This window comes from Bombus pascuorum, chromosome 13, assembly GCF_905332965.1.
Source record: "Bombus pascuorum chromosome 13, iyBomPasc1.1, whole genome shotgun sequence".
Classification (NCBI taxonomy): Eukaryota; Metazoa; Arthropoda; class Insecta; order Hymenoptera; family Apidae; genus Bombus; species Bombus pascuorum.
Genome location: NC_083500.1, coordinates 106211 through 250389, shown reverse-complemented (window position 1 = coordinate 250389; position 144179 = coordinate 106211). Strand labels below are relative to the sequence as shown.

General features: G+C 35.4%; 1 protein-coding gene across 2 annotated transcripts; it reads left to right on the top strand.

Annotated features, from left to right (window-relative positions):
* Nucleotides 1–23080: 23080 nt before the first annotated feature.
* Nucleotides 23081–121775, top strand: LOC132913102 (lachesin-like). Of its 2 annotated transcripts, XM_060971076.1 has the most exons (11): nt 23081–23539; nt 23726–23934; nt 64107–64198; nt 83372–83478; nt 90341–90526; nt 100715–100798; nt 105009–105132; nt 109028–109165; nt 109280–109399; nt 112844–113011; nt 121248–121775. In XM_060971076.1, the coding sequence occupies exons 2-11, from the start codon at nt 23909–23911 to the stop codon at nt 121532–121534; spliced, it is 1332 nt and encodes a 443-aa protein (XP_060827059.1). In that variant the 5' UTR covers nt 23081–23539; nt 23726–23908; the 3' UTR covers nt 121535–121775. The 2 variants fall into 2 exon arrangements, with proteins under 2 accessions (XP_060827059.1, XP_060827058.1); XM_060971075.1 differs by having other exon boundaries at nt 23081–23934.
* Nucleotides 121776–144179: the final 22404 nt, after the last annotated feature.

Below are 144179 nucleotides of genomic sequence, written 5' to 3'. Positions count from 1 at the left end.
TTTATTGAAATTCTAATCCAGGGCCATGTAATTTTTAATTGAGCCCCAGTTCCATCAGACTCAACTGGCATATATACATACATACTCATATACCTCCAAATCCGATAATTAAGAATCTACCATCCTCAAAACGAAAACGTAATCCGGATTATGTCTTTCTTTCGTCGCGTGTCGCCTCGTCTCAAGTCGTCCTTGTTATCTATAACCATCTTCCTTCATATTACCTTTCCATTCTATTACCCAGCATTCGTTATGTTTGATTAAATAATTCGTCATGACTTTAGTTAAATCAAATTGCTCACTAGTGATAGTAACAATAAGGATAAATAATAGCGCAGAGTAATATAACATAGACTTGTGCATACTGACCGTAAACAGAGTTTCATAGATTTTAATGGAATAATACTTTATTCCATTAAATAATAATACTAACTAAATAGTAATACTCTCTTTTTTCCGCAAGTTCTGTGCATTCGATTAATTGTCGAAGTGATTCCTTAGTAATATACGGTTTGTGAATTTAAAATACTAGTGATTAGTGATCAGTGAGTGGCTGAAAGTAATACATTCACTAAATAAATTGCACCTCGGTACAGTAAAATTGTGAAATGGTCTCTGATTACGGAAATCATTTAGCTATAGGCACCGTTTCCATTCAATCTCCTACAGTCAATCGTCGGTTACAAGAACGTCGTTCAAGGTGGCTGCTTAGCAAAAAAAGATAAAACTATAGCTATCGAAGCCAAAGACGGAATTCAAATAAAAAACTATGCATTTGCAATCAGGAAAATTACAAATCCAAGAAATGTACGTTTTATTTCAAGAATCTCCAATAAAACATTTGCGTTTTTCTTGCTGTTAAAGAAATAGCCATAGAAATTACCAACAACTACGCTATCATCGAAATAAATGGATCGAGTCTTTAAGTTCGACAGTTATTAAACAAATACAAGATAATCATAGTGTTCAACGTCTATCCAACGATATCCACATATACTACTAGAAAACATTATTGCAATTTGAATATGCACAAAAGCTCCTTTATAATATTCCTAAGAGGAAACATGATTGAGAAAAGTTCTTCACACATTCTCAGTTTTCATAGACATATTTATATTTACCCGGAGCAACGTTCACAAACTACCTGAGATAATCAAAATGGAGCACGAAAATGCCGTTCATTGGATTTACTGATCCTTCAAAGCACTCAAATGTTTTTTATGCAAATAAAAGGGACATTTAGCAAGAAACTGTACGAATACGGAGAGCGATAACATTAACTTATTAAGTATTGCATCAGAAGAAGCTGTAAATACTTACAACCACTTTAAATCTACAAAATCAATAACATATAGGCCGCAATATTCGATCAAATCAAGCTACAGAAAATACAGATACACTCCTCAAAACTGATACAGTAGTATATTTCTAGTAAGAAATAAACCGAAGTCCATCAAACGGACAAGATTTAACAGTATTGAAAACTCCAATAACCTCTCTAGCATCGATAAAATCGATGATACAATTGCAAATCAAGATATGCTTATTATGTAAAACCGACACAATCAAACAACTTAAGAAGAAAAGAATTAAAAAAAATTGAGAAAAAAGTATTGAAAATATGCTCCAACGGATTAAAAAATACACTGACCCGCTTTTAAATTATGATCAATTTAAAATCATTTTCAACATTCCTATAATAATTTCGATAATAAAATACATATTGATATTATGTATATATAATTATATACAGATCAATATCCTTAACTTGTCTACGTAAATTTTTCTTGTGGAAAAAATTTTAAACGGAAGACTACAATGTTTTTTATAAATAGACAATATACTATCTCCATAACAAAATCGATCTAATGTACATAATTCTCGAGAAAATAAAGACGATTATGTTGTGTGTTTACATATCTCGAAAAAGCATACAATATGGAAAGATATGATTATCAGACATTTTTTTAACTAAAAAATTACAGGTAATATATTCAACTGTATCAACAACGTTTTACATCAAAGATTTATTAGAGCCCGTCTTAAATAATATAATATCTTTAAATAATATACTATGAGGGTGGGTTTTGAGCACAACATTATTTCTTACCGTTATTAATGAAGTAACAACTACAATACCAAAACCGCTAAAAATGACAGTGTTTATTGACGATATTACGTTATTATTAATTGCAAGACCCATCAGAAACGTCTCAATCATCGATGCAGAAAGCTCTTGATAATCTCCAAAAATTTTCTGAAGCATTAGATTATTTTTTTCCAAGACAAAATCTATCTTCCTAATTTTTAGCCACTTGCGAACTGTCCATAATCAAGGCAAAATTAAGCTCTTCTTAGACAATGAAGAACTAAAACAAAGCCAAGAATTTAGAATCTTAGGTTTGATCTTTGAGTCAGAAGTAACTTGTTTCTTTCATATTAAAAAGTTTAAATCAACTGTACTAGCTAAAAGATTAGCTATATTAATTAAAAATATTTACAGGAAACAATTGAAGATTACACTGTCCTCTCCATTGCTTTGAAAACTCTAATACGCTCGAAATTGTACTATGATTTACTGATTTACGATTATATAAAGAAATGGATATTAAGTATACTATGGCCTATAAATAATATTGGAGCACGGATAATCACTGGTGCTTTTTGCATTAATCGCTAATCTATAATCTTTTAAGCAAAGAAAATTTGCACTCTCGAGTTCCGTAAAATGACACTGGCTCACAATTTTGTAACAATAACTATAAAACAACACGATAGCACATACCGAATTTCTATCGATCCTAATACTGAAAATAAGTCAATTCTCATAACTCAACCAAGTACCTCGACCATTAAACTAATTAATTTTGATGCTACACTAAATTATATGTGCCAGATTCGAGAATTCAATAGGTTGCAAGTTAATTACATCTATTCGATACAGTCAGTTCAATCTATCAAAACAATATTCAAAACGGTCTTGTATATTTTATGTTATTAAAGAAGTAACAAACTATGATATTCAAATCAAATATGATATTCAAAATGATTTTTAATTGTAATTTATACTAACTCGGAGCTCATTGATAATAATATAAATGATCCACTAATACAAGATATTATACAGGAAACTTATGACCTACAGTTAGAATCTAAAGATGTCATAATTGCAACTTCGTCAACTTATTTAAATACTTCCAACAGTCGCTGTCCTAATGTTTCAATAATAAAAGTTCAGAAAAATATACAACAGTTGTCACCCTTCCAGAGATTTCTAAACTTCCTTTAAATCTAGGATAAAAGAACATTAAAAACGATTATAGGAAGAATGCACTTCCATCCAATATACATAGAATACGTAAAGAAATACTTGATAAAAGTCCAGCACTTCTTTGTAATAGGAAAGAACAAGTTATTCTCACCAGACTTAAGATTGGACATACTAAACTGATACACTCTTATCTTATAACTAAAAATGAGCCAAATATGTGCAGTGACTTAACTGTATTCTGCCTGTAGATCATCCCTTTAGTTGTAGTAACGTTCTCCAATACAAAATTAAATTTGGTCTTCCAACCGACTTTAAATAAAATAAACAAACAATAAAACGATCGGTAATCAGTACTTACCGATAGTTGAAAGTTACATCGACTTGACGTCCCTATCCTTACTGTTTTAATTTTACGACATTCGAATTTAGAAACAAAATACATATAAATTTATATATAGTATTGTACATGTTCTTTTCGTTACAACCCCATTCTTCGTATCGACTCCAATAAAAACGGAAATTCGTCGTTAAAAGAAAAAATTCCCGTCCATTTTTTATGAATACTTTTGTTTGGTCATTAAGCACTACTAACGGAGATCATTACTTAATAGTCGCGCCAATACGACATGTATGTGATAGTGTTTTACGTATTATGCCACCGGTTAGCTTTGAATGGGTTAACTGCGTAGCGCAATCAAGAGTAATTAACATTGTCATTCTTTATGGAACATAATAACAAAGAATAAATAGTTGTTATCGTAATTAATAAGGAAGTATTGTTACAGGATCTGTGTGATTCCTGGCGTGCGGTTTATATTACGCCAGCGAAAACTATTCGAGGGTGAACAATACAAAAGCTTGCCAGGAAAAGATACGAGCGTTTTTCTGTGCGGAGGTGCGCGTAGAATGTCGTGTACAATCTAACGCGCAAAATAATTGCGCGGAACGAAAACAGTTTTAATTTTAATTCCTTTAGATTTATGTAGCGAGAAGTTGTCCAGAATTCGCAATGTGCACACGATCCTTCTTTAACGGTGAAACCGTTATTGTGATATATCGCGGAAATCAACACCTTGAATAACTTTTTTCAGTACATATAACTATCGGTTTGAATTCTACCTGTAATTGTCAAGATCTGTCACAGTTTTATGATACGTACGACACGAAGTCCGTGTTAGCGGTCCCACTGAAAATTGTCTTTTGCAACGTGGCAATAAATAAAATGAGATTTTTTCCAGGTTTGGATCAAATTTTTCTTAAAATTGGTTGTTGGCCAATCTTTCGTTTCATATAAATAAATATAAAGAATTTATATAAATATATGCTCTGTCTTCGTTTATGAGATATGACGAATTTATTGTGTACGAAAAACCTATTGAAAATGTTGAAATACCAAGGTTCAGAATAAACAAGCTTTTCAACGAATTCAGTAAATATCAGGAATCATCTAGAGTGTAGATAAAGGCTTACCTCGAAATGTAAGTTGATCATTTTGAGCATCTTCTGTAAATGTGATCAGATAACACGAAATCACAATAGAAAATTCCTTATATTTATATGAATTGTTTTCATTGTTTTTAGGTATACAATCAGTTCCCGAAATGGGATCCACGTGTCTTGTGTCACCATATATAAACAGAATTCACTGTAATGGTATCGATAATTCTTTGCGATTATTTCGGGAACTATGGCCAAACAATAGTGACATGTGATGGAAAAAGGTTGTTCAAAATGTTGAGCTTTATGACATATTACAAAATTATCGAAATCGGCGGGGAAGTAGCTTCTCTACCTTTTCGTTTCACTGCGTTTCACCTTCTCAGCAAATAGATTACATTTTTGTATTTTTAATTGATCGAATACCATATAAAAGTAACATGGAGCATATGGCCTCAAATTAAGTAACAAAAACTCGAAGAAAACTGCGATGCAAACAATTAGTTGTCAAAATTTGCTTTCGCATTATAACTCTTTGTACGGTTAGCGGTCGCTGTCAACATCTGCGAACGAACGGAGCTCGGTCTTCTATTAAGTGATTTGTGCGTGAATGGTGATTGGCATTCGAACACCGATGAATTATAGACGGAGTATCAGCGGCCTCATAACGTACAGTACAGTACTAGTCATCTCCGTCACTGGCATACAGATACGCGGCGCCGCGCTTCTCTGAAGCGGACCAAAATGGTACTTATGTGTTTTTGTCGTGTTATTATACCGACTTGACGCGTATCGCGTGTTTCGTTCTTGGTTCATATTTACACGTCGAACTTGAATCAAATATCATTTGACCGTAGTATTCACGTTTAAAATTTTTAATTTTGACAACAGTGTGCATTTCCAAACCGTACAAGCCTCGAATTTTTCGAATGACGTAAGATTTTGTAAGTAAATTGCGTATACTTTGTTGCTTTGGCGGTCGACGTCGCGGTCGCGCGTTGGTTCGACAAAAATGTTTGTAGATTGACACCACACTGCGATGTAGATTTTGATCGAAGCGCGTGTATGTATGTTTACGGTTTGCGCCATGCGACGGGAAGGAGAAACGATCGTGATAACTTAATCACTAATCAGTTTGTTCACTTCGCACGTTCACGTTCGTCGTAAAAAGACGTTTCGTTAAAGAGTTTGATTCTTCATTATACTCTACTTTTCCCTGAAGTTTAAGAGATATATATGTAGATATATGGTAGTGTAGTTACCAAATTACAGGGGATTACAGAAAGGTTATAGTATCCAGTTACAGTATACATTCGTATAATGAAAACATCGTTCTAGTTGGTATATTACGAAATATAATGGTTGATACGAACTTTCAGCCTGTCGCGAGGGAAATTTACCGATTATTATCGAATGTTCCGTAAAGTTGGTTAAACCGAGACACAACGTTTAATGCGTTAAGTCAGCTGTTTCAAGTTGAATGCACGGGAATCTATTAATACGATCAGGCAGCTTAAACTCCTTTTAAGTTGAACGTGACAGCGTTTGGCAAGTATTGCTAATGATAAATTTAATTGGCGATAGACTGGCACAACTTTATGAAACGGAAAGTCATATAAGCATTAGAAGCAGAGATATTTAATAGGAATAAAAATGTATTTTCGTTCGATCGTAGCCATATTACATTACAACATTACAAACCTTGAATTTTTTATTATTTGTGTCAACAACCTACGATAAATAAACTTACGAAAGTAAGTAATCTGTTTTCTTTTTTCTTGTACTTTTTTGAGAATTAAATAGTAATTGCGTACAAGGTTAATGAAATTGAGAAGTTTACAAAAAGTAGAGTTAATCGATTAGAATCGTAACGTATGGATATATGTATATATATATGTATGTATATACCGATTGAACAGAAATAATTCGATTGATTTGATAGAGAATAAAAGCATTGGAGTGGGATGATGAGATTTACGCATCGATAAATCTATTATTCGGATAGCTTCCAAAAAAATTCTTTTGTCGCATTGATCGTAGGTATTTGCACGGTTATTGTTTTCCAATATTCGACGATATTATTTTCGCTAGAAATAATTCAACAAACTTGTCACGCACCTAAGAAATAGATAGGTAAATATTGTAGTCGTTTACCGATCATTTTCTTAATTTTGTGTTAGAACCATATTTGAGTTACGCGATGCTTGTATTCGTTATCTAAGAATGCAATATTACATCAGTAAGAAGCGTACACGTTTAGCAAATTATATTAGCGTTTAATAAATCGATATATTTACTGTAACTTACTGAATGATAATCTTTTGTCGCAATATGATTTTCTATCTTTCGTTCACTTGTGTTTTTATCGAGAGAGGTATCTATTGCGATTGCAGTTGCTTCTTTTGCCCTGTCACTTTCGGCCTTTAACGAGATTATTATTATTATAATTAATCATTGAAGCGCACTTAAAATAGTTATTCCATCGAAATTATCCATAAATTGGCCATCGTGCAAAACACCTGACTTTACCCATTTTATTCTCTCGTAACGTTATACGGACAGATTCGGTCGATATACGATGCACGTGACAATTATTAAAACAGGGTCAACGTCACTTAACGTCCTCGTCATTTATCGCCGTTTAACAGAATTAATGATCACACCTGTACGCGGCCGGCGTGATGCGTTCATTAATACGGCTGGATTTCACCGTGAATGCCGGTGTTTTTCGCGATACCAAAAAGACCGTCGAAATATTTCTCCCTTTCGGCGTTGTTTTTTACCCTTTTTTCTCTTTTTCTCTTCCTCTCTCCTTTTTCTGTTTTTTTACCCGCCGCGAATCAACCGCACCACGAGCATGGAAATATTTTTCAAAATATATACTGCGTTATGCTATCTTCTTGTCATTTTCAAAATATTATATAATCTCGTTGAATATTGTAAAAGTTGAAAAAGTTTCAAAAAATTATTTTTATTGATCTATGAACGAATACAGTTGCTGCTCGGATATACAATTTTTACAAATGTTACAAATTTCCAATGATAACACGATAAATAAAAAATAATATATACCTTTCAATACGCGACAAATATCGTACGTTATATAAAAAAAACATTTACTTAAATATCGCCTATAGCTGTAAAGTTTTTACGTGATAAACAAATTAATGAACACAGAAAATGTCATAACTTTGTAATCAAGTTCTGTTGACCGATACAAATAGCAACGATACATATGGCTGCAACTACACTGGAAAAGCTGGAAAAATAATATTTTTGCTGCTAATTTTCATTTTACTTAGAAATAGGTCTAGTTCCACTGATGTTTTCCTTACATTTTTACGTAGTAAACTTATTAATGCTGAAAACGATCGTTTTCACTTTTTCTTTTTCTTATTAGGGGCATTTTCAAATCCTACTTAATGTTCTATTAAACAATTTGTAATTTTTTTTAAACGAATAAAATTTTTCGTCAATTATTCTCCAGTTAACGTGAAAATCTGAGATCTTCTTGGAATTCTAATTAGCGGTTGGTGTGGCCGCGATGCAACGGTTGGTTGTAAGATTGTTTGCTTTTTACCGCATGACAGCCTAATTTCGTATTCACCAAACGCAGTGTACCGTGTTGCTCTTGATACATTCACATCCACATTCGGCCACTTCCACTGTTTTTACGCGCCGTCGTATTATATTGTACATCAGTGCGTACTTGCTACTAATATACGGAGGTTTTTAGCAGTGTCGTTAACGTCACCTCATATATCAATCCACAAAAACGCGAAAGCTCGTTCCGCAAGCCACCACGCTGATCAAGAAGTTGCGCAAAACGTTTGAAAGCAACAACCGTCATTTCTTCGTGACGCGACATAACACGTTCTTTGATTCGCCATGAATACGCGATTGCCGGCGAGAAAATTTCTCTTTCCTTTTCTTCTTCATGATGCGAACAGTCAGATAGAAATTTGGTTCCATTAGTTTATTATTTTATGCGAGAAAGCTTGCTGTCGAAAATGTTTGTCAAATTTTTTGTTTCTGGAGGTAACTTACGCGATATATTTTGCAGATACAGTAGGAGGATAGAAGTACGCAGGTCCACCAACGAAATGCTTTGAACAAGTATTAATTGCAAGCACTGGTTGAAACATTGTAGTACATATGCGGGAATTATGAGAATTATAGTAGAGGAGAGTCAAATATAGTACAGAAGAAGTGCCGACCACTTTGTGTTCTTTTGTTATATCTCGGACTAGAGTCGGTAAAAATTAAAATTAAAAGAAATGAGTTTATAATATAAATGGAACATAATAAAAGTAAATAAATTAATCTTGCGAGATTCAATAATAAAAATTGATAATTTGTAAGAGTAAAAATGTTATAACTTATAGAAAATAAAAAATTGTTATCCAGTACCGATCAATTATTTAGTTAGTAGATTTTTCGGTTTGAGTGATTAGCAATGTTAAAGAAGAAATTTAGAGTTTAGAATACACATTTTCATTCAAATTTTACTTATACATATATCACAAGTACAAAGTAATTAATGTTTTCTAGATCTGTGCATTCAACACGTTCCCACCCATTACATTCGTCGTTTTTGGAACATTGAAAGTCACAGCATCCTGTTTCTGGGTCATCTTATTTTCAAGGAACTCCAAAGTCGCATTCATGGTCTCCTCTGTCCATTTGAGGTTTTTCTGCTGTGGAATTTCAGCTAATTTAATTTCGATTGCCAATAGATTAAACTTACAGATAAAGAAGATTTGGTCTGTACTGATTGTCGGTACTGCATGATAAACATGTGGAAACGTTTTTGATTATAATGTATATAATATATCAAGAAAATGACAAAAATGGGGGGAGGGGTGGAAATTATATTTAATAAACTAGATATACTATACATAATAGAAAAAAATCACCTACTTATCTGAAAAAGCAAAATATTAGCTATAGAAGATAACTTTTAACAACAGTGTTAGAACAACAAAAATAGTGGAATTAACATAATGGCTCTGAAATACGAGGTGTGTCACAAAAGTAATGGGGCTGGTCCTGTAAAAATATTTATATGTCGTTTAATGAAAAATGTACACTGTCCCCTTCAAAATAGTTCTCTTAAGCAGTTATACACCGCTGGAAGTGATGCTTCCACTCCTGGATGCAGTGTTGGAATTCTTCTATTAAAACTGCTTTCAGTTGGTCGGTTACAACCAGAATGATGTCCCATAAGATGGCTTTTAATTTTTGGGAAAGGCAAAAGATCATATGGAACCTTAATTGTGGAATCACAAGAATACATTTGTTGGCCAAAGATTCATTTACAAAGAATGCAGCGTAAGACGCTGCTCGATATGTAGCTGTTCTATTTCCGTAATGCATCATTAAATTTTTATTTAATTAAATAATTATTATATAATGATAAATTGATAAATAATGATAAGAATAAATGATTCCATTAAATATAAATTTCAATTCGAGTTGAAATTCATATTGAAGGTAGAATAGAGATATTACGTCTAAAATAGCATCGCAGCATTGATACAGTGTTGCGCATTGCGTACAAAGAGTTGTCATAGTTATTTCTTAATACAAATAAAAATGCTAATATTTGGTGAAAAAGCCAGAATTAATTTTGAGTCGGTTCTGTATGCTGATCAGTATATGATTTTCTCCTAGGCACATTTGTATTGTATTATATATACTTATTATCTATTATGTGTATTATATGTATCTAAGTATCTATGTGGAATGGAAAGAATTGATTTATTTGATGACACAGTTACACAGTAACGGCACAACAGTTAACAGAGATAACAGTTTCAAAAGCACTCGATTTTTATGAACTTTCCTTAAGAAAACTATCGAAAATATCAAACAAAAATTTCTTGAGAGATTATAAGATTGAATTACCTAAATTATTTGATTAGAAGAATGAACCTTTTTTCATTTCAATTCTTTCTATACAGTTTTATGCAGGATGTAATCGTTATCAATATGTATTCTATCATCTGTCATAGTTATTTAAAAACAAAAAATGAAAAAATTTTTTCTTTAAATATCTTTTTGACGGATATTCTTTGGATAAGTGTCTTTAAATTGGCTTCGAACAGTGTTGAATATATCTAAGGAAACTTGTCCATTGTTTCAGTCGTTTCTTGCCATTTCGAACTCTGACGCATTTCGCTAAATGGAGTGCTGCAACTTTGTTGTTTTCATGAATTCATCCCCAAACTATTTGGAGCATATATTTGAAATACTTTTGATTCATAGAAAAGAAGTTGATTTTTCTTAAACTTATTAGGTATATTTGTTAATTTCTCAAACATATACACAAGTTTTGGAAAACTTCGGAAAAATATTAATAAAGTATAATTATAAAATAATTGAACTATGTTAAATTAAGAAAAAATCTTCGAAATGAAATATTTGGAATAAAGGGTTTATTCTGAATCATGATGCAAAAACGGCAAGAAATTGTTTCGATGAAGAGATTTCGAGTTTAATTGACTAAAGAACCTTAGAACCTTAAATATTTTTCGACGTTAACAGACGTAAGAAAATTAAATTATACGTACACTGAGCAAAGTTTCTCATTTACATTGAAAATGATCTACAACTTTGTAACTATAAGAAAAAAAAAGGAAGAAAGAAAAATAGTAAGCGACAAAAAATATTGATTAATAAGATAACATAAGAATTAGTAATAATTCGTAGAAATATCAATCGATTTCCCGAGAGAGTTAGGAATCGTCGACCACGTCGCGTCGCGTCGGGACGATGAAAAGTCCACGCAGCGTTGTCAACTGTCACAGATAAACTTTTTTCCTCCAGGATGAAAAATAGTAAAAGTAAGCCAGTGGGAAGGAAGATTTTCCTCTTGGGTGGGTTATAATGAGAAAAGTAATTCCAATTTAAATAATATCCCGAAGTGCCGGGAAAAATAATATCCTACGATCGCCATTGGAACTCGCGAAAAGAGGAAACTAATTCCAAAAGATAGCTCGGTCGAATGATCTTCTCGTGAAATGTCGAAGGCAATCGATAGAAAATATTCGCGATGGTTCTTTATTAGTTGAACTTACGATTAGTTTTCAAAAGGGACAAGCATTGGAAAATTATCAACTGGATCAAGTTTTTGCCCTTCGCGTATCTTGTACGACAAAATTTGGAAATGAATCTTCGAGAATTCCTTCGACTTGGAATACGCCCTCTTCATTATATCTACCACATTGAGTTATTAAATAAAACTTGCATTTCTGTTTGATATCGTTGATGTAGGCTGAAAGTATTATGGAATAATTATACTAACTTGCTCGTCCTTAACATTTATCATTTTCACCATATCATTTACTTTAGAACTGAACGATCTTTCGAATAAAAAGTTTTTGTGTTACAATTGTCGTCGATTAACCTATCGATGTTTCGTTAAACGATGTTTCATATTCAATTCTTCGATACAGATCGAAATTTTCGAAACTATTATAGAATACGAATAAGTATATGTTAGAGTCTCGCGTATTAAAGAAACCAAATCGATCTTTTAATCTCATTAAACTTTAGGGAATGAAGATATTGTTTTTACTGCGATTCTCACAAAACTGTGTGATATTTGTAAGAACAGCAAAAATAGAACGCTGTGTATTTAGAAACGAAGAAAGATATCGACTATAAAAACGTAGAAACTATTAAAATCTGCTTCTAAATATAATTGAACAAATAAAATTCGCGTTATTAAATTGTAATGTTTGCGTTACTCTTATAGAAATACACTCTCTGTTAAAAGTTAGTTCGCATAGGTAGTACAAAAGTCAGTGTGGCTTCCGGCAAATTTCTAAAGTCCTAACCCAGTAACGAGGACATAACAGGTCTGACCGCGTGTTTCCTTTCATACGAAAATTCAGATGCGCTGTCGGAGTTTGTCGCACATGGAACAGAATATAACGCGGACAAAAAGCATGGTAAGCGTGTCTTTTCTTTCCATTCTTTCCCGTGCATCAGGAATTTTTGTTGGTGAACCGACAGAAAAACGAAGAAAACTTGAGCAGACATACGAAAGTTGCGAAAACGGAGAATTCGGTTATAACTAACTAATAACATATTAAATAGGCTCGTATCCTGCATCGACTTGCTCGAACCGTTTCATGATGTTTTTATAAAATCTATCATCCGAATTCTATGCTTTCTAATTAACGTTTACCATCGAACGATAGTAAACGAAACGATGCGACACTTGTTCAAATCTTTGCTTGTCTTATAAGGGAAGAACTGCAAAGTTACAAAATAATAAGAGTCTTGCACGATTTTAAAATATACAAATATTTCGAGCTGTTATCGATTTAATTTCGAATTATGTAATTCCCTGTGAGAAAATCAATAGGCATGTACTTGAAAATGACGGAGGACGGTTTCTTATTATGTATATTCCATCGCTTCGTTCTAGTATGTTTGAAACAGCCTTCCGAATACATCGATAAATGAAAAATTTAGCCAGATAATACATGGATCGAATGCAAATTTCGTGTAATGTATTATAGTTTGTATAAATCTTCTTTGAGATTTGTAGTGCATCAAACAACACGGTACTAGACAACATTAGCAATATTAATTTTGCATAAATAACCGTAGTTGCATCTTTCAACGTAAGACGTATAATTAGATTATAACGAAAATGAATCAGGCGATATCATATATCATATTACAGAAAGAGAATGGTTAATTACATAGATATAACTATTGTATTTCATTAAAACAAGAAAAAGCAAAGACAGCAAAAAGATAATCAGACTAAAGTAATATGGTATAATAAAGAGCAACCGTTCAAACTTGTTCATCGGTTTCCGTGTAATTTGGTAAGATATTCAAAGACCACATGTCGCTTTCAGTCTTGTTGAACATGTAGCGAGTAGAGAGAAAAAATAAAGAGCTAAACGAAACGATAGAGGGAATGTTCATCCTCCTTCCATTGAAGAAAACGAGAGTAAGGGTTGCGGTTGGTGAGCTGGGGAAAGGCGTAAGAAGGCTTGGAAAAGGAAATTAAATCGATAACATTTGCCATTGTAAGGAGGCGGATCTAACCGTGTACGACAATTTCATCCGCTTTTAACGGGCTACGATATATTTGAAGTTTTACTCGTTGACACCACCTAGAGACCGAAAACTCGTCTGCAGGAGGACGATGTATGTAGATTTTAGGTGCTATCTTGGCCCTCCTTTCGTCTGTTTCTACATAGACGCACACGTTATGTCTCTTTACAGAGGAAGCTAATACGGTAGTCTGGGAAACATTGCATATCTTAACACCATATATAAAGACGACGGGACAATTTTCCAGGAATTTTCAAAGTTAATTAGAAAAATTGTTAACGATCGGGCAGGGAGTGGCCGCTGGAAACCGCGTCCAATTGGTACAACCGCTTAAACATCCTCTTGGTTTCTGGACCTCATATCGGGTCACTTCGTAAACCGGCGAAAGCTTATTTAAATTTAATATCTTTATGATTAGCAATCCGGGAACCGGTGAACGCGATTTCCAGTTTTAATTGTCGCTCGTTTTTTGGACTCAGAGAACCAGAGAACGCTCTTTAATCCCGTGAAACAGGATCGCCAATCGTTTCGCAACGATTTCTTCAAATATTCCGTCTTTGTTACTTCCGCCCGTTGCTACTGTATTCTCGTAGAATTTTCATGAAAACACCTTGTTCGTAAACACGCGCATAAATGCCCTCTAATCAACGAATATGGACACGTGCAGCATTAAAGAAACTTTACGTCAAGCTTTCCAGGGGCTAAAACCATTGGTATGTTAATGCTAAGTGACGGATAGAACAGTTATAATCGAGTTAAAATATTTAATTTTAATGTAGGGAAACTTTCGAAATAGTCGAGAGTCTTTGGAAATAGGAAAGGGCCTACTTTGAAAACTAATCGATGAAAAATCAGTCGATAACTTGACGAAATTGTGCAGTCTAGATGCGATAAGTAACTAATATATAATTATACAATATTTAATATTCTATGAGTTTCTTATTATACGACCGGTGATTGTCATTAGCAAACCGCACAACCGTTTCTAATTATTATTAAAGTTCCGTCGCAGTTTGTGCGTGCGACATCAAAGAAAACTCCGAGACCCGCTTAATTCGTTGCGACTGTCTGCCCGTGTATTTCATCATACGTGATAATTGCTGTAGTTACTAAATTTCAAGGGATCCTTAAACGCTGTAAAAAAGCTTGGCGCAATTTTTCGTGACACGTCGCGTAATATTCTCGTTACTCTTTTAACCATCAGTACTATTATTTATACTATTAAATTAACGTTTTATAGTAAAATAAGAGGTTTTAAAGGTTACTGGACGAACAGTACGCATACTGTTTAATAAAACAATAATTCTGCACAAATACGCCATACGTACAATTTTCCTAAAATTTCTATACCAACTTTCCGATAATACTAGATAAAATGTCTCGATAAAATTTCGTTATTACAAGTAACGCGCTCTCTAAGCAGAAAAACACATTGAAAATACCTTTTTACATTTTTATCCCGATTCCACGTTAACGTCGACTTCACCGGTATTCCAAAGGATTCTTCCCCATCCCTGTTATCTCGACTATTTCTCGCCCCAACAAAGCGAGATTCTCTGTCATCAATTCCGAGAGTCCTTAAACTTCCAACATCCGTTCACCGACAAAAATCGACGCGAAACTACTTCTCCTGGAATAGGACTCACAGCCGGATAACGTCCTGGTCCCAAGTTCCACGAGCATTACGAAATTTCGAACAGCCGCGTTCTTGCGAGCAGCCCCTAAATGCGCGTACACGGGCTAATCCGCGGGCGCAACATCAAAGAAACTTTACTGGGATTGGTGTCGTTTAACACGTTGCGACGATCCGTACATTCTCGCAGCGGCGGTAATTGCTATAGTCCGGCGTATTCATTCGGGCCTGTGTGTATCATCCACGCAACCCCGGAAAATGAAGAGCAAATGGAGTTTCGTTTCCGTGCCCGTCGTCAATTGTACGAACCGCGCGCACCCGCTTCTAGTTATCTGCTTTTTCCCTTTGTCTATGCTCGACTCCTCTTTTTCTTCCTTTTTCTTTTATTCACTCTTTCTTTCTATCTTCCTATCTTTTTCACCAAACTTATGTATATTGTGGTGATTTTATTCCAGTTTTTCTTAACCGATTAATCGTCGTTAATTGTAGTGCCTTGTCCCTATGTTGTAACTGAAATTTCAATCGCACGGAAAATTACAAAATTGCAAGATTTTTTGTAAAAAAATTTCTTTGAAAAATTTCATTCTTATTTTATCTTATTTGTAGGTGTGTATAAATATATATCTACGCATACGCGGGAAAGTCCTTTGGAACTTACTACTTTGGAAGTAGTTCAGGGTGTTGATAAATGAGTTCCTAAGGTATTGAAGTAAGGAAATAACATCCTTAAAAATTTCTTCAAATTTCAACTACGTGTTAAAAATGATACAATGCACATGTAGTTAAAATTTAAGGAAATCTAGCGGTACAGAAATCGAGATATTGATTCTCAAAGTTTACATGTTTAATACGTAATTCTTATATCAAGCTGCCGCCAAGGCGACATTCTCATTTATTTGGAACGAAAATTTTCTTAGCAACTTTTCAAAAAACTAATATATAACGTGAAATTGTGTTAAAAGAAGTACGAGGTATGCAAATCGATGTAGTTTTGGGTGAATATAAAATACACGTATGTACAGATATAACACTTCCATGCGTGTCTACATTAGAAGCAGGGTGAAGCATTCAGCTTTTCCAAAAAGTCTTTTTCTTCCCACGTGTGCTGATATGCACTTTCTCATGCATCGCGAGCTATGTTCTTGCACGCAATTGTACTCAGAGAAATACCTTAAAACATCGAATTGTCGAAAAATATGATTTACAATACTTATTGCACAGTTTACAAAGGCGATTGATATGTATGAAAAAAGATGAATGACGGTTCTACTCGGAGCATAAAATTTTATAAGATACAGCAGCTTTGGGCAATCAGTATGATTCTATGGATAAATTCAGAGATCAATAAAATGTGAGACATAATTCGTCTCTTTTCTAACATCATAAGCTCCATTCTTAGAATAGAACAGACTTATAGTTGTGATATCTAGTCTGCATGAGAGAGTTCATATGAGTAGCTGCTAATCAAAGGAAATGATGCTGTACTCAGTCGAGCATATTACTATAGCATAGCCCAAATTACTGAGCCAAATTTCAAATCAAGTATTAGTGTTGTAGATTAATTTTGATATCCTAAATATTTCTGAGATCAAGAGCTTTAAGATTCCTAACTGTAATAACTCGAATGCAGTAATCGAAAGAGATTAAGTTGTCATTAAAATAAGTATCTAAGTTACAAATTGTTTGAATACATGTTAAGTTGATACCACAGAGAGTATAGCTAAATGTTACGAGAGATCTTTAACGATAGAAACAAATAACTTTACATTTAGAGATATTGAACAATACGCGATTACGTATGCTCCACTGTTCCAGTCTATTAAAATCTTTCTGCAATGATAATTGGTTAGTACGAATGTTAATTCTAAAAAATATTTTTAAATCATCAGCATATAAGAGAAAGAATCAGGATTGAAGTATTAAATCGATACCATTAACGAAAATATTAAATGGAAGAAGTCCAAGGTGAGATCCTTCAGGTATACTTCAGAACTAACCTTAATTATTATAGGAAAAAAGTGATTATATCTAACAATTTGAACGTCTGCATTTAACAAAACTACATAACCAAGATGGTAAACAACCTCGAATGTCAACTGATTCTAATTTTTTAGGTAAAATGGAATAGCAAATAGAGATAGGGGCTTTTATGGAATTGACATAAATAGAGCCAACCTGATAGCCATTTTCAATTGAGGAGATGATGGTAGTACTACAAGTTCGCTATTACAGATCTACCAACGAAACCTTTTTGTTCTGGGACGATTAGATCTTTGATTGTTGGTTATTCATAATTTAGTATCTGATGTTTCATAATTTTCTATTACACGTGAAATACATCAACAATCGAAGGAAGCGGTACGGAAGAATTCATGTTCCAGGATTAGAATTTGCTAACTTTGATCAGTTTAATTATATTGAGTTGTTTAAGAAAAATTCACTTCTCATCAATTGATCAATTTTTGTTTCTGTAATATCGAAATTGAATTAATATAAATTGGCTCGTACAAAGAATAAGAACAATTTCTCGCGTATTTCGGGCGCGCTTCACTGACCAAAGCTAAGACCTTCCGCGCATGACGTTTCTCTTGTTATTTCAGAATAAGTTCAACTCTATTTTCGGGGATTGAACGTGTTGAACTTGACGGATTTATCCAACAGTTTCTTCTAGAGGAATACATGAACCGGTAGATATTTTTATATAGCCGAATTTTCTATATTTATTTTAGGAATCGGATCGATCGTGATAATTGGTGAAACCGACAAATTTGAAAACTTGTTCCGCTTTACAACTGTAACTAACTAGTTAGGATGATACTCCGAATTATTACAAGATTTTTCGAAATTTTTTCGAAAATTATGAAAATTTTGTACGTAAATGTGAAACAAAATGTAGGAAAATATTAAAGTATTTGTACGAAAAGATTATTTGTATCATAATAGAATTTTCATTTGTTCGAATGGAAAGTATCTTCATTGCCAAATTATTTTAACATTACCTGGGTGAAGAAATCCATGATACGAAACTCGTGAATGCTAATCGTGAAAGAAATATTGTTTGAGTAATTCACTGAAAATTCTAACTGCTCAACTTTTAATTATGTTATCCGATTCACGAGCAAATGTCGCAGATTGAAATTACTACGCTCTTTGTAACAATTGCGAAACACAAACCTGCCGGCAGTATCGAAACGAGTTAATTAGGTTTCAGCACTGCCTAACTTGCTTAATGACATGCAAGTTGTTCCTTGGCTGTTATTCATCAGACGGTAGTTTTCATGTCACTTGGATATCTTTTCCGAGGAAAATGCTCTAATGTATCGATATAAAATAACCTCGATCAACATAATCATTTGTTATATCATTCGTTGAATATTTAACTACTTTGATATAATTATCCTGTCGCAATATATATATATATATATATATATATATATATATATACTTACACTTATACTTACTTACTTACACTTATATATATATATATATATATATTTCATACCCATGTAATAAGCAAAATAGTAACTCGAGTATCGTAGACAATCTACGACCCAACAATACTAGTCTAAGGTTAAACGACGAACAAAGAATATCTAAAATTTTCTCGTCTAACGAATGTATTAAATTATCTATTTCGTTAAAACGGAGAATGATATAGAAAGATGTATAAAATGAGTGTTTAAAATATACATTTATTTTAATCTTATTGTATAGCCAATATAAAATCAATGATTCCAAGTTACCCATAAACCGAGCACGTTTTATCAATAGTATGCGACGTTCTGAAAGGCATTCGGCTTCTTCATGAAATCTATCATCAAGAGCGCCTAGAGAGCTCTGCGTATACTTGACGGAGCCTGGCGTCTATTAATTTTCAGCCAACATTGAGACAGCCCTTGACGGCCTAACGTGATTACAACTTTCTGGATAGCTAATCAGACTCGCGTGAGGCAAATACACCGAGAGGATAGCCTGAAACTTCTCGTCTACTTGGACAAGATTTGTCCAAGGTGTCGTCTAACAGTTTTATGAAATCGCCGTCTATCAGGTTCGTTGGTTATAGTGGTTCCATAAAAGAGGAGAAACGCCCTCTATTTCTGCTGCTTTAACTCGCTGTTATTTTTCTACATATAATATAATGAATTACAATGTTATTTTAAACTTACAATAGTATTCTTTCTTATTTCAAGTTTCTTTCTTCCATCTCCATTAACTTTTTCGAAAGATTCAAACGATTTTATCTTTATTAAAACTCGTTTCGACTATTCATACGTGTGAAATGATTTTTTACTTTTTTCTTACACTTATATCTATCTATAATTCTATGAATATCTCCAATAATGGAATTGAATTAATTATTCCCAAACATAAAATATAAGATCTATTTTGACCAAGAAAAGTAATGTAACAGAAGAACAGAAAATTTTCAAGCAATACAAGTTCGCCGTAGTTAGAGTAATATGTATTCAATGAGAAATTCGCATGCGAGCAATTATTGACCAAAAAGGAACGTAGTGAATGTGAAGGTCCAAAGGCGAAACGCAGAGTGTCAATGCGCAACTGCTGTCTTCTCGAAAGATTCCTTTGATAGCGTACTGACTTTTAACGATTGTAATCGTTAAAGCGTACTAAATCTCATTACTAGTTGATAATACGAGTTGCTTTGAGATATAAGCGTCGATTTGACTATCATTTCTTTTTGAAATCAAACAAATCTCGTACATTAGTTAAACTCTTGATCGATAATGTTCGATAGCTAATAAATATGAAAACGACATTTTATTTGAATAAAGTTAAATAAATAATACAAAAATAATAATCAAAGCCTCTTTAACGTAGCTTGGCGTATTTATAAGATACAACATATTGTATCTATAAATTATGTATATATAAATATACAATTCAATTAAATTAATGTAAAAGATATAACAAATAATCCTTATGAAGTCGTAAAATACGGGTCATTGTTCATAGTAACTGATAATGTAGTAACATATTTGAATTTTCGATAGAACGAGAAATTAAATCTACGAATACTTTAATTTTCAAGTTTGCAGCCAAATTTTATCATTTTCGTGTTTATTTTCGAATATGAAATTTCACAAATGTGTCGCATTCGAAAATATTTCCCATTTCAAAATTACGAAAATTTCGTATATCATATGCGATACTCAACGCCGCGCGTTGATACAATATCACAATCCAAATTAGTCGTCGCACACAGTTGGTGAACTCGAGTACAATTTTCAACGATGGTATTCCACACTGATTGACGACGAACCACCAATTCCGAGCTCCCTCCAATCAAGCTTTAACCAACATCTTCGCGTATTAAGATTTCATAAACCTAATAACGATAATGCACTTTCCCCTGTGGAGCGAAATTCTCTTCTCTTCTCTGTTTGTAATCGACGTCGACCAACCTTCGCGATACCAATTGTCTTTCACGTTTCCCCTTGTCCGCGTTTCGGTGCAAATTACCGAAGCTTTTTATCCTTTGAAGGACTGCAGTCTTTGCGATTAGATCAAGACTGGTTTCTCTTTTTCAACTTTTCCATTCTCTCTCCTGTCCCTTCTCTTTTCCCGCTGCTTTCCATTTTTTTTTTCTTGTCTTTTGCTTTGATTTCGCGCATTTCTTCTTCTTCTTATTTCCTCCTTTTTCTTTCCGATGGTTACCCTGTTATCCTTCCAAGAACTTCCTCATTCTATTCCTCTTTAACTTTTGAATTTTGTTCTTGCTCTCGTTTCCACCTTCCTCCGTTTAGTTTTGTTTAGACGCTCTTTGTATCGTTGTTTGCGTTGTTTTTATGCAATGATTTTCTTCAGAGAGCAATGAATTGTGTAATGAAACGTTAACTACGATAGGAAATGTACAAAAGAAGAAAACCATATTTCGATCCTTCTTCGTTCATAGTGGCTGGTAATTAATTTATGTCACAATGCCATATTTAAAAAGGATAGCGTAAAGCTGGATTTACATTAGTCCAGTCGCTGGATTGAGCGATTGCATTCCAGTGGTTTGACTAGAAATTGCTCGATATCCATTATTGCGGACTTTCGATTCAATCGTTTAACTGAATTACTTGCTGGAATGATGCATTGTACTGGAATAAAAACACTATTTACATTAGTATGATTACAATCCAATGCTGGATTTGATCACTGGATGTAATGTTACTGGACTAATGCGAACCCAGTTTAATTCCAATTTTCTTTAATTTACGTATAGTGAAAAGTCACGTTTCTTTTATTTCTTTTTCATTTAAGAACAAGCGAATTAAGTTCTTTGAGAATTGAACGATAACAAAGTACCACTTATTTCTCTAGGCTCTTGTTCCACTTGTCTTTGTCTTCTCTTTTTTTCTACCATTTTCGACCAATTTTCCCATCTTCTTCACGCATCCCCTCTTTCCATTTTCTTTTGTTTTTGTCTCTGCTGAGCCTTCTCCATCTGTTTCCTCGACTTTCCATTAACTTCCAGCGTGCGCTGTCCTTCCATCTCTTTTTATCTCCATTTTTCACCAATCATTTTCTCCGATCATCTTCAACAATCGTTCCTCTAGTCTGTCACTTGGTCGTTTCCTCTCTTCACATCTTTTCCTCTCACGCACCATTTTTCTGCATTCTTTACTTTGTTATTCTAAACTTTTCATTTCTTTTTCTTTTTCGTCTCAGCTTATTACTAAGTTTCACTTTTCAGGACGTCTCGACGTCTCCGTTATTTCGTTTACGCTTTCCCCTTAAATATTCTTCGCTTCTACAAATCTTACTGTACCTACCACTTTATTGGTAGTGCACTCTATTATGTCATAGCGTTTTCATCTATTATATACATATCTATTCTATGTCCTTTTAACTTCGTCGAATAACTTTCCCTTCTCCTCTTTTGATTATTTCTCTTTAATTTTCTTTCCTTCCCGTATCTACAATTTTACCAGATCTTTTTAGACGATAGTATCCTCACTCGTCATTCGCTTATTTCGTTTTCTTTTTTTTGTATTTATATCTCCCTTCCTCAAAATCGTTCGTTTTATGATCCTTAGCCCTACTGGTATCTCTATCTCTATCGTTATTTATCACATTCTTCCATTTTCGTCGTATCATACTATCACCCTCACCTTTCGCCTCCAAGACTCGACTTCTTTCACTTCTTCTTTCTCCACTTTGGCCCTCCTCCTAGTCCTCTTCTTACTCTTCTTTCTTTGTTGATCATTTCGATCATTACTTGCCCATTCTCTCCATCCTCTTATTTTTCTCTCGCTACGATTTACACACTTCCTACCTTACCTACAGACTTTGGCAAATCAATCAATTAGAAAGATATCAGTTTGACATAATTAGTCGTTTCGATTATTTTATTATTCCTACTCTAAAAATAACATAAGAGGAAATTAACTTTACTTCATGCTGCGAGATAACAGAATCAGAATGTGATTTGAGAGATTATTTCGAGGAATATGTATTTGAGTACGAAATATCAAATAAGATAACTTAACAATGAAATAATTCTAAAAATAACAGTTTGCTTATTAAAATAGTGTAACGCGTAATAACAGTAAATAATAACTTCCAAACAATTTTACTAATATAATGATCCATGATTTTGCTATATCAGGCTTTCGCGAGCGTATTTCAAACGTGGTCCAACGCCTTCTCGAAGTGGTCTCCCTTTCCTACCTTTTACACCCTCCGTTAGTTTCATTCTCGCCAACGTGACGGTCCTCTCTCTCTCGTGGCCGCGTGTTACTCTTCGTCACTCCTGCGCTCCAGCGCTCCAGCGAGCTTGCGCGCCTCATCCTGTACGGAAGAGGCCTCCTCGACGAAGGAGGACCACCGTCAGGATTCCGATCAGTTTGCCGGCAACCCTCAGTCCGTACGTACGTGTCTGGTACCAGCGATCCGCGTGCCGTTCATCACGTGCATCCACGCAAGACGCCGAATCACGCCGACTCTCACCGAGGTGACTGTGCAAGCAAATAGGAAAAGAGAGAGAGAGAGAGTCCTTGGTTAGTTTTCACACAGGATTCAGGATGTTAGAGAAGTTTGCACATCCGAGGAATACTGACTTGCGACCCTCTGGGAGACCTTGAGAAACTTTTTCGAGGATAACGGTGCAGGTTTGAGATAAATTCATTTAGTCGGATCAGTCTGGTCTCCTTTATTTCACGCGTGAAATCTAGAAAGGGGCCGTCAATTTCGCATATTGAAAGAAGATTTCCGCGTGTTCGTCGTATGTACATACGTGCAAACACAGTTCACTTTGTGACGAGTTGTTGACAACGAGGACGGGACGAATTTTCTAGGTTCGTTCAGGGAAAAACGTTCGTTTTTATATTCGAGGTAACTCTAAGATTCTGTGAATCGATGCATTACGATGGAGATCGATGGAGCTGAAGATTTACGTAAGTTTCATCGAACCTCGCACGGAACTTCGTCTCCATGCTGATAACTCGATTGCGGTGGTGTTAATGGAAGGCTGATCGGGAATGAGGAAACCATCCAACATTTCACCGTAAGTAAATTAACGCGTACAGAAAAAGAAAGAGATAGATAGATACATAGAAATAGAGAGAGCTGAGATAGACAGAGAGAGAGAGAGAGACAGACAGACAGACAGACAGACAGACAGAGAAATGCCCTTTCCGATCCGGTTTAAACATGAAGAAAAGAATTTCTTATTTCTTTATTGCGAAATAAAAATTAGTTTGTGGTAGTTATTAGTTATTTATGTACTAGTAGGAAACGAGCGATCTTCGTTTCCATATTCACGGTTATTCCTCGATCATTCCGTTTAACCTTTAACGTAGTCAGCTTCTCGTGTCATTCGTTCCATCATGCAGTTGAAACGATTTAAGTCGGATATAATAAACACGAGTCATATGTTAGTGAATCGTAAATGATAATTCAAAGTATCTTGGAACAACTGATGTTTATCAAATCCTGTATTCTTCAAAGCATTTCTAGTATTCTTGCACTGTTGTGTATGGAAGACATCCTTGTTCCAAAACAACTCGGATACGGATAAATTTTAAACAGACTTTTGTCAAAAATTGTCAAGTAATATTAGACGGTGGATTCCGGTGGACGGTGTGTTTTGAATAGATATAGAATATAGCATATACTCAGTGTGTTTTGAATATAGAATTTTATCTTGGAGTAGATATATAAACCTGAGGAAAAATGTAAATAGGTTTTACTACCATTATTTAGAAGCTATTTATTTTAATTTTTGCAATATCTCACAAAAATAATTGTAAGTACATATGTATATGTATAAGAAGATAGTAAATGCCGGTTGTAGCCACTAATTTGCCATTTTTATTAGTATTTGCAAATCGATTAGAGTACTCAGACACGAAAGAGTAATAGAATACATAAAATCAATTAGACTCGTCCAAGTTACTTTGCTTTTTACGAAGCAAGAAAAAAGAAAAAGAAAAGAAAAAGAGTTTCACTAGACGATGCTAATGACTACACGGATGATGTCTATGATTTAAACGGATCTGACAGCATTGATATATCTAATTGCTTTTTACGAAAATTTATAATTGGAAGAACATAGGAACAAGTCAATGAATTACAGTGCAACGAAACTCGAATTTCCATCAAGAGGCCTCTCTTCGTGATTTCTCTCTACAGACTAGTTGTTTCTATCCCCACCCTACCTGGAAACTTTTAAACAAACCCATTCTTTTCGGCCAGCAAAATGCGCCTGCTCGCAAGACCCTCGAAATCCGTGGAATCGTTTCGTTAATCTATAAAAGAGCGATCGCGTTAACATTAATGAAAGCTGGGCCGCGCGTCCGTGTGAAATTCATTTAATTAAAATCGCCGATTCGACGCGATACTCGACGGCTGGTGTAACGAAGTAGAGTCGTGTTTCGGCTAAGAGAAGTTCTCTGGATTCTCTGAATTTTCCGAGCGGACTCGACAGATTTTCTCATTCTGTTGGATACCGAGCACGCATCTGTCGTCCCTGTTAGTTTCAACTGAAACGAAAAAAAGAAACGAGAAGCCAAAATCGCTTCCTCCTCCAAAAAAGAGAATCGTAAAAAGCAAAGAAAGAAAGAGGAAGAAAAAAGGTTGAGGAAAAATTATTGACATTCTTGTCTCTTTCTTTCAGAAGTATGTATCGAAATGCGAGGAAACACTGGTCGTTAAGTCCTTAGTCCTTAGACACAGAAATAAATGGCGAAAATGCCGCGAGGAATAATTGGATTGGTACTTCTGCTCGGTATCTTCGTTATCTTTTTTAATTGAGACACATTGTACACGGAGGCACGCGCTCGCCAGGTGGGTCTGTATTTGCATGCTTGCCCAGGAAATATACGTACTAGACTGTAGACTACACAACGAAGCAAGGGGGATGGTTGATATCGTTGTATCGGGGCCGGTTGTCGGTTCTTTGCGAAAATTAAAATTCTACGGGCAATGTAGCTGCCGCGTCTTTCGAGGCCTCTCGATCGTCTCTGTAATTTACGATAATTGAGCAATTAGTAGGAGCCCTCTAATCACGGGGGATCGCGTGAAACAATACGGGAATTGATTTACACTGCACATGCCTCCATCAGATTTTCATGCGCTCATTTTCCTTCAAATTTTCTTGCCCTCGAGTCCGTATGTGCGTTTATTCGTGTAATCTATGTGTGCGAGAGAGAAAATACGCCAGACACAAAGACATAGAGTAAAATTTTGCAGTTCCTCGTTCCTCGCATTTCGTATTTATGCTTCGACGATTCTGAAATGTAATTCACGACACGGTGCTGTGGGTTTGTGGCTCTATGTTAACGATGGGTTCTGAATGCATTACTTTCGCAAGTTTATTCGCTTTTCGGATGCGTTTCTTCGTGTTCTCGACAGTTTTGTTGTTGAGAACGTACTTGACAGCACAGACAAATTTGTAAATATCAACGATCCAATCGTTTGTTTTTCATGGACCTAATTAACCATGCGTCGATGAAGTTATAATGTGTAGTAAATATATAGTGAAATGTAGTGAATACAATGGAACAATGCGTTTATAATGTTACGTTGCTGTATATATAACTTACAAGGTACCCCGTCTATAATGCATATGTATAATTGGTGATACGTAATATCTGTTATTCCTACTTAGATGAAGTAGAATAGGATTATGTTTGTTCCTGAATTCAGTTCCTTTCCTTCTTCGAAACATAATTCCTTATATTCGAAACAGAAGGAAAAGGAATGTTTTTTAATATCGAAATCAAGTTTGTTGTTATATAACAATTTGTGGTTTTGTTAAAAAGGGTGATTAAAAGTTCGAATATATCCATTTGGAATTGAATAACTCTATTCTCCCATCGCCAAATTATTTTTCAACATGTACAGAATCGAGGTATTTATTATAAGTGTTGTATAGTATTTATAATTAGTAAATTGAAGCTAATTAGAAAATCGATATATGTATTTGTTATGTGTTCAACAGATGGCGTATTTACGTTATTGTCATTTTAATATGAACGTAAACGATTGAATAATCTAGCACTCGCTAGAATTACTGACCGTTGTACATAACACTTTCTACCTGCTTCTTACAATTAGTATTCATACTTGATTATTTATTGCTCGATACTTTACTTGGCTCAATTAATTCTTTCCTTTCATATCGTCTTCCTTACTGTTTGCGTTCCTGCCATTATCTCGTAAAAATTTATCTATAACAAAATTGAATAAATGTAATGGTTGTCCTTAACCGTATCTGCGTTTGTAATCGTTCGAATAATTTTTAATTACATTAACGAAATCGGAAGATTGAGAACAATACATCCAGTTCGTTTCGATGAAACGATGACAGGTAATTCGTACAATCTATTGTACAATTATCTATACTATACCAAATACGGATCAAATTAAACGATCAAATTACACAAGCTATGTTTCAATACTCTCAACGGAAAATTTTATTTCTTTATATTCGTTCGATGCGAACTGTAATAAAAACAATTCTTGTTCCCAGAAAAATGCATCGCAAATGCTCGATCATTTCCCCTTGAACCGTTAATTCCGTTATTTGTTAAGAACGTCGCGTTGCACCGTTTCTTTTTTCCATCCATTCGTTCATCCATTCGTTCATCCATTCGTTCATCCATCCGACTGCTCTGCAAGGAACAACAACCATCGCAAAAGGCCGGGGGGGGGGGCCATATTCGCGAGGAAAGGAATTATCTAGCTTCTGCTGTTTCTACGTTCTTTGTGAATCACTAGATCCGTTGTTCACCGATGTACAAATTCGCCTTATAAATTTTACGGCTGTTTTGTACTCTCGGATCCCGTCCAAGCGTATTCACGAATTTCAAATACGGTTCGCAAGTTTTTCCGACGCATCCAGCATAAATCAAACACGATTCACTTCTTTCCAAGTGTTTTTTTCGTGACTGAGAATAATTGCCGAGGCTGTACGTTCAAACGTTTAGCAGAATTTGGAAATCTTTCGTTTATGGCCGATATTGTAGGGAGGAATTTATTTATAACATATAACAACAGGACGCGTAGAACATTGTGGGCCGGGGTCTTTGAAAAGTTTCGTTAAAGTTTCTCGAATACGAAAGCTTTGTATAACCGGGATAAAATTATAATAGAAGGAGAGGAAGAAACAGCGATGTTTGGTCGAAATTACTCGTCTTTGTAAGCTCGTTTAATTTTAATAGAACGAAGCTTAAAGATTCTAATATGAAATTGTCATTTCAAAGGATTACGACCGATAAATTGGGAAACTTTAATGTAGGAGAAGCAGCAAGAAACAAAGACAAATCATTATTACACCAGAAGCATAGAAAGCCGAAAAGTAACTCAACTTGAAAACTTCCTTATCCCGAGACTAGTGGAACACATGAATCCCTCTAACCAACGCATTGCAACGTCCAGAGGAACACCATCGAAACAAGGGGATCAAAAGAAAAGCAGCAGCTAGCTACGATTTCACGTTCCTGCACACGTTCACCAAGTTTTCTCGACAAATTTCTGAAGCGAAACCGGTCGATTATTCGCAAGGACAACGTGCTTACTAGAACCCACTATACTAAGCAACGAAGAAAGAAAGAAAGACCAGCAAGAGAGGATAGCAAATAAAAAAGTTTTTCCGCAGCAAAATTTCACGACTCGTTGAACTCTCCGGAAATTCACGCCCGGTTGCAATACAAACTATGAAAAAAAAGACTTTCCTTCTACATCTATTCGGTTCACTGATAATGAGCAGTTAATTCCTTTTTCTCTAGGCTACGTGCATGACCCACTGTTTCGAACTAACAAGTTAAATTGCGTTGTGGTTTATGGTTTTTCCGCTCGTGGAACGAGTATCGATAATACCAGTCAAAGACCAATATCTATTCTTCCTTTAGATTTAAATAGCCTATCTTAATTTGTATGTGTGTAATACCAATTATAGCAATGAAAATTGTATTAGGATATTAATTTTAGGTTTTTCCGTGTAGGGAACTAACTACTTTCCACTTAATTTAATCCGTTACATTTAGCGTTGCACCAACTGCAAATAATAATTTTGTAAGAATAATATATTCCATTTTGTTGTTTTGTAACGCGTTCGTACTTTCACTGGTCTACTGGTATACGCGTTGCTGTTCTTTCTGTTTATTTCTGATCATGGATCGGAAAAATCGTGACGATGCTTTGCCTTTGATGTTCTCGTTCGATTCGATAGTTATTTGCATAAATATCTCGAGTCCGGATGAAGCAGCGCAGCATGGCGGATGCTTGAATATCATTGTCAAGTTTTAATGATATGGAAATAATATTTTATTATTGTATAAAGAAGAACGTGAAAAGAAGTTTCCCTCGCTTCTCATCTTAATCGATTTAATGATAAGTTGTGAATCAGCGATTAAGTCGCGAAACCGACTAGTTTGTTAAATTTGAACGAACAGCAGGTGTTGCTGGATATTTAATTTTATGTTACAGCAATTGTCAAGAGTGTCGGGGATACCGAGATCGTTAGCTCGACAAGTGTTTTCCATTTTTTAAACTACACGAAATTTCTTATTGCCGTTACAATTAATCTTTGATCGGTATGGGTGGTTCGTATATCAGTTTTCATGATAATTTGGCTTGGACCGAGTTATTTAATTCCAGAACATTTATTATTACTTTCAATTTTTATTCCCTACTTTATGTGACAAAGAGTACCATCGTTCAAAGAAATCACCTACGTTTATTCATACAGGTATGTGTACTTTTAATACAAAAATCTAATTCGATTTATACTTTCTATTGATATTATACCTTTTATTTGATAATTTTATTGATCGAAATACTTATAAGCTATTGGCGTCTTTATTTTCCCACACACGAATCATTCACAACTTGTATTACAATAATGTAAAAAATCTCGATTTTCCAAACTTTCCTCTCAATTCAGCGTATATTTTGCACAACAAAATCTGATGCAGTATCTCGCTGCATCCGATTTGCTGGCAAAAGCCAATACTTAATTGTACTGTTCTAAAAATTAGCTGTCCTTGGTCACTACTACACACTTGTGGGGCGTACAAGGAGAACGGGAAAAAGGGAGAAGAAAAAAGCTATAGTTCTATCATATTTCAAATAAATAGCTGAAACAGGTTATCGAGTCGACATACTTCCAAAGAGGACCAGGATGAAACCACATGTTCACGTCCAGGGAACTCGATTCCTTTAAGCTCGTTATTCGTGCCCGTTGCTATTCTCATTGCAAGCCCACGATTTATCTCAGCGCCCGTTTACCCACTATTTTGCGGACACATGAGAAACAACGTTCAGAAAGAATAACAGAAACAAGAAGGAGCATTTACCTTTCTTTTTGTAATTCTCCAAAATGCCCTCCCGTGTAATAATTATTTAGCAATCTTGTTTTTCTAGGCCATGGATAAAAAACATCATTTCGTTACTGTTAAGCTGTTGGGCAAATATATGGGTCGAATCATCACGATGTAATACCTTAAACGATTTCTTTATTACTAAAATTGTCTGGAGAGATTTGCCGGAAATACGATATGTATATATCTGTAAAACACGGAGTTCTTCCAATTCTTCAAACTTTTTACTTTATTTTGTAATATTTTTGAAATAATTATATATATGAATTATATATGTATTATATATATAATAATTTATATTAATAACAAGATAATAGACATAAACAGAATATTAAGATAAATATATATATGTCGGAGATGAAAGGACACCAGACTTTTCCCTTGGAATTCTTTGGAAAATATCCCAACACTGTCTTTATAAATCAAACCGATCTTTATAAATCTTTGTGAATTAAACCGATTATAATTGTGCGAGGTTTGCGATAATGAGCTTGGGCTCAAGGCGATAACTAGTCGCCGAACGTAGTTGCGGTCACGGGATGAACGTTTTACCTAACAGAGGTATAGAATTGCATAGCTCTCCTTAAAAAGAAATAGTTGTACCGACACCCAACAGTAAACATACCAACGGTCTCTGCCCCGTGGCTCGCCACACACTGACCTTATTCTTCGGGCAAGATGATTACCACATGTCGATGCATCATTCACAGTATATGTTCAGCTAGCCTGAGGATTCGCTATAAATTTTAGGATTTAGTTAATTAAGGTCCTTCAAATTGACAAACAGTCTTTATCCTAACAGTCCATAAATCTGTCACCTACTACGGGAAGATACGGGAAATCTGCTTTTCTCACGAACGACGCTTTCCGCTAGCAACTTTCTTTCAAGGGCGGCTAGTATCTTTCTCTAACCACCAACACAGAAATTAACCAATTAACAGCAACGTCCATTTCCCTCATTTTCTGAACGAGAGATGTCCTCGACGAAACCGATGATCTCGTGTCCTGAGACACACCCCATCATAGTTTTCCTCTGCAGCATCACTGTGACGGAGAGGAACATTCTCGTGCGATCTGGTCAGCGAGTAAAACAACGTCTTTACGATCAGTGGATACTTCACGTTTTTTTAACTACGAGTCCGACTTAGACTTTGAAAGAGAGTATATTCGTTATCCCGTTGACAGCGGATTCGTTATCGAACCTAAAACCATTGTCATTAGTATCTCGAATATCTAATTATCACGGTTACTTGTCAAACTCTGTGATAATCATATTTGTATTAATAGATATCTTCTCTATTGCGTAATAACAATGTCTAATCATAATGTTAACCCGACATATATATATATATATATATATATATATATTTATTTATTTATTTATTTATTATATATATGTATATTTATATATATTTATTATATATATATAATAAAAAAAAAGATTAAGATGTAATTGATATACTTAGTTAAAATTAAATGTTCAAACATACAAAAGAATCTCCTTATTTCTTTTTTCCAAAGCCCCACATAACGTAAACCTTTTAGCTAAACTACACTGAAATATTGCGTATAGGGACATTGGCTGTTAGGAAACGAAAAAATTTCGGGATTCATTCATTACACTTCGGTTGTTACCATCAAACTTGTGCTACATATATTTCTGTGAGATATGAGACGTGAAGACCAGTCGTAACCGTTTCGGACAGTGAAAATATTTTTCTAGCGTATTAAAGGCCAGGAATGCAGTGAACACTAAGGAATTCCAACTTCGTTTCCCACCTTACTGTTTATCGACGAAAGAACAAAAAATAAAATAGAGGAAGTTAGGGGAAAGAAGGGAGGGGAACAGAAGGGGACGAAGGTAGCCAGAGAAAGTTCCACGAGCGCAATTGTGATTCATGTTTATTATATACATAAAAACGTTAATAACGTTGGAACCGCGAGAATGGAGCTCGTTTCGCAGGGAAATGAATAACGATAGCGAATCGGTATGTTTCGATATTCATTTATCAGGAAAGAACGCTTTCGGTAGTTGTAGCATTTTCAGTTTTTGCAAAAGCTTCTTGTCTCTTTCCCGTCTTTCTTTTTCTTTTTCCCACTTTTCCGCCGACCGAAAAAAAGAAAGATGTAATGTTTGATAAACGGGATTTAATCGTGCGCACACTAATTTCTTCGGCGAATTATGCCCGCGGCATGCGAGAAACTCGATTACCTTATCGTGAGTCATAATTATACTGCTTAGACAGTTCATTGAAACATAATTAAGGTTTTGATTGTAAGATAGGAAACTATGTAAATAAAAGAGAACTGTTGAGGTTATTATATGTGTGAATAGAGGAACGCGTAAAGCAGAAAATATATTTTAATGCAGAAGTGTAAACACAAGTAGGAATATAATTTGAGCTGGTCCAGATCCGCACACTAACAGTGTTACCCTATGACTGAAAGCCCCGAAGCCATCGTCACCTGTCTACTGTTTATGGTCTGCCTTCGTCCCAGTCTTATACTTCGTCCCAGTTCGTATACGCCGTCGATGGCTTCAGTGCTTGAGAAAACTAAAAAGACCAGATGTAGAGTTTTCTTAGAAGTGGTGACCACTTCAACAAGTACAATACAAGATCGGGGTGAATCGTAATTCAAAACAAGTTCACAAATTATTTGTTATAGATAAATAAATAAATTCAGAAATAAATTTTTAGTTATAATAAAGTAACATTTGTTTCCATTTTTGCTTCCCTTCCCTTCCCATCTCTTGTTATTCTTCTTTTTTCGTCACGATTTTTTATGCATTTTTCTTCTTTTTAGGAAATTAAACTAAACTTGAAAAATTATTTTTTTATTGAATGCATACTTCTGATAGACAAATTTATCTTTCAATCCAAGGTGTTCTATTACCTTCAAAAAATTAGTTCCCAGAACTCGGAGAAGAATTTTTGTAATTATGCAGAACGCAAGTTCTCTCCTTACGAAGTTCAGAATAATTTTTCAGCTTGCCAACGCTCAAGGAAACCAAGTGATTTTCAATGTGAAGTTTATTCAATTACAAAATGTTCTTTAAAATTTAAAGGATTTGGTACATTGCATCACTTTTTTATTATAAAAAAATCTTCCTAAATTTTGGTAAACCATTAAAAATTGTATTTTCTTCCCTATTATTCCTATATTAAAAATGCGAAATAAATCTTCCGTTTGTTTAACAGAGTAATTAATATCATTTAATAAAATACCTAAATTCATATTTTAGAATCATATTTACAGAGACTTCGACATAAACGTAATCCTTCAAATCGGACTATATATTTCAATAATATTATTACCCATTTATTATGTATTTATTTTGAGATGCGTTCAACGATACGATATACATGTGTATGAAGTGTACGTTTGAATAATAATTCATTAAATGTCATGTGTCAAATTTGGTTGATATAAAAATTCGCACATCATGTAAAAGTTAAATCGAAATTGAAGCAATGTTAATCACACTGAAAAATCACAGAAAGCATTTCTAACTGATATCATCGAGACAAATTCAGGTGGAAACAAAATTAAGTTGATTTTCAAAACGAAATTAGATTGATGTCAGAGACCGACCAGTATTCATACTATAAATATTACGTTGAACAGTGGCCAGGATTTATGGCTATTGCAATGACCCTTAATACTTATGAGTAGTTTGGTTGCATAGCCCTCATAACTCTTACCAGGAGCAAACGTTGCTAATTTTCTTGCTCGTCTACCGCTGCTTAGATTGTCTTGTGCCACCAACCTACTCTCATTTCCGTAAAAACGTAAATTATACCGACGAAAGGTGAGATCATCGTTTTCATTCTTATCTGCCGTGCCACTCGCCCTCGACTTTAGAGGTTGATTCACGCGTGTTAGTGGCAATAGCGCTTAAGAGATCCTTCGTCTATTCGCTTTAACGTGGTTCTTAACCGTTTCGGTAACTCAACCACCAAATACAAATTTAAATTGTCACTAGTCTCTATGACAGTTACATTTGTTCACTTTCGAAACCGATCTTCAACCAAACTTCTTTAAACCAACAGACAACTGTAAAAATTTAAATGAAGCATTGCGCAGAGAGAACAACTGTTGAAATCTATTCGATTTCCGTCAATGGCAGTTTAACCTTTCTAAATTTATTCGAATTAGTAGATTCATTACCGAATAGATTAAAATATATTGATACTGACAATTTAAAAACTTTCTTTCCACAACTTTGCATTTTTAACATTTCACAAAACAAATCGTTCAATGACTTTTGAAATATGTGCGAAATTTAAACGATGGAGATTGTCAACGGAAAAGAAAGTTTAAATTACAAATGTATCTTCTGAATAAAAATTAAAGCTATTATATCATCTACAAGAACTTTTCAAAAAAGATAATTGTCTAATTAATTTCGCGTAATGAGTCGTTAATAAGACGTGTCTTTTAGGTTAATAGTGAATATAAGCACTTAGCAAGGAATATGCGTTGTTTGCAGAAGGTTTATTAGAATTTCGTGATGTCAAGTTTGGAGTATTAAATTCTCGACCGTGTGCGTTACACTTGGAAATAATTGTTACGGGCAACCAAATTGTTTAGAACCAAGTTAAAATATATATATAAATATATATAATATAAATATATATATTTATATATATAAAATTCAGTGAGAAAGAAGGGCGGACGGTGGAGATTTTGATGAAAGCGAGAAGAGAAGAAAATTGCAAATGCTCAGTCACTCGTACACCAGAAAAACTGAATTTTTTATGTTGTATTAAAAGAAATAAATAAATAATGATTTGGTTATCGATTATTAAAAATTTACTAGTAATTTGATATTTGGGGAAAATGTGATATTATTTGTATGTAACATTTCTACGATAAAAGTTGCAGATATAGACGAAAATAAAATGTCGACCAACAATAAGATTTTCATTAAATTTTCATTAGAAATTTTCAGCGCAACCAACATCCAAAAAAAATGCAATAGCAAAGGCGCTATTTGAGTTTTTAGTTTCCATATCAGTAGCCACAAAATCGACATTCGTTTACCACGATTTCTGCCGTTATATATTGTAATTTCGAACACATTTTACTCTCGTTAATTGTACCGATAATGTCGTAATCAGAGGATCGCAATTAATAACGACTATAAAACGAAACTTATCAAACGCGATCAATTTTTCTCCCTTTCCTAACAGCGAAATAATATAGATTCGATACACGAGCAAATACCCGATATTAGTTGTTAATTTTCCAATGACACTGCTACAAAAGATGGTACGTAACAGCATTTGATATCGATATATTGCTATGATCGATGTCATTCGTGATATAATTTGTGGTATTTCCGTTATTCGCTTGAACGCATGTATCATCGAGTAAATTATATATAATGCACGAATTCGTGAAATTATTTCCATGGCTTTCCTATTCGTTAGACATATTTTCCTCTCTTTTTCCCATTTTTCCAAATAACATTCTTGGCAGTACGTTGCGTTTTAGTTTCTAAACATTTTCATACGTATATTTAGACCACCCGTTTGAATAACAAAATCTCTGTGGTAAGTTTTCAACTTTTTAATAGGTCCAAGGCAGTACACTGTGTGCGATTTGTAATCACGATGTAAATTGAGCGTCGTGTCAACTATAACTAACATCAAAAAATGGGGAAACAAGTTTATAACTGAAATTTTTTGTGTTTTATAAATCGTTAGAAAATTTAGTGAAATTTAGTGAAAATTTAGGTGGTCTCGAGCGATTAGATATGTACTCTTGTTGAAACTTCGACACAATTGTACACAACGTAATATTTCGTCGCGTTGATAAATTCGCCAGATGGAAATAACAAAGACAGTATGAAGGTTGAACAACTTATGTTCACATTTATGGCCGTTCTGTGAGACACATTGACAAGCTACAGTTCATTTTTCTCACCGCGTTTTTCTTAGGCGATGCTTTCGTTTCTTTTACCGAATTTTCCATCAACCTTTATTCTTTCTTTTATTTTCAATTTTTTGCTATCGATTTTTACGAATATAATAAGTAACTTCAACTTCTCTTGTATTCCACGTTCAATTTTTGATAATAATAAAACTCAAATGCAGAAAATACTTTTATCAATTTGTTAACTATATCATTATAAGTATGGAATACTATGGAGGAGATACAAATTAATTTTTCATATGCAACTTCAATTGAGGCGATCGAAGCCGTTTTCTATTCGCATAAGTGATTATTGTAACATTATTCTTAATTAAAGTCACGAGAAATAGATAAATAATAGGAATCATTTATAAAAATAAAATATTCTTAATCGAATGCCGATTGAAGAATAGATTTGCATGAATTTGCTTAATCCAGAATCGGATCCATTTTGGCCTAAGTCTCTTTCATTAAATCGCGATTGATGGAAGATACAATATAAATAAATAATTTTGCTTACATTAGTCAAATATTTGGAAGACTTTTATGACTTTTAATGCAAGATATTGATATAATCTGATTTCCAGATTGAATTGATTAAAGCGTTGCATACGTAATGCGATTTGTGCAATAGAGAGCAAAGTAGTAAATTTAAGATAGTTGATTGCCATATTTCTGCTAAGTTCATAATATGTAGGTCCGTCGCTATAAATCCAATTCTGGTCGTCAAAGTAAACACATAACTTGCGGGATGATTTAACAGATCATTCTAAAGAACCATATTTCCCTTCATTATCTTGTTTCTAGTTTACATTAACAAATTTTAAAAGAGTCTCCACTGTTCCACCAAAAGAAATTCCATTAATGGGTATAAGTTACGTGTTTGCATACAGTGTGCAGCGTGGCGAAACGATAAAGAATTCTTCCAAGATTTATGGGAGACGGTACATACACATATGTATAAAAGCTGCGATTTATATCTCTGAACTTAGACGCAAAGAGAACGCGTAGAAAACCGCGTGCTTGCGAAAGAATAGTCGACAATGACCTGTCGTCATGGTAAATAAGACCCTTAACGTTGAAAGCCATTTTGTCAATATGCATTTATCCAATTTAAATGTTACACGGATACATTCGTTCTGCATGAATTATTCTTCTTTTATTTTTTATTTTTATTTTATAATATTTCTTTATTATTCTATTTAGTTTTTAAAATATGCAAACGAAGTCATTAAAAAGTAGTATATCCTGTTGTGGAAATCGAAAACAGATGCAACATATGATAAAGGATTAGTAAGTTATATTGTTTAGTAAGTTATGTAAAAGGTTTTTATTTTCCTCTGTTTATTGTGATATTGTTCAATGCTTTTTGTAAACGATCGATGCAAAATTCAACAACAAGCTCGTACTTCTACACAAGTTTTAGTTACTTAAATACATTTCCACCTTTCCCTCCGGAAAACTTGATTCCTTACAATTTGCCCCTACATTTGGGCGAATTCGAAATAGTGTCCACTGCTAGGGCGGAAGAAGTGTAAAAGTAAGTAAGAGGAAGAGGAAGAAGGATAAAAAAAGATCTTACGGCATCGGAACGCTTTTTTCTATTTTTACGATTGCCGGAAACGGAGCGCGCGAAAGGACGTGACTGTCAGTACAAAGTTTCAAGACGTGCGTGTTACAAAGAGCTCCAACCGAGAACCCGAACAAAACCTCAGTGGATAAGGATCTGGAGAACTGTCAAATTTTCTTCGCCAAACTTCCTGTGGAGATGCTCTTGAAATAATATAAGCCAGAATTTTCCTATCTGTATGGCGAATGATTTAACTTTCGCCCTGTTTCGTACGAGCTTTGTCAAAGGAACTAACATAAACCGCACCGCCGAAACTCATCAACGCACTATTGATATACGAAAAAAGAATTCAAAAATTATTTTTGCTACAAAACCATTGAGTAAAATTCTTTATGCATGTCGTGCACATCTAAATTTCCTCGATAACAAATATAGAGTGGAACTGTAATCGTAGTATAACGCGACAAAGGGTGATCCTACGTGAAAAAATAAGAAAATAATTTGGTATAACATTTTTTCATTTGACACGTCATTTTTGAAAAAATCGACTTTGAATGTTTAACAACTACACTAAATATTGCTAATTCTGGATTAAATAAGGGTAAATAATCGACAGAAGCTTAAACTATATTTAAAATAAGGCAAAAATGTAGAATGCAGTTTGTTCATAAAGTGCGTCATTTTCGAAGAAAATAAATTTAAAAATTTATCATGTGTAGACGTGTACACGCGAGACCAGCGTGTGTAATAATTTCGTGCCGGTTGTTTACTCATATCTAGTCGGTACTTAGCCAAGTTAAAGTATACTTGACAAATTTTCAAGCTTGATTTTCTCGGAAACGAAACGTCATATAAAAAAATTTTATCCCATATTTTTGACTTATTTTTTCTCATAGAATCACGCCTTGCCGGTTGTACTACGATTACCGCCTCATCCTGTCTGTGCAATAAACGCAATAAGAAGAATACGTTAAATTATTATTAGCGCAATTTAAGTAATTGGTGGAACTGTCAACGACGAATGAAAGTTTTCGATGCGAAGACTTTCTTTACTCCAATTTAGCTGTTCGAGTGACTTCCTTAAGCAGACAATCTTCTTCCGCGGAAAAGTTCTATTTAGCAAAAGATTAGTCGGAACTTGGAAGAGTTTTCTCTAACTCTTTTCCTCATTCCACGATTGAATCTCTTAACTCTTTCTCTATTTAGTATTCCTCTTCTATGAACCATATACTTAGATAGTACGCTACTTCAAACACAAAAATTAACGTATCAGTAATAATCAGTTTGAGGTCTATCCAGAATTACTTTCCACGCATTAGAAGCAAAGTTATAACGCTATCTCAAAGCGAAGAGATGACTCGACTAAATCCACGTAGTGAAATATTAAGTGGGTTGCTTTTAAAACAGACACAAGTTGATTGTAGCAAGCTCGGCTGTCATAAAAGATAAAACCAAGTCACATGGCCTCATACTTCTGGCCAATAGCGTAGTGTACAAGGAGGAGAATAACTACGATGTCGGAGAGGAATTCTTCTTCAAATATTTACAGCGAAATGTGGACGTATCCTAACTTGGATCGACTTCGACATTAAGAGAATATACAGGCTGACGTGAAAAAGAGGAATCGCGAGAGTTTAATAAGGATCAAGCCCATAATTTACCGCGTCAGACATTCTGACTCTGATAAAATTTCAAATGGAAAAAACTGACCTTATTATGAAGGATTAAATATCGAATCGCACTGCGAATGCGATTCAACGTTCGAAAAGATTCGAGTATTTTCGAACATGATCCTCCGTCACTAGTTTTTAGTCCTTATTTCTCTTTATTTCTATATATCGAAATATATGCACAAAGGATCTACTTTCTTCTCTATTTTTGGAATAATTCAAGAATGAGAATATCATGAACAGAATCCTACACAGGATCATATACTAAATGTTTAAATTAAATGGAAAAATTCTACGAATAATAAACATAATGTTCTTACTGTGCGTCAATTTTTTTTATGGGTGCTAGTAAGTTTCATAGAATATTTAATTGTAATTATTTTAGTGCAAATGCGCGAGCTTGAACAACGTTTTTACAAAGTTTTTACGTTTTAGAAATGTTTTTGCTAAATGTGATCCTAGCAACAGTGCAAACTTAACGTTGCGAACATTTATCATAAAATACGACCTCATTGCTCAGTTGGAATTCAAAGATAAGTATGCATATAGAAAGCCACGTATATAGCCTCATGTGAGGATCTACGAAAAAAGGCATTGCAATGTTCTTACTTTAGGTACGTTTTCATCATTTAGCAAATTTCATCATTTTAGAGAAGGGTGGTTTCATTTTAGGGTGGAACAGAACAATAAAGAGAATGCCTTCCTGCAGAATTTAAACATTAATCGACTCAGCTTCAATTGATATATATCCATTAATTTTCTTTACTATATAGAAGTAGGTAATTTTTTATTCTTTCTCTATACTTCCTCTTCCGTACATGTACTGGTCGAAGTAATGCATCGAAAACAATATAGCTGTTCTTTTTCTGACTTTCTAAAAGAGGAATCCATTATTCGTCTTGTCGTTCAAAAAATTCCTAAGAATTACAAAGTGGAAGGATAATCTAGATGAAGGAATAAATTCTCCTCCTATGAATCTCGATAAATGGATCTCGCGTAGCGCCCTCGTTTTTAAATTACTTGATTCTTACGAAGTACGTACGAACACTTGATAATTCGATTTTATTCGCATCAACATTGGGATTGATTGCATTCCAGTGTCGCATATTCTGACGAATGCGATAATCGCTCTGAAGCGATGCACACTTGAATCCAATACTAACCGAGCTTTTTGTGTCACAGAAATTCAACGTGCAACAACGGCAGTTTGCGTTGTCCATCCTATGTTTTCTACGAATCGATTAAAAGAAGAAACAAAAAATGTAACATATTCCTAGACGAATTACAATTGAAAAAGATTGTTGTTGTATTAAAAACGCGGACACGCTGGATCGGTTGCGCACATCGTTGTTGCAGGTAAGAAATTACTAAGAAGATTTATGAACAGGAAACAAGAGTCTGGTATTCTGATTTCGATGTGAGGTCTGTACAAAAGTTCTGTGAAGTTGATACAAAAAACAAACAATGTTTGTTTATCCACAATTTTTTTAGCCAAAATTTCCGTTTGTCCACTTTTTAGAAAAAGATCGTGACCAAAAAATTTTGCTTCAACAAATGTGGACAAATTATGAACAATTATATCCTACTTACAAATTAACGAAAAGGTTCATGTGGCGCTGAGGTCAAATTTTTTAATTTAGAGATAATTTTTTATTTGTTTTGAAGGATGGACAAACGAATATTTTGATTGCACAAATGCGAACAAATCGCGGACGAACGAATATTGTCTGTTTTTTATGCACTTGAGAAAGTCAACTTCACAAATCTAGAGAACTTAAGGAGGGGCATATCTACATCTGACATGTCAGAATATATTATACATAGATATATCGTCCGGTACATCTCTCGATCTGTACTGTGATTTATTTTACGGCGACGATCTGGCGATAACCCCTTCCCTTGTCTCATCTATAATTTCGAAAAGTCAGCAGAGTTAACATAGCGCGGCAACGCATTACACTGCCTGTATACGGGATTTACGGAATTTCGGGAATGGACACACCTCTTGTTCCGGCGACTTCCCTGTTATTATGACAGACGGGCGCACGCCTACATGCCAGCTATCACCTCGCGCTAACCCCTTTAACGAAATGTTATCCTTATAAGAGACTCCAGACGTTTGTTGTGCTTGCGATATCTCGCGAAAACATGTTCTCTTCTCTTTGATTGTAAATGTGGGGAATACCGTACATCAAAAATTATTCACATGAAAAATAACATACATGTAAAAATAAAATTTGACAGATACCGCAACCAACCATAGAGATAATATCAGGACGTACTCCTCTTAGGATTAAACTCGCTTTCCGCACGCAGAATCGACCTTTTCCCTCCTCACGATGATTATTTTAGATTTCAATAAGGTTTGGATGGAACGATAAACTTGGGGTTCGACACGTTCGCGTTCGCAAGAGTAGAAATAGATGGAAGTTTGGAGATGTGAAACTCGATCTGAAACCGAAACTGGTCTCGCAGGACGGTGTATAAGGTTCTGTACGTCTGTCTGATTTAATCTTACTCACGGGGCCTGACTAATAGAGCGAAGTACGATCGAAGAATTAGTCCATTCAAACGTCTTTCACGTGAATTACTTAACTCGTTGCGATCATAATGTATCGTAATGTTATTTTATTTACTGAAATAATTTTATATCCATTTGAGTGAAATTCAAGAGATTGGAAGTTAATGAATCGAGATAACAAAGGGACCATTATATTCTAAAGAGCGAAGGATAACAAATAAAATTACGATGAATTTTCGTTCTTTTTGACTACTATAAGTCAAGATGTACGTAGATAAAACTGTAAATTCAATGTAACGTATACCGGAAGAATTTCCGTTTGAAACGTTTTGTGCGTGTAAAAACCTACGATCTGAACACAGATCTATCGCGAAAGAGAATAGCTTTCAAAGATTGAAAAGACGATAAAACGTTGTACACGAGTCTTTTATTGCATGACTATTGTTGTCTAATATGTTTATTATTTTAAGAAATAAATGAAAATACGGCATATTCTATGTCAATCATAAGCTTCCTTTGTAGTTTTTAATCGGAAAATTTTGTTTTTTATTATATTCAATTATTACTGTAATCAGTTAAACGTTGGTCGTTTCAGAACGACAGATTTGCCATAATATTCCGGGAAATAAAATTTTCACTTATTAATACTGAAAAACTACAATGATCTTTTCTCAAACATTTGCGAATACGCATTCGGTCGTTCTTTACAAAACAAATATTTCCAAGCAAAGAAATTTACGACTCGAACGGGTACGCAAAAAGTTCGCGCGTTTTATCTCTTGAAGCTTTCAACGATCAGTTTGATGAAACGCCGTATAACGCTATATTTCAACGGCAAAGAAAATAGTAATAATAAAAAGAAAAAAGCGAGGAAAGGATCCCTAATGAAAATTCACTTTCATTAATTACCGCAGCAAGCCTCGAGGAGGGTTCCTCCCTCCCTTGTTTAAGGAAAACAAAAAGAAACGTGTGTTACCCTACAGGTTAAAAATAAAAGGAAAAAATGCTACAAAGATCTCGTTTACTCCAAAGTCAAAGGATAAACACGTATTACTTACAGGTCCTTTGCGGTTTGTAATGTAACGTTTTCGCAATTTGTCGCTCTCCCACGTTGCTGATGATCAAACGTTCCATGGAAAAACTGTTTTCTGAGTTTCAAGTTTGTCGCGTGTGTACTTTCTGTACACCTGCACTGTAAGGAGAACTATGCCGGAATTGCCCTAGTTGCTTCGAATGCGTTCTCAAGAGACTGAAATTTTAAATAAACTACAAAGTCTCTTGGACTGAGTAATTGTTGCGATTGGACGAGTTTTAAGAAACAACGTTCCATCCACGTGTCGTACGATTACTCTTTCTCTTCTGAATTATCGTGTTTGCATATCTTTTTACGCGTACTGATCATCTATCAATCTTTGATGTTGTGCTTGTGAAAAGTAAAGAAATCTAGCAATTTTCCTAATACCTTCCTCGTACCTATTTTTTTTACTACCCAAGCATTACAATTTTGAATAAACAAAGTAAGTTACTTTAAGCACCCTTTTTATTACTTTCACTGCTTGATCCTTAAGGACGTAATGATTCTTTACTTATGTCGCATTTGAACAAAATATTCGTCATCTATATCTCTCCTAAGAGAGGCGTGTCTCTAATTCCTCAAATTAACTTGGAACTTGAATTACAAACTATGAAGAGAGAGAACACATATGAAAAGATAAATTTTCCAAGACCGCCGAGAAAGAAAGGACATTTGCCATTCCCGTTTTCACTGCACGCGAAACCGACATCAAATTCGTTACTCAACCGCTCAACCCCTACGTCTCAATACTGGGATCTAAATTCTACATCGAACCTCCTGTCACGAGGAGTCACCAGCACGTGGCCACGAGTTTTCCAAAACTCCCGGAAAATCATAAAATTACAAGCTGTAAGGTGTCAGGGAAGGAGTGGCTTTTACCGTCTAGCGATGTTGGTTTTCCAACCAAAGGCCGCGAAGCAAAGGAGGGGGGGGGGCGATATGAAAGAAAGAAAGGGGGAGAGAGAGAGAGAGAAAGAGAAAGAGAGAGAGACAAAAAGGAGAAAATTGACGGATGGAAGAGACGGACAAGTTCTAGAAAAGTTTTCAGCATCAGACACGACTTCCTTCAGTTCCTTCGGAAACGAGCCTCTGTTCCATTATGAGAAGGCGATCTCGACCGCATTTGTTTTCGCGTTTCTCCCTTCTTTCTACCCTCTATGCATCAACCTCGGTTCTCTTTTCACCGTTGTTTGCTCGTGAAATTTGTAAACCGAGCACCATGGTACTGCCAGTTTTTCTAATTTCGGGATACATTAATCAATCGATCACTAACCACGGAACTCAACCCTCGGTTTGACCATTAGTCAACAAACGTCAAAGACAACGAGAGCCTGAACTTCCATGACGACTTTCCTCTTGACGACTTGTTTTTCCCAACGCAGAACATTGTCCTATGGCGAATCTTGGAAAAAAAGCAACGCGGTCTCCCCGCTTTACGATTCTTTTTCTATCGCGCTGCAGGTTTGATGGCGGAGTCTAAGCGACATGTGGGCTGTTTCGTTGTAGACTCGTGGTTTCAAACTGCTTTACATTTTATTAGGATGTCCTAAAAATTTGTTTCGTTTTATAAGGAAATAATAGATGCACGATATTTTTTGTTTCATATTATTTTATTGAATTATATACGATTCATTTTTTCCCAATAGAACAAACAATGTTGTACATCTATTACTTCCTTATAAAACGAAAGAAACTTTTGAGACAATGCAATATATGCTTGCCATTTGTTTCCTTCGTTTGATTCGTGCGAAAGTAGCTACCGCTTTGCAAATAGGAAGGTAAGAAAAATCTCCTCTTACTGACGGTTTGATAATTCTATTATCGATAGGAAAACGAAAAAGTTATATTTATCTTTATCGTCAGATAAGTTGGTTTCATTTATCCTTACTTCATGTAACAGTTATATAACACAAAAATGTCACAAATTAAACTAATTAATAAAAATTAATTATTAAAGTTATTAATTAAAATAAAAAATTAACAAGTTTCTGTAGTATTCTTATTCGACAAATGTCTAGAATCTAGAAATATAGTATTTATCAATTAGTAATACATTCAATGAAATTTGAATTATTTTTGATTGGGGTTAGGTTGATCAAATGATTTCGAAAAACTACGATTTTAGTATTCCGTGAAATAATATTCCGTGAAATTTAATAAAATAACTATTGTAAGGAATATTGTTTCATCTATCTAATTCGATATCTTGTCAATGTAAAAGTCGAAAGCGAAAAGAAAACTGTAAGTGTACGTATGAATTGACTATGAATCATAAGAAGGTGAGCATTTCGTATTCCTCTATTACACTTGGCAGTGTATCAAGTATTTACATGTTTATTAAAAATGGAAATGGGGAAAATTAGTTTCTTTGTTGCACACTTTGCACAACTGTACAACTCTGTATTTATGCATGAGATACTGCTGCTAGTAACAAAATTAACGTTAAGCCGTGCAATTTACAACATGTGGTAGATTTTAGGTAAACAGTAACCTTTGTTTTACACGTGATTACAAAAATTCTTTAAAAATCCTAAACTAATATTACGACGTTATGTCAAAATACTTTACACAAAATATGTAACCCTTGTCTAACCATACGCGCCACGTATTGGAATAAATGAAATCGAATTAAATTAAAAAGAAGTAAGACTACGAATTCTATTCTATTCTATTCTATTATATTATATTATATTCCATAAATTATGGAGAATTAAAGAAAATATATAGAAACACCAAGTTTTCCCAAAGTGTTTGTCAATAAACCTAAGGTTTCGATTATTTCTCGGAGATATAAAGCACAAAAAATATATAAAGCTAAACGAAACAAATAATGCTGGGCATAATTCAACTGTTCAGAATCAGGACGAACCCTGTCACATTTCGAAATTGAATAAAAGCTTTGCGAACCGGTATCGTTTTGTTTGTTTTAAGAGTAACCCGTAACTGTAACTTGAACGAAAGAAGCCATGAAAGCAGCGTTGATTCAACGGTGATTCATTTTTCACGGAGATAATTTAATTAAGCCAAGAAGAATATTCGTAGCATCGAGTCGAGATCGACAGCCATTACACGACGTGCTGTGCCGCGTCGTATTGCTCGAATCGTATGCGTCCGGTTAGAATCCAAATCGAAATCGAGAGCAAGACCGAAATCGAGACTGAAAACGAAACGAAACAAATGTGCGTCGGCCGGAAATTTATTCCCCGGAACAAGCGACATTAATTTTCCCACGGGTACACAAACGGGCTCAAGTTTCTCTTGAAACATTTTCAAAGTTGGTCGGATTGTTCGCTGCGAGCATCCTCCTTTTCTCTCCGTCAGCGCATAATGGCCAATTCCACCTTCATTTTTTATTTTTTCTTTTTTAACCTTCCGCCGTATTCAGCACGACAATTCAGATGTCGAGGATGATGACAAGGACAACCGACGGAGGATCCGTAATCGTAATTTGTTTGCAAGTGCCTTTTACTGAGCCGCTTAACGTCATAAATGAAAGAAAGAGACGGGAGGAAGAGCGGGACTAACAAAATCGAGAGAAAAGGAAAGGAAAATCAGTGAATGGTAGACGAGCAGACACAGACCGCACAAGAAAACGTATATATACATTGATAGCCAGGGAAGTTCTCCATCAAAGTTTTTGTTCATAATGAGAAAAGGAATCTGTGATATTGTCACTGGTGACCCATGGCAAGGCCAACTCACATCTCCTTTAACATGCTTCCATTTTCAAACTTGAGTTCAACCGATCACGCTCTGTTCTCGAACGAGATGGAGTCACGGAGATTAAAAACCATTAACCTCGTGTATTCGAGTGGTATTCGAACAATAATCGCATTCGAACACAATCCGGCCAACTTGGCCAATTAAAAATTTCCTGTAAAGCAAAGCAAAACAGAGCTTTTGATTACGCCAGTCATACGGTAAATGAATACTACTGTATGACCGATTTAATGGCGGATATTAAAGGAGTCTGGTGCAACAATGGTTGGTCGTAACAGTGGCGTGTATTCAAAATGGGGACCGGCGCAGCATACCAACAGTTGCGAACTTTTTGATAAAATTTCACTCGAAAACGTGGCTGAGATTGTGTTCCAAATGAAAATACATATCGCGGAACTCATTAGTTGAAGATTGTTCGTTAAACAGTAAATGTATAAACTAATGAAATATTATACCATTGAAATATGTCGATATCCTTAACTTTCTTTGCCATTAAGATATAAATAGGATAATTAATAGCAAAGTAAAAAGCGAAATAGGTTCAAGCAAGAACCACATTCTTTTCTTTTATTTATTTATGGTTTATTTTCTACTTACCTATATTTTATATTATTTTAGTTACTTAAAAATTATTCTTAATGATGCGATTTATTCAGAAATATTAGAAATTAGGGTTTCCAATGATTTCTATCTAAAATGACAAGTTCATTGATAGATGGATCTGTTTACAATGGATTAAGCAGGAAATGATGGTTATTTAAGATGAACTAAATACAGTAATGTGCTATAACTAAGACAACTAAATAGATAATTCACAACTCACAACTAATACTTTCCAACTCATAACAACTTGGCAACTTAACTCTCGACTCCTCACAACTCGACACTTAGTTAACGACTTCCCATAATTCGACTGTCAGTTAACAACTGTCGATTAATTCGTCTTTCTCCCTTAAACATCCCTTTGTCTTTTCTGATAGTCCCACCATGTACGTGTTCCGTAACCGTCTGCGATCATGGTCACGTACGCATTCTTCCGCGTAACTATTCGGCTGAAGAACCTACGATACTTTAATGAGTCGCTTGGCCCATTGAAGTTTCCCGACCCTTTCGATCTGTCGGCACTTTTAGACTTTTTCGCAACATTGTTTATAGCTCACCCGATATTTCTTAGACAATCTGTTCACGATACTACAATTATATTATTATATACAGTGCTGGACAAAAGTATTGGCACAGCATGATTGTTATGATAGAAATGCTTATAACTACTAAACAAATTGATTTAAACAAAAAACTTTTTGACGTATTTATTTATTATCTATTCTAGTTTATTACATAACAAGAGCAACAATATAAATAAAATAATACGCAAAATAATAACAAAAATATATTTTTTGAACATTTTATGGGTGGACAAAACTATTGGCACAGTAGAATATTTACGCTTACAACTAATTACATAATAAACTTCTAATATTTTGTTGGCAGTCCTTTTCTTTTAAGGACTTCCTTTAATCTTCTGGGCATCGAGTGGACTAATTTTTTAGTGAATTCAGGTACAATATTGCTCCATTCCTGCAGAAGAACTTTCTTCAGTTCAGACTTGCTTGTGATATTATGTTTCCTAATTCTTTTTTCCAATTCGTTCCACACGTGCTCAATGGGATTCATATCGGGACTTTGAGGTGGTGTGTTTAATGTGTGGGCAGTATTATATATTATCCACTGACGAACAATATACGCCATATGTTTAGGATCTCGATCCTGCTGAAAATAGAAATCCCTGGGGAGGTTTAATTTTTGAGTACTTTTCAAAAGATTTTGCTTGAGTATATTTAAATATACATATTTATCCATTATCTCATCAATGAATATAAGTTCTCCTACACCCGATGATGCCATACATCCCCACACCATTAAACCACCACCCCCATGTTTCATGGTGGCTTGCAGATTCAGTTCGTCCATCTCTGTGTTGGGTTTTCGCCATACTAATATTCTGCCGTCAGATTTAAAAATATTAAACTTACTTTCATCTGAAAACATGATCTTTTCCCAAAAATCAGTATCTTTCGTAACAAACTCTTTCGCGAATTCCACTCTTTTCTTTTGGTTTATTTTACTGATGTAGGGCTTTCTTCGTGCTGCACGGGCAGAATAACCGGCATCCTTCAATACCCTACGTACAGTTTTGGTACTTACTTCTTTTTCACACTCAGCTTTTAACATCGAAGCAATTTCAGTCGAATTAGTTTTTGGATCCTTCTTTACAATATTTACGATTTTCCTTTTTTCTCGAATTGTTACCTTAGAAGGGCGACCACTCCTAATTTGATTCTCTAGATTTTCTTCACTTTTAAAGCGTTTTATGACTGAACGCACAGTAAAACGACTTCTGTTTATGATTTGTGCAATTTCGTTGTAAGATTTATTCATCTTATATAAATTTAATATTATTTTTCTTTCTTCAATTGTGGTTTCTTTCGTTTTTCTAGACATTATTACTCTTTCTTGGTTTTTTGTTGTTTAATAACTGAAGTCTCCAGTTTCACTGATCGAGTGTTATAATAAAAGACTAACGGGGGATTTCCCTTCGCTACTTCCAAATGACGATCGGAAATCGTTGAAAACGGCGACGATACATTGTTTGTTCCATGCTGTGCCAATACTTTTGTCCACCCATAAAATGTTCAAAAAATATATTTTTGTTATTATTTTGCGTATTATTTTATTTATATTGTTGCTCTTGTTATGTAATAAACTAGGATAGATAATAAATAAATACGTCAAAAAGTTTTTTGTTTAAATCAATTTGTTTAATAGTTATAAGCATTTGTATCATAACAATCTTGCTGTGCCAATACTTTTGTCCAGCACTGTATATATGTCGGAGATGAAAGGACACCGGGTCCCTGTTGGAGTTACTTGGAAAACCTCAATACCGCAACATTTAAGAAATAACCCAACACAGTCATTCGAAATTTGTGACAATGAGCCTTTGGGCTCGAGGCGACCATCGGTCGCCGAAGCGTGGCCACGGTCGCGGGATGAACGTTCCGCCTAACAGAGATATGAAGTTACATAGCTTTCCTTTAAAGAATTGGCAGTACCGACACTTGACAATAAAACATTGTAACAGTCCCGCGGCTCGTCACACAGAAACCGCATTCTTTGAGTAAGATGATCGCCAGATGCCGATGCATCATTCACAGTTTATGCTCAGATAGTCTGAGGAGCCGCTACAAATCTTAGGACTTGGTTAACTAAAGTCCTTCCGATTGACAAACAGTCTTTGTTCTATCCGCCCGTAAATCTGTCACCTATTGCGGAAAGATATGGGAGATCAGATTTCCTCACGTGCGACGCTTCCTGTCAGGAATTCTCTCTCAAAGGCGGCTAGTGTCACGACCGGCTCACTTTAAAATCGGAGATAAAGATGTGGCGGCACTCGGCGACAATGTATATCGCTGAAGTGCCTAATGAACCATCAACATCCCAACGGTCCTTCCACCGAAGGCTCTAGAAGAAAGAGCGCGTGGCAACGGCCGCGGACGCCAGGCAAATGCGTGGACGGTGGGGATGTTGAGGGATAACAAAAGAAAGCGATCGGATCCGATCGAAAGTAAAAAATCATAAGAGCTTCAGTCTTAAAAAGTCACGCTTAGAGCTCGGAAGTAGATTGTAAAACCAAGTGTTAGAAGAAAAATAAAGTTTCTTTTTTTTTATTCTTTTTTGTTGTTCTTTTGCATAATTTTACGTGACATTTTGGCGATCCTGCCAGGATAGTGAAAAGTGTTTGTTCGGAAACCAAAAGACATTCATCATCTACGGAAGATAGAATTATTTGGGACTACGGTCATCCGCAACAACAAAGTAACTATCACGAACCAAGCGAAGTGACAATAAAAGAGAAATCAGCGCAATAATGTCTAAGGCAACCGAATCTCAAACTTCAACCTCAACTGACCCAATGTTGCGAGCAATATGGGACAGTATTCAAAAACAGAATGAGAATATTGCCCTTTTACGAGGGGAAATGTTACGTTTGTCTATGCAAAATGACGAAGAGAACAGACACAGGACAGCAGAAATCGAGAATCTCGGGAAAACCGTCGCAGCGCTACGGACTGGATTCGGATCCCCTGCGACCGATGACTTTGTTTCCATTATCACCGAAGACAATGAAAGTGCGTCGACAGCAATCAATCGCACCGGGAATATGGCAGAAGCACGCAAACTGTCAGGGTTAGCAGCTCCAGACATCCCACCTGTTCACCTCAACATCGAACAACCCGAGGTGGAAGAAAGAGGCTATTTTCCGCCCGCTTCTCCCACTCTACGAGCTAAGGATGCAATACGCTACATCCCAACGCTCAACGGAGATGATGATGTAGGAGTTGAAGACTTCATCAAAGAAGTGAGAAGTATGAAGGATCGCTGTATGGAGCAAGATCTGTTGCTAAAAGCAATAAAAGTGGAAAAAATCGTGGGAAAAGCAGCCCAAAGTATTCGCAACATTCCTATTGAGTGTTACAGTGATCTGTACGACGCACTGAGAAATAACTTAGCAGCACAAGTGACTTCGGATGAGTATCAAGAACAATTACGAGAGTTGAGACAGGGGCGCGAGGAATCAGTGCAAAGTTTTAATATTCGGTTTAGAAGAATACTCAACCGTTTGCTGTACGCAGTAACCAATGAGTACCCACAACCACTGACACGTAAAATTATGACCGAAGAAATCACGAAGAAGACTGTTCGTGTGTACCTAAAGGGACTCAGACGCGACATAGGGCGAATATTATTAAGCAGTGAACCCTTGAATCTTCCGGAAGCTGAAAAAAAGGCAGCCGATGTAGAACGCTACTTGCGAGAAGAACGACAACCTAATTGGTCATGTAATCGCTTACCTTCCGCTAGTAATCACGCAAACAACCAGCCAATGCAGAAAATAGACCACCTGCTGAACGCGCGCAGAGAAGTGCTTCAAGTGCGGAAAGCTGGGACATATTGCCAACAAGTGTCAAAATTTTCTACCACCGAGCCAGCGCGATCGACCACCCGCAAGGATTCAGGCAGTCCAGGAAAGGGACAAAATACAAGGAACAACATCGAACCAGGAGATGGACGAACCGTACGAGACATACGAGTCAACATCGCCACGGGAAGACTACTCGCAATACCTTTGTCAACCCGAACCGAAGAGCGAGTATTTCTGGTCGACACAGGAGCAGGCATAAACCTGGTGAAACGTAACAAAACTGTCAACGCGATACAAATAGGGCCTAAACAAAAATTTTCTATGGGACGAGACAAATACGAAACTAACGAATACGTAACGAAACGAATTTTTGGACAAAATCACATTTTTCACATAGTACCGAACAACTTCCCTATTATCGAAGATGGAATCATTGGGCTACCATGTTTAGAGAAGTATAACTATTCAATATCCAATGACAAAATCCGACTAAACGACAAAACCATTTTATTTCAGAAACCAATACACTTAACTCCTGGAGAAAACAGAGTTCAAACAATCTATCTGGAAGGCAAACCAACTAAAGTATGTTTTATCAATACTGGTGAGCAAAACATTGAAATTTCTAGCAATATTCAAAATTCTCATGACTTTTCCAACGTATCAAAACTAAAAAGCCTAGTGAGAACAGATCACATTGAAAAACCAATCCGTGAATCCATCGAAAAGATTATTCTCCATTATATTGACATCTTTAATTTAGAAACCGATCTTTTGCCCTGTACTAATTTAACTCAGCACACAATTTCGTTAACTAAAGACAAAATCATTAACACACGATCGTATAGACCACCGGAATGTCACCGTGACGAGATTTCGCGACAAATAGGAGACATGTTGAAGAAAAATATTATAGAAGAATCCGAATCTCCTTATAACTCTCCGGTATGGGTAGTTCCAAAAAAATTAGACGCCTCAGGAAAACAGAAATGGAGGATAGTTATCGATTTCAGGAAACTAAATGAACTCACAGAACAAGACGCTTACCCTTTACCCGATATAGACGACATTTTAACACAATTAGGAAACGCAAAATTCTTTTCGGCACTTGATTTATCCTCAGGATTCCACCAAATTCCAATGAACGAGAAATCTAAAAAATATACCGCTTTTTCGACACCGCAAGGGCATTTTCAGTTCAATCGAATGCCATTCGGACTTAAAAACGCACCCGCTACCTTTCAAAGATTAATGGACAGAGCCTTGACTGGACTTGTAGGAAAATACTGCTTTGTTTATTTGGACGACATAGTGATATTCGGAAAAACGATTCAAGAACATAACGAAAACCTCGCGATAGTATTTCAGAGACTCAGAGAATTAGGACTTAAATTGCAACCGGACAAATGTGAATTCGTAAAACCGGAACTAGAATACTTAGGCCATGTAGTTTCATCCGAAGGAGTTAAACCAAACCCCAAGAAATTAGACGCTGTAAAAAACTTTCGATTACCCCGCAATGCCACGGACGTGAAATCATTCTTAGGTTTAGCAGGTTATTACCGCAAATTCATTCGAAACTTTTCCAAAATCGCGAAAAGCCTTACAGACTTAACAAAAAAGGACACACCATTTCATTGGACTGACAAACACCAGACTAGCTTTGATACTTTAAAAGACAAACTCTGTAATTTCCCAATATTAGCTTATCCAGACTTTAACAAAACCTTTACCTTAACTACCGACGCAAGTAACGAAGGACTAGGAGCAATACTGTCACAGGACGGTCATCCTTGTTGTTACATTTCAAGAACACTGAATCCACCCGAACGAAACTATACCACGACAGAAAAAGAACTTCTAGCCATCGTATGGGCCGTGAAAAGATTAAGACAATACTTGTTAGGACGACGCTTCATTATTCGAACCGACCACCAAGCTCTTAAGTGGTTGCACAATTGCAAAGACCCTTCTAGCAGACTGATCCGTTGGAGACTTAAACTCGAAGAATATGACTATGAAATCGAATATACAAAAGGTAAAGATAACACAGCTGCAGATGCTTTATCCAGAGTTCACGCGGTAACTCGCGACGAAGTAGTTAACCTCGACCTAGTAATTGATCACACTAATTCATTCAACGCATGGAAAGAGAACAACGAAAATCCGAAACTCTTAGAAATTAAACCGAATGACCAAACATTTTACCAATTAACTCGAAACGACTTAGGAGAATACGACGAGACACTTTGGATCAGAAGACTTTACAAAATTCTTAAAGATACAACAAAAATCGGCATAGGAAATAACGATTTCACTGAATTAGAGAAAACGCAGATTAAACTCATGCTAATATATTTTAACGACACGTACAAGAAAATTACTTATGCACCTAATCCCATCTTAAAACTAGACGAAAACGAAATACTACAAGCAATAAAGGAAAACCATAACGACACCGTAGGACATTTAGGGATACAAAAAACGTATCAACGAATCAAGGATAAATTCAAAATTTCCGGACTTTTAGAAAAAGTAGAAAACTTTGTGAAAACATGCGACACATGTCAAAAGGAGAAACTAACACGTATCAGGCCCAAAGAATCCCCACAAATCTCAGACACGCCACTTAACCCTAACGACAAAATCGCTATGGACATCATAGGACCGATGACGAAAACCAAACGCGGAAACCAATACATACTTTCAATTCACGATGAACTTACGAAATATCTGATACTAGTTCCCCTTAAAACGCAACGAACTGAATCCATAATTAATGCGCTCATTGAACACTATATTTACATATTTTCGGCACCAAAAACGATCCTAACAGACCAGGGACAAAATTTTGTTAGCGATTTAATGACGAAATTTGAAGAAGCTTTTAAAATCAAACACATCAAAACAACTTCATTTCACCCACAGAGTAACGGATCTCTCGAAAGAACGCATGCCTCAGTTAAAGATTTAATTCGTACTGCATTACACGACAATGACAAAGAATGGGACGAAGTACTTAATTTCATTTGTTTAGGGTACAACACCGCGAAACATGAAGGAACAGGATTCTCTCCCTTTGAATTGACCTTTGGGCGAAAAGCTAACTTACCTTCCGCAATATCCAAATTCCCCACACTTACCTATGATGATATGTACTCACTTTGGCAAAAACAACTGAATAAATATTGGGAAACAGCTCACAAAACGCTTATTCAGAATAAGCAACGATACAAGCGAGACCAAGAAAGAAAGATTGTTAAAACTCAGACCGTGTTTAGAAAAGGAGACTTTGTTTTAATTCACAACGACCATAAAAGAGATAAGTTGCACATTGAATGGTTAGGACCTTACAGGATTAACGATGTGAAAACTCCTTATTACATTATTTCTATCGACAATGCTAAGAAAAAGATACATGGTAACCGACTGAAAGCGTACTTTTTTCAGGATAATGCTGACCCTAGCACTAGTAATAATACCCTTAATTAGATGCCTTGAATTCACGGGATAGGAATTACGCTTTGTAAACAAACCCAACCAATTCACGATCGAAAACTACAACATGATTACGCCTCTGAAATTGTTAGCTTCCCGAACACTAACAAATATTGTAAAATTGCTATATTTAAGATTAACGAAATAACTTTTGTACCATTACATGCAGAAAACCAATTCATAATGATCCCTAAAAAAAAGGGGGGTAAACATATCCTTCGATCTACATTTAAATAATTCCATTCTACTAAGATCTTAGAGGACCAAGATCAATCTAACCAGGGGGGTATGTCACGACCGGCTCACTTTAAAATCGGAGATAAAGATGTGGCGGCACTCGGCGACAATGTATATCGCTGAAGTGCCTAATGAACCATCAACATCCCAACGGTCCTTCCACCGAAGGCTCTAGAAGAAAGAGCGCGTGGCAACGGCCGCGGACGCCAGGCAAATGCGTGGACGGTGGGGATGTTGAGGGATAACAAAAGAAAGCGATCGGATCCGATCGAAAGTAAAAAATCATAAGAGCTTCAGTCTTAAAAAGTCACGCTTAGAGCTCGGAAGTAGATTGTAAAACCAAGTGTTAGAAGAAAAATAAAGTTTCTTTTTTTTTATTCTTTTTTGTTGTTCTTTTGCATAATTTTACGTGACACTAGCATCTTTTGCTAACCGCCGATATAGAAATTGACCAATTAACAGCAACGCCCATTTCCCTCACCCTCCGCGTGGAGGCTTTCTTTGACGAATCCGATGATCTCGTGCCCTTAGGCACATCCCATCATAGTCTTCCTCTGCAGCGTCGTCGTGACGGAAAGTCATTCTCTTTCTGGCAGTCTCATTAGCCATACGCCTAGTGTGTTTGTACGATCGGTGAATAATCTACATCTTAGTAAAGAGCTAATCAAGCGATCCTTGTATCACGAATAGTAAGACGAGTCCGACTTAGACTACGAAGCAAAGTATATTCGTTATCCCGTGGACTGTGGATTCGCCATATCGAACCTAGGGTCATTGTCATTAGCGTCTAGTTACCGCGGCCGCTTGTCAATCTTGTACCAACTATATCAGTGTGATAAACGTTTGTACAAGAACAATGAACAACACCGGCGAAGACTCATTACACGCCCCTAACGCCAACCCGATATATATATATATATATATATATATCGATCTTAATGCAGATTAAATAAAATATGTATATTAGTAATTAAATAAAAAAAATATATATAGAGGGAGATGGAGGGACGAGGAAAGAAGTAAAATACGTCGTTTTCATATTTTTATTTTTTTTTCTAGGGCTTATTCAAAAAAATATTGCTACTTTTTTAAAACTGTCAATTGATTACTATCCCTTTGTTATTAATAACGAAATATCATATTAAGAAAACGGAATATATTTGAAACATCATTTTTCTACTGTAATATATTTCATGATACATATGTATTTATAAATATTGTGAATGTACTTTGATCTATTTGAGAGAGTTATATGTACGTACTGTGAATATTTGTTATCAAATCCTGAAACGTTTTCCAGTAATAATCTATGTCGTGTTTTACAAATATTCGAGAATGCTTGCAACAAATAAAAATTCCTTAGTAAACATAAATTCCCAAAGGCATCTAAATACGGAAAAACAACGTTTATTTTTGCATCGAAACATTTGTGGCGGCACTCGACAGCAAAATACCACCACTTGACACCAACTAGCATCGGACGACGGCAACGCAGTGGTTAGCGCCTTAGGTTACGAACGTGTTCGGGACCCGGGTTCAAATCCCGGCGAGCGCAGTAGTCCGATTTTTCTTCCACGGCATCAAAAAAATGAGAAGAAAATACAGTAGTGTACCTCAGCAGTTATACACAGCGACTCGCAGCAGCAGAAAGACCTGTCTTCTCACCCTCTACACTACTACTACTAGCAGTTAGCGCACTATCACCACAATTTAAACCAACTAGACAACTACAAATAATATACCACCTCACATCTCTTAACACATTTAAAAATGAGAAAAATTGTTAACGAAATTTTTAACGACTTAATTAACGATTAAATTAATATTGAGAATTCGTCATCAAAATATAATAAAGTGTAAAAGTTATTTCAAGTTTTTGTCTAAATATATCAAAATCTATATGATCTATAACAAATTTAAAGATTTATTGAAAACCACAGTTGAATTATTTCCCAAGCCTTTCTTTTCTAACCGCATTGCATGTCGAATATGTATTATAAATTATTTATCCAATCTATATTTATAAAACGTTAATTATTTATATACTGAATGGTTACTACCCATGGTTAAAAAAAAGACAATAGAAATATATACATACGTTTGCCTTGATTGTCATAAATCAAATGTTATCAAATGTGTGTGAAATACCGCCGAATGTATTTACCATTAATTATCGACTATAAGTCCTCATTCAAGTTACATTTCAAGTTATTTCTGCGATTAGTCGATGATATGTACAAAGAAAACTAGAACTTTAACATACATAAAACTAGGATAAGTTATGTATGTTCAAATAAGGTAATAAATCATCATAATTTGACTGAAAAATATATGACACAGGTTACCGATAACCTCAACTGTCAAATAGGCGATCAATGGAAACAATTATTCGTTTGTAAATAACGTCTAATAAATTAATAACTTCTAATAACTAACGAACTTAGTAGTAGTGTATGAAAAGTAATGGAATAACGATGAAAGTGCTATGTAGTTCAAATGGCACACTTGAAATGCGAGGTGACATATTTTGATACGACATTTTTTGAGTCTGGAGTGATGTTCTGCGCACTAATTTCGTTTTGCAGGTTCCTAATTGGCTGAGTCACTTTTACTGAAATTCGCGCAGTAAAAATTTTTCCAATGGATTAATTACACACACTTCCGATTACATACACATAAAAACCTTTTGCAATTTTGTATTTTCTGTTTGACAAAAGTGTACATACGCGAATACGCAATTTTCTAGGAAAGTTGAAATTGATTTTTTTGGAGAACGGTAGCAGGCTAAGGAACAGAGGATAAAAAATTGCAATTGTATTGTATTCTAAGTTTTGAAAGATACTTCAGTATTTTAGAAATTAATTTTTTTTATCTAAATCAGAGATGCTATTGCAATATGAAGTGAAATTGAAGAGTAGGAAGTGAAAAGAATTGCGAATATAAACAGCGATAATGTTTAATAATCGAATTTGAGTGTTCGACGTAGCAAAGGAAATGTTATTACTTTACCAAATCTTTCAATTGTAGAAGGCGTGATAAAATTTGTTCTTTTTGTTTTGAGCGATTGATATTTTAGAATATACAACATACTAACCTATCCCTAACATACTAGATTATTTTGTACTATATGTTTAACTTATCTGAAAAATAGCTTTTACAATCATCAACGTGATTTAATCTCCCGTTACTTTTTATTCGAATAATATAGCAAAACTATGGAGTTACTTAGTGCATAATGAGATAATTTTATAGAATTTTTTTATTTCGGTAAAATTCTTTGAAGAAAACGACACGTCATCGCGTTTCACTCGAGCTCAATAATGAGTAACATCACTGGTAAATAAAGTGCAAAACTGTGAGAACGAATTTCCCTTATCGCGTGGAAACATGCTAACTAAAAGTAATTAATTAACCTCTTTTTGTTCTGCGGGTCAATCCCGCGCAAAGTCGACTTGTTTGTTCAGCGAAAGTATGGCTAGATCACGATTAATCTCATTACTCATGGGTCACTAAACTTTTTGTCAAGTAATTGGGTTACTTTTAAGCGTTACACCATGTTGAATATTTACGAAATTTATGGGAAATTATTTATTCGCGCGATATAAAATTTGTTACGAAATATATATCTTGTTCTCTACTTGTCTTTTTCATTTCTTAAAATAAAGTGATGTTAAATTTTTCATAACGATGATAGAAAGAACAAACTATATAACTTTTATCGCGTTCACTGCAGCACAGGACATAGAGGCAGCATGACGTATTATACCTTGCTTGCTCCTGTACAACTTGTTTTTCATCGAATCTTTGCTATGTACGAAACTGATATTTCTGTCATTCTTCTACTATTTTTACCACAATAAACATTAACTGAGTCTTTATAAGATAAAATAACATAATATAGCAAAAAATCGTATGGGATTTATTGATCTCGTACTACCAAGAATGTAGATATACATACATATAACAATTCGTCATACGGGACTTATCTTACTTCTAATGGTATCATAAGAGGAGAGCGATATTTTTGCTTATTCGACGTACGGCGTACCAAACCCATACGACTTTGCGGTAACTATACAGCCCCAAAACACAAAGCATCCACAAATCAATGTAAACTAAGAAAATGTATACCAGGTCACGTTAACCGCGTACCGTCAAATAGGGAAGTCCCTGAAAAAGTCGTCGCCAGTGTATGTATTATAAGATGAAATTTAACATTAATTAATATGCTTTATATTATATTTCACAATACATAATTTATATTATTTTTTCTTACGTATTCAAAATTGAACTAGAATATTTTTTAAATTAAATCAATCGAAGAAACATGTACATACATCTCAAAAGGTAATCAGAATTACAGTTGCACTAGATTAAAATTATTTGCACACTCTATTCACTCTATAAAAGCATTTATTTTTCAACATTCTTCTCTTCCAACATTTTCTCAAATATTAATACACCGAACACAACCTTTTTCAAAATATTCGTCGTAATCTTTCATTCGCCAATAAAACAGAGAGTTTGGCTTTTCTTTTTTAATAAAACCGTTTCGATCATAACATGGTATTAGTTTTCAAATAAGGCAAAGACTATCCAATATCAATTAATGTCCACCCAACTGGAGTGACAGAGGGCTTTTTCCTTTTCTCTTTACCACGTTTCATTCGTTTCGACGTATTATAATACCATTGAAAAGTCGGGAACTGCGTTATGATACGTTGCCAACTAGGATTACTTTATTTCAATGAAAAATATCGACAGAAGGAAATCTAATGAAAATAAAATGTCGAGGAAGTGGCTTTGAATCTCGAGTAATTCGGAGAATCTGTAATTATTAATTGAGCGAAGCGTCTTAATTGCTTAATCAATTTTTTTCACTTTCTGTTATTAAACACCATGGTAATACATCACGTTAAGTCTCGAAAGAACATTATTGAGTTTTTGATAGAGAAATTTATTTTAGGATTTAGAACGACGCTCCAGAATAAATATATTTGTCCCACATTTTCTTGGTATTAGCAGATCAGTGAAAAATTAACGAGAGTTAAGTTAAAATTACAACATTCCGCATGTTTTTCTTCCATTCATTCTTTTCTTGTACCTAACATTAAGTGGTAGTTATTGTTTTATTTAAGAGTAACAATGATTCATAAATTAATATGTATCGTAGATGCAAAGATGTATGTATGCATATCCATACTCTATGTCTATACATACATATATGTAGATATACATAGGTACGTTAATACAGCAAATATGTTAGTATAGCGAGTTAAGCGGTAATGGGGATAGTGTCTCCAACAGTACCGAAGGATACCGAAAGTCAGTAACAATAAACAGTTTGAAGTGCGAATATACCGTGTCTCATTACTTCCTTGGACCGACGCTACAATAGCGATCTGTATTTATCGTCGCAAAGTAAATGAGACTTTTATCATTACTTCGTATCATTTTGAAAGATTTCATTTTTTTCGTAGTTATTTTCTCACTATCGTATCGCCAAAAATAATAAATTATTAATTTCATTTATAATTCTATTTTTATAATGAGGGATATATATTTAAACAATATTATAACAATATTATACCTGCTATAACAGTTAGTATATAGCATAATTTATTTTTGTCAGAAATTATACGACGCATTAAAATCTAGGAAGTCTATACACATAAATGAAAAAATTGCTATATCCAAGAGATTGGCAATTCCAGGGGCATGTCCTCTTTGGTTAAAGGTTAAAATATTCATAAAAAATAATATAAAACTGATATTGCGTACGAAGTCAACTTTCCCTACTGGAAAAAGTGTAATCACAAAGACAGAATATAAATTCCGTTTTAATCACGAGCCAAATTAAAATTCCACGGGGTAAATCACTTTTCACGTGTTTTATGGGAAAGGAGAAAAAAAATATATGGGACGCGTCACATTTAGGCGAAACTTCGGTATATGTATGTATATGTAGGTACAATCTCTGGGTGGAAGCAGGATGAATTTCCCTTCTACGCGGCTGATTGTTCGTGCGGTTTGATGTACGAGCGAACTTTATTTGAAAATTTCCTTAAATTAACGGATCGGTGAAACACGCTTAAAGAGGTCGGCTTACCGGCAAGCTCATTCTAGATTCGTCAGGAATGAAATTTCGAACGTGGATTAGCTTCTTGCGCGACTTTCTGTTTCCGTTTTAAAGAGATATGGAAAGTTGTGGGAATTAAGAATAGACTGATGCAGGTCGCTTTAACAAGCAGTATTTGGACAGTCTTGAGGATACAATGTTACTTCGGGTCACGCGAAATCTGTCCTTGTAATTTCGTAATTCGCAACTATGAAGGGGCACATACTTCTACAAAAGCGATACAATACAACACGACACGCGAGCTTTGTCAATATTATTTCGACGTATCATTTATTTGCCGATGTGACAAGACAAGAAACATCGATCAGATAATACTAATACGATGAACTATTTTTACTTTTTATTTTCGTTGAATGAAACTTTTACAAATGTAAAAAAATATGAGGTTATACTGATAATAATAATAATATTTTGCTTTAATTTAATGATATTAACTTAATTGTTTTGCTTGTTAAATAAAATATATCGTGTTTAGTCTTAATTTAATCAGAAAAATCTCACAAGTACATTAGTAAAAGCTTAATTAAAAGAAAGCCAAAACTAAAGAAGTTTCATCATTGAGTTAATATTGTCTTATCGATATTTGAATTCGGATCAGGTTAGGAGATTTTTTACTTTTATTGCATGCACTTAAATACCTAGTAATCTTAAATAACTGGTAAATACCTAATATTCAGTACGCGTAACACAACGTACTGTAGTAACGTCCGAGAGTATTGCAGTGCAGCGTGACATGGCTCGTGCGTATCGAAGAAGTTGACGCGCAATGTTAAAGAAGAAAAAATTGAGGCCCAGAAGAGTCATATAAGTAGGTCTCGATATTCGTTAGACAAAACTGTATGAAAATTGAGTTATGAAAAATCAACATGGAGGGCAGCAAAGTTCTCGTTGCCGTGAAACAGACAGAGATGAATAGAGTATCTGTGTTTCTATCTGAGATATTCAATTTTCGGACTGTTTCTTAGTTACTCCTATCCTTTCGATATATTAGTGCTGATGCGTGTTTATACATATTCTACTATGTTATCTCGTGAGCCATACGTACCTTTTCTGATACAAGCCATGTAAGATGCAAGATATAACAAAAAGATGACGAGTAGTGAATTTACACGATGATAAGTGGCATTTAGAGTTTCACCTCACCGATTTCAATGAGTTTTAAACATGTTATCTGGGACATTATTCTCAGCAATTTCGCTTACATATAATCACCGGCTTTAATTTCCAAGATACTGATAAAAATAATTCTTATCTTGGTATGAGTTAGACTTGGGTTAGCTTTATATACGAATATGGTGATATTATATGTATGTTTCGTGACTCTTAGATAGTTAAGGTGATAATGAGTATGAATACGGACATATATACATAAACCTAACCCATGCTTAAAACTCATATCAAGATAAAAATGAATACATAACGGAACATGAAGTTAATCCATACTTTTTCTTTACGTAAGGGAAATCTTCAAAAGTCTTCTCGGGAAAGAAGTCGCTATTTTCATTTACTGCGTATCTATAAATATCAAACAAATTTATTTGCCAATTTTTCGTGAATCTGGGATACTCGAAAGTAGTTATCGCCAGCTGCTCATTTGAATGTATACACAGTGATCCATATTGTACAATTAATATGTAATCGATTTGTCCTTAAAGAGTTTTGTTATTCCTTAAAGAAACTGATGAAGAGCATAATAGTTTATCACTATATCCCCTATAAAGTAATCTCTTTCGCTCTTTCAATTTGATTTAAAGTTTCTTCTAGTTTCGACTTTACTCGGCCCAGTCGAACTATATTACGATTACCACGAGAAAAAAGACATCTCTTTTATTTCTATCGAGCTCTTTTCACTCTGTCTCGTAGGTAGAGGACGAGAAACGAATTGGTATCAAATCGAAGCAGATTCTGGATTTTCTGCCAATATTCCACATTTAATCAGACATTAATCGAACCAAATATTAGATTATCCCAAAAGTTTCTTTCGTTTCGTAAGGAAATAATAGATGCACAACATTTTTTGTTTTATATTATATCATTAAATTATGTACGATCCATTTTGTTCTATTGGATTATGTATGATCCATTTTGTTCTATTGGAATTGGAACAAAAAATGTTCTGTATCTATTATTTCCTTATAGAACAAAAAAAACTTTTTGGACAACCTAATACATCCGTTTGAATGCTACAACGAGATATTTAGCGATCTCTGTTCTATGTATGTAGATAGTTTTCGTAAGATGACAATCATTTTTTGGCGATCGGCAAATTACACTTAGTTTTGTGTTGTGTTTGTTTCTTTCGATCATTTATTTAACGTATTTTCGACAAATTGATAATGAAATATTCAAATCGTTTTAACAAAAGATGAAAGTTTTTAATTTATATTATAATAATAGTGAAACCAGACGGAAATTTTAATACGTAAAGTTAAAAGTTCTGCACATTAATAAGGACAAAAACAATTAATTGCTGCTGTTTAATTATTTCATGCGTTTAATTAAGTTTTTCTGTTGTTCCAGCTGGATCAATAACCGTGACAAAATGGTGGATCGGCAAAAAGTACTTCTAATGGTGTTAATAGCTCTTTTAATTTATCCAAATGACATTTTTGGTAAGTCTCTCACAAAGAAAGATTTAATGAAACATTTTTATTTCACAATAAACTTGAACATGCTTAACGTTATAAATATTTCAAATAATTCAATTAGTTGGCGCATTTTTCGACAAATATTAAAAATTACATGTACAATATTTGTCAAAATACTACTTGAAATTTTATCAATGGTCCGGTATAAAGACTCGAACGACGGCCACGGCAGTTATCTTATATGAAATAATCATATTTCCATCGACAAATATAAAATATAATTATTTCAAATAATACCAAGTAATTCTATTAATGTCCAGCAAATAATGCAGAAACAATAATCAATATCATTTTAATATATAGAGGACTTCTGTAGAGGATGCTTGATCGTGAGATTTATTAAACGAGGTTGCTCGTTGTTGAAATCGTCGAATATATTTAAAAATAATTAAATAAATTAATATACAGACAATGTTCGCTGAGACGCTCGTACAGTGTATAAGTCGCAAAATAAGATCGCTGATAAATACTCGATAGATGCCCGATAGATACTCATAGACTCTGATTAATAATTGATAGATAACTGGTTGATAACTGATTCGCAGGACTAATGGATAACCCTTTTCGGTTGCGTCCGTTTATTTATACTGGTCGAGGGAAAGTCGGAAAATTCAAATTCGTCTTTGTTCGACGGTTGCATGTAGCGGCGACATTGTTTTGCCCGGAATTTATTATTACATTACGTGTATCCTAACGATCTTGATACTCCGAGGCAAAACAACAACATGATTTGAATTGTACTCTAGCTCATGTGCCGCTACAAATATCTAATAGGTTTAATAGGAAATTTTCATACCGATACCTTGATTTAATTGAAACATACCTAAAATATCTTTTAAAAGGACGAGCGTTATTTCCATCTATTTCTTATCAGTCTTGCTAATATCTACAAATAAAGCCTACAAATTGATAATATTTCAAATTGCAATCTCAACTTGGTCAAAATTTGTTAGCAGACAGTCACAATATCTCAGAGCTCTTAAATCGAAATTAAACAAAATGACAGGTATATCGCCGCGTGATCAATCTTCTTTATATATATAACAAATTATATAACAAGTACAGTTAGATTTAAGTGGAAACAATTAAAGTAATTATTGCATAATATCACAAATTCTTTTCATTCGTTCACATAATACGATACGATACAATACGATTCCCACACGATCAATTTTTTCTCATATATTTTTCGAAAAAGAGAAATAATATTGTTTCTATTCACAATATTCAGCAACCAGCTTTCGAGAGCGTCAATTATCATGAAAAGTTGTTTCCATGAGGATTTGAAAAACCATCCGAACACAACGAATGCCGCGAGTTATGATGCATCACGAACCGCACGACCAATTTTGCAACTAAGCCGTTCACTTCACGACCACCTGTAAATACAATACCGGAACTAATCCGCTTTTGAAACGCACGCTGTCACCGACGATATACGCTGATATTGGCCTTACGACCTTTCCTCCCGATGAAATATTACCTTTTGCGGGTCCAGTCAGCTATACTGTTCTCTTTTCACAGACAAATCGGATGAGTCGTCAACTTCTCGAAAATACTTGTATCAACCGTGCGAAAAAAACACAGAGACCACTCTCGTTGGAAATTCACACGCAGTTTACGACGCGTTTTTTTCTTTTTCCTTTTCTTCTTTTCCTCTACGCGTCTCGCGACTTTTCTTCAGAAATGTTTTCTCTATAAAATAAATTTCTCTATATCTTTGAAGTAAATGCAAAAAGACAATCTAATATATTTACAAGTAGTGTTATAGGAGCTATGTGCTTCATAGTTGGAGAGATTCATATTGTTTATTCGTACCAATGTTTTATATCTATTTCGGTATGGAATTAATCGATTGCTCTTTCTACAAATCTCTTACGTCCCTAATGTCATAACTTAAAACTAATAACTTAAACTTAAGTTAACTTAAGATAACTTAAAAGTAAGCAAAAAGAGAAAAAGAAGAAAATTCTTCAAAGGTAGAGTCAAATGAAATCTCGAAAAATGGAAATTGGACTTGTAAAAATATATCGATCGTTTGGTCTATGAGTTTCAATTACTTCGAAAGAAATATAATGAAACTAAAACCTATCGTAAAATGTTAAATAGAATGCAATGGGCCGTTTCTAACAAAGTAATGCGGAGAGATGTACCTGTAATACCAGATGACATTTAATTACAAACATCGTTCACTTTTTGCCTGCTTTAACTTCCGTCAAAAATGAATTCATTCAGTGGAAAGACGCTCACATTTCTATATATTTTACATGTATAATGCAATAATGAATAATAAACTCGAGGTACTCATATATTATAACCATCATATGCATTGTGCAAAAAAAAAAGAGATAAAAACATGTTATCGATATGAGGTGGATAGGTCGTGATAAGTGCGAAGAAATACTTGAATATATTTAACAGTATATATTTATTAACATACTCTATGTGTACACTATGCGTAGGACTCGCGATTACTATTAATAGTTCGCGATTACAAATTGAACTCGGGTCGATGCGTTTTGATGTACGATACAAGATCGGATGATGATTGCCTAAGATGTCGAGAAACTCGGATCAATTATTACTACTGACTACGAACTATCGATTCGGACAGACGTCTAACGACTGATGTCTAACTTTCCATCACGATGTTGCTGCATAGGAAAACTATGATGGGGCGGATCTAAGGATACGAGATCATCGGATTCGTTGAGGAAAGTCCTGGTTCTGAAAGTGAGGGAAATGAACGTCGCTGTTAATTGGCTAATTTTGTGTTGGTGGTTGGAAAAGAATGCTAACCGCCCTTGAGAGAAAATTGCTAGCGGGAAGCATCATACGTGAGAAAAGCAGATTTCCCGTATTTTCTCGTAGTGGGGAATAGATTTAGGGACTGTTAGAATAAAGACTGTTTGTCCATTTGAAGGACCTTAGTTAACTAACTCCTAAGATTTATAGCGGGTCCTTAGGCTAGCTGAAAATATTCTGTGAGGATGTATCGATATCTGGCAATCATCTTGTCCGAAGAATAGGATCTGTGTGTAGCGAGCCACGGGGCAGAAACCGTTGGAAAGTTTACTGTCGAGTGCCATTACAGATATATCGTAATCAGTTTTCTTTCAACTGCCGAAGCGTGCACACGTGTGTCTAGTGCCCAGTGAAGTTCACAATAAGTGACGACCCTCCGTCGAAAGTGAGTTAAAACAGAAACAAACCAAGTATTTTCTAAACTTATTCCTAGAAAATCCAACACTTCAAATCTCTAATTATAGCCTCTCGACTAGTTATTTCAATTTGAATTAACTAGCTCGAAGGTGGCTCAAGGAACCAGATCAGGCCCTCACGAACAAAACTACAACCACATCGTTCTACCTCCTCCGTGGCAAAAGGATAATATCACCCACCTTCCAAACCACACCAACAGCATCAAAAAATGTAAGCTTGATTCAATAAAAAAAAAAGTGTAAACACTAGTCAAAACGAACCGACAACAAGACACATTACCACTCATAACAGATTTGCAATATTAGGATCTACAGACAATTCTATGGACATAGTTGAAACATCAACAATTCAACACACACAAAAAAACCTTTTCCCCTACCAATCTTCATTCATAATGTTATTGACACTCAAACAATGATAAAGTCCATCGAGAAAGATATTAACAAAGAGGATTACATTCTAAAAATTAAAAACAACTCCTACAGAAAAATAACAAAGTTACTAAAAACTCTGAACGCAAATTTCCACACATATCAACTGAAACAAGAAAGACCTTTTCGTGTGGTACTACGCAACATCCACCACTCAGCTAACTTAGATGAACTGAAACTTCAACTCTTAAATCATGGCCATGAAGTAACCAACATTAGCAATATAAGACACAGAATCACAAAAAACCCGCTATTCTTATTCTTTATCGACCTTCAGCAAAAACCAAATAACAAGAAAGCCTATAGTATCAATCGTTTAATGAACTCGGTAGTAAAAATTGAACCACCTTTTATAAAAAAAGAGGTAGTCTAATGTAAAAGGTACCAAAGGAACGGCCAAACGCAAAAATATTGCAACCACAACCACCGCTGCGTTAAATGTGCAGGTATTCACCCTACAGATTAGTGCACTAAATCTTCAGAAACCTCAGCGAAATGCATCCTCTGTCAAGAAGAGAGCATCCTGCGAACTATAAAGGTTGCACAGCCTACAAGACCTTGTATAATAATAAATACCCCAAACCCAGAGTTAAGGAACTAACCACCCAAGCACTTAACCTACAAAAGTTCACTACCCCTTCAATCTCCTACGCACAGGCAGTTCAAGGAAATCAAAGCAGACCGAAAATCCATAGTACCCAACCACAAAATAGTGTTCCCAGTTCACAAGACACGGATAACTTCAATAGACTTGAAAATTAATCGTCACACAAACAGAGCAAATTAATAACTTCCTATCATTACTTACAATCATCGCGGACAAATTAACACATTCCAACGTAGAATAAAATTAATACGCATAGCTTTTTCGAATGCTAACGGTCTAGCTCAGCATAAATACGAACTAGAACTCTTCCTAAAACAACAACAAATCGACATAATGCTTATATCGAAACTCACTTCACCGATAAAAATTATCTGAAAATAAATGGTTATAACTTTTACCATACCCAACATCCCAGTGGAAAGGCCCATGGCGGCACCGGAATTATCATCAAAACCAGCACAAAACACTATGAGCTTCCATCATTCCAGAAGGACTACCTCCAAGCCACAAACGTAGCGATAGAAGATTGGTATGGTCCAATCACCACGTCAGCAGTATATTGTTCTCCTAGACATTCTATTTCTACAGAAAACTTTGATAAATTCCTCGAAGACCTGGGCAATAGATTGATAGCTGAAGGAGGCTATAACGCTAAACATACGTAATGGGGTGGCAAAAACCTTTTGAAATCCATAAACGCCAACAAACTTAACTACCTCAGTACAAACGAACCCACTTACTGGACCACTGACATTAACAAACTACCTGATCTATTAGACTTCTTCATAACCAAAAACATCTCGCCAAGACACATCCAAATCAACTCTTCTGTGGAACTTTCTTCAGATCATTCACCCGTCATAGCAGAATAAACTCAACAATTATCAAAAACTAACCTAATGGCTTTATTCATAACCAACTGATAAACTGGCAGCTTTTTAGGCAAGTATTTAATCATTCAACATCAGCCTCAATATCCCTAAAAACAAACAAAGATATAGAAGCAGCCACGGAATATTTAAACACCAGCATAATAAACGCGTTCTTCTATCCCTACTAAGTGTTTTATCGATAAACATGAATATCCCCATTACATAATAATAAAAATCGCAGAAAAACGTAGACTTAGAAGAGTATGGCAAAGTAATAAAACGTCTGAAGACAAGCGTAAGCTAAATAACGCAACAAGAAAACTAACCAAAATAAAAATTACAAAAATGACTGTTTCCAAAAATATCTTGCTAATCTGTCTCCTGCAGCTGACTCCAACTACTCACTATGGAAGGCATCTAGGAAACTTACTCGTCCTCCGCAAATAATCCCTCCAATTCGCTGTCCACACGGTGGATGGGCGCGTAGCCTTATACAAAAAGCCAACTTGTTTGCAAACCACTTAACGAAGTCTTCAAACCATATTCCCCCACTATTGCTGCCAAAATAACGGAATACTTGTACTCTCCCTTCCAGATGTCTATTGAACCTCCTATTGAACCTTTCTCATCTCTGGAAGCTATTGAATTAATACGTCGCCTAAACCCCAGGAAAGCATCGGGACATGATCAGATAAGTAACAAAGCTATCAAGGAGCTTCCCAAAAAAGAGATTGCTCTCATTACCTCTATTTTTAATGCAATTCTTCACCTTGAATATTATCCTAAGTCCTGGAAAATATCATTAATTATCTTTATCCCTAAACCTGGAAAACCAATATACGAAACTAGCTCTTATCGCCCAATTAGTCTTCTACCCACTTTGTCCAAACTATTTGAGAAGATGCTAACGAATCGACTCCTTCCACTCTTGGAGGAGTTGAAAACAATGCCGGATCATCAATTCGGCTTTCGGAAGTAACATTCTACGATAGAGCAAATTCATAGTCTAACTCATAAAATCACCCAAGTCTTAGAAAAGAAAAAATATTGCACTGCAGTATTTCTAGCCATTGAACAGGCATTCGACAAAGTATGGCACGAAGGACTTTTGTTCAAACTAAAGAAAATCCTACCATACACCTACTACTCCATCCTAAAATTCTACCTAACCAATAGACAATTCATGGTAAAATACTTAGACGCTATAACCTCAACATTTCCGATAGAAGCTGGCATACCTCAAGGCAGTGTCTTCGGACCCCTGCTGTTCAACATCTACACTGCAGATTTACCAAATTCGACAAAGATAACCACAGCGACATTTGCTGACGATACAGCCTTATTAGCGTCGCACTCAGATCCGACAATTGCCTCCTCTACTCTCCAGCGCGGTCTTGACTCTATGGAAGAATGGTTCCACAAATAGCGCTTCAAAGTCAATGAAAACAAATCCAGTCATATAACTTTCACGCTACGAAAACAAAATTGCCCACAGGTGACGATAAACAATATATCTATATCAGATAAAGAGTCAGTCAGATACTATGAAAATGGGAACTATGGGGAACAGCAAGTAATTCCTACATAGAAATTCTCCAACGATTCCAATCGAAAACCTTAAGATCCCTAATAGATGCACATTGGTACGTCACCTACTAAACAATACATCACGACCTATCACAAACGACCTATCACGACCCACAGTTAAAGAAGAAATATCCAAATTCAGCAATAGACATAGCACAAGAGTTAACAAGCACCAAACCCTCTAATTACTCAACTACTCGACATGTCGAAACAGATCCGCAGCCTAAAAAGACATTACACCTTAGACCTAAGCACTAGATTCAAGTAGAATCAAACATACTATAAACACTTATTAATTATGTCATAGTACCACGCCAGATAAATTTACTTAAAATTCTCTACGAGAATTGATTGTAAATTAAACGCAAATAAAAAAGAAAAAGATATCGTAATAAACTCAATTATCAACATCCTATTATTCTCTTTGAATATGTATAATTACTAGTTATTGTTTACAAGTAATCTAGCTATTTAAGCATTTATTGTATACGCATCAGCAGTAGTTAAAAGAATGTATTTCTCAAATTTGCATTTTAATATTGAACACATGTGCGGCTAAGATTGTTTGTTTTCGAAAACAAATTGAATTAACAAAGTCATATGCATACAAGCAAACAGGTCATAGCAAATACAAACTAAAATCGAAAATATCATGTAGAATGTAGAATCATTGTAGAATGACGTTCGTTGCATGTTCTTTTCTGCCAGAAACTCACTGCGAAATTAAGTCAATAGTTGGACCGCTTCCCTTTCACGCGTTCGGAAATCTTCTCGAAAAGATCCTTGCTAACTCGTCCCGGACGAATCGTTCATTCCTTCTTTTTCACGACTTCCTGATAAATACACGAAAATGAAGGGACAACCGGTTTTTTAATTTCTCATTTAGCTATTTACAGAGTCCCATTAAGTAGAATTGTTATGAAAGCGAGTAATACAAGCGCGCATCGTGTACTCTTCAATCCAATACATTTTTCCGAACGAATTGTGACTTCACTCCAACCTTTCCTTCGTTTCATTATCCGTTAATTTTTCTGTAAAAGTTAATGAATATGGAGCGATCGTAGTAACCTTTGCACAGACTACCAAAGTCTCGTACGCCCAACGAAACTCCACCGTGCTCCTTTCCGCGCTTTACTTTCCGCGCTTTACTTTCCGCGAAATCAATTATATTATCCTCGAAACTCCGACAACGGCTGATTCCGATTACAACTTCAGTAGAAATCATCGTGTTTGGGGGCCATTTACGAATAATCGTCGTTATGTTGTCATCGAGCTTACTCTCAATCGATACGTGTATCGATACGTGCGTTGATGTTGATTATATTTATCAAAAATATGGGAAAACTTATATCCATTGTCAGAAACAGTATGAACCTCCCAAAGATTGTAATTTAAAAAGGAGCATGTAATAAGAAAATCATAGCAGAGAAGCGCATATTCCTACGAGGGTGACTCAAATATAAACGAGACTTTATTTTTAAAATAATTTTATTCAGTGAAATAACATAGCCAAGCACATATTATTTTTCAACATAGTCTCCTGCTTTGGAAATGCATTTTTCCCAGCGGATTGGGAGATTTTTGATCCCAGCATCGTAAAAAGAAGAGTGCTGTGTCAGAAGCCAATTGCGCACAAAGGCCTCCACCGCCGCGTCGTCTTGGAATCGTTGTCCTCCTAGTGCTTCTTTAAGCGGTCCGAAAAGATGGAAATCGCAGGGCGATAGGTCAGGACTGTAGGGAGGATGATCAAGTGGAGTCCACCTTATTTCCTCTAATGTTGTGCAGGTTAGAGCTGCTGTATGAGGCCTGGCGTTGTCGTGGAGGAGAATGACGTCTCGAATCGGTTGGTTACGCCTTTTCGAACGATAAGCAACCTTTGCCTCCCTCAAAAGCTCACAGTAATAAGCAGCATTTATTGTGCGACGCTCATGCAAAAAATCAATGTGCAAAACGCCACGCCGGTCGAAAAAAACAGTTGCCAGCACCTTCCCAGCTGACAACCGCGTCTTGGCTTTCACAGGGGCTGCCTCCTCCTTCCTCCGCCACTCCATACTGGCTTGTTTCGATTCGGGTGTGTAATGATGAACCCAAGTTTCATCGCAGGTGACTATTCGATTCAAAAATGTATCCCCTTCTTCCGAAAACCGTGCTGAAAGCTCCTGACACACTTGGAAACGTCTCAACTTCTGTTCTGCTGTCAAAAGGCGAGGGACCCATCTGGCGCACACTTTACGGAACCCTAGGTCCTTTGTGACGATTGTTTGACAGCTCCCATAACTTATTCCAACCTGTGCTGTCATTTCAGAAAGTGTCAAACGCCGATCTCTTTCAAGAAGTTCACGAATCGTGCGAATGTTCTCCTCCGTAATGCTGGTTCGAGGACGACGATCATGTTCCACATTTTCAACCAGTTCACGTCCTTCCTTGAACTTCTTATGCCAGGCAAACACGCGAGCCCTTGACAGTGTCTGATCCCCGAACTGTGCAGTCAATCTTTGCAGAATTTCTATTGGTTTGACGCCTTCATGTGTGAGAAATTTAATAATAATGCGTTGCGCAACTGAGAGGTGTACTTGTTGCTCTGACATCTTGAATACTACCGCCAAACGTGTCTGAACTGGACAACGGCCTGCTCTCCCCACTCCTGACATCCCAACCAATGCACACTAGAAGCGGCCGCTCGCTCCCTTTAAATTTACGCGCTCAGAAACAAAAGTCTCGTTTATATTTGATTCACCCTCGTATAATTCGAGACGTACATAGATTTGAATTATTTAACCATTGATAGATTTGACCATTTCACATGGTGCATTTCCATTTCTTATCATAGTTCGTTATCATATTTCGTATCATAGTTGCATTTAAGATGTTCTGGAGAATGCATAACGCTTTCAAAATCGTTTCGGAATTCGTTCGAAACAAGCATTGGGTCTTTATTGTATGCGCGGAATTAACATTTCGCGATCGCGGTTATTTCGAGTACATATGTAGTTCCATTCTCACAGAAGCATCCACTCCGCAATAAGTGCAGATAGCATTTCTCCGAAGAAAGAGAAAGAGGAAGAGAAAGAAAGATACGGTGAAAGCGTGCAGCTCGATGATCCGCAATGACATCGCTTCCTTGGATCGAGTATCGATTCTTATCGATTAATCGAGGACGACAAGTTCGCTTTAATGCTATAATAGAAAAAAATATCATGATTTTGTAGATTTTTTAATACTTTTCTTAGTAGAAATGCCTGCTCTGTCGCGCGATGTGATTAGATTTTCCCCTAGACCTTTTGTTTTTGAAACAAATTGAAAACTGTAAGGAGAAAATAATGCGTTTTAGATGTTCTTTTCATTTTGATCATTATTTCAAAATATTTAAATGCTTGTAATGTAATAACAATCCATATCATTTTATTTGGGAGAGTCCAAAGAATTGTCATGTAAAAAACAAGAAAAAACGTGAAACATCTTTATAGTCGAATATTTGAAATTAAAAAAATTGATTTTTTTGAAAACTGTACGTACCTGCTTGTTTGCAGATTCGTACTTAGCTCATAAAAATCTACAAGGATCACCTACTAAAAGTTACAAAATTAGATATGAATTGAACAGTGTTATTCAACCGCACGTGTAATTCAAAATTGATTTTCTCGAATAAAATACAATATTATTATTTTCTTTCTATTTAATTTTTTATGTAACATTACCCTTTGCTCGGTTGTATCACTCGTCCAGCCTCACTCTACATACATATGTACATGTATTGTATGTATGCATATACATATAAAAGAAATAATTCCTCAATAAAATTATCATTGCTCAGATAATTTTATAGAATCAAAGTTCTTTTGTAAATTAGATACAAATATCCAAATTCAAAAGGATAGACAAAAAAAGGCTTGCGTAAATCATATACAGGATCCGATCAAATATCATGTAAAAGCGAACGCGACATGATCCCTTATGGAAAAATAAAATAATAGTTTATAATATAATTTTTTCATTTTCGACTTAGTTTTCGATAAAATTGACTTTGATGATTTATCAAGTATACTTGAACATAGCTAATTATCAACTGAATGAGTTAAACATTAATAGGGTGTCATTCTCGATGTGAGAACAAGTAAGAAATGTAAAATAAAACTTTTTCATTTAAGATTTTATTTTGAAGAAAATAGAATTTGAATATATTTAATTAAGAATTGGTTTAATGCATGCGTGTAGTAAATTTTCAAATCTATTTTCCTTAAAAAAACAAAGCGTCCTGTGAAAAGCTTTATTCTACATTTTCGACCTATTTTCACACATAGAATGATTTCTTGTCGATTATTTAGTACTATCTAGTCCAGAATTGGCCATGTTCAAGTATAAATTTTCAAACTCGTTTTTCTCGAAAACTAAGCTGAGACAAAGCAAATTTTATTCTACACCTTTTTCTTATTTTTCCACAAGAAATCACGCGATGCACGCTGTTACATGTTATTCAACTGGAATTTGTATAAAATGATTTTCGAGTGGAAAGAGATTTATCACAAATAATAATTCCGGCTTAGCGAAGGGTGGTAAAGTTGTGAAGAGGTCAACGCGAAGGATTCAGCGTTTTCATTTTATCGAATATCGAACGCTAATGGCCGATAGTGAAAGGGATAAATAAGGAACGTTCTTGAAGAACGTGCGAGGTGCTGAAAGCAGGCTTCCGGCCAATTGGGAACTTGTGCTTATCGGCTGCTTAACGAACGGCGAAACGAAAAGAGAGGGACTATTCAACTTAAGAATAAGCAGTTAAACTCGAGACCAAATTAAGTTGAATCAGTTCTGACTGTCACTTATAGACTTGCTCAAGTATCGTTTTGCCAGCTGAAATGAAGAAATTTTTTATGGTTTAAAACGCAATCGGGAAAAGGTAAAAACAGAAAGAAAAATGAAGAAATATTGCACTCGTGACTGGCCTTTTCCTTTTATCTTACTCTCTATAATACAATATAACGATATAACATCATAATAAAATTATGGTGACTTATGTTTTTTTTATTCAACCTCCAATCGCCTTCTTTTTCTTAAACTTTTCTATATTTTAGTTTCTTTAATATCCTCGAGCAAAAGTTCTGACGTCTTTCTAATGAATTGATTTTCCACTTTTTGTCTTGTTTGTCCATCTAGCCTGTTTCCAATCCATCTAATCTTTTTCCAATTCGCTCAGCTTTTTTTATTTTAATCGACATTTTTTCCTTTTACAGTTCCTTCCGCGCTTGTACAGATCCATAACTAGTTTGTTTTCTCTTAATTTACAAATTTTTTCTGTGTATTTCGTGCCATATCTTCTTTCTCATTCCCATCCAAATCATTTTGTTCTTTTTTTCCTTTCCTTTTACTTGTTTTTCGGGATCTTATTTGCTTTCCTTGGCCATTGTAACAAGATACCGATTGAAAGAGGAAATAAGAGGAGACACGAGCATGAGTTCGATTTCAAGGCGATCCTGTCACGTTAACACTCATGCTAACGCTAGGCGCATTCGATTGCACAAATTAGCTTGTAGCTAATCGAAAATTTTCGAATTTATCGATCAAGTAGAAAAAAGAAAAAAGGTTCTCAAACATTCTTTCATAAAAAAGGTTCCCAAAAGCTTTCGATTTTCGCAAGTTTCTTCTATCTGTTCATAAACATTCGCGTTAAAGGCATTGCAAACTTTTTCCCTCTTCAGTATTAACATCGATATTTACGATTAGTGCAATCGAATGCGCCTAGCGTTAGCATGAGTGTTAACGTGACAGGATTAACTTGAAATCGAACTTATGCTCGTGTCCCCTCTTATTGCCTCTTTCAATCGGTATCTTGTTACGATGGCCAAGGAAAGCAAATAAAATTCCGAAAAACAAGAAAAAAGAAAGGAAAAAAAGAACAAAATGATTTGGATGGGAATGAGAAAGAAGATATGGCATAAAATACACAGAAAAAATTTGTAAATTAAGAGAAAACAAACTAGTTATGGATCTGTACAAGCGCGGAAGGAACTGTAAAAGGAAAAAATGTCGATTAAAATAAAAAAAGCTGAGCGAATTGGAAAAAGATTAGATGGATTGGAAACAGGCTAAATGGACAAACAAGACAAAAAGTGGAAAATCAATTCATTAGAAAGACGACAGAACTTTTACTCGAAGATATTAAAGAAACTAAAATATAGAAAAGTAAGAAAGATGGACAAGTTGCAGAACGACGGAGAAACTGATACGAAGAAAAACCAAGAAATTACAGAATTCCGAAGAATTGAAACGTCTAAAAGTGAAAATATAAAAGTGTGAGATACAAAATGCGGAAATACATAGAAATAACAGTTGCTGAAATGGATAAAGTGGTGGAAAAATGTTCCTTAATTCAGCAAATATCAAGTAGGTATAGGGAAGAATGAAAGCTACTAAAGTAAAGAAAGTAATTTTTCAACATTTTCACAAATCGATTTTGCTAACATTCTTCTATCTAAATGTGAATAACCGTTTATTCATCGTGTTCATAAAAATAGTTTTTCAGACAGTTGCCCTATATGTGATGTTATGAATGCTATGAAAGTTAATTAAAATCTTTCTTTCAAACATTATGACTATTCCAATTCGCTCTCATAAAAATATTTCAGAAAATTCGCGAAGGTTTCATAGTTTAAATTTATTTAAAGGTCGCAATATTCTTAAATAATATAGTTTGTAGTCTCGTGGAATTTTTTGTCACGTTTCTTCACTAGGCTAGCGACAGTATAAGCATAAGAATTCAAAGCGTCCACGTCTCTTTATAAAAATATTTAGCTTAGAATTCTTAAGATAATTTAATCTCTGAGCATTAATTCGATACATAAATCTACGGATATAAAAAAAATCGTTTAAATATAATGAAGTTCGTCTGCAATGTCGTCGTAACGTTATAATGTAATTTCTATCTTTTTGTATTTTTCACTTTGTCAAACTGTTGATTTCCGGATATCAATGAAACCTGTACATTTGATGAACGTTTAATGAATAAATAAAGATATAAATAAAGTTGGTCGCGAGCGTTTGGGAACTCGTTTCTGTCATTTTTTAATCTATTCTAACGTGCATTTATTTCAAGGAGTTAAAAAATTACAGGTCGATGACCCGCGTGAGTTTCCATGTACATACGTAACATACCAAAAGGAATGGTGTATTTGCAAAACGCTTTAAAACTATTTTCGGACAACTATACATGGAAGAGGAATGAAATGCCGCTTAATTTAATTCTATAGAAATAATTTCACGCCAGTTTCGCAATATTCTATCATGACACGTGACTGTTCTAGATTTAAATACTTACGCTTCGAAATATCGTTGATCAACGCTCTAAATGCCGACTGTGTGTCGCTTTATATTCTTCGCATTAATATAAGTAATGATCTCAATTTTATTTTTGAAAAGTCTTGCATTTCGATCGAAAATATATAACACACGAGCATTAAAAAGAATCGACGTATTGCATTCATTGCATCGACTTCGCATCAGAACCTGTTCAATTTTACACTCAGCACGGTGCACATACTTGGTTCTATACTCAATGAACTTCTTTCATCGTAAAAGACACCACCAAGCTTCTGGAATAAATAACTCACGTGAAATCCTTCCACCGCTTTAATTAAAGTCATTCTTTTGGATAAGAAAAAGGAAGGAAAAAGTCGGAGGAGAAGATAAAGAAAAAGGTCTATCATTAAAGTAGGTGTCGACGAGATAAGTTAGCTCGGTAAAAATTTCAAATACTAGCAATAGCGAGTATCTAAGCGTTTACTTAATCGTGTATATCACTTAAGCTTAAGCGGATGAACAGTGTACAGTGTACAGTGTACATGCAGAGGAAGCAATAAAAACTGCAGGTCGCCATAATGCCGTATTCCGTTCGCCTTTATCGTCGCGATATTGCGTATCACAGATTTATGTTTTCCTCTATAACGTATTCCTTTAATATTGTTTACGTTCGTTGTACCGTGATCTACTTTTCAGTTGAAGATAATAACGGATGCGGGGAAAACTTTTACTGCGCCTTGCGTATTTTCTGAGACGAGGGGCACCGAGCGAAGAAGGAAAAGTCTGGAAGGCGGAACAGAGACAAAGGAAACAAACGAGACGATTTCAACCTCGATTAGAAACATAAGATCGTTTGAAAAGAGAACGATCAGCATGTTAACGACAAATAGACTGATAATGATAAATAAAAGGATGGTCGAATCCGAGAATTTTCCTTGTCTCTTGGGTTCTACGAACACGAAATTATCGCAAATAGGTGAAAAATACCGTGAAAATCTTGCTATATATTTCGAAAATATTCACATTCACAAATGTCGTATAAATTGTTCTCACGTGTTCTTAAGAAGCCTTTCTACGGACAGGTATAAACGAGTTGTTCTTATTTAATCAAAAGGAGGAACAATGCCTTGGTTGCTCTCATAAATCTTTCGTGTCCAACGGATTTATTCAGTATATAGTCGAGCAACAGGCAACTATCTTCCGCCACCAAAACTTTTCACGAACAGCTTATTATCGAACTTTCCGAGGTAGCTTATTACCTATATTAAATATCGTAAAATTCTTAACTTCCGCGGAATGTTCGCGTCAGCGTCGGATTAGTATCTTGGACATAACGTGCACTTCCTGTTTCGTAATAAGCCACTTTATTAATCGTAGCACGACAAAACTTTTCTCTCGCATTTACTATGTCAATGTGTTCCTTTTTCAATAAATTTTTCTCGGTCTTCCTTTGTTCTGTAATCAATCGGGGCATAAAAAATGTACTTGAAAAGAATAATCACTTAACGAAGTAACTAATTTATTACACATACCTATAAGTATGGAAAGTCAAAGTCAGAACACGAGATACACTACCGTTCAAAACTATCTACATATACACTTGGTTATGTTTCACGAAATGTAAATCAATGACAAAATAATGGCTAAAAGCTAATATGACATAGGAATACACATAATCTGTTTTCAATGTACAGCTAATTCTATTACTATATGCGCCTCTCTAATGAAAACAACAATATTATGAAAAAACATTTATACTATAAAGTTATTATCCTCTTTACGCAAGTAAGTAAAACGATTAGAAAGATATCGTGGGAGATATTTCGTATTCTCGATATACTTGACATAGAATTATGTAAAATCGAGCGGACCTCGTCGGGAATAACGCTTTGTAAGTAATTTAAGAAGTCATCCAATCGAGCAGCGGTATTAAGAAAGAGCAGGACTTGTTTTAATGCTTCATCATTCTGATATTTCAATATCGGTATCCGATAGAAATTCAAAATCGTTAAACTAACTCGTCCGAATCGATGAATTTCAACGCTTCTGATATTTCAAATCGTGCCTAAACGTGTAAACCTTGCTAGTCAATCATCTTCTTCGCATTGGTCTTAGTTCGATCATGCCAAACATAAGTTATTTACGATATCGAGCAAAAACAACTCGATTAAGTTTTATTCGATTTGGATCAGTAATCAAGTTTCTCGAAATGTATTTTTAATATTTTAATGATCGAACGTTCTTATCTTAAAACAACAAGTTTCTATAAAAAGATACTAGTAAATAAACATTTCGAAAATAAGAATACTATGTAATATCAGATTAAACTTTTAGTACTCGTATTTTTCAAATTATGGAACCGAAGTACTTTCAAACTAAATTACTGTAGCGCTAAAACCGACATATTCGTTCAAATAACGGATTCAAATACTTTGTTTTTGCAATTATTTAAACATGTAAATGTTGTCGATGCAAAACTATAATTATCTACATGCAATATATCACAGTATCTACGCGATAATAGGTACACACGAAAGGTAATCCTTTCGTTCCAATTATTTTTTCAGGTATATGTCACTTTTTGAAAAATTGTGTTATCTTACAGCTTAATAGTAATATAATAATTTTAATAATAATTTTTTCCGTTTTTCGAGTGGGAAATCCATCCTTCGCGAGTGACTCTTGAAAATGGCTGGCACTCTGGTTCTCGGAGAAATGTAAAAAGCCAGGCTATTTTCTTGTAACTTCTCGAAACCGGGACAGAACACAGGATGTAAGCGCATCAAGGGTCATTCGAGAATTAAATACCGACCTTAAATTACAATAATGCGAAAGTTTCCCGTTATAGACTCGATACAAGAATTTTATTTTTCCTCGGCTCGGTGCTGAGTAGACGTTTATTCCTTGCTTTCATTCCCACGTAATGCCGCCACCATCAATTTACTTTGCTCCCGGCCACTCGACAGACTGCTTGTCCCACGGCGATTGTCACTTCTACTTATAATACTTTCCGATCCTATTACCGTTGTTATGAGACAAATAGGTCAAGCTTGTCTCCTTCAAGACCCCACGGCTTGACTTTGAGCTTATCTTTGTTCCAGAATTCCTCTTTCTGCCCCTTTTGTCCTGCAGTTTACCTCACGAGTGCTACCTTACCCCCTTTAATTCAAAAGTGTCGTGCTTCTTATTTCATTATCCCGTGACTTCTCAGTTCGGCTCTTTTACTTAAACTTTCCATTCTTCCCTTCCTTCTTTCCGTATTTTCCTTTTTGTCATCTCTTTCCTTTCATTTTCTTTACGTTTCTTCTGTTTCTTTCCTTTTCTGTCGGTTGCTGTCGCTTGACATTTTTTCCCTTCCTTCTTCTGTACTTTTGACATGGCGCGGAAAAGAGGTTTAAAAGTCCCGAGCACGAACAGCATCCAGCTAATTATTGTAATTTCATGCTTTTGGGATACGATCTCCCGCTGGCCGCGGCGGCTTCTAATTGGACTTGCACTCTGTTCGTCGACAGCAGCTTTTGAGTAGGGATTTTGCGCGACAGCGACAGCGAACCGAAGATTTATTCTGCCGCTTTTTCATTCAAAGACGTGATTCTAATAATTGTTATGAGAACGGTGGCAAGACGACATTTTCTCACCGGATTACGTCATGTCGCGTCATATCATTTATGAAACAGATCGAGAAAGAGTAGTTTCTCGATATTGCGGATGACAGTGTAAAGGAAAGAACGAAACTAGTATTCTTATTTATACGATTTTCTATTCCACAAAATTTTGATCTCTACAGTGGTTCTGTATTCTGAAATTTCTCCGAATGCATTAACGATTTATTTACTACACACACAAAAAAAGAAGGAAACCTGTTTGATGAAAAAGAGCGATTCAGCAGGAAATTTGATTCTTGCGAATTTTCATTGAATATTTCTTGTTGTTTCGTTGAACGATTATAATAGAATATTTCCATTTATTTCTTGGATATTGATAGGAAAAACGTTATTGAGCATCGTGGCGGAAAAATAGAGGAAGCAATACGTTCTCTAGATATGCCAGATGAAAAGAAATGACAAGCAGTTACAAGTTACAATCAAATTGCATCCAACAGACTAGGAAAAAGTCAGTATTTTTCTCGGAATTCGTTCATCTTGAAACAACCTTAAGAAACCACGAAACTTCTTTGTACTCAGACCTGTTAGTTATATGTATGTATGTCTGTATGTAGAACGATTTTAAAGTTTTTCACGAGGAAAACAGGTTGTTTTCGAAAGGATAAATTAATAACATTGGAAAATTTTATATCTGTTTCTGCTGAAAATCGCGATACCAAATAGTACATTTAATAGATTGAGTTTATCCAACAATAAGTGGAAAATTTGAATAAACGGCGATACGTTAATTTTTACCAAATATGTATGTATGTATTTATGAAATTGCATTCTTCTGAAATATAAATTAATTCCACATAGAAAGAAATTACTTTTAAATTCAGTTTAAGCAGTTAGAGCTATTAAAAGAAATAAAGTTATTGTATTATAATAAATATCGTAAATATCGTAATTTGTATTGTTACGTAAGTCGTAAATGAATTAAATGTCCGTATCATTGTAAAATATATTAAATTGATGTCGTGTTGTGCTTTATCGCCTGTACTCCATCATTTCTGATGTATGTATTTAAAAATTTATATATGTTGGAAGAGGAAACTTTGTTAAACACCGAATGTACTACACATCAACGAAGCAAATAGTGACTGATACGAAACGTAAAAACATTTCATTAAGTCTAGATTAAATATTCCATTTGCCAATCTAGTAGCTTTACAAGTTTCGAGTCGACAAATTTTGCAACTGATACTTCAAAAATTGTATTTCATATCAACGTTGAGTTTGAGTAACTTTTATATTTAGTTATTAATTAGAATCACGGGATCGATTTTTTCAGGTCTCCACGAGTATGAAATATTCTGTGTACTGGACAAAACTAATTTTGTTTCCTGCTCTCCACTTCGGTCAGTCTTTACCAACTGTGTCTCGCTTAGTAAATGAACGTCATGTTATGTTTTTTCTTTAAATTACAGCGAGCAAGATATGCAAATCTAAATAGTTTCTCACACGCATTATATCTGTTTCAGGCGGTGCTTTTCCACCAGAATTCGCTGATACTATAAAAAATGTAACAGTATCGCTGGGAAGGGACGCAACCTTTACGTGTCTGGTCAATCATTTGGGGGGCTACAGGGTAAGTTTCCCCTAGTGAAAATTCATCAACTGCAGACATACAAAATTCTTCTGATGAAGAATTTTCGTATGGGACACACGATACTAACCACATTTTTGAATGAATATATTTAACTTTCTTTTCTCGTCTACCTTACTATCATTTTATCCATCGTGTAAAGGTTTTAGGAAAGATTCATTGCGAATCGCAACCTTGGAATTACTATTTATTCAGATCTTCTCACGTTTCATGATTGGATAAAACTCGGAAAAAGCATCATGATAAAATCATAGTAGCTCTTGAAGTAGAGGGATGAATTGGAACTTAATTTCTTTTCTACAATTTTCTTTTCAAACTTTTCCTTACATCTGCTACGTGGATTTATAAACGAAACACTGTGTATCTTTGTTTTAAGGAGATTTTCATATGATCATAATTTTTATTATTATTATTCATTATTAGATATAGATTATTAGATATAATATAATATAAATATAATATTCTATTATTATATTAAAATATAATAATAGAAATATTTAAAAATGTCCTCTATCTTATATGGCGCATCTAATGAAAATCCGATCCAAAATCCAATAGTAAATGCACATTAAAATAAATAGCTTATTAAACCCATGACTAGTAAGTGCAGCATGTACTTAAGAATCTTTTCTGTACAAATCCTGGTTTGGAATCTATTTATCTGGACCGAATACATATGTACAAAAAGAAAAATCGATCATAGTAAATTCTAGATCACATTCTTTTGTCCAAGTAAAGAATCTTTGTCACGAAAACCAATTTCTCAAACAACTCATATGTCACTAAATTCACAAGCACTCTTTTTAATTCGATGTCCTTCCTGCCACCACATCCTTATGTTTGAACACAAAAATAGAGCCATTTCCCCTGTCGTATTAGATTTCATATCCACAACAACGAAGACAATTTCGTTACGCATCATCGTGTGTACATTACCCCTCCCTCATGAAGAGGGAGAAGAATATTATGACGGAAGGAATAACAGATTGAAAAATCTCAATTTTGCGCCTTAACGAGATCGGCTGGAACGATGTAAATTTAACTACATCGTCATCCATGTTATATAAATAACGAGGCCATATTATTCTTTGCACGCATTACCATTTTGTTTTAAGTAGGACTTAAATCGTAAATATAAGAACACAGCTGGTATATCTGTTTGGAGCACTAGCTGAATTAGCTAAATTAGCTAGTGGTAGCTCTCTTGCTGTAATCAATTAATCAGTTGCTCCGAATCCTTGAAGCTTATTTGACACCGAATACAACTAAATATCCTAGTTGTAAAGGAATTTAAATTTCACGACTCAAACGCATCAAGATGATTAGAGTTCAATTAATTTATCGACGTTATGAATATAATTCAAGCATAGGGCTGTATTCTAATCGAACGTCGCACAGCGACAAGTCCGAATGACTGTCTTACTATCGGTTACGTAACAATACGGCAGTGCCCATATACGCCAATCGCACGGCAATATGAAGAAGAACAGCGATGCAGATAGAAAAGGGTAACACGTTGGTCGTACGACAATATGATATAAAAAAGAACAATATGTCTATCATACGACAATTCGATGGGGAAAAAGCTAACCTAGAAAAAGGAAAGCCTCGTAAGCCGAATCATCAGCGACCGGTTTATTACGAAAATAAATATTGACCAGATTCTGGGCACTTGAAAGGGCCGTACAGAAGAATTATACAGTAAGATCGTTTTTGCCTTTGTATCAGTGAGATAACACTAATGCAACGACATCTTTTTTGTTTTAAATTTGTTGTTAATAAAAATTTCATTAACACATTGGTTAGATTTTTCTGCTTAATATAAAACTAAATACGATGTTGTTATAAAGTTCGACAATATGACAGTATCCAATCTCTATATTTATATAAAATTTTATAACGTCGTGTTTTTAATCAGAAACATTTCATCAATATGTTAATGAAATTTTGATTAACAACAAATTTAAAATAAAAGAGTTACGTCGTTGCATTAGTGTTGTTCTGTCCACATGATGGCGAAAACGATCCTCTCGAATACCCAAAATCTGGTCAATGTTTACAGTTTGTCATGAGCCTGTGGTCAGGTTCGAACGTTGTGCGTGAGGTGCAACAAAAAATAAAATGGTTCGATTTCCGTCGGTCAGTTGTACAACAACGTTGCTACTAATGTCTATACATGCTACAGTATATGATGTTATATACTAATTAGGTTCAACTACTTTAAAAATTTGCTATTATTTTTAGTAGCACTCTTATAGGATTAAAAAATTTGATACTATGAAAATGGAATATAAAAATTGATAAAAAGACGCTCTATCGAATGGGTAAATAAGTTTTGTAGCCATTGCAGATCTTTTTTGTACTTTACAAATCGATAAAGTATTCTATTATGACAGTCTGCATTGCAATACGAAAGAGGATCAAATTTCAAACAGTTCGAGCAACTAGAAATGCGTTGTCAGTTTGGACGCAGTCATAGAACATGCATATCTGTTCGATGTAGAGTTAGTCAGTTGATCGGTTTTGTCGTTGTATGACATTCAATTAGAACATGGGATAAGTTTTTATTTTTTTCCACGAAAGAAACAAGAAAGATAGAACAACGTAGAAGGAACTATAAAAAGATTAATACAAAATTTCTGTTCGCTATTATTAAATTTATTACTGCTCAGTTTTTTCAACGGCAGCTTTAATATCTTCTACGTTATCAGCATTTAAGCTAGCGGTTTTCGAAGAAATTAGAAACAGTCAGGTGAATAAATTGATGTTTGTTCTTTTGAAACAAACATTAGCCTATAAGTATCCGATTACACATATGGAAAATCGCATGGTTTATCGTAATGAGGACCGTCTGTGTAACGCCTGTTTTAATTTCGACGAATCAGAAAAATGGATAGGTGGATTATTTTATCCATTATTACTATTGCAAAGGGATGACGTTGAAAATTCAAAGGGTAGCGTTCATAGAAGATGAGGGGGAGGAGTTGTGTAGCAACAAGCCTGTTCCCTCTCGTTAAGAACGCTTTGGCACAGCTATAAAGAGATAAATAATCTGGTTACGAGCGTCTAATGACATTATGCGAGAGTAAAGTGGTAACGAGCAACTGCTGCTAATTTTTCATTTAAGGCTTAATGCTCAGCCATAGTAAGTCTGACGATACGGATGAAGCGTGCATTCGCAATTTTTGCTAGATTATTTCGTAATTCAATACCTTCTATCCGACGAATTTTAGGCCAGCCAATTAAACCTGATTGCATCATATTCTGAAAATTCCATTAGAATTGTTCAAGTCACAGATTCATACTTACAGCGATAGAAATAAAACTATTAATAAAGAGATTCCAGAGAGGATTAGATTATTCAGAGATCAGAGAGGATTATTATTAGAGAGATTAGAGAGAACAGAGGACAAAGTCTCAACTCTTATGAAATTAATTTATTATATAACGATTTTTAGCACTGAATAGTTTATGTAGCTCCTTTTCGTAACTAGCCTTTTCGTTTAAATTTCTGGATCAGATACGAGTGATTTTACAGGAATGGAAATAATAATAATTTGGCAGTGGTTATGTCCACACACTTTCTCACCTAATTTATGAATTGTAACAAGCTTCAGATTTGGCAGAGGAGTGTCACTATTGCTACAAAAGTGACCACACATTTAAATAAATATATGCGATTCTATCGGAACTTTTTTAAACGCTATCTACAGGGGACTGAGAAGGTATTTGAGGTAAAAATCTCGTGAAATCAGCTGTATTTAATATTTTATACTTGAAAAATAAACAAATGTTTCCTCACATGTTTTATCACAAAGAATTAGTTAAAAGGTAATTAGTCTTCTCAAGGATTATTTACGAAATTTGGACATCCAATTTCATACATCACTGGTACGTAGCAATCACCTAAATTATAAACGAACTATCAGTCTTGATAATTGTTAGTTAAACTTGATAGTGAAAAGAAATAATTAAATTTAAAAAACAATCAATACTTATTAATCATAAACGAAGTAGTTATAAATCTTGACTATTGTCTGTTAAACTTCAAAACCAAAATCATTGCATTTTTAAAACTAATGAATAATTGTTACTTGTATAAAAAAATTACTGATCAATCTTACGTTCTGTATTGTAAACTAAAATAAAGAAACTGTACACCAGGTAACATTTGGTAACAACTAGGACTGAATTATAACTTAACCTAAATACTGCATGACATTCTTTAAGTATTAGTATTAATACTAGTATTTCACATATATATATTATAAATACAATCGACAAACACTTTTATGAGGCCTCTAGATACTTCTTTCATTCCTTACCATATTGTTTGACATGGGACTGAGAACTTTGAGGTTAAATGTAAAAAATTCTCAAGCAAATTACTATTCAACTCTGATATTAAAAAGAAAATAGAATGCCAACGTTGTATTTACGTTACATTAAATAAAACTTGATAAAGATAATAAATTTGAAATATAATACGAACCAGAAGACAGAAAAACTGATTGTCTGCAACAGGTGATTGCAATGAATCAATAATTTTACCTAACCGAAAATGACCACCGATTACAAAATATAAGAGTGCAAAGTACATTGACTTCATTAAATTGCTTTTGCCTTACTTCGCGTAATTTCTTTCTTAATGTCATAAATATTCTTTTTTTAGAAATAATTTCACAAGTAGGGAACTGGGACATAAAAGTAGTGACAAAGATTGCAGATACTTCTTATCAATAAAATGAAGTCGATTAAAATAAAAATAAATGTGAACGATAAATATGACTATTGTAAAATATACAGGGTGCGCCGTTAGAATTCGGACAGAATTCAATTTGTAGTTCCCACCATATTAGAATTCAGATGTTTGTGCTGATTGACTCTGAAGTTAGTTAAATATGTCAATAAGTCTTCTATAACCTCAAAATGACAGAACTCGTTAAGCAAAACCCGGAATACGATAGAAGAGCGGCGATTATAGAAAGTCTTCGCGCCGGGAGAACGCCGGTCGAAATTATAAAATTCTTTAGCTACCCAAGATCGACGGTAATTTAATTTTGTTGTGGGCAAAACCAAATTTCCAGCAAGTGTTCACGTTTTGAGCGTTGTCTCAAGTGAGGGCGACGTCATGCCTCCGCACTTCTTCCAAAAAGGCGAAAGAATCACAAAGGAGGTTTATTTGGAGGTCCTGAAGACAGTAATAAAGCCGTGGATGGAAATTACGGCTTCTGGAAGGCCGTATTTATTTCAACAAGATGGCGCACCTGCTCACACAAGTCATCTTGTTCAAAATTGGCTCTCTGACAATGTGGACATGTTTTGGTCGAAAGATTTCTGGCCTCCTAACAGTCCCGACCTAAACCCATTGGACTATTACGTGTGGGGCGTTATCGAGAGACAAACTAATAAATGCAGGCACCCCAACGTCAACTCCCTACGAGCTGCTATCGAGTCAGAATTCGCGACAATTAAACGCGACCAGTTGAAGTCAGCGTGCTCGCGCTTTAGAGCAAGAATAGAGCAGGTCATAGAGGCAGAGGGTGGTTACATAGAATAAAAGTTCTCAGCAAGGACCCTTTAAATGAGATATAACAACATTTTCATGTGTTTTTGTGTATTGACTTAAATAAACAACTTTCTGCACAAAACTTCTTTTGTCCGGATTCTAACGGCGCACCCTGTATATAAAAAGGGAAAATTAGTAAAAAAACTTGATTCGTTTACTGAGTGTATGTTTTAGAGTAAATTTTGTAGTTGTGATATAGTAAGGGATTGAGAATATTATGTAAAAAAGTAATTTTTGAATATCAATAAATTAAATTGTTAGTTCCTTATAATTTGCTTATGAAATTATAGCTCTTATCTTCCTCTGCCACGCAAATATAATACAATCTAACGTTTTTGAAAGTGTTAAAAAGTGGGAGCCGCAAGAAACTGCCACTTCTGTAGAATCACTAGTAAACCACAGGTATGGTAGGAATAAATTTCAATTACATCTTTCTAGGAGCGAGAGCTACTCTCCGAAAACAATTTCGAACACCATTACGACATCCCTCAAGCACATCCGGTAACCACTTTTCTGTTAATACAAGCGTTTCTCGAGATCCCCCATAGCATGCCTCTGCGACTTACCGAGATTTGGAATATTCTAAGGAAAATGCAAATATCGCTCCGAAGTTTGGCCAAGGAGATAGAAGACGCGTACGCGCCGCCTATACGTGTCTCTCCGGTCGTGGCGTAGGTATCTGGCTTGTTTGTATTCCGTATTCGACCTATCTATAGGGAAATTGCGGTGTTCTCGACCGTCGAAATCCATGAACACGTCTGTGCCCTCTGATCGTCCTCGTTTGCTCAGTGTGCCACCGTCTCATTAACCCTTTCGATCTGACCGGGGGGAGGACTTACACTTGACTAATAGGTTCAACCTGCGTGGTTCTAGTAAATTGCTCGCTAAATTGAATTAAAGCCAATTTCAAAAAGCCGACGCTTCGTCGCACCTTTCCAAGTAACCGTCGTTTCATTGCGTCTGAAACGTCGCTTTACGTATGTTTTTTTCTAATTATAAGCTATGAATAAATTGATTTTGTATGACGCAGCTTTTTTTTTAAGTTGTACGTTTGCTTGTGAACAAAGTTATGGTTAAAGAATAGGATAGTAAATCGAGTTTAGAAGAATAATTAATTTTCTTCGTGATTTATACGAAGAATAGCGCGAAACGATTTTTCCTAATTTTCATTGAATCCATTTTATCGAAAGTTTAAAATACTGCAATTCTGCATATTCAGGCTTTCAAATTAATTGTTTGCGTTGAATTTCTCGTAATAAATAAATATTTCCGCAGATTGGGTGGCTGAAAGTAGATACTAAGGCGATCCAGGCGATCCACGATCACGTAATAACTCACAATAACAGGGTCTCGGTATCTCATAGCGATCATACCATGTGGAATCTCCACATAAAGAACGTGCAAAAGGAAGACGAGGGGCTCTACATGTGTCAGATTAACACAGATCCGATGAAAAGTCAGGTAAGTTTATGATACCATTTCTTCGAAATTATTCCAATAGTGAAACTGTATAATAATAATAGAAAACCCAACTAAATTACACCATAATAATTATACTAATGTATAAAGTATTCGATTAGAGGATGAACTAAAAACAGATAAAAATGAAAGATTATAAAAATAGTTAATTAAGAACTTCGAATTTCAAAGATTTTCTTTAATATTTAACCTTTCTTCAAGAGTGAAAACCAATGCAAGAAACGGAATATTTATTTAAATGCAGATGACTATTAAGTGCGTTTAGTTGGTTGCTATTTTGAGCGTTTTCAGTGATCAAACGGTGAGAGTCAGAGCTTTTTGCACACAGTTTAACCGGTAGGACGTATCGTGGCAGATCGAGAAACTTGGTGAAATAACTAATTGGAAACGGTACCACCTACACTATTTAGATCAGTAAAGTTCTAGGATGCACGTCAGTTGTGGGGCACATCAATCCCAATTAGGTGTTCGCCTCTGTATCCTTTTTCGATACGATGTTCTACACGGTTTTTTTCACGTGACAAATGGAATTTGCACATTTTAATTTGTCGATACGCGATTCATGTATGAACAACTTAAATAAATGGTCTTCGCGGAGTGGTTACTCGATCTATCGAACATAGTAAACTGTTGAAAAAAGCTTATTCATATTTATAAAAGTAACAAAGAAAAGACGCCAAATTTTGTTTTTCGGAGAGAAATCTCTTATTTCCATAAATGTATAATATATCGTACTGCTATGTTACTTATTAATTATTATTGCTCTTATTACTATTACTTTACGAAATCTTTAAATGGCAGAGATGGGATATGATCGAGTTTCTTTAACGGAATTTGTATCCGTGTAATTCTGATTACCTAGCATTACTGCATGGTAATGCAATATTAGTTCAATATTTATCTAATCATTCGTACAATAATACAAACTATCGAATTAAGAAAGCAATGTCATATTTGTGGCAGCTCCTAGTGATTTTTATGATTGGCGTCGTGATAGATACAAATAGCAGTTGCTATACACTACGTAACTGAAATATGGAAATTTAGTACGGGTAGCGGGGGGGGGCTGTATTAGTTACCTACGATGTTACAATCTCTGCAAGTATCGAAGGTATTTCTCTAGAAGCTGCAGGAGCATGGCATACCAGGAAACTTAACAAGCTGTCTCAGCTAGTTCAGGAATGTCAGCTCTCGCTTATGAACACTTTGGAAATAACACTTAGGCTTCGATCATTTTCTTCGTAACGAAGAGCAAGCTTTATTAGATACTACTTAGCGACATGTATTTCTGTTACTATTAATGAAAAATTTGCTATAAATCTCTTATCAGTATTTTTTATTTAAGAAAGTAAAACATGTCGATTGATCTTTTTTCATACTTAATGTTGATACATTCTTTTTCTAATAATTCGAACAGGGTATGGGTTATTCTACAATTCGGAAAATCGTAGAACTTATCTCGAAGTTAAATCTTATCGATGATCTGCGACACATAAGCTTGTGATCTAAATGCGCGCGTAAAATTTGTATCTTTATCTATTGCACAAATTTGATTTCTTTTAGAAGCGTGCAAGATAAATAACCTTGCATAAAATTGACGAGCAGCGGGACGACCCATTTCCTTTCTGCGCAAAAAATTTCAACGCAGCCGTGAACACAGAATTCACGGTGGAATAAAATTTTACTCCTAAAAAAAAGAGTACAATGCATTCCTGATACCAATAAAGCTGTAAAAATAATGCCTCCCATGCAATTGGCAAATGACAGTCGCATTCTATTCAAGCAGTAATGATGTTTCTCGAAAGTATAATTAAAAAAAATCTCTTCATAACTTTTAACGACCTTTCTTATATTTTCCAGATTCTATCATGCCTCAGATTAAATATTCTACAAAACTGATCAAGATTATTATTTATGATTATAATTCCAATGTAATTTGTAATTAACACTTTAAATATAATGTGTCGATATTTTATAATGGTGAAATTTCTATAAATATCAAGTCAAGTTTACTGTAAAATTAGATGTAACTTCCAATAGTTTCCTTCACTTTTAAATACGGTTGAAAAATATTTATTTCAAGGAACTCACCCTGTCTTTGTTAAGATTATAACGTATTTTTTTAACCAGCACTAGTTTCATTAATACAGTTGTTTCTGTGATAAAATTTTCTAGTTCGTTTATAAATACATACTCCAAGTTCTGAAATTCCCCCGTAACCTCTTATCGTTACTACGAAACTTTCTCTCATAAGCTATTTTTCCTGTTGAAGGAGCTTGTAAAAACAAAATCTGCTAGATTATCCTTCTTCGATAGCGATGACTATTTTCGTGTTTACTAGACTTGATAAAGCTAACTTTGCCATGAATATAATTAAATCATATATTAATCATCACTACGCATATCATTCTTTATTGTTTTGTTTCATAAACGTGTATTCATTTATTGCGTCATTTTTTTATATTTCAGTTATATTAGATTTAAAAAAAATGCAGTGTTTTTCAAACTACTGTACAAAGTACTTCCTTCCTTCCTTCTTTCCTTCCTTTCTTCCTTCCTTCCTTCTTTCCTTCCTTCCTTCCTTCCTTCCTTCTTTCCTTCCTTCCTTCCTTCCTTCCTTCCTCACTTCCTTCCTTCCTACCTTCCTTCCTTCCTTCCTTCCTTCTTTCCTTCCTTCCTTCCTTCCTTCCTCACTTCCTTCCTTACAAGAGAGAGAGAGAAAGAGAGAGAGAGAGAGAGAGAGAGAAAGAGAGAGGGAGAAAGAACAGTAATCGTCGCCAACTTAAAGATCCACTTCTTCGCTTTGAGTGTTACAGGATCTCTAAGTACTGAACGCGAGGAATACTGTCGAAAATGCCATAGTTTCAAATTCCTCTTTCTCTCTCTGTCTCTATCTCTATCTCTATCTTTTCCTCCATCCTTCCCTCCCATTCTGTACACTTTGGTCGAGTGGGAAAACTCTGTCACCTTTTCGTAGGAAATGAGGGAATTTCTATAAGCAGTTTAGTTTCGGTTAACCATATTTTCCTGCTTGTTTTCGTGCGATTTGAACAGTGGTTCCTTTCGGATATGCTTGTAGTGCCGATTGCGCAGCAAACACAATGCACCTCGGAATGAAATATGTTTATGGGAGACGCCGTGAAAGGGAATTTCATCTGGTTGCTTCGCGCTGTACATTTAATGGAGGACAGTCGCTTTAATTGTTATTATTCACGGAGTTGGCTCAAAATGAATCGTTTCAAGCAATTGACTCGGCTTTAGCTGTAGTACCATTTTTCAATAATCGTCCCTAGGTAACGAAGAAAATTTTATCGGGACCTCTCATCTTTCCTAGACCTGTCAGCACTTTAATTTTTTTTACCTGTAGTACATTAAGATTTTCTCCAGGGTTTTACCCGATACTACAATAATATCAATTCGATCGTATGTAAAAAATAATTTTTTATATGTTATCAGACCACACATGTGCGATTTTTCATGATGTTTTTTGAAATAATATTCATTACTTTTCCTCCTCGCTTCTTTCCTTTCTCCTTTGTACTGTTATCGTCGAGATGAGTTCAACAAACTGCGCAAGCTTATTGTTTCTGTGATCGACAAATAGTCGACAAATAGTCGACAGAAGTCAATGGTAGGTATTAGCCACATGTTCTAAAAGAAATTATCATATTGAGACTTGGGTAATTGCGTTATCGCATATATTGTTTCGAAACACGTAAAGATAATATAATAATAAGAAATTTCTAAATAGTCTGATGTTACATGATTACCCCTTTATTAATCATGATCGATTAACAGACGAGCGAAACCATTTTGGAAAACTGCTCTAACTAGAGCGGTGCTAACTTTTCACCGAATAAATCACACTGTGAGCAAGAGCTAGAGAGCTAAATTTACTAACTCCTCGCTTTTTATCTACTGTAGTATCGCGGAATTATATACTACTTAATTAAATAATTATATTGATGGTTTATTTAAGAATATGGATTGAGACAGATGTTGATTAGACAGGAAACGATAGTTATTTAACATGAACTAATCGCAACAACGTACTGTACTTTAGACAACTCAATAATTAATTGCAACGTTAATGCAACTCTCGTCACAACGTATCCAACGCTCACTCTCTCACACGGACCATACTCTCTCGACAACGCTAGCAACACTCTCCCGACAACGCAACTCGCACTCTCTAGCTTCTCGATTCACATTTCCCCACTTCTCCCGTAATAGGCAAAATTATAAAGAACGCTTGCTTTGGCCTGAAGGACCTTAACCATAAAAATGGTTTTATGGTGGGTCCTTTAGAATATTGAGGGTAAGCGGCAAGGATGTGTAGACATCCGGTTGTAATCTTGCTCTCGACGATGTTTATGGTTTACCCGATACTTTTTAGGCCTTGTTTTGTCGACGATACTACACTGCTATATATACACATATACAAGCTACCAAAATCTGTAAATCAGATGATTCGGAATAGTATTCTGTACGCAATCACGAGGTGCTGTTAGTTCTTTTCAGCAAAGTGGTTTCCATTAAGTGTACTTTCTTCTAATTCCCTCTGCCTTCGTGAATGTCCTGCTTCTTCGTTGCGCGTTTGTTTTTATAATTCAGCTTGTATGAATAGCAAAATATATTCAATGGTGAAATGCATGTAATTAGTGTAAAGTTATTACGCGATATTTTTCAAATATACGCTTTATACTTGCAACAGAATAAAAGGATAATTAAAACTGGAGAATATTGAACTGTGCATTGAATGCGTGGTTTAAATTTTGTCAAGAATCGTAAGAAAGTACGCGAAGAGATATTTTTATTTTATAATATAACATAATATTATAAGAAAACGTGAATCTTTTAACGCTCGGAACGGACGCCTGGACTTCGTTACCCTCGATTCTAGGAAGAGATAGCGAAGACTTGAAGGTACTGTAAATTACGTCCTTTGGCTTGCTGCGTCGTGAACTAGCGGGTCCCAATGGTTTTGCAGTTATGGTGTATATGGTCTGCCTAAGGTTAACATCTGTAGTTAACATCGCTATCGACGACTGCAGCTATTGACTGTCGACTAGTGGCACTCAATTGACAAAACTAAAAGAATATTTAAATGAATGGGAAGAGGTAACACATATCTCAGGGTATACAATCAAATTTCATGAAAAAATTAGCTAAATAGAACATCCACTCGTTTGGTTCAACTAAATAGAACAAAAAAGGAAAAAGACTACTTGTTCACATCATATATACCATCGCTTCAAAACAAGGATATAGCTGCATTATTAAGGATTGAGAAATGAGGAATTATGCAATTTAGAATTTAATAAGATTGTACAAATGTTCGGTAGACTGGAGTATGACCTATTTGCAACAATCATAAACGCAAAATGCAAGAAAATTTTCTCTTTGTTACTAAAACCAGGGGGTAGTGCAATTGATGTTTTCACAATAAAATGGACTAGGTTAAACTTCTGTGCATTTCCGTTACGCGCATTAATTCTGGAGACTCTAATAAAAATTAAGAACAACAAGGCTGAGGCTATCTGGATTAGACTGGTCAATTATGATATCCCGTATTCAAACGACTATATGCGAGCGAACGTTGCGCTCGTGCCCCAACCTTCTGCTGTCTCTATCATATATAAAGGACAAAGCAGCACCCGAGAAGGGATCACCTGCAGCTGATTGTAGGAAGAGTATCAGAGAGACATTCCTACTGAAAAGGCTACCGCAGAAAACGCTAGCTATCTTATTAGAATCGCTGACATCATCGACGATGAAAAAATATCATAAACATCTATAAGTCAATATAATATGGCGGACTCCTGCGAAAAGAATAACGTAAACACCATAAGCTCGATTCGAGAAACTGCTTAAATTTCTGATGGAACGCTTCGAAATTGACGTATCCTGTGGAACCTTAAACGTGTACAGATCGATGATACCACTTATCACTGATTCTTAAGAAGCGCCTATGGTCAATCAATTCTGAGTATGCTCTGACATGGGATGCAACTCTGGTACTAGAATATTCAAAGACGTTATATCCATTAAAAAAATCAATCAATAAAGAACTTCATGTGGAAATATGCTGCGATGTTTTTAACACTGGCTACGGAATATATAGTGCATAAACATTAATTAATATAAAAATCGAGAATATAAAGAAAACAGCGAAAGAAGTGTAAAAAAGGTCCCTGATATAATAAACTCCTCGGATCAAAATCGGCATCAATCCTTATTGATACTCTCGAGGTTCGTACAGTCCATAGAATTATGCGTGTAACATTGGCAATCCTCAAATATTTTGGAGAGAACAAGAAAAGTTAGAGGCGAAATCATAAATCTGTTTATTTCGATAAAAGAGATCTATTAAGAAAATAACAACCTTCAGTCACTATTGTGGATCAAAGGAACACTATACAGAAGCGGGATAAAAATATCAATATTTTCGAACAATTCCACAAGACACATGGTAACTTCAAAAGCGTTTGCCCAAGCTGTGTGTGTTATAGGGATAAAAAAGTATATAATTTCTGTTCGAGATGTAAGTTCCCTGTTAAACCTTTTTTAAACATATATAAATAACATTTAAAATATAAAATACAGATACTATGAAGTCAAAAACTGCCGTTTCTGAACAACTAAATGTAAAATCTCAAGAACGAAGTGCGATACATAACTAAACGATCAAACGAACTTATCCAATGTTCGATAGTAATTATATAAAAAGCCTTGTTCGAAGAGATTACATCCTATCCTAAAAAATTCTTTACTAAGAATTTTCTCTCTTACTTTCAACCCCAAAAGTAGCAATTTTAGGCTTATTCTCAAAAAAGAATGACGAATGTGAGTGGGAGACGCGCGTAGGACAGCGATTTTTTCACTCTGAACGTTGCGACACCTTGATTATAATCGGCAAGAAGAAGATTACATATGTAATCTCTTCAAACGAAACTTCGACCGAACTTTACTTCAGATAACTTTGGTTGATCATTTAATTACAGTCTCTTCCAGTTCGTTTATAATATTTAAGACGAATCCATAACACAAATTACCTAGTACCTACTTCTCGATACCATTCGAGAATAATGATTTATCAACGAATTAGCTTATTTAACTCTGTGTCATAAATATCAACTGCTATCAATAAGCTATATCGTATTATGCAAAAGAAAGATTGATAATTAGAACCTGAAAGGAAAACAAGTTGAGTCGAATTGAACGAATAGTGAACTGAATCTGAATTTACATAAAATTATAACATCGGAAATAATTTTAATAGAAGGGATGAGTTGCACAAATGTATTTGAATAATTGAAATACAAATTGAACTTTGAATTCTCCAAATGGCTCAATTCTAAATTACACTTGTCAAACTTAATTACTCTGATTATATTTGCATATACTTGATGGGATTGAATTCTTAATTAATTGAATTCTTTAATGCGCACTTGGTAAAACCAATCTTATTGTTGAGATATAATCTCTGAGGTATTTGATCGATATTCACAAGAGAAAGACACAAAATAACAGCAGCGAAGCACTTTGCAAGGGAATCGGCAATTCCTGATAGGAATTAATAGCCTCGTTGAACTGCAGATTATCATAAAGATGAACGATCCTTTAAAGCCGATTATAAGGCTGGCTCGGATTTGAAGTCGCTAAACGAATTGATCGATCAGGCGTTATTTCGATTAACACGTATATTTATCAACATCCTTGATAGAGTCCTACCCGACTAGACGATAATTAATTCGTAGAATGAAGCCAAGTTTCATAATTCACTCGTGACACCGGCAAGTTTACGCGCTTGGGCACGTGTCTGCCTGTCACTGAACTGTCACGTGGCAGGGATAAAGGATAAGGGTACCACGGAGAAACAGAGAGGACGAGAAGGGCACACACCTCTGCCCGCCTGTCTCTCCTTAATGACGTATTCGTTGAGACTGTTTTAAGCAGTTCAGTGACTTGCGAGACAACTCGGTTATAACGATTGAAGTTTCGTCGTAACGTAGATTACATCCTCGTAATTATGCGCACACCTCGCGGTAGGACGTAAGAGCAGGTGCCTCCATCTTCTGTCGACTGTTGGATAGCTTCCTTAAATCATGAGTGGAGTAGAAAGATATTAGAGTGAAACCAAGTCCTTCGACTATACCGACGACGGGACGCGATACGACGCGACGCGATGACCTGTCGTTTGATGCACCATCATTTCATAAAATCCAGACGCAGATTGAACTTGCACGTTCTATGTCCCTTTCTCCAGGAATCTCTGAAAGGAATTATAACAGTACGCTAAATAATGTAGTAGCTTGCTCGTTGATAGATACTCGGCTAGTAAGACTTCGCGCTTACCGCGATTTTCTGTGTATGATGCTACTTCAATAATGTCGATTATTTGAGACAAAGACTTGTATCAATAACCAGCATCGTTTCGGACTAGAACCTGCACTACTTGTATAGGTACTTATATAGGTACTTACATGGGACATTGTCCTACTTACCGAATGTCGTCAATTCTTATATAGGATAGAAGAGAGTTTACCTTTAATTAAATAGTGTTGAAGGTTTTTAAATACTGGAGATTTCAAGAAAATGAGCATTCCAAAATCTATTTCAATAATCGGCATCTATCATGAAGAAGCGCAGAGAGCTTACCTCCTTCCCACTGACCAGCTTAAGAATCATTCGCAAAGGGAAAATATTTTAGTAAAACATTCTCGAACGAATCTTTCCGCAATCAATCAGCGAGCGTCAGGTGTAATAAATCTTCTAATGCAAGAAAGCGACGAATACATAGTTGGAAGAAACCACTAAAAAACGCTCGTCCCACAAAAACACCTGCGAGAGAGAGCGGACAAATAAAAGTTGCTGAGTTTTCGAACCTGGCGTAGTCAGAAGCGAAATCATGCAGAAAATGAGTAACGAACGAGCGGTAGTTTCGCTGTGCAAATAGAAAAACTAGGTGAATCTATCCGAAACTTTGTATTCTCTTTTCGTCGCCATCTCTTTGTCACATCCATTTGCGTACGTGCAGTTTACGTTTAACCAGCGCTCCAGCGGTGCGAGACATGTGAAAATTCAAGATTGTTAACCAGCGCAACAATGTTGGGTAGCATGCGCGTCGACTTTCGTATTACATCGGCCGGAGGTGTATCGTTAATTAACGAAAAGCCACGGCACTCATTGACAACGTTGTCGTCGGCATCGGTGAGGTACGTACGCCCCCTTCTAGCTCCGCTTTACAACTCCATGATATGTTGCTCAAGCTTCTACTACAGCAGAGGTTAAGAGAAGCGAAATACAGCCAGGATTTAGGAGCTCTTACGTTATTCAGTTCCGCTCGCGAATACAGTAATGCCTACGGATATAATTTAGAGATTCAGTAAGAAAGGACTTGATGCATCGTGCAGCTGTTAAGCGTATCATTAACATTAAATTTCGGCTGGTTCCGGTGCGTGTCGGAAAATATATGTAGCGCGGAGCAAGTTTTGGCATGCTCGTTGAAATACCGTTACTCAGAGGAGTCAGAGGTAAGGCGCAGCAGCCCCCCGATAAAATTGTACGCTCGGTTTTCACCCCTAATTTTATGTACTCACATCAGAAAATTTATCTGAGTGCGTTCACATTCTTTTCTTTTAGAAGTTTACTACCTTGGGAGTTTGATCGGGATAACAGAGAAATTGCCAATTTCCTATAATTCCAACGAAAATCCTGTTCTAAATGAAGAATGTTTCGTTAGGAAGAAATTTCCGTTTGCGATTTTTCACTTTTTTCAACGTGCATAAAATTTTTCTCTATCCACTCGTGGATTAATTAATCGACATATAAAATATGCGGCAATTATATCGACTAGATACGGTATTTATAACGAAAATTCATCGTTATATTTTCAGCTTTACTCCGCTTTTACTCCGAAATAGTAGCATATTATTATCACTGAAACGTGTTTTCATTAGTTATAACACGATGCTTGTTCATGGATTACTAACGCGGCCGTTATAGAATGAAATGAAATATTTCCGATGAAATTTTCACAATAGGTCAAAATTAATAATCGTTGTCTTTTTTTAGAGAGAACGTTTCTTCAGGCTATTAATCCCCCTATTAGTAAAATAAATAAACGAATAAAATTAACTGATAAAAAATAATGTTATATTTTTTCAGACAGGCATGTTGTCAGTCGTCGTGCCACCGGACTTTATTCCGGAAGAGACATCGAGCGATGTCATGATACGCGAAGGAGGACAGGTAAATTGACACTTAATCAATCCCATCATACTATTTATTGTTAGTCAAGAAATACGATGTACCTACGTTTAACTCGCACTTTATCGTAACAGTTCGTAAAGATACCAATCTATTATAATTGGAGGGTATATGTATTCGGTTTAAAATTCCGTTAAGGTTAAGTTTCATCGACTTTTCATCATGGAAGTTACTTCTCAGTTACACCGTAGTATATTTGGATATTATCGTTTCTATAGATTAAGAAAAATTCACAATGATTTATTGCATTATGAAAGAAGGAAAGAGGAATTCTATTACTAAGAGATCTTATTAACCTGTTGCGTGTTTACGTATCATAGGAGTGCGTATTCTCGAATCATACATTTAGTATACGTAACGTGTACGGATTTCCCTTTTTCCAGTTTTCTTACCAAAACTGATGCTGTGATGCAGGAAATATGTATTACTTTTCTCTGAATATCATTGATAAAGTGCCTTCCAAAAGTTCCGCTCATTGTATTTCTTATATCGGTACATACATAGTGTTTCAGCGTATACGAAGCGTAAATTACAAAGTTAAAATTCTGTACGCATAGTCATAACGTATCATGTGTATATCGCGTTAGTATCCAATCTCTATGAAATTCGTCACTTAAAGCTAGTTCTCGCCTACTACATTTTACGAGAGCACAATTAAAAAATCACGATGAAATGACGTAATATATATTCTCTTTTACGAGAATTTATGTAACGAGAACAAAGAAGAATTTGTATTTAGCTCTTGCCTGTTTTGCGATAAAATCACTCGCCTAATTAGCGCAGAACGGATCGCTAAGATTTATCAAACTTTCCATATATTATAACTTGTAACTTTGATAACCATCGTATACGCTATACATGTATAGTGCATGAAATAGTTGAATTGAGATAACTGCTTTTTCCTTGTGGAAACGATGTTTATTATTGGCGGATATTCATGCAAACATCTTGTCTTTACAAATATGCCTAATCAAAGAAATGAAATCTGCATAAATTTTGGAATAATCATTGTTTAATATTTTACGAATAAGTTTCAGTGTTCGTTTAAAAAATAAATTAAAATTTACAAACCAAAGTCCATAAAGAAAATCACAACTTGGGAAAATAACTTTGAATCTCGGAATAGAAATCGTGGTAAGAAAAAACGATAAGTGCATGAAAATAGACATCGACCTCGTATTTTGCTATCATAGCAAATATGTACATAGTTCCACGATGAATTTAGGATCAAGCTTATACAAAATGAAAACTCCAATTGGAATCCGTGGCAATATTTGTCATTGAGAATATGGGATCGAACACTGAATCGAATAGAAGATACTTTTTCATCCAAATGATAAGTATTGTTATTAATGACACGTAGCTAGCGCGGTTTCCACGGTTGTGATGGTTCTCGTGTTTATAAAATTCTCGTTGCGTGTCGAGATTCTCTGTTCCGCGACACGATACGTTTCCTACTTTATCTGAATTTCAATGCGACCTGGAGCTAAAACTTTGAAACTGCCTGCCTGTATCATCCCACATTTAGCATATCGCAAGCTACCTGTGTCCTTAATTTAAAACTGATAAAGACATTTGCGAAGACGATCCTACAAACACGAGATGAGATCGAGAAAACGATCCGAGTCTGTTCTCAATACTTTCTCTACTGAAAAGGAAAAATTCCTCCCTAGCCCCGAACAATTCCAAATAACTATCGAAGCGAGTTGTCGAACGAATGTATTTTAACGTTAACAGGGCAAGCTCATCCCGGAAATGAACAAAATACTAAGTTGATTCCATTTTCAGATACGCAACGTTCTTCAGATCGATCGAATTTCATTGATTTTCCAACCGTGCACATGTTACATGATTTCGCTTTTGTTTTTCACTTTGAAAACTTGACTAAACCGAACGTTTGCTATTATTTAATGCTAAATTGATTAAAATTTGATCAGCGGGACTCGATATTCTTTAAATCAATAGAGGAAACTTTACCTCGTTCCATTCGACGACAAAATTCTATTCGAAGAGAATCTCGATTATTCCAGCTGTACCTCGCTTATTCGTTCGCCGTAAAATCTCTTTTATCCTTGTTATTCCTCTGTTTTTTCATTTAATAATAAAAATAAATTAAGGCTATTACATAATATCGATCTTATCTAATTAATTCAACTTCTCATCAAATAAATTCCTAAATGTTTATGCGTGTCACACGTTGAAATAACATGAAATATCATTTTTCACAATGCATAACCATTTATGAGAAATGTTAATGAAAGATTGAGAAGAGACAATTTTTAACGTCGAATTAAGCATCAGTTAAATTCTAATACTAAAGAAGAAATCTGATAAATTAAATCACTCAATCATATAAATACCTCGATACTAACAATTTGATTTATTCATGTTCTCCAACAATTGGCGTCCTGCTGTATTTTCAAGTGTCTTCCATCGCCTTACACGATTTGAAAACACGTGCAGGACGAATATATTCATACATAGAGCGTAAAATAGTACATTTGTCACTCTTCATACACTAAAGGGGACAGTCCGAGTGCTCAGGTGGCATGTTCGCGCGTTTCTCGAGTCCTTTCTTCAGCTGTGTTTTCTCACTGCATAACATACACACGTAAGCACATACGCGCGCGGTTCAATGCTACGAATTTGCTTCATCCAAGCACCGAGCGCTACCGATTGTCTTCAACTCCACACATTCTTTAGCATAGATTTTTGCTATGGCCCTTAAACATATAATAATATAAACTAACTCTTTGAATTCGAAAGCAATATTCGCAAATATGAAACAACGGTCGTCAATTTGGTGCAAAAAGTTGAGAGTAGCGCGTGGATATCGATCAATTTTCATCGAATAAATGTTCATCGAGTAAATGTATATCAAATTAAATTCCGATACTTATGTTACGAATGTAATATTTCAATTTAATATATCGAAGCTCAAAACTTTGCCGACATTTCATTGGTAATTATTGATAACAACACGTAATATAATTTATGTTATGTGATTTAAGTATGAGACAATTTTAAGATTGAGAAAATTACACAACTTTAAAAGTTGGAGCACTTTTTTATGTCTGACAATTTTTAATTCATGTATAATATCATAAATGAAATTTCTGTAACGATCTTACGTAATGGTTTTATATTTATTTTCAGCCATATAGATAATATATATGTATTTCCTCATTTGTGTTATATGTTTCACCGTTCAAATATTTATTGACTTAGTGATTATTGAAAATGATAGATTGCGAGAAGTGGTATGTGTATTCTTGTTAGTATTGTTCGCTACGTACAATAGAAAATATTTTCCTAAGAGGGTTGAACAATTTAATTTGCCCGCATAACATATTTTCACTACAAAATCTCATGATAGCGAACTGGCGAAACAATGTATATTGTTAATTCAAGTCACTTATGGTTTTCTTTAACACGGCTTATTTTAAACAATTTAAAAACCTTTACGTCTATCCAATTGAATAAACAATCATTAAATTGTGAAATGTAGCGATAAAATTTATCATTCGATAATGAACAATATTCGAGAATAAAGTATAAATTTCTATTAACTGTTGTCTCGAACTTAAAATGAATTTGTAAAGAAGCGAGAAGAAAGCTCTTCGGTCATTAACATTTATATCATACAGTTTCACATAAAAGTTTTGTAAAATTTCATTTCATAGTATAGTGTCATAGTAAAATAATGAAAATTTAATCATGAAAATTTTGAAGTTAACGGCCTCCGTTGTCATTGAAAATTTATCTTTTACAACTAGATTACCACCTTCCATTTATTATAAATTTTAGAATTTTCGCTTTACAAATTGTAAGGTACGTTATGCATTTATCTGTCCGAATTTTTGTAGAGTAAAATTTTGAATGACAATGACAATCGAAGGAACCCGCGCAGGAAAAGAACTAATCTTCCGTGAATTTTATGAGAATAGTGATTGTAAAGCATATTACAATTTTAACCATTTCTGTTCATTGGATTCTTAGCTAATTTATCGAATGATTGATTTACTTTGAGTGAGCAATTTTTCGACAAGTGGTATAATTTCAAGCAAATAAAATGGTTCTTGCTCAGATAGCTAATTTTTCCAAACATATTTATACGTGACTCGGCCCTACTCCGCGGCCGGCAATAACGAACTCGATTCTCTTTATAATTTTGGTTTCATAACACGTACAGGTGAAGTTAACGTGCCGTGCAAGAGGCGTGCCTACACCCAGCATATCGTGGCGTAGAGAAGACGGGAAGAACATTATAATTCGGCAGCCATTTGCAGGAAGCGCCTTGAACCAAAAGCCTCATGGTAAGATTTAATGTAGATGACGCTCCAACCATTTTGCCGATATAACGCGGAATATACAATTATGTTTTCCTCGAACCCAGTCGCTGGATTCACTTGGTATTTTAATTTCCTTATTTCACCGCGAACCGTTACGCCACGACGGATTCGCCCCAAACTGCCTGCAGGAGACGTAACTTTCTAGAAATTGTTAAGTAACAGTTTGTGCAACACCCTAAGGAATCAATAGAAGCCTTGGTTTTAACGGGTCACGTTAACGGTTCACCCGCGGAATTGATTTATCTTAAAACATAAACACGTTCGCGGATAATTTCGAGATATGCGTATCGTCCATTTACTACAAGCGTGATACTAATAGAATAAGTTAATTTTTTAGAAAATCATAACACTCTCATGATAATGTCAAGGTATAGATTGAAACACATTGATTAACAACTAAATATCTATTTTTCTGAAATATTCTTGGCTTTGTTTCTTTTTTTCTACTTTATATTCCTATACATAATCCATGCTCTGACGAATTCAACTGCCGTAGTTGCTCATTGTAAGGGCAATCAAGATCATGACTCACATTAATATTGGGATACCATGGTATTTCGGATATTATTGTTGTGTATATAATTATGAAACATCTGCGTCAAAACTAAACATCAAATAAGGAAGAAGGAAAAATGATTTCTTTCCAATACTTAGTCCGTTTTTTAACAATATCATCGGCTATTCGTACAACTGTATTACGCTCTTGATATGTTGCGTAATGATACGGTTGGATTGTCGTGGCGATCGATAAAACGAAACCGTTAGACACCCCATAGCGTTACTTCACGTCGCGTCACGTCGGCGAAAACGATCGGCCGATAGCGTTCATAAAATCGCGGGACACTTGATGGTGTACAGAGATGTCGCATCGCATTGCATCGCATTGCGTCGCATCGGTCGGAGTTACTCCTCCTCGTCTCTCTACGCTCTGCGTTGATGCTTCGACCTAAACGACGTATTTAGTATTCACTTCAGCATGGTGTTACTAATAGCAGGCGAATTACAGCGCCCTGTCGAGGATGCCGCGGCAATGTATGCGAATGAAACCCTTGCGACGCGACATGTGCTAAGTGCAGTAGCTCTAGCTGCGCGCAAACGGGAAAGCTTATTGTTGGCCTACAATGCCGATAATTATTGGATATCGTGGGGGAAACGTTGTCAACCTAACTACGAGGTCTGTAACTCCATCCATTGTAAGACGTTACTTACAATGGATTTCAGTACATGTCTATCAATAAACAGCAAAATAACGAGATATGATTCCAATTGATTACTAAACTGTGGATGTTAATACATTTATAGGATATTTAAACGTTCAAAAATCAACGGTTTGGATATAATATGAAAACATTATTTGAAACTTTTGTTTCTTGATCTTAATTTCAATATGGAATTTCATTTTATCGTGACTGTGGGATATGCGCTTTTTATAAAGATGAACTTTAACTTTTTAGCAATCTTTCACGATCTATCACACATTTCATAACTTTCGCCATATTGTAGGTATAATTCTGTACTAGAAGTTGGCAGCTATTTCCATATCAAGTCTTCATCTCTGATGACGATAAATGTACAACGATTCTGAGAAACGTAAAATCTCGGTGATTTGAACATTGAAATGTGATATATGCTATGAAATCTTAATTATAAAACATTGTGCAACATTTATACATAAATGTTACACGCGCTAGATTTATAAAAATATCTAATATTGTCGTCTTTAAAGTTACAGTAATAGCAATATCTTTTAGTATATCCTTTTTACCTTATTATCTGAAAGAATTAATTATTTGTTATGACGACCCTCCTTGCATTTCTGATTTTTGGGTTATAATATATATTAAAGGTTCTCTATATTTTCTATGACAGTAATTATTATTAAAAGCTCCAAGTTTCTTCAGTTGTCTACTTTGTATTTCCATCTTTAACTAATCATTCAATTTTAATTTTTAATTTGTTCAAGAAACGGTGTTTTTCTGATAAATCGCGAATCTTATATTTTTGTAATTACCGATGTTATACCACGTAACATAACCTCGTCGGGAGTTTAAGCGAAACTCGATGATTTATGATTTACTAACTCATTAATTAGCGATTTCCGTTGGGACGGCTAGCAAGCAGTTCGACGGTTTTACGGAAGTTACCTTTTCTGTTACAATTTCCTCTATGAGAATTATACGTAACTTATTTAGCGAGTTGCTCACCCACATTTTTGTTGAAGAAGATAAAAAGATAGTATTTAGTTTGAATGTAAATTTGGATGTGAAATATGTATGTATTAATCATCCTAATGTAACCATAGAAACATAATTATGTGATGTTATTTAGGATTTGTAGAGAAATTTTCTAATTGTTATGAGTTATAAAAGAACATGTAAAATGGTGAATTCGAATTCTCACTACAAAAAACACTTGTAGCGAAGAAATTTAACTGTCATGGCTAAATAGGGCCACCCTCTTAAACGATAAGGTGTAACATCGTTTGGACAACAACTTAAACAAAGAACAAAAAAAATTTCTGTTTGACGACTGTAGATCTTAATAACATTGTTGACAGAGATTTCTATCCATCTCTAGATAGAATCTTATTATCATTATTGAAACTATAGGAACGCACGATGTATGTTTGCTCGCAGCAAACGACTCTATTATTTTCTGCTCCTATACATTATAGTTAAATGAGAAATTATGATTTTTGTAAAGTAACACTCTTACATCTTAAAATTATAAGAAAGTCGATATTTCCACGTGTTTAAGACATAGCAATACACATTAAGAATAGCATATAGGGATAGTGCGTTTCAGTACAATATTCTCACAGAAAAAGAACAGGTGTAACCTATTTATTATTCATTTAGGAATTATTTTACTTATAATAATATCAAAATACTTATTTTAGGTATTTTACTGAGTTTTTCTTATCATTTTAAATATACTTTAAAAATAATTGAACGTGATGTTTATTTTATAATAATATAAAATTATGATATTATTTCAACTATCGTATATTTAATCCTATTTCAAATTGGAGAGCAAGTTTTAATTTTCAATGTCAAGATTTTTTCATTACCATAACAATTTATTTTAAATTTATTTTAAAACTAAAAATAACCTTGCTCGAAACAATTTGATGAACTGTAAAAATAAAAGTACAAACAATTAAGTCACAACACATTGTCAAGTATATATTTAAAGAAATTTTGTATGCTTTTTAAACTTTCATCTCCAGGTAAAAATTGACTCTATTCATAAATTGTTAATGCAACGGTAAAGAATTTTCTTTTTAACTTTTTCTTATCGCTTCACAAAGATATCTGTCACAAAGACTATGAAAATTCAAGCTAAACTTCGCTCGATAACTCGATCAGTGTAGCTTAGAAATTATTAAGCAACGCCCTTATTTCATAATACAAAATCTTTTAATTACGTAAAATTAAACGGAAATTCCAATTGTATATACTAAAAACGATAGATATTAAATACATACATATAATAATAAAAGAAATCATACACAAAGTACCGTATATTCTTCACTGTTATGTATTGTAAACGTACAATACATAACAATAAAGCGTGACTTCATCTTTTTTTTAATTTTCTGTTGCACTTTAAATTTTCTCCAAATGAATACCGCAATCTAGTTTTTATTCAACACACATTTGTGAGACATATTTTTGCAAATAGATCTTGTAAGTTTTATTAAAAATAAGAATACGTCTTTTACGAAAAATAAAAAAGTATCCATTTTATTTGTGTACATGTATATTTAATTGTGTTATTTAATTGTATCGAAAATTTAATTGTAGAAAATTTCGTGATATTGGATTAACAAAATGTTTATCGCTTTTTATTTGGTTAGTGACTTCAGTAAACGAGTACCACGGCGAAGAGCTGAAACTGACAAAGATCTCGAGAAACGAAATGGGAGTTTATCTCTGTATCGCCATCAACGGTGTGCCACCGGCGGTCAGCAAACGTATTTCTATCAACGTTCATTGTGAGTAATAGTGATTATCCTGGCCGATAATTTACCAATTTCTTTTGAAACGGTCGAAGAGAAATACACTAGCCTTCTACATCTACAAATACTATTTGAGATTCTGTTTCACAGTTTCGCCGGTAATTCATGTACCTAATCAACTGGTAGGTGCACCTCTGGGTACGGATGTTGTCCTGGAATGTTTTGTCGAGGCTTCACCCAAGTCGATTAATTATTGGGTCAAGGATAACGGTAATATCTCTCTATTGGCTATTTAGCTTTATAATTTGATGTGACTTTGCAAAAGCCTCGCCACGCAGGATCGTTTCTTTTTCCGAGTTGCGTGTAAATGTCGTCGTCTCTTTTCTTCACCTTTTCTACCATTTTCATCGTTTTTCGAAGGTTCCCTTCTCGCTTATGTTCTGCAGCAATACTAACGCATACGCTGTTACGGACGAACAATTATAGGCGAAATTCACTGTAATGGTACCAGTAGTTCTTTGTGAATATTTGGGAAACTAGGGCTCAGCGGCGCAGCAGTGATATGCAAGGGGAAAACTTGATTTCTACAACATATCCAAAAATTATCCATATCAGTGAGGTCATGGCCTTTGATCTAAATAATCACCTACAATAATTTTAAGCACTGAAGTATAACAACTTTGATTTGTTCCGACTACATTTTATTACATACAAGCTAATGAATCTCATTAAAACATCAATAGAGATGTGTTATACTACTAATTTTGGGCTTTAAAGGACATTGCTTCGGTGAACTTTTCGAAAAGCTATTTCTTTCGATTGCGATGATTCTGAAGTACGTTACAAAGTTCAACATTTTGAACAACCCTTTTATGCGCAAAAATATTCCACTGCTCGGCATTAGTTTTCAAGCTGTATTGATTTGGCAATTCGGATGCCGCGCCGTAAGGTGGCTGGCCAACATTGTTTATATCAATATCAATAAGGAGATTCGCAGATTCGACCAGTCGCTTCACAGCGCGGTCGCCCGGATTAATATTAATATCAATACTAACCCAACCCATCTTGAAAACTAAGGCCGAGCAGCGGGATATTTTTCCGTGTATCTCGGAAACTAAGTCCGATCGCCGGTTTTATGTATAGGAAAACGTTGTCCGGAATGTTAAGCTTTACAACTTATTTTAATATCAACGAAATCGGGCTTTTCGATAAGTTCACAAAACTAGAAATTTTTAAAATTTTCTACAGTTTCTACACAAAATCACTACTATTATTTCTTTAGTAATACTCTAACAAATGAGGATATTTTAATGAGAGTCCATCACCGTGCATATAATGAAACATAGTAAATAAAACAATATTGGAATGCGTGACGGCGAGTGATAAAGAGCAGTACTGTGTCGCGGCACGAGACTTCTTTCTGATAATGATAATAGGTACATATTCTTTTTCTGTATATTTATTATTTTTAAAATCCAATCGATTTATTCGCCTTGTATTTTGGTATTTTCATCAAATTTAATTATAATCATTTAGCATAATACTAAAACATTTTATCGCACGATGATAATATCTGTGCGATAAATTCTAATATTCTTTATGTTGAATTTTGTAAAATTATCTATCTGTCACAACAAAGTAATTACTGTGAAACGATAAAACTGTAGAAAAGAAGATATGTTGTAGAAATCAATTGTACGTCCGTAACAGCGTCGTATTAATATTGCTTGCCGCAAGCCTAACAGCGAACGAGTATAATTATCCAATTGAAACCTAGCACTTATCTTTTATTGTAACATATATGCAGTACATAAAAATGAGAGTTGAGTAAGCTTGGGTAAAGCTCCGTGCACATTTGCATATGCGAGATCAAGAAATGTCTGTTTCAATCAAAAATGGATATCATTAATGTATTGGGTTTGGGTTTGCATATATAGACAAATAAGTATAAGTGTTACGTTTCGACCAGATCATTCTATCCGACCGCTAATAACTAATATACAGGCATATACGTTGTCACGGACGCACAATAATAGGCAGAATTCACTGTAGTGGTATCGCTAGTTTTTTGCGATTATCCCAAAAACTATAGATGACCGACAGTTATATAAACAGGAAAAAGTTGTTCAAAATGTTGAGTTATACAACATATTCAAAAATCGTCGGAATTAGGCGGAGCTCTTCTACAGTTTCACTTCGTGGAGCAAACAAAAATTAATATTTAACAAAGCCTTGTAACGTGCAGATATATTTTATATAACATAGAACTCCATACCGATGTGTTCCATACCGATCGGTTTACATACCCTGGCGACGCATTTCAAATAGATACGCGGCTTCTAAGAAGCTAAAAGGTACTTTATGTTAAGAACGAGAGACGGAATCAGAAATATGTTCGCAGTTGAAAATTACTTTTCTACAGGAGAGTATCTTAGTTAAAATTAAGAGTATTAACTCGCACGATTCAAATAAAACGGCCAGTAACATTTTATGATCTTCTTCTAGAACGTGGAAAGAAACTTCCACGTAGGAAGAAATAGAGAACGAACGCGTTTTCGCTTTTCTTAAAAGTTCTAATATTTTCACGTAGAGTTGACGAAAAATTACAGACAAACGTGAGAGTGAATTACATTAGATCGTTCGCAAATATATTTTCCGAGCATTTGTAGCTCTGGCAGCAAACATGCTTTCGCTTCAGCGCAACTCCTACGGAGCAGTTCATTTTAATGTATTCGTATGTAATTTTTACCCAACACAGAGAATCCAATGTACCCTTTTTCCCTATCCTACATGTGTGTGTGTGTATACGTGTATAGGAACGTTTCAAACTGTAATAAAGAGACTCGTCGGAGACTAAGAAGTGATTTTCGCATACTTTTATACGTCGTTACGTGTCCTTTCCGCTTGTTTGTAATATTCTCAGGTTACGCCATATACTACGCCATATGTATCTATACAGATATACATACTATCTAAGTACGCATTTTATAGCCATGGATAAAACACATGATACTTAATTTATTAGTACTAATAGTACCAACGACTTCTTTCCATTTCTCGGATTCGTATTAATCCAGTAATTATTATTGCTTTTCAATTCCAAAATTGTAGAGTTCTGTTCGGACGTTCGCAGTGATTTTTCAAGTGAAAATGTTTCTTACAGTACCTTTGTTATCATTTTATATGTGCAGTCAATTGTGATGTCATTGTAAAAGTAGAAAAAGTGATGTCAGTAAGTTCGGTATAACATTTATCATGAATTAGAACACTCCGTTAAAAATTCATATGGATTATCACTGGTATTCGTGCAGTCTTTTCTGATAATGATCTATATCGCAAACCAAATAATCGTCAGGATAGATTTCGGTGTAGATGGCGTAGAATGATAAAGAACGAACAATAATACGAGAAATGTATAAGTAGACAAACTCTAGTGCATGATATCGCTTTGGTTGCGCGTGGCAACAATCTCCGTTACGAAGAATTACAAGAATTATCCTATTCTTATTGTCTTATTATATATTTTATTGTTAAATATAGATTAATTACTTTATAGTATGTACAATGAAATATAGTATATATAGGAATATAGTATATATAATGAGTGAAAATCTGCAGGTTTCTGTCAATATTTATACGATATGATTACAACGTTCATTATGAGTAAATATATGTATATTTTAAATAAAAATAATATAAAATTTGTCTGCATAGCGATGATAATATCGAGTCAACAACATGACGTGCAGATGATCGAAAAATCAAAGTTCGAGATCCGGATGGTGTTAACAATTCGCAATTTACAAAAAGATAACGTGGGTACTTACAAGTGTGTAGCCAAAAATTCTCTTGGTGACGTCGAGAGCAGTATTCGATTGTATGGTAAGTATGACCTGGAATTACATATCTACTTCCGATCAATTTTATAAATAGCTATAGTCGCATTAAAATTTGTTGCGACCGTTCGCGGAGAGACGCGGTCGCGAGGAAACGCGTCAGCGAGAGTCGTAAATTCTCGCTACGATTCGGCTAATCGACGCCGCGAAATGGTCGCTCCCCGCGTTTCGTTTAGGATAACCGGGGTGATTTACTGAATGCAACTTATTCTACGATTGTAGAATAAATATATATTTGTATCACAATAACACTTACAGCTTATATAAGGTGTCGGTTTAAATAGTATCGGAAGTTACCACTAGAATGTTCGAGTTATATGTTATACAATGTGACTGATTTGGACGCGACCGTACAAAGAGTTTTCGACTGCGACTGATCGGTTAGAATGTTAGATTGCGACTTTACGATGCTTCTCAGTGAGTTCGTTGGACTGAGCGATCGTGGTAGACGTGTTGATTGAATTGACGACGAAGACGAACTGACTTGATCGTGACGATGCTGTGTCGGAGGTGAGCTAAGGAAGGGTGTGTCTAACGCACGGAATCATCTGATTTGTTGATGACAGTTTTTGGTTGGAGAAGTGAGGGTAATAGAAATTGTTTCTATTGGTTAGTAAGACTATCGATGGACTAGGAAGGGTATTAGCCACCCTCGATGGAAAGTTGGGAGTAGGAGGCATCGCACGTGTGAACACTTAGCGTTCACGTGTTTTCCAGACGTTAACCAGAAACCTTAGAAAACGCTTTCGTGGAAAAGCCCTTGTTTGCAATGAAAGACTTTCGCCAGAGTTTTCTGAGATTTATAGTCAGGCTGCGAGTGTTTTCAAGAGTACGCGATAAGGATGTGCGGACATCTGGCTGCCATCCGTCCGCGATGTGAGGTCCGGCTCAGGTAGAGAGTCGGCCGACGTAACATCCTCCCCCCGTTGAGAGGGTACCGATCAAAATGATGTGATTGATTTGAAGAGGTGGATTTCGCATTAGGCCGCGTTGCTGCTGATCAGGTCGGAGTCATCTGGTGTCGATCTGCTCGGTAGTGGTGCCATCCGCATGATGCCAGTTGAAGACAGTTGGATGGGGTATCCCTGTCCAAGAGCGATGACTCTGGATTTTGTGGCGGTTGCGATCCTTTTGCTCGTTGACATAAAGTGGTTTGCAGTGGTTGATTCCGAGGCTGATGAATGGATGCTGCTCCATTCGGAGAGTCCAGATTATATCTGGAAAAATAACAGAGTTATGATAATTTGACAAGTATGTTGTTTATGTCCTGTTCGGGAGTCGTTGGAGTCTCGACCGTTGTGATCCTTGTGGTTGTACGGAAACTTGCGGTTGTGATTATTGACCCAGGAAGTGTCCTTGGATGATCGTGGACCGTCTCGGTCCTGGAATGTAGTGGACCAGCTTGATCCAAGAGGTAGCGTTGAACGGAATTCCAGTGTTGCTTGATACTGATTCGTCTGACACGATGCGGGGTTCGGTAGTTGATTGGGAGGCTGGGCTCCCCCCGATGAGCCGCCCGACTCGAGTTCTCCCAGTGATGTTCCTTGGTAATTAACGAGCGTTGGATGTCGCTGCGTTGGGCGTCGCGGCGTTGGACGTTGTGACTGTGACTTGCCTTGGTATTGGCGGGTGTGTTGGCGTTTTGAGTTTTGTTGAATCTGAGTGATTCGATAGTAGTATAAACTAAGTGGCACTTGGATCCAAAAAGCCTGCTGCCGTAGAAATGTTGGCTGGTTCGATGATGGCGTCGTCATCAGGGCGAATTCGATTGTACGGCCGAAGGACCGTTGCGTTGAAGGTGCGTGGCCAGCCTTGGATTTGGGATCGTTGTGATCCTCGGTATTGCCAGGATCTTTGCCGTTGAAGTTCACGATCCATGAAGTGTCGTGATATAGCTCGGTCCCTGAATTATTGTGGAACACCTCGGCCCAGGAGGTGTCGTCATACATTTCACCGTTTTCATCGCGGCAAATGCGATTGACATGTAGCTGATTTGGAGAAGCTGGAAGGCGATCTACAAATGACTGGGTGGCCGGGCTCCCCCCGCTGTCCCACCCGTAGCGCGTCTTCTTGATGATATTTGATGGTTGTGCCGGCGTGGCCCCACGATCTATAAAAGACAACATAAGTGACGACTTACCGTCTTTTTGGTTCAACTCCTTCCACCTGATTGGATACAGTGAGTTAGAATGAACAGTTGCAGACATCTGTAGCCACTCTGCGTTATTGCGTTGATGATTAATCAGTTCTGTATCCTTCTGGAGTTGTCCGTTTGGCATCGTAGTATTGTGGGGTAGAGCGCCCGATGGTTCCGCATAACCCGGGGTATACCTAAATCTCAGTGTCTGAGGGCAGTGATTTGGCAGGAAATGCGATGATGCGGCCTTACTAGTGAGTTCATTAGAGGTAGGCCAGATGAACCATTTTGATTGCTTCAAAGGTTCTTCGTATTCTGATGGTTTGGGCATTGGAGACCGTCCTGGTTTCGTTGGAGCCAAGGTCGACGCCAGATTGAACGTGGTGCACAAAGAGTTGCCCGATGTAGCAATGTAGGCAATAAGGTGGTGATCATTCCGATTCGGATCACTCGCGCGTGTGGACTCTTTCGGCCGTGGCGAAGGCGGAGTCTTTAGGTTATTTTCTGGAGATTGAGTTTCCGGCATGATATTTGTTTCATGTGTTACAAATGCCGTGATGCAGGATAGGTTGTTAGCCGTCGAAGTGATGATCGAGGAGAACCTGTTCCTGGATAAATCGAACGTCGTGGACTCCGGAGAGTTTGTCGTTGATTTCGACTTCGGATAGACCTCGGTGTCATTGACGAAGTTTAACACGTTGTTCTCTACTTTATGAATTGCCGTGATAGGGCATGAGACATTCTGTGACGGATTCGTAGAGATCAATGGCGGAGCCGAATTGTCGTCTGATGAGATTCTCTCTTCGTCGCGATCCCGCCGATCGTGAAGGATTGTCTGATTCAATGCGTCTGGTGGCGTTGAATCAGAGTGTTGTGGTGCTGACGATGCGAACGTGGTTGTCGTCAGGTCGCGTGTCGGTGACGCGGTGCGAGTGTCGTGCGTTGAGTTCCGTGTATCATGCAACGGAATCATCACTGGATTTGATAAGATATTCTCCATCGGCGGAGTATGACCATAGTTGTCCTGGACGGGATTCAGTTTTTTCCGGTCCGGAGGATCGTGAGAGGTTGTCCTCAATTCGCGTGTAGGCGAAGAGTTGCGAGTGTTAGAGATTGTCTGATTCAAGGAGTTTGCTAGCGTTGAATCAGATTGTTCCGATAATGTCGCGTACTTGGTCGTCGTCGAGTCGCGTGTTGGTGATGAGAGAGAGGCAAGTCGTTTCATTGCCATTGTCTTAGATGATCCGCGTGAAGGCAGTTTCTCGTTGAAGGGGAGTGCGACGATGGATCGCCCTTCGTTGATGCGTTGGACGTGATTTTGAATGTGTTCCTCGTATTGTTGATTCGCCTCTGATGTGGGTTTTGTTCGTGGTTTATCGTCGAGTTCCCCAAGGCGAGTGATGTCCGCTTCGAGATCTGCTGTGGAGGTGTGAAAGACCCTTGCGGTTAATGGGAAGAATGAGCTCCCCCCGTTGACCCTTCCGAATTGTGTTTTCTGCAGGCGTCGGTCGGGGCCTGTTGGTAGAGTATCGTTTGGATGTTTCAAGGTATTTATAGTTTTGCCAGGGAGTGTCGTCGCGGGTGCCCCGTTGCTGGAAATGGTTCGATTCGTAATCTGAGCGTCGGATCTATGTAGAAGAGTATGATGACGTTGTCCGCAAATGCGACAGGACCCGGCGGAACACTGTGGGAGTGTATGTCCTGTCGTCAGACAGTTAGTGCATGCCGATATTTCTTCGGCGGCCCTGATGCGCTCTTCGATGGTTTTCGTTCTAAAGGTTCTACAAGTCCAGATCTTGTGCGGTCCGCTACACATTGGACAAATTGATGACGATCGTGATGTGACAAACGCCTGCCCGCGTGGCTGGCGCGTCGTCCTTGAGGGTTCGCTGATTAGACTCCGATCGTTCAAGAAATTGAGGAATTCCGTGAATGTGGGGAACGGTGTGTGTTGTGTTTTATCCTTCCAGATGAGATCGGTATCCCGGTCTAATCTAAAGGTGCATAGATATAATAGCACGGAGTCTGCCGTCAAATGTCCGAGCGATTCTAATGCCTTGTAATGCCATTCTAGTTTGGTCGCGTAGGATTGCAAGTCTAGGTGTGCTGTGCGCGATGCGAGGCCTGTGTTGAATATCTCTTGCAGGTGTCTCTGCACGATCTTCTCTGGCCTGTTATACCTTTTCTCTAGTATTGCCCACGCGGCGGAATAATTGGTTGCTACGTTATTCAAAGATGGTATGGTTAGCGCCGCTGGGCCCGTTAAGCAGGATCGAAGATATGTCAAACGTTTGCAGTCGTCGATTCGCGGGTTGTCGTGAACCGTGTTACGAAATTGATTCGCGAAACCTGGCCAATCCTCGTAGGCTCCCGAAAAGGTGGGTAACTGAATTGTCGGCAACTCGACGGGTTCCGGCGAGGAAATGTTCGAAGTCGGACCTCGAATCGTCGGCTCTGATTGTTTCGTTGCGGTGTCAATGATGGCCGACGCGTCCCCGAAGATAGTATAGAATGTCCGTTGTAAATTCACGCGATCCTGCTGTGTCGGGCCTTCTTCCCTATCGTCTAGGTCACACTGATTCTTTTTGAATGATGCGAATTCTATCTCTAACTCTTTCAAACTACGTTGGATGGTGTGGATAGGGGCCCCTTCCTCATAACTGTCGAGTATTGCGCGAACTGCCTCTAATTCTTTTCTGAACCCCTCTCGTTTTAGTATCAACTGTTTTGTGCGCTCTTCCAGATTGGGAGCCATGACTGATTTCGATATTTTGAAAGAGCTTACCTTAGAGTTGCGGTATGAGACCGAAGTTGTTCCGGCTGCAAGATATCGCTTGTCACTGTGCAGCGGAATGTGGTTGATGTGCGCTTCGCGAGGAAGGTGATCCTTCCCGAAGGTGACACATTGGTAGTGAAGTCGAAATGGTTGTACTTGCGATGTCGATGATTGTCCCGCTGCGGCGGGGAGGTTGCGTGGTTGCGTTCCTCGACCAACGGGTTGTATCTCTTCGAAGGTGATGCACCTGACTTCGCTGGAGTGGTAACGCTTCCGCCAATTATGTTGGATTCACGTGGCACTGTATGGTCACTGATAAGTCCACTTTTTCACTGACACGTGATCCGGCTCGAAGGACCAAATGTTGCGACCGTTCGCGGAGAGACGCGGTCGCGAGGAAACGCGTCAGCGAGAGTCGTAAATTCTCGCTACGATTCGGCTAATCGACGCCGCGAAATGGTCGCTCCCCGCGTTTCGTTTAGGATAACCGGGGTGATTTACTGAATGCAACTTATTCTACGATTGTAGAATAAATATATATTTGTATCACAATAACACTTACAGCTTATATAAGGTGTCGGTTTAAATAGTATCGGAAGTTACCACTAGAATGTTCGAGTTATATGTTATACAATGTGACTGATTTGGACGCGACCGTACAAAGAGTTTTCGACTGCGACTGATCGGTTAGAATGTTAGATTGCGACTTTACGATGCTTCTCAGTGAGTTCGTTGGACTGAGCGATCGTGGTAGACGTGTTGATTGAATTGACGACGAAGACGAACTGACTTGATCGTGACGATGCTGTGTCGGAGGTGAGCTAAGGAAGGGTGTGTCTAACGCACGGAATCATCTGATTTGTTGACGACAGTTTTTGGTTGGAGAAGTGAGGGTAATAGAAATTGTTTCTATTGGTTAGTAAGACTATCGATGGACTAGGAAGGGTATTAGCCACCCTCGATGGAAAGTTGGGAGTAGGAGGCATCGCACGTGTGAACACTTAGCGTTCACGTGTTTTCCAGACGTTAACCAGAAACCTTAGAAAACGCTTTCGTGGAAAAGCCCTTGTTTGCAATGAAAGACTTTCGCCAGAGTTTTCTGAGATTTATAGTCAGGCTGCGAGTGTTTTCAAGAGTACGCGATAAGGATGTGCGGACATCTGGCTGCCATCCGTCCGCGATGTGAGGTCCGGCTCAGGTAGAGAGTCGGCCGACGTAACAAAATTGTTTATTCCTGGTTTTCTTAAGATTAACATTCTGTTTTCATCATAAAATAGATTTTTAACGAAATATTCATATTTTATTTATATGTATCATGTTATTCTCTTATTGTTTTTTTTTAGTCGTTGTTTCTTTGCTTTTTTTACATTTGCTTTTATTTACTTGTATTTCTTTGAACTATCGGTCTCAAATTTTTAACCTAGCAAAATAAATTAATAAAAACGCGTTAATGTGCAGAAATGCCTCTTTTCGGAATTATAGCACTTGTGACTCGATCCTTTTTTGCGTAACTTTCGTATTCTCTTTAGCGATAGTTCTATCTCCGGTAGATCATGAAATGTAGTTACTGTATTACACACATATATAAAAGTAAATATATTTTCATTATTATCATTAGGCTTCACTTTACACCGCAAGAAAAATTTAAAAGAAACGCCGAATCGAAAATTAACGACACGACGACAGTAATTGTCATCATCGGACTGAGACTAGGTAACGAGAAAAGATGAACGATTAGCTACACTCAAATAGCGTCGCACTTAACAAGACCAGCTGAAAGAATCGTTAAGTATCAAGCAAAGTAGGGCTTAATCGGTTGATAGTTATTGCGCTCAATATCGAAAATTTGTCTGCATTCTGATGTTATTTTACGGCTGATAACAGCAGTCTAGGCGACGGCTTAACAAATCTTTGCAGAATATCCGAGTGGAAATTGTTCTTGCTGGGTTGCGTATTAGATAAAAGACTGATCGCGGTGTGATAGAAATAAGAAAGTGTTTCGCACGTTTCAAACACGCTCGCGTTTACAGGCACCCTCACTTTATCACGGAATCCTCCAGAGGATTTACCCTCTGGCAGCATTCGGCTTCTTTCGGTCAATCCTTATCTTTTCGCATACGATCCTGAGGATTTCCTAATCGGGTCAGAGTCAGACTCAGGGGAATCACGAGCAGCCCATGCACTTTGGTTCACCTCGGTCGCATGCTCGTGTCCTCCGTAAATCGTCACGAGAGCCTCTCGTGTTTTAGGAATCAATGTTGTTCCCTGACGCAGGAATTTACCTACTACTTTACTTATCACACAGCGTACTACAGTGTGCACATTCTTCTTTCTCGTGAGAGCATCGCCGATTATTCACTGCTACCATTCTTAATGAGCCAAAAATATTTTCTCTCCTCTCCTATTCTAACGGAAAGTATCAACTGTCAAAATCGTTACCAACTTCTTGTACATAATAAGATAATTTTGCGAGAAACCTTTCATGCAAACTAATTCCTTATCTTCTGAAAGATACCAGCGATTTTACCATACAGGCTGCAAAAAGGAAGGTAAACGAGAAAACTATGACGTATGTCACGAAAAGTATGACCAGAACTTTGATTAGTCAAAGTTTGTTAAGTATTTCATCTAGTCGAAATGTTTTCTTCTTCTTGCCAGCCCTTCCCAAAATTTTGGTTTTCTCTGCAATTAATCAACTACAAAAATATTCTATTTATCCACAATCACACTTTACATCGACCATGTTCTTAATTTTCTCATGAAAATGATTGATTTCTAGTTAAAGTTTTTTTTGTCGATGAAATGGGTATCTCTAAATAACAACAATTCGATGTATCTTTATCATCACGTACAAAATCTCCGATGGAAAGATAAGAACCAAGTTCAATACCTAATTCTTCAGTTATCGATCACGTTAAAGGACAAATTTGCTGTAAGCTTTTTACGTGCATCAAATATTAGGAATATTAATGATAAAAATACCAAAGCCTTGTTATTGACTGTCGTAAATAACAATAATATTTGAGTCACTTTTTTTGTATGAGTTTAAATGTAGAAAAAAAGGTATGGTATGTGTTGAAAGCATAAATTTATCATTCGAGGAAAGTTAAATCTTATTCCACCTATTCCTTTTAGACAATTTTTCATTGCATAAATTATTTTTAAAAATGTACCAGAATTTTTCATTCTAAGAATTTTAAGCTCTTACATTTGATAAAATTCTAAGGAAAGTAAAACTATTTTTTCCTTTCAGCATTATCTTCTAAAAAAGTAACTAAAATAAAATGCCTTTTTTGGTATTTATTTCAGAAATTTCAGGGCCTACAAAAACTCAAACAGTTGCTCGGCCATCTTTTTACGACGAAGAGGACGAGACTGTGTATGGTTCGGCAGAAATCGAGAAAATGGAGAACAAACCTCTATCCGTAGACAATGGACATGTAGGATATCCATCGGTTGCAACTCCAGTGCCGACCGTAAGGATCGGTAAGAAAAGGCCAACAATCAGCGCTAATTCTAACGCGAATCATCGTCGACGAGCCTCTGATCTCCTCATCATTCTAATGCTGATCATTGCGTGTGAAAGATGTCAGTGAACAAACAAGCAGCTAAAGGTTTGGAAAATCTGCTGTTATTAGATATAGGTATATTGATATCGTAATAATGTAAGAAAGGATTGATGTACAATGCGCTTTATTTTACATTAATTTGGTGCAGACCAAGCACGTCTTCACTTTCCTCAGTGACTTATTCTTACATTGTAATTTTAATGATAAGAGAGCAAAGATAAATTGATTTTGGCGAATCGGTGAAACGATGGAAGGATTTGGATTAAAATGAGATAGTACGCGTTGCAATGTATAGGAACAGGATTTTGAAATTGGGAGATTATGAATGAAAAACCTTTGAAGAAATTAAACGAATTTATATTAAGATTGTGTCTTTGAAAGAAATGTCCTATAAAGAAAAGGAGATATCAGTAGTAGCGTAAGTTTTATTCATCGAACAATTAATAATTTTGAATTTAATGCTCAAATTATAAAAAAAATGTAGGTGAACTTGTAGAATCGGTTTGTCCTCTCCGATTTTAATGATTTTTTAATATGTTGTAAAGTTCAATGTTTTGAAAATTTTTCTCTATACATATAACCATCTGTCTCGTTTAGTGTCCGAGATATTTATATTTATATTTATATATATATGTCGGAGATGAAAGGACACCGCCCCCCCCCGTTGGAATTATTTGGAAAAGCCTCAATACTGTAGCATTTACGAAATAACCCAGACACAGTCATTCGAAACTTGAGACAATGAGCCTTTGGGCTCGAGGCGACCATCGGTCGCCGAAGCGTGGCCACGGTCGCGGGATGAACGTTCCGCCTAACAGAGATATGAAGTTACATAGCTTTCCTTTAAAGAATTGGCAGTACCGACACTTGACAATAAAACATTGTAACAGTCCCGCGGCTCGTCACACAGAAACCGCATTCTTTGAGTAAGATGATCGCCAGATGCCGATGCATCATTCACAGTTTATGCTCAGATAGTCTGAGGAGCCGCTACAAATCTTAGGACTTGGTTAACTAAAGTCCTTCCGATTGACAAACAGTCTTTGTTCTATCCGCCCGTAAATCTGTCACCTATTGCGGAAAGATATGGGAGATCAGATTTCCTCACGTGCGACGCTTCCTGTCAGGAATTCTCTCTCAAAGGCGGCTAGCATCTTTTGCTAACCGCCGATATAGAAATTGACCAATTAACAGCAACGCCCATTTCCCTCACCCTCCGCGTGGAGGCTTTCTTTGACGAATCCGATGATCTCGTGCCCTTAGGCACATCCCATCATAGTCTTCCTCTGCAGCGTCGTCGTGACGGAAAGTCATTCTCTTTCTGGCAGTCTCATTAGCCATACGCCTAGTGTGTTTGTACGATCGGTGAATAATCTACATCTTAGTAAAGAGCTAATCAAGCGATCCTTGTATCACGAGTAGTAAGTCGAGTCCGACTTAGACTTTGAAGCAAAGTATATTCGTTATCCCGTGGACCGTGGATTCGCTATATCGAACCTAGGGCCATTGTCATTAGCGTTCAGTTACCGCGTCCGCTTGTCAATCTTGTATCAGCCATATTTGTGTAATAAACATCTGTGCGACAACCATGAACAACACTGGTGAAGATTCATTAAACGCCCCTAACGCCAACCCGACATATAATTCACTAGCAAAAATCTGGAGATACTACGATGTATTTCTGTCTATAGTTATGCGTTCGTGTTAGCATATGCGTCAGCATTGGCAGCATTGGTTGCCGGTTGCGTATCTTCTGTTTATATACGAGAGTCGAGCGAGCTTAAAGGCCTTGTGCACAACTGCATATGTGAGACTGCAAGAAATGTCTATAATAATTCACTTAAAAATGAATATTATCAATTTATTCAGTTTAGGTTTCGATCTGTTTTAGTTTTTTTTAATCCGGTCATTGGGAGATGGCCGACGCTTGCGTGAAATAATAACAAATTAATTATAATAGTAATAGGCAAATCAATAATTGATACTATTTTCTGAAATCAAATAATCATTATTAGTTCACGCAAACCTAAACGTAATATATTGACGATATTCACTTTTAATTGAGTTATAAGTTATAACAGAACATTTCTTGCAGCGTCGCGTATGCATGTTGTACACGGGGCCTTTAACCTTGCTAATCTTCGTTCATAAACAGAAGATAAGCTGCCGGTGACCGGCAACTTATGCATCGCTGCGATAGACACACCATTATAGGTAAAAATACATTGTAGTGGTACCTGCAGTTGTTTACGAATGTCTCGTAAACTATGTCAGATCGATGGTTATATGTATAGGAAAAAAATGTTTAAAATGTTGATTTCTTTAAAATATTAAAAAATCATCAACATCAGGTATGACGGAACACTTCTATAAATTCATCAAAATGTGCATATACATATATAATGTGCTTTATATCCCATGACATTTCTGTCATGAGGTTCATACTGTATAGTATCCCCTTTTACAGTAGACGTTGTTTGTGGAGGATAGCAGATAATTCTACTAGCTACTTATTTGTTTGAAAACATCTTTTGTAATCAGTTTTAAGAGCAATTTAATAGTTTTATGGTGGTGTTAGAAAATCCTAAAGACTTTGGGATATGAAACCACTATTAGACGTTTCATTCTAATTGATAACCGATAAATTAATTCTTAAATATGTCCATAATTGGACTATGTTTTTATATTTCTGTAATCAATACTTCAGCTATGTAAGTAAACTTTAATTTCTTGGGGAGATGACCCCCACTACACTCGGATGTCGCCACTGTTCGCGCCTATGATCACGTAGGCCACCTTCTTTGTTAGAATGAAATAACGGACCGAAATCGACGTTTCTGGAACTCGCTGCTTGGCGACAACTATGCGCTCGTCGATACATTGTATATTTTTCGTCGGGCAGATAAGACGATCTGTCTGCGATGCTGTAGGACCGCGAGCGACGGTTAGAAACACGATCTATGCTAAGCCTCGTGGCGTAACATGTTCTATTCATACAAATTCAAACAAATAAGTCTAAGTATCCCAAAGTGCTGCAAAATGAAGACTGTTATTAAAAAAATGTCGCTTTGATACGTGTAGATGTGTGAAATCCGTGATTTATATTTTAAAGAAAAATTTAAAAAATTTTCTTGCTTTCGGTACTTGAAAATTGCTGAAAATATATCTCCTATAAAGGAAGAATCGTGAGATTGAGAAAAGATATTTCCCATTATAAAATGGTATATCACTTAACTTTTACGTGACTAGTAGTCTACGAACGGACCACGGAACTTGTATTTTTACGTGAGTGATATAATGTATTCTATGCTATAAACATGGGCTTACATTCTGCTTTTTAAGATCGTCGTCGTTCGTACGTTTCTTAACGTGAGTAAAGAATGAAATTAAAGTAGCTACACCCTAAATTGTAGACAGTCCGAGATAAATCCAAATGTGGACAATCTAACTCGAGCATATAAGTATGTTTCACATATGTATGTATGTATTACATAGGTAAGTAACAGAGAAAACGAGACACGTGATTTGCGAACGTATAATGAAACCAGATGTTAAAGCTTTACTTTGAGTGAAAACAAAATGGATAAAATTTATATATTATATATTAACAAGATCATTCATACAGATATATGCGAATATGTTGTTTGCATCGATCTGATTATTCGTATCGATATGTATCCTGTTTCGTTTACTCATTGAGAAAAAAGTGAGACTTTAAGCCTTTTATAAGATCTGCCATAGGGAATGCTATACATAAATACACGATACGATTGCATCGCGAATGTTCAATAAAACTATTGGATATATGAAAGTTATATCTTCGTTTCATACCTACACAAAAAATTTCATAAAAATTTATTTTTTTGGAATATTTTTAGTTCATAGAATTTGATATCTTTAACAGGTTTAAAATTTCTTTCTTACAAATCCCTGTTTCTTTATCAAATTAATACACAAAAATTGTGTAAAAGTTTAGTTTTCTAACTACTTAGTTTTCTAGAAATTCATCTGATTCGATACACTTTGTGAAAATCTTGATACTCTAACAACTTTGATCGTGATTAATTTAAAGATTCATCGTGATCACCATTATCAATCCTTATCATTCTACGCTCTGATTAAATTTATACGATAATAATGACTAATCTAAAAACTTTGAAAAGGTACGATCCTGTTAATTTTGAAGATGATAATCTAGAAAAGTAGAAAAGGTTTGAAACAACGATGTAAGAATAAGAAACTTAAGAGGAAACAAAGCAAGGAAGGGTAGAAGAAGATAAAACTTGCAATCCTGGCAACATATAGACACGCATACACATATGATACACATACGTTATATTCGCAAAACAAACTGCCAGGTGTGTACTTCTTATGTCAGTTTCAACGGCAATAAATTTGCGTGATGTGCATGTATATATGCTTGTACACGTATCTATGTATCATACACATGCAAGTTCGCACGTGCACATGTGTGTGCATATTGACACGTCAGGGTAACTAAGTTATCTGTATATGTAAGTAGACCTCGTAAGCGGCAAGTATTAATAGGGTGTATCGCGTTTTTAGTCACTGTCGGCGACAGCTTTTTATGCATTGAGCATCAAACATCTTGGCCAAGCCGGATGCTTTAACGGACGGATTCCTTCGGTCGGACCAAGTGATTTTAGGCATCGCGTATATACGTGTATCTATATGTACACACACTCGTTCACGAATGACAGATCGAACCTTGATTAGATACGTGCGATCTGTTGATTTACCTACATCAATTTAACATTATTATATCTTTGTTTAGAAATAAATGTATACATCTTTTCGGAATATGATACACTGGATATTAATTTGGGTAGTGCAGCATTTATGCGAGTAGTTACGATTAGGTAGTGTTTTTGTACATTTGTCTTCCAACGTAATCGTCTTTGATAAAAATCAAAACATTAATTTTTTCATAACCAATTGATTTTTCCATCAATACTTACAATAATCTTTTATTTTCTTCTTTTTTTATTTTTCGAATTAAAGTTGAGCTCTTTCATTTGCCATAAACTCTGTAAATGTATTAATCGCGAATCAATAGAACTGGTTCGGAACCAGTTCACTGTTTAATCGTATCGCAAACTTTCATATCGAAAAGATGAATGAAAAGGTATGAGTATGTGCAAGTTAAAATGAAAATTTTCATTTGCGTTGCCTCGATTCGTTTGGAAACGAAGGTTTTCTGAACTTTGTTATCTAACATGTAACGTAAATCCATTTACAAAATAATACCTTAGAACAATGATTTCTCTCCTTCTAACAATGCATATATGCTTTCGCATATTTCTAATAAAAAAGTTCGCAGACGACAACTTGTTAATCCTTTTCTATATTCATACAGATCGTACGATCCCTCATCGAGGATCCCGCTTGTTCGTTCATTCCTTCTAAACTCTAGATGAAGAGACATAGCGAGTGTGTTGTGTTTTCCGTAAATGTGCAAATCCTGCTTTTTCTGAAGTATTTTGGTTGAATAGAAACAGGCGGCAACGGTAAATGAACGTGAAAAAGAAAGATAGTCGTGATATTTTTGTACATATTTTCGACCGTTGATAGCATTTTCTTTTGTGTTCCCTCCCATTAATTGTTATTTATCGACGCGGGGAGTTCGGTTTAATTCCTTCGTATTAGCAGGAAGAAGAATGAGAGTAGGAAGGAAGAGAACTTGTACAGCTAGCTGAAAATCGTGTAATCGGGGACTAAAGCGTGACAAGTTTAACGTCTGATTATGACTTCGCATCATCGGTCGCTTCTGACACGACAGTTACTAAATAGATGAATGCCCTCCACATTTTTCGGTTCTCGAACCTCGAGAACGACTAAATTAGCGACTGCTGTTATTATTTCCTCGTCGAGAGGCTGCGTGGGTACTTCTCTACTGTGCTATTTCTATCGCTAGAGTGACTTATTTCTTTACAACGTTTAAGCGTTTTTTTCTTCTGAAGGTAACGTCTTAAAGATTTAAGGAAGTTCCCAAACCCTCAAATCAAATGTTTCATGGCTAACATCGAAACGTTACCATGGATTAGAAGTAGGCTAAGAACACTTTTGCACAACAATTTGAACATGATTGAAAAGATGCAATGATATACGCTTTGCTTTCTAATATTATAATATGCACATGTACTTGCATGATATCGCGCTAAAAACATTTTCCTTTTTTACCATTTAACAGCTAGGCTGATAACTATAGGGTGAGACTGAGAAACTCAGAAATTATTGGTACGTTAATTGACTCTTTTTTCGTGTTACAAGTATTATGCGTCATACATTGTTTGATTTCTTTGTGTTATTTTATAAAAAGTGATAATTTGACGTTTGTTTATTTGTTGTTGTTGTTGTAGTTATAAATGTCATTTCTAAGAAGAATGTTATATTAAATTATAAATAAATATATTACTAAACCGTTACTTCTTGAAGTTGAAGATAGATAAAATAAATTGTCGTATAAAGGAGAAAATGATAGTACGCAAAAAGGATTTCACAATCAGTATCATGATATCGTTAGAGACTACTTTCAACTTACTGAGCTACCAAATGAGACTAAATATTTACATGATAATCCCTTTTGATTCTTTAAACGCTATTTTTTCGTATTTTACTTATTATTCTGTTTTGTTCTGACTTCTGTTGTTTATAAAGCATTTAATAATTGATTTGTTTTCTAATTTATACCGTTGCAATATCGTGTTTTGAAAAAGTAATGACACGATTTGTAGAATTGAATTGTTCTCGTTAACACGCACCGTATTTGTTGGATTTATGATTAATACAACTCGAAAGTAGGCAAAATATTTTAACATTTGCTTTGTTTTCAATGTTAATCAAACATATTTTTCATTACTCATTGTTCATTGTTCTTCCGTAATAATAATAATATCACGCATGTAAATTTTACAATTGAATGATTCAAAACAAAGTGATTCAAAATTGTTAACCGGTACTTCCGAAAAATCCACCGAGGTATATCTTCTGAATATTATCATTTCTAAACTATTCTATGTTAACGTAACATCAATGGGAAGTTCATTATCCTATGTTCTTCTGCACGATACATTTCCCTGCAGGCTGTCCAAGAATTCCCCAAGTTTATGAATTCAGCCATCAAGAAAGCTAATGTGGCGCGGCATGTCGACTAAAAGGAAGAGAAAGAATTCGGTCATCGCAGGGAATTATATGGGCGGAATCCGGCTTTAAGGACTACGCGAAGAAGATCTTAGTTCCTTCATAAATAAACACAACTGTCCGAACAGCTGGCGCGGACGTAATTCATCGCGAATTAATTTAAGGGCCGGCCCCTTCTTCTTTACCCCGGTTTTTGCGCCGCTATTCCTTATGCCTTTCCTTCTCCTCTGCCACTGGTACTTTCATTAAAGGTCTGCCGGCACCATTTGGTGGCTCACTTTATGCTGATTTTATTTCCTTTCTTTCGAGAACTCGAGATCCACGGTAATTGTGCGGTATTATTACCCCCGCGCCGGCATAATGGCCTTGTGAAATATGGCCCATCGAACGAGCCTGTACACCATTGCACGTCGTCAACAGGATATCACAGCCCGCTGAAAATCATCGACGTTGATCCCAGTAGTTCTAGAGGATTCTATCTTCTCAATTACTTTCGTTCGATTAACAATTTATTTTCTTCCGCCTGTGTCCAAGGATGTTCGTGGTTATCCTAGCGCAAACCTTTTCTTTCCAAAGCGGGTTTCGTAGATTTTCAGACAGGTAGGTCGATGGTCTTTAAAGCTCTATAAAATTTGCCTCAAGTCGTTATCTACTCACTTAGCAAATACTGAAGACGGCGCACGGTGCGGCGCCCTGCTTTGTCATCTAGAAATTTACTTTGGACTTTAGACTTGTGTTAAGTATATGAAATAGTTGAGGTTTGTTTTTGCGAAAAATCAGAATTTCGGTTTACTTTCATTAAAAACTAATAGTCAATCGAGCGAAATGAAGTTTGGTTTCTATTCGATAGATTTACTGAGTCGAACGTAATAGCGTGAAAAAGAAATTCATGAAATTTCGCTTTTTAAGTTTTTTGACATTAAAAGCTTAAGGAGAAAGCTTGTACATCGGTATGAAATAATTGTGAATATTTCTCAGTAAATGTATATCGTGAAAAAATTTTCTTTTCATTCGAAACTCAAAATTAACATGAAACTCGTAGTATTTCAAAGCTCGACGTTATGTTCACGTTTCTTCAGACGATTTTTTGTTATCGAGGACAATATTTCTCGGTAGAGGTTCTAAATACAGTCCCCGAGCTCGTTCAGAGTGAATGATTTGTTTGCCACTCGATTTAAGAAAACTTACATTTTACACGTTCCTTTCAAATATCGTCTATCTTCGTTTTTATTGCAATTAGTAAAAGTCGAATAAATTCAAACGTGGAATTATGTACAAAATAAGGTACAAAACTTTTATACCTAATAAATGTTATAATTAAAAAGTACGTCAAAGTGCAACAGTTTAATCATTTCTTGAGATTTCTGCGCAGAATTTCAATTATTTATTTACTTAAACCATTTTCTCAACATTTACTTAATAGTGTGTTTTTAAGAGCTTCTCAATGTTGTCCAATTCAATCTCTACCTCTCCGATATTTCCTAATTGTAAATAACTTCAAAATAGTTTACGGAATTTCAATACGATGTTAACCAAGATAAATGCCTATTGTCGATCAGGGAGACAATTACAATACATTCTTCATCCTTACCGTCCTAGGACAATAATCTTGAATGGAATTTTCGTAGCTTGCCACTTTGGTTGGCATGTCGCTCGCGCCTATCGACCAATGATTCGAATAAGGCAAAAAAATCAAATCAACAATACTGCTATTTACGTATTGAAATTAGGACTGTCACTTTCAACGTTCATCTATACTTTCCTATGTTTATATACACACACAGTTAAAGCGTAAGATGCAAAGTGGACGTATGCACTAATCAAATATCTTCGAACAACGAACATGCTCGATAATTCATCAACTAATATACACAATGCATTACATTTTCTAACAACATGTTACAATTAATTAAAATAAAATGATACTTGGATCATATTACCAAGAAAATTATTAAAAAGTTATTTGTTCTTAAAACGTGTATTTATTGTATTATGATACGTATGTATCTGTAAAAAATATTCGCTTCCATCATGGAATTGCATTTTTTATCATGACACAGTGCGCTAAAAGCGAGTATAACCATTCTATCTATATGTAAAACATGTGCTTTCTCATGTGTTTCTCCGCTACATGCAAATAATAAATGCATACGTTTACCAATGAGCGTACACTTTAACTATACTCACGCTTTAACTCTAACATCTCTTCCTAAACATATCTTTCCTTCGACAATTACAGACGTAGAAGACTTATTTTTCTGTAATTATAAGCGTCTACAAAGAAAGATCGAACGTATGTAAGTATTTATTTTTAAGAATGTCTCGTAGCATATCGAAGCAACACTTGTATGTACCTCTAGGTGATCATCGAGTGATTCTCATGTCTGATCATTCACATTCTGTCTCTATTTTTGAATTTTCTTATAAAAGAAGACAATATCCACGCGTAAGTGAATTTTGCATGATTAAACTAAAAGTAAACCGATAACAAGGAATTTTGTAAAGAAACAGAAAAGGGCAAAGAATAACTTTATGTTGCACATGTGAGGAATAATTTATATTATATAAAATTCTACTTACATGAATGTATATATAATTTATAGAAGTCGTTGTAGTTCTGCAGTTTGCATGCGAACAAACAAACGAGCAACAGAATGTATGTTATAGGCAAAAATAATACGAACAATCAGAGGATCCAGTATCCGAGTTTCTTCGTCGATAAAAACTAACCGACATCGATTACCCAGTAGCCTCTGTTCAATCGAGTTTTATTCTTTAATCGAATTTCACTTTTATTCAAACTATTTGTTTTACTGTTTGTAAGTCTAAGAAGTCTAAGAAGTTTGAGAGTCCAAGAAGTTTAAGCGATTCTAGTATTCATCAAGGAAAACAAAAAATATTTAATCAACACGGGTTCTAGAACCGGTACTTTTAATGCAAAATATAATTTGTATGTACCTTCGCGCGAAGGTTCTTAATCAGCTAGATTTATTCGTATATACAAAATAATGTAAATTACAACAATGAAATAATAATAATAATAATAATTTGAATTCATGATACATACATCGAATTAATGAAATTTTTTACTATTAGCGACTTCAAAGACTTACAAACCTAAAAGAATGTAAGGAAATTTGCTTTTAAAAGACATCGACAAGTATTATAAGTTAAAAAAACGTTGATAACCACGGTGATAAATCTTACGAAATTTGACATAGAGTGGGCTTATCCGTCTTTCCGACTACATACCGGGAGAAACCCTTTTTGTATGATATATATTGGAATAATCTTTGCCTGTAAAATACACATACGCACAAGTACACGAGCCGGATCTTTGAATCGTCTTTGGCATCTGTAATGTCTAACCCGTGTCAAGGCGATTTAACCGAGGATTATTTATATATCGTCGTCAACTCTGGATGATCTCTGAAAGCTGACGCTTTAAAACGTTTTTCCGATTATAACACTAGACAATACGAACGAAAGAACTGGTCTTTGATGGAGGTAAACACGATAAAAGTTGTACCAGTTAGGTTTCCTAAAAATCTGTCGTATGTACATTATTGCAGTCAATTGATTATTTTTTATATTGATTATTATTTTCTCCATTCCTTCGAAATATTTAATTAATCAGTTATTGGATTATCTATAGGCACGACAGCGAATTCGTACCTTTGCATATTAGAGAGGACTATAAAGTTAATTTCAATAGGCCCCGTTGCCTGCCGCGGGATTTGTCCTTATTTTTTCCGCATAAGGAAAAATCTTCACGAAGAAGAAAGAAAGAAAGGGAGAGAGAGAAAGAGAGAAGTTATTTTATGACTACAAAGTCTGAAGCGAATTTTTGCGCGAATTGTACAGTAATTTGTACAGGTGTCTCGTTGGTTAATATTAACCTTACCAGGCCCAGTCAAATGACCGGCTTCAAAATTTAATTAAAAAGTGTACATTCATTGTTACTTCTTTTGTTCGTCTAACTTTATGTAAATTCCTGTATTAGCTGATTAATCAACTTTTCAATTTTTGTTAATATAAGAATTTACATAAAGTTGGATGAAAGAAAGAAATAATAATGAATGTACAATTTTAAATTAAATTTTGAATCCGTTCATTTGACCGGCCGTGGTAAGGCTAGTGTTAAACATAGGTTTCTGTCTCTTCTCTCTGTTTAATTTTTCTTATTTTTCTTTGGTCATTGTTTCGAAACTTGTTGCTAAAAGAAAAGAAAATATTTGATGCGACGCAACGAACGTTGCAAATCCATGGCTTCCATGTATTAACATTTATAATTTATTATAACGAACATGACGATAAATGCAGCGAACGAACGTATTTAAGGAAGGAAATAAAGTTACTGTAAATCATCGATAGCAAAAACATCTTCAGTGTTCAAACATTCGTGATATTGAAGAGTTTTCTTCCCGACGAATATAGTTATGTACACTTCCCAGTGAAAGAGGTATTTAAATATTGTCCGAGTTCTTTCCTCTAGTTTGTTCCAGTTTCTTTTTCAACAAAATGCATAATTTTATATACATATGTATATGTAAGTACACGCGAAGCAAATGAGAGTATGTATTTACTTTTCTTTGTTTCGTGTTTCACTTGTGAAATGGAATGCAATGAAATTACGTATGTAATGATTAAGTTGCACGGATGGCGAATGTTGCAGAGATCGTAAACAAAATTTTTGTCGCTAAAGAAAAAGAAATTGATAGGATTTCCATAATCCGGGCAGTACAGTAATTAAATTACGGTATGAGACGAAGCAATTGATAATTTGTTGGGACCGTTGAAATTACAAGTATTTTGCTATCCGGTGACTGAGAATGAACGTAATATTCGGATGTGTATCCATCTGTACTCGATATCTGTTTATCGAACATAACAATTAAGTCAATCGCAATTTTCATAAGGTATGATAATGAAGATTCAATTACTTTATATTGTAACATTTATTTCGTGAATAATGTTCAATTAATGACATTTGTTAGGTGTAATGGCCGTATAATTATAACTAATCCCTTAATTTGTCAGCGAAAGAAGAAAACGAGAGATACATAATTGGTTGCATAAATGAAACAACCAAGCGTACGGTTTCCTATTAGTTTGACAGTGCAATGTATGTATATTAGGTGTGTGCGATAATTTTATATACCTACTCGTGTCGTAATGGCCGACTTCTCTCCAGGAAGTTGGCAAAAATTATCGACGAATGCAGAACTCTGTATAAAAGATGTAGAATGATGCAACGGAATCCTGTAAATATTTGTGAATACATATATTGTAGTCAGTATCAGGAAGAAATAAAGATAGAGACATACTTCGTATGTGCTATATGAAGCTGTACGATATAGTTATTTCGTCGCTTCTTTCCTTTTGTCTTCTTGCTGTATTCACCTAATTAGGTTACAATTACGTTACAACTGCTAGTCGTAATTTTATTTCTTACATTTTACTATTTTACACTTGATTTTTTTCAAAATGTCATTAATTTCAGTAACTATCAATACTTATCGTAATTTGAATTTAGTTCCATGATATTGAATGTAAGAGAAAGAAGGATAATAGAAGGTGACCAATTTTTGTGTAGCTCAGGCACTAAAAATATTTATAGGACATCATTCTAGGGTTTCAAGGAATTATAAAAGCACAATTTTTTACTTGCAATACGATAGGAAAATTATAAAAAAGCAGTTGAAGTATGAAGTGAACAGAGCGAAAAACTGGTAATTGTTAACTTTGATTATATTTTTATAACAAATGGATGAAATTAAAAAATTTTAATGCTATTTTCTAGATAAAAGTTGATCTTTATATCGTACGTTGAAAATAATTGACAATAATATCTTTCAACATTACATTTATTTGGAGGAATATGTTTGTAATTCTACTATGATTTAACTAATAAAGGAAACTGTAATGTATTAACTCCTTCCGGTCGCAATTGCTTAAGATATAGGTCTCTCGTAACATTAAACAATATTTTGTCAAAATAGATAATATAGAATATTAGTAATAGAAGAGAATGCTAGCAGAATAGTAAATAGGATAGTAATAAAACTAAAAATAACAGAAATTCACTAAACAAAACTGAAACATGGAGAAAATCTAATTTTTCCATTTCGAGATACTATCTCTTCCTGCTAATCGTTTGTTTCTTGTCTAATTCACAAGATAAATACGTGTGCCTTTTGTGTTGTGACAATATTTAATGTCAACTAAATTGTTTATTTTGTTTATCTATTTATTTTATGTTACACATCCGGTTAGGATATCTGTGATTATAAGAAATTGCGAAATTGTAGAAAAGTTACTTCCTTTCCGATTTAGACTTTTGAATATGTTGTAATAAACTTAACATTTTGAACAATCTTTTCCTTTTGGTACATGTAAATGATATGAATCGGTTTGGCCATAGCTTTCGAGATGTTTACAACAAACTATGGATACTACTACAGTGAATTCTGCCTATAAATTGTGTATCCGTGGTAGCGTTTGTAACAGCTTCTGTTTACGTATACAAACGAAAGTATGGTGAGGTTAGATAAAGCTTCGTACACAACTGAAAATGCGAGATTGTAATAAATACCTGTTATAATTCAATTAAAAATAAATATCATCAGCGATAGTATTGGGAATTAGGTCTTTTCAATCCAACGAGAGGCGACCAGCAACGCTTGTATGAAACTGAGGTGGTAGTAGTTGTTTGTAGTAGACCGCTTGCCGGGATAGTTGTGATGATAGTACGCTACTGCTAATGTGTGGCGCGAGACAGGTTCTGCTGCGGGTCGCCGGTGTCGCTGCTGGGGTGTACTGCTGCATTTTCCTTCTCATGTTTGATGCCGTGGAAGAAAAATCGGACTCCGGTCGCCGGGATTTGAAACTCGGGCTCCGAACGTTCGTAACCTAAGGCGCTAACTACTGCGCTGCCGTCATCCGACACTAGTTAGTGTCGAGTGGTGGTATTTTTACTGTCAAGTGCCGCCACAAAACAATATTTCATGAAATAACATTAATTATTAACATTAATTATACCTAGCATTTTTCTAATTAATTTGTTACTATCTTATGAGAGCGCTGACAGTCGTCCCGCGGATTAAAAAATCTAATTGAAACGCAAACCCAATACATTGATGATATTCATTTTTAATTAAGTTATAATAGACATTCTTACAGCCTCGCATATGCAGTTGCGTACGGAGCTTTAAGCACGCACAATCCTCATTGTTGCCGTACATACCATAAACAAAAAATAGATAATCGGGAACCAATACTAACGTGTGTGCTGTCACGAACACACAGCTAGATGCAAAATTCACTGTAGTGAATTGTAGAAACCACGACCGACCGAGTGTTACATGTATAGGAAACAGTTGTTCAAAATGTTGATTTCCATAAAATATCCAAAAGTCATTGAAACTAGAGAAGAAGTAACTTCTTTATAGTTTCATCTAAAAAATTGATGTGTAATTAATCACTGTAAGTAATCACTGATGTGATTTAAAAATCTATTCCTTTAAAATAGAAAGGAATTTCTGTGCTGTATTTTACCAATCTGTTAATACCAGTATTAAAATAATGTGATATAACTGAACACCGAGAGAATGTCCGATGCCTCTTCATTGATGGTGAGTAACGAATAACTGAGAAGTATTTGGAAATTTCAGATGCGTAATAGTAATTTTATTCTTTTAGCTTTTGCTTACATATATATGTAAACATTAAGTGTATGTCAATGCGGTGTGAGATTGGTGAACGGCAGAGAATAGAACAAGTAAAAATAAAACGGAAAAATAAAATCATAGCAGCCGATCAGGTTTATTCATATGTATCAGAAATGAAGCGAAACGAAATCAAATGGAAGGAAATATGCGTAAGGTACGTATCAATTTTATATTCCATATTACATTTATTCTACAGAGAGGAAAGGAACGTACTTCTTAAAGTAACAGAGAAAAATGACAGATATCGTTTTCATTTGAATTTAATGAAATATTTTTATACGCGTTTTCTGGGTTTTACATTCTGTTTGGTATGCGTCTGCCGATAGATCGATACAGTCCAGCAATTTGATATCGGATACACATGTGAAATACGTGCTCGTAAAGCAAAGCAAGACAAGCAACACGAATCTTTGGAGGTGAAGAAAATTCCGTGGACGTTCACAGAAAGCGGAAACTAAACTCTGCGGATACAAATACTACCACGGAAGTGACACTTTTAAATAAAACGAAACGAAATTAATTCTCTGCCAATGTTATTCTCCTTTATAACCCGAAGCGATTTAAATTGAAGCAATCTATTGATCGAGAACAAATTTCAACATGAAACATCCTGAATATTTCCACAAATGTTTTACATTGGTATAATACATTGTATTCGAAACCAAAATGAAATTTTTAATGTGAAAGAGTTATTTGTTTCTTAGATTAATAGAAAATTTCTTAAGTGTCTTTCTTTTTTTGTTAATCTACTAATAAATTAAACTACTGAATAAATTAAATATGGCAAAATTGCAGGAAAGCTAGCTCCACCCCGATTTCAATAATTTTCAAATACGTTGTAAAGCTTAATATTTTGATCGACTTTTTTCTATGCATATAAGTGGCAATCGGAATTAGTTTCCGAGATATTTGCACAAAACTGTCAGTGCCACTATAATGAATTCTGCTTACAACCGTGCGTCCATGGCAGCGTATGCGTCAGTTTGGTAGCCGGCGGTATTACAGTGGCGACATACGCTACCACGGACTTACAATTATGGGCAGAATTCACTGTAGTAATGCAGACCGTATTTTGTGCTATCTCGGAAACTAAAGCCGATCGCCGGTCACATGTCTAAGGAGAAAAAGTTGTTCAATAATGTTGATTTTTATAACATAATTCAAAATCGGCGTAATTTGAGAAAAGGTAGCTTTTCTGCAATTTCATCTTAAACATTTTACTTATTTGCTTCTTATAAACTTGGAAGTTATTGGATCTTCGAATTTCCTTCGTGTTCTTCGTACAACTAAAACAGTTCTTAACCAAGAAATTTTCCTAGAAATCAAGAGAACATCACATCCCAGAAAGCTCTGTCAGCGATTTTATTGGCTTTTAAAGATGTTTGTAGGGATAGATGTTTGTAGATTAATTTCAAGAACTAAAGGAACCACAGATTTAAACTAGAAATTAATTAATATAAAATTATAAACAGAAATGCACTGTATTTGACATCCATATTTTTACAATCATACGACCTATTGTCACGTGGCTAGAGGAGTGACATAAGCTATTTATTCGAGAAAAGTAAATTTTTTTAGAAAATCGGTTTGAGATAGAATGTTTCGCGTACTAGAAAAAAGGAAAGGCAAATAAAAGGAAAATCAAAGTTCGGGTGTAAAATCGAAATACAACTGTGAAGCAAGGAAACTGTGATTGTGCAATTGAAACGATATGTTCCGATGTGCATGAAATTGATTCTAGAGAAGAGGTTCAAACAAAAATATTCGCGGTTTCATACGCATAGATACTGTAGGATTCGGAAATTGAATGTTATTTAATAGGTCTACTGAGAAATTTTATCTGGAGGAGAGGAAGAACATCCGATTACGCATTATGCATGAAATGGAAGGGCGTAAGGAGGTTCCACGACGTGGAAGGAAAAATTCGTTCAATATTATTTTAAACTTCTCCGAAACATATGCCGAAGGATATGCCGGGTCTTTCACGCAGGTGCAACGTGGCGTAACAGTCAAACACTTGGCACCAGCCGGCACCGGGTATGTGACATGAATATTTGTTTCTAATAAAATATGCCGAGTCGGCGGGCGCGTCCATTTGACGTACGTTTCATCGTGCTTACGTTAAAACTATTAGGCAACTAAAGAAGAAGAAGAAGGAGAAAAGAGAGAAGATAAAAAAAAAAAAGAAATTTTATCTTATTATGGATTGTTTTTTGTCACTTATTTTACAATTTATATGGTGAAATTTGAAAATTCTGTTGCTTCCTATTAGTGTGTTCACGGAGTAGGATGTGTGTGATACTGATTCATATATTTTCTTGAAAAGTAAAATTCTGTTCATCGGCAGTGTTGCATACTTTTGGGATCAATGAACTTCGAAATCTGTTCACTCAGAAGACGGAAACACGTGAATCTTTGTTAATAAAGCTTATAGCACAAATGACGAGGAAAGGCTATTTTTCAGTTAGAATATTTAAATTCAAAAGGAAATTAATAAACAGCATAGATAGTTTTTCGAATTTTTAGTTTGTTTCATATTCGCAATCGATGAAAACGTGATACAAATTTGGTATTTTACACAAAATTTTATTTTACACAAAATGGTATTTTTATACAAAAAGTAATTTAATAAGATGCTATGTAACGGTACTAGAGAAAAACCCGCTTTCTTTTCTGAAAAATACACAACGTTTCGCGTCAGTTTAGATATCGTTTCACCAGGAAAAGGCACGGAAAAGTGGCGACTATCAACACGTACAATAATGTTCAATAACGTGCATATTATTACATATGCAAATCTCAGGTAGCTAGTCAAAAAACACTAATTGGTTATTACTCTGTTACCTACGTTCAAAGCAGTTCAAGCGAATTCTGGAGCGACAAGTTAGAATTTAATTAGTGGTCGAATTAAATTATATTACTTAATGGAACGGTTTAACATTATTCATAGACAAATTGTTCTAGGCGAAATATTTTACTTAGTCTTAATTGGAATTTAATCTCCATAAGAATTTATGAACTCCAATTTTTTCATTTTTCACTACTTAAATACATGCATCTAAAAATATGGAATTAAGAAATAATAATTTTATCTGAATAAATGAGACCAAGAGCTATTGAAAATTATTACTATCGTGCTTATTTGAATAATTAGCGTCCAATTATACATTTACGAGAAATCAATATTTGATAATCAGAACATAATTATTAGTTTATAGTCGTTATTTTATCGCTGATCCTTCCATAATGTTTGTAACGTCAGGAGTCAAATGAGTCGTTCATCAGAGAAATGAAATACTTCGGCAAACAGTTATTTCTATTTTTCTAAAAATTACATTAATTGTATTATTGAAACTAATACCTGAATTATAATCCATTAAAAGAGTTTGATAGCATTCAAATTGTTTTTTTAATAATACGAAGGAGCATTCAAAATAAAAGTTCGTTATTCTGGTACTTATCGCTATTACAATTTTACTATTATATTTCTTTAACTGTTTCATATCAATTTTTTAAATTTTCTACTTACCTGTAATGAAATTTCAAAATTTAAATTATTACTTGAAAGAAGATTGTTTAAATACATTTTGTTACATATTATGTATTAGTTAATCCATTTGATAATACAAATACAAATTCAACGCGAATGAAACGTGTAGATTTTTGGTAGACGTAGAAAATTATCATTTTCGGCGTATAATTTGGGATAAATACCAGAAGAATTCTCATTTGGGAATTCAATCTCATTTACTCTGAATTCCACCTTCGATGTAAAATCGGTTTGTTCGTGTGTTGGTCGAACAGCAGATACGCAAATGCCTTGCTCTTGTTCCAACTTTGATTAATCTGTCAAAAAGTCACATCTATTTCAAAGATATTCCGACGATAATTTGAAAGGAGATTGATTGTGCAGGCTCATTACTAATTCACATCTTTCAGGCAAATTTGATAAGAAGAAGAGTGTTTTATTAAAGGGGTACCGATAATCTTATCCTCCCACTAACTATTATTACAGCAGTTTCAAGTACAATTATCTTGATTATTTTTATTCGCAATTAAATTGCTACTTTAAGATTTCTCTTTCATAACTAAATATATACAACTATTATAATTGTTAAAACTAATTAAATAATTATACAATTTCTACTTAAAATTTGATGAACTCATTATCTAGTTTATGAATATTTGTATGTATTTACACATTATAATACCCACAAACATTATAATAGTACGAATTTATCATACTTCATGTTATATTTAATATATTAGTTTATCTATTAAGTAATATACAAATCAGAACATTTAACAAAAGTGGAATTGTCACTTTTTCTTACGATAATCATATACCTGGTTTATATCATCTATGTTATATCCGTTGCTCCTTGTACAAATGAAATAGTAAGAGATCGGAATGGAGTTCAAGAAAAAATGTAGTATATAGACGAGCGACATATACTACGACATTTTAAATTGCACCAAATTAATCAGTAATATACATAGAATACGTAGGATAAGGATACGTATTATCCTCTTGTTTAATGAATAAACGTGTATTTCCTTTGCCATGTTGAACTGGTCATAGATGAGCGTAATGGCAGAATTGACGAACGGTAAATGATAGTAAAGGACTGTTGTTCATTTTGTATTATTCGCTCCTCGTTTGATACCTAGGAAAGTCCTTTTTCATTTCTGAATTTGATTAACTCCAAGGACAGCAGGACGCGACTATAATTATCAAGCGAATATTTCATGTAAAACGGAACTTATCCGACGTTCGGTCATGTAATGCAAGTGAGCGTGGCTCTTCATGATAAAATATAAAATCAATGTTTTACCGATAAACGATGAATTTATAGATGTTTGAATGAATTTATAATTTATAGACGTTTGAAATATCAAGAAATAATTCTAGTGATAATTTTGTTTTGTTTTAATTGCAAATTAAATTAAAATAAAATAGAATTAAAATTAATTATACAAATCGTTGTATACATATGTATCGATGATACTAGGTTAGATATATAGAATTTAATGTACAGGGTGCGCCGTTAGAATTCGGACAGAATTCAATTTGTAGTTCCCACCATATTAGAATTCAGATGTTTGTGCTGATTGACTCTGAAGTTAGTTAAATATGTCAATAAGTCTTCTATAACCTCAAAATGACAGAACTCGTTAAGCAAAACCCGGAATACGATAGAAGAGCGGCGATTATAGAAAGTCTTCGCGCCGGGAGAACGCCGGTCGAAATTATAAAATTCTTTAGCTACCCAAGATCGACGGTAATTTAATTTTGTTGTGGGCAAAACCAAATTTCCAGCAAGTGTTCACGTTTTGAGCGTTGTCTCAAGTGAGGGCGACGTCATGCCTCCGCACTTCTTCCAAAAAGGCGAAAGAATCACAAAGGAGGTTTATTTGGAGGTCCTGAAGACAGTAATAAAGCCGTGGATGGAAATTACGGCTTCTGGAAGGCCGTATTTATTTCAACAAGATGGCGCACCTGCTCACACAAGTCATCTTGTTCAAAATTGGCTCTCTGACAATGTGGACATGTTTTGGTCGAAAGATTTCTGGCCTCCTAACAGTCCCGACCTAAACCCATTGGACTATTACGTGTGGGGCGTTATCGAGAGACAAACTAATAAATGCAGGCACCCCAACGTCAACTCCCTACGAGCTGCTATCGAGTCAGAATTCGCGACAATTAAACGCGACCAGTTGAAGTCAGCGTGCTCGCGCTTTAGAGCAAGAATAGAGCAGGTCATAGAGGCAGAGGGTGGTTACATAGAATAAAAGTTCTCAGCAAGGACCCTTTAAATGAGATATAACAACATTTTCATGTGTTTTTGTGTATTGACTTAAATAAACAACTTTCTGCACAAAACTTCTTTTGTCCGGATTCTAACGGCGCACCCTGTATATACGAGAAAAGGCAAGATTTCATACGAATACTTTATACATAGCATATATGGAATTTATTCTTTTACATATATTCTTATTTATATTCTTGAAGTATAAGTATCTTTTGGTATACAAGAAATATCGCATAAATATTATCCTCATCTTTAAATAAAAATTATGTTGTGAAAGTGTTATTAGGACACAAACATATATACGTGTACAATTCGATGGAAATAGTACTTTATAAGCATAACTCTCTAAATTGGAAAAACTTGAGTAAGGTTGTACGCTTATATATAGAAATATTCAGTGATCCTTGAAAATGAAACATATTATGTTTGTCTAGATTAGGAACCGGAAATTAAAATCCGGAACAATAGATAATTCATAAGAATTCAATCTACTATTTGGTGAACTTATGTTACATCCTCGCCAGTTTGGATGATTTTTAGATATGCGTAGAAATTGATATTTTGAGCAACTTTTCCCTATACATATAACCGGCGGTTTCGTTTAGTTCTCGAGATATTTGCAGGAAACTGTGACAGAATATGCGTCGGTATTTTTGGCCATGGTTTGTTGGCCATCCCACGGCGGCCATGATGTATGTTTATAGTTTATATAAAGATTAGAATTTGATTTAGATTAAGTCCAAGCGTCGTTTAGGCTCGGTGAAGACGAGCGACATTTTATTGTATCGCACCGTTGCCTTGCCGCTGAAATAACAGAGAAACAATGTTCCTTTATCTCACAAAAGAAAAATAAATACATATGTATTTCTCTGTTCGCCCAACCTGCTACCGCTGCGGCGATTTGCCTCAAATCGCTCGTCTGCATCGGGTCTTAATGTCGTTTGACTGTACCGAGTCTTAATCTGATGGTCGTAAGCGTGAGTGCCTCGGAAACCAAGTGAGACAGACCGTTAGTCATATGTATAGGAAAAAGATGTTCAAAATATTAGTTTCTACAACATATCCAAAATTTGTCCAAATTGTTGAGGGCATAACACATTGATAGATTCTCAATATTTTATATCGAAATTGAAATTTTCATGTTTGTTAAAGAATAGAAATTATTAATGAAAAATGAAATAAATCCTGTATGATTGATTAATAAATAAATATTTCGTATTTCGTTTCTCAACACAGCAAAAAATTATGCACGAAAGCTGCGTTATGCCCGATATAAATAAAAACTTGTTCGCGAAAGCGCAGATCGAGAACCAAACAAATACGTGACCGTTTTATTTTCAATCTTCAAACGTTTTTTGCAGCGACGTGATTTATACGAAAAAAAGTCTGCTGCAGTGATAAAGCGCCGTAAATTTGACTGGCTGGCTGAATTTAACGTCTTCCCTAGCGAGTAAAAGCCAGTACAGGCTCGGTGATAAGACGATTCCTTGTCTGGTTTGTGCGTTGAGGAAAGTAATCCTGAGTTATGTGATATTTCTGCACCTCGAAATATGTCTCAGCATGGCCCGGGCCTGGCCTACATTTTCAATGCAACCATTCCGCGAGAATAACGCTTGCGAATGAATAATTTGATGCTCATAATTCGTTCTAAATAGAAAGGGATTAAAAGAAGCATGATGCGATTATTAAACAAAATATTACCGAAATAAATATACCGTTATTATATTGCTTTTATCGTTATGTATATTCTGTCGTTAAATTTTCCTTTTTTTCTGTTGTTACAATTAGGTATAACTTCACTTAAAGATTTCCATACTTTGCTTGACAAAAGGTTCTTACATATGTACATAATACTACATGTTGAAATACCGTATACTTTAACTGCCGATCGAAAATTTGTTTAAAATATTTATTCAAAATATTATGGAGTTTGTTGACAGATAGGAAATTTAATATCGGCAATTGGGC

Bases quoted from the DNA above. Each gene is read 5' to 3' on its own strand.
- LOC132913102 (XM_060971076.1), top strand. From the start codon at position 23,909: ATGAGGAAACCATCCAACATTTCACC. The intron at 109,400-112,843 runs GTAATATCTCTC...TTGTCTGCATAG, and splicing joins TTATTGGGTCAAGGATAACG to CGATGATAATATCGAGTCAA. The intron at 113,012-121,247 runs GTAAGTATGACC...TATTTATTTCAG, and splicing joins GAGCAGTATTCGATTGTATG to AAATTTCAGGGCCTACAAAA.